Source organism: Pelmatolapia mariae, linkage group LG15, assembly GCF_036321145.2.
Source record: "Pelmatolapia mariae isolate MD_Pm_ZW linkage group LG15, Pm_UMD_F_2, whole genome shotgun sequence".
In the NCBI taxonomy this organism is placed as follows: Eukaryota; Metazoa; Chordata; class Actinopteri; order Cichliformes; family Cichlidae; genus Pelmatolapia; species Pelmatolapia mariae.
Genome location: NC_086240.1, coordinates 29,307,902 through 29,452,080, shown reverse-complemented (window position 1 = coordinate 29,452,080; position 144,179 = coordinate 29,307,902). Strand labels below are relative to the sequence as shown.

The 144,179-nt window shown below is 39.5% G+C and overlaps 2 protein-coding genes and 1 long non-coding RNA gene across 4 annotated transcripts in view; 1 reads left to right on the top strand and 2 right to left on the bottom strand.

Annotated features, from left to right (window-relative positions):
• Positions 1–48,840: 48,840 nt before the first annotated feature.
• Positions 48,841–98,748, bottom strand: opn5 (opsin 5). The gene is made up of 7 exons (XM_063495758.1): positions 98,613–98,748; positions 88,071–88,217; positions 74,486–74,605; positions 54,122–54,292; positions 51,693–52,027; positions 51,357–51,592; positions 48,841–49,882 (listed from the first exon to the last, which is right to left on the bottom strand). Exons 2-7 carry the CDS (start codon positions 88,201–88,203, stop codon positions 49,816–49,818), a joined length of 1,062 nt encoding a protein of 353 aa, XP_063351828.1. The 5' UTR covers positions 88,204–88,217; positions 98,613–98,748; the 3' UTR covers positions 48,841–49,815.
• An 848-nt stretch (positions 98,749–99,596) lies between these two features.
• Positions 99,597–102,249, top strand: LOC134642638 (uncharacterized). The gene is made up of 3 exons (XR_010096314.1): positions 99,597–99,777; positions 99,861–99,941; positions 101,793–102,249. It is a non-coding gene; the product is annotated as an uncharacterized LOC134642638 (long non-coding RNA).
• A 36,531-nt stretch (positions 102,250–138,780) lies between these two features.
• Positions 138,781–144,179, bottom strand: part of cd2ap (CD2-associated protein) — an 81,811-nt gene continuing 76,412 nt past the window's right edge. For both annotated transcript variants that reach the window (XM_063495110.1, XM_063495112.1), the window contains one exon: positions 138,781–142,499. In XM_063495110.1, the coding sequence (XP_063351180.1) occupies positions 142,458–142,499 (42 nt within the window). In that variant the 3' untranslated portion in view covers positions 138,781–142,457. The remainder of the gene's footprint in view (positions 142,500–144,179) is intronic.

Below are 144,179 nucleotides of genomic sequence, written 5' to 3'. Positions count from 1 at the left end.
TCAAAGAGAAGCAGGGAGAGCTGAGATTCCCTTTGTGGATATGAGTAGTAAAAAAAAAAGAAGGAAATATGTTCTAATTTAACAGGCTGCAGGAATGAGATAGGCATTGCCATCCTTTGGCAGCTCATCAAAACAAAATCACAATCTGCTGCATTGCCACTTCCTAAGGTCATACCAGTGTACTGTAGATAGCACACAGGCATCAAAATCTATGGAATGACATTTATGTCATAAGTATGCGCAAGCAAAAACATAATCTGAGTAACTTAGTTCATTTCACAGGCTTAATTAAATTCCTTGCACATAAATTTAACAACCCGTGCGCGTAGAACTCCAACCGCGCCCACAAAGAGGCCATTGCACACGCGAGTGTCAGCTTGCCACGCAATGCTGCAGTTTGACGCTCTCGCAGGTAGCTCTCTGCGAACATTAATGCACAGTTGTTACGAGTTTTTTGGGGGTTTTTTTAATCGTAGAAGCTACGTAATACCGTATAACAGATTAAAGGGACAGCAGCGCAGAGGGTTCAGAACTTGCCTTAGAATCCTCTTGTTTAAAGGATTTCTTGAGCAGTGAAGTAATCCTGTGACAGTAGTCAGTATTTCCACTGCCGTACAGCAAACCATAACTGTTGATAATTAATTCGGCAAACTTTTTTTTTCAAAATATAAACAAATGCAGTTTAAAAACAGCGTTTCTGTCGCTGCCACAATGTAATGCAGTTTAACTGTCCTTCAAAGTGACCAATCACACGCTCACGTGTGCGCTGGCTTCTTTGTGCACGTGGCTGCTGAGTTCTACAGGCGTGGTTTGTTATGCAAGTTATGCGCAAGGAATTTAATTGCGCCTGTGAAATGAAATTATTTGGTCAGATAATTTTGCTCGTGCATATGTTATGACATAAATATCATTCCATACAAGTCCTTTCCACGATTTGGGCGATTGTGGCTCAAGAGTTAAGAGTTCGCCTTGTAATCGGAAGGTTGCCGGTTCGAGCCCCGGCTTGGACAGTCTCGGTCGTTGTGTCCTTGGGCAAGAAAGACACTTCACCCGTTGCCTACTGGTGGTGGTCAGAGGGCCCGGTGGCGCCAGTGTCCGGCAGCCTCGCCTCTGTCAGTGCGCCCCAGGGTGGCTGTGGCTAAAATGTAGCTTGCCATCACCAGTGTGTGAATGGGTGGATGACTGGATGTAGTGTAAAGCGCTTTGGGGTCCTTAGGGACTAGTAAAGCGCTATACAAATACAGGCCATTTATCATTTTTCATATATATTTTTTTATTATTTCAATATTTGTACAATTCTGCAAAAAATATTATCATTTTAAATCATGACATTGTCAACTGTAATATGAAGATAATAATAATATCATATGCATTAGGAGGGATATTAGGCCCCTTATGTCAAACTGAGTGATTTATGGCCCCCAATAAAATATTCATGAGCTCAGGAAGTAAAGGAAGTAATAAAGGAAGTAATAAAAATATGATATTCATAAAAAATATGATATTCATAAAAAGTATGATTTTCATAAAATTATGATATTCATCCAAAATATGCTAGTTCATAGGTCATTGCTTTTTCCCCCAAAAAAATAATTAATTGATTATTTAGAAAGTCTATATATCTAATAGCATTCTTTTATTTTTAAGCCATTAAAAAGTTTTTTACTTTTTTATGCTTAAAAAACACCATCTGGTGGTGGCTCAGCGCGTGAGCGCGCACTGCGCGCTCGCCCGCGCCTGTGTGTCTGTGCGCGCTTGTGCACGCGCCTGTCTCGGACCGTGCTTGTGTCTCGGGCTCTGTGTTCATGTATGAAAATGTGTTAAACCATAGTAAAAGTGCTTAGTTAAACTTGTGCTTTTGTAACGTTCAGTATGGCCAGACATACAGGTTGCATGCTTTGGGGGAAAACTTTATTTCAATTTATATGCATTTGTTTAATCCGAACAAGGAGATTTAGAATCAAACTCGGAGTCGCAAAAAACTCTCGCGATCCCCCCGAGCATAAACATACCGCGGCTCCCAGCGGCTTCCAGCAAAAAAAAAAACAACTTCTTGTAAAAACTCTTTTCTCCAAAAAACGCACAACAAAAAACCCCCTAGAATAACTCGATAAAACTCTCTCTGCTCCCACCCAACCCTTAGGCAAATAAGCAGGAAACCTCCTGAAAAAACCCTCCGTCTTTCTCCAAAAACGCACAACAAAAAATCCTAGAATAACTTGTAGGGACCCCTCCTATACCCAAAACCTTATATTCGAAAACAGGGGAAATCCTGAAAAAATCCTTAGTCTTTTTTTTTCTCCAAAACCAGCCCTCTCACTAGCTCCCTCTAAAATTCAGCGCAGAGTCTAAGTTCTCCCTTCGCTCTGACTCGAACCGGGCCGCAGCCGCAGCCAGCGCACAATTTTTCCTTGTTGATCGCTCCACATCTGCTGCTTAATGATTCTGGCTCTTCGTTCGAAATTTGCACCGGAGACCAACTCTGCCTCCGAGGCGTGCCTAACTTCGCCCCGCTGCCAATCACATAACAAAGCGGCGGCTCCCCTCGCACCCCGGTTAGCCAATCGGCTGCAGGTCCGATGGAGGAGAGATTCAGGCTCAACACCGGTGGGCTTTGGGGCTATGCTTCAGCCTTAGAGAGAGCGAAATCTATTTCTACCAGCTAAAAGCGGGCGAAAGTTTTGGCCCGCTAACACCGCGGATCGTCTTTGCTTTTGTCTGATTGGGGTGTTTTGAGCCTCACCGCTACGCCCGAAGTGCAGAAGAGCCTGCGGGAAACGAGCTCGCTACAACCACGAACCAGGGATCAACAACAACTGCCGTCGCTTTCCCTATGTGCATATCATTCGGTAAGTGTTAATCTTCCTGTCTAACTACATTTTTGCATTTTCCTTTTTACCATTCTGTCAATCCTTTCATTTAAAAAAAATATCACAATGGTTTGTAACACGTACAATACACCATCCGTACATCCATTCGCTTCCGCTTATCCTTTTTCAGGCTCGTGCGGCGCGCTGGAGCCTGAAAAAAAGCTATGTTTTCAGTAAAGGTACACTTTAAAAATATATATAAGCTCGACTTTAACTCCCGTAAAAGTTTATACATTACATGTCTACATCACCTATCATTGCCTCATCAGGTATCTCATATCATCTTGTTATTGTTATGTTATGCTCCATTGATATTTTGCTAGTTTGCGTGTTTTAAAACTCATTTTGTTTTTCTTTATATTTTTAGACTCTGATTTAAGCCAGGTGTGTTAACCTGATGCCTGCGAAACACCAGCTGTGCGTGGATTTTGACCGCGAGAGACCGGATGTTGTTTCCGGCCTGAGGTTGCCTGAAATGCCGTGAGGCTCGTTTGAAAGATTGCGCCCGAGACCAAATCCGCCTTAAGGCATGCCTACCTTTAGCTGCCACCAGTGAGATATCAGAGCCGGGCTCCACATTTCCAATCAGGAGCACGAGCAAGACAGCTTTTGCAGACTCTCCAGAAATACACAAGTCCTTACCAACTGCTCTGCAACCCAGTGTTTCTGGTCCCCTCACCAACATCGCTTTTTGAGATATTTTTTATGAACCACCCAAAGAGCCATTTTACCCCCAGTACAGAAGACTGCATCTGGATCTGAGGGCAGCAGCGGGGACAAATGATTGTAATGAAGCGACGGACATTTCATGGCTGGTCTTAAATAATCGTGAGTTATTGTGTCTTATGGTGAAAAGTACATAGTTTTGCAAGAGGCATACAAGCACTGTGGAAAAAGTAATCGTGTGTAAGTCCTCTAAAACTGTTTTTGTGAACACTCTGCTCCCCACGTTATGCTTTAAAAAATTTGATACATGTAATGTGATCATCAAAGAACATGATTTTTTAAAAAGACTTTTATTCTTATGCTTTTAAAACTATCTCAGATTATCATAAAACACTTATTTGTATGTTATAATGTTTTTCTTACACCATGTGTAATTTTCATTCACACCTTGTTCATTGTATCAATGTAAAATTATGTATCTTTGATAAATAAATAAAATATTTAATCTTGTATTTGTGTACTTTCTGGAGATTTAATAAAAAATTAGTCACACATCGCTCTGATAAACACAGATGTCTGAAAGAAATGTTTGATGGAACAAAGGAAACAAGTGTCTTGCTGCTAAACTTCAGGAAGTCACCATGGTTTAAATGAGAAATTGCCACTAGGAAACTAGCAGCCCTAAGTCTTTATGTAAAACATGAAAAACTCCATATCAGTGATATCTACAAAAGTGTACTCATTTCTTTGTTATGGTACTTTACTGTTCCAATGAAACAAAAAGAAAATCTCATTTTAAAGTACATTTTTCGGCCATCCAGACCTATTTTCAGGGGCAAGAATGTTCATGTTACACTGTGTTTTAAATCAGGTTTTGATCTTAAACTAACTATCACAGCACTGATTTTACTGATTACAGTTGTAATCTCAATTAGAATCCCAAACTGGCTTTTCTCCAGTCAGTGTTATAGTGAAATTTAATTGTTCTTTTGTGTAATTGCACATGGCCCATCACAGGGCCCCTTAGTAAGCTGTACAGCAGAAGTTTTCAATTCACTTTTGTCAGAAAACTTCACAGTATGAGAAGTTACAGCACAGTTTCTCCAAATGTGTGCTTCTTTTTCAGTCAGCGTGCTTTTAGAGCATCTACATTAGCTCATGTAGTAAAAGTACAATCAGTAAGTGTACTTCAACATTTGAGATTCCGAGTGACTCTTGCTTAGATCATGTGAACTATTTCATGAACCTTTTTTTGTATAATGCATCAAACCTGTTCAATTCAGTTTATTTTCAATTTATTTCAACTAATCTAGAGACAAGGATCTCATATTTTCACCTTCTGTGATGCATTTACTTCTTACACCTTAATCTAGATGTTAGTGTTCTCAAAGTTAACATGTCTCATGTTACCATCATGTATTTCTAAAACCCAGCCTCAGTCTATGCCCTATAGACTTTCACATGGAAACACCATTGATCTAGATATTCACAAATTTCATCAGGACATCTCTAACATCTAAAGTTTTTGTTGTTTTTATGTTTTACATTAAAAAAAAACTTAGCGATGAGGCTCAAAACACCCCAATCAGACAAAAGCAAAGACGATCCGCGGTGTTAGCGGGCCAAAACTTTCGCCCGCTTTTAGCTGGTAGAAATAGATTTCGCTCTCTCTAAGGCTGAAGCATAGCCCCAAAGCCCACCGGTGTTGAGCCTGAATCTCTCCTCCATCGGACCTGCAGCCGATTGGCTAACCGGGGTGCGAGGGGAGCCGCCCCTTTGTTATGTGATTGGCAGCGGGGCAAAGTTAGGCACGCCTCGGAGGCAGAGTTGGTCTCTGGCGCAAATTTCGAACGAAGAGCCAGAATCATTAAGCAGCAGATGTGGAGCGATCAACAAGGAAAAATTGTGCGCCGGCTGCGGCTGCGGCCCGGTTCGAGTCAGAGCGAAGGGAGAACTTAGACTCTGCGCTGAATTTTAGAGGGAGCTAGTGAGAGGGCTGGTTGTGGAGAAAAAAAAAGACTAAGGATTTTTTCAGGATTTCCCCTGTTTTCGAATATAAGGTTTTGGGTATAGGAGGGGTCCCTACAAGTTATTCTAGGATTTTTTGTTGTGCGTTTTTGGAGAAAGACGGAGGGTTTTTTCAGGAGGTTTCCTGCTTATATGCCTATGGGTTGGGTGGGAGCAGAGAGAGTTTTATCGAGTTATTCTAGGGGTTTTTTTGTTGTGCGTTTTTTGGAGAAAAGAGTTTTTTCAGGAAGTTTTTTTTTTTTTTGCTGGAAGCCGCTGGGAGCCGCGGTATGTTTATGCTCGGGGGGATCGCGAGAGTTTTTTGCGACTCCGAGTTTGATTCTAAATCTCCTTGTTCGGATTAAACAAATGCATATAAATTGAAATAAAGTTTTCCCCCAAAGCATGCAACCTGTATGTCTGGCCATACTGAACGTTACAAAAGCATAAGTTTAACTAAGCACTTTTACTATGGTTTAACACATTTTCATACATGAACACGGAGCCCGAGCCCGCGCGCTCACACGCTGAGCCACCACCAGATGGTGTTTTTTAAGCATAAAAAAGTAAAAAACTTTTTAATGGCTTAAAAATAAAAGAATGCTATTAGATATATAGACTTTCTAAATAATCAATTAATTATTTTTGGGGGGAAAAAAGCAATGACCTATGAACTAGCATATTTTGGATGAATATCATATTTTTTATGAATATCATATTTTTATTACTTCCTTTATTACTTCCTTTACTTCCTGAGCTCATGAATATTTTATTGGGGGCCATAAATCACTCAGTCTGACATAAGGGGCCTAATATCCCTCCTTGCATTCATATGAAATAACAGTGCAATAGTTCCCACAGCCACTACTGTAGATGGAGAGTAAACACTTACAAGGTTAGCCTTTTAGGGTTAACTGCTAGCGTAGCAGCACTTTTGATAGCAGTTGGGAACAACTGCTATCAAAAGATTTGATTTATGTGTGCTATAGATCCCAAGCAAACCCAGTCTAAATGACTCATTAACATAGTAAAAATTAAAATACTTCAGTTTTTGTGCATAATGACATCAGTAATGAATATCACAGAGCCAAATTTGTTCTGAGCCTTTCATTATTCTTCCAAGCTTCTTTTAACAAACTCTCAGTGACGGTATTAAAACATCCCAATTCAAGAAAAGGCAAAGACAAGAATGATGGATCCCTCTTAGATATTTTCTCTCATGACTTATTTCATCACACAGTCTCTATCGTTCCTCATGCCGCAGCTCCCCTGCTGTGTCCCTGTCTCTGGCGCACAGCTGACTGTATACTTTATCGCTTGATGTTTTATGAAGAAAGAAGAGGATAATGCAGTGACAAAAAAAAGTCTGCCCGCCATCTATTTCTGTCCACCAAGTCCATCATCCATTCCAAAATTAGAATGTTTGAAATAGGAAGCAAAGGGCCTATTTAAAATTTAGCTAATTATAGGACAATCCATGAGTAAAAAACAAAACAAATTGTTTGCACAGTTTGCTTTTATTAATTGTTTTCTTAAGACTGAAGCTTGGATATTTAAATGCAAAATTGTTGAATAATGTTAATAGAGTACTGACTGCAGAATTTTAACTCAGTACTAGCATTGAGTTTGTTTACATGTTTACATTTCATTTTCGCATAAAGCTTATGCACATATAGGTTCTGAACAATTATAAAAGTATATTAGCATCTACAAAATTTAGTCAAGCCAAGTAGTTCGTTCTGATTACAGCTCTAGAGGAAGACTGCTATAAGGCAACTTCAAAGCAAACCTGTATTTATGGGGCAATGTGAGACATTTTTAAAAATCGTAATGCATCCCTATGTAAAAGAAAGCAATGAATCTCACTGGCCACTTCATTAGATACACCTTGTTACTACTGGGTTCAATTCTGCTGTCAGATTTGCTTTAATTCTGTGTGGCATAGATTCAAGAAGCTAATTATATGGAAGCATTTTGGTTTGTATTGACAAGAAAACTTAATTCAGTTGCTGCATATTTGTCAGAAGCACATCTGTGATGTGAAAAATGGGTTGGCGGATCATTCCAAACATGGACACCAACGTTAGTAATGGTGTTGGATTAATACTGGTGTGATAGACTTGATAACTCTTAAACTGATAATGCATAATGTCTCTGGGAATTCCTTAGTTCATTCCTGAGGTTTAGCTGTCCTGTGGTTTGTTAGATATCAGGATGTTTGCATCAGGAAGACCCTGTGGCTGTAAAAGGTGTAACACATGAATGAAGCAACCTAGCATCAAGAACAAAGAAAGGCAGAAATAAACTACATTATCTGAACGTTTAAAACAACCATAGCAGCAGTAAATATAACTTACTTATTGAGTGTGTATCCTTTTGCTTTGAAGTGCAACCCTGGCATTCTCCCTGACTTCACACTACACAAACTATATCATTATGTTATCTGCAAACTCAAATGCAATATGTTTGCATCTGGAAATAAATATTTTCCCTCTTTATGGGTGGTCTGTGTCATTTTTCTGTTATGACTGCAGCTGAGTCTTGAGGTACTTTCATTTTTATTAAATGCTTATAAAGGCTTTATAAGGCAAAGTCCCCACTTTAGATGGCTTGCTTAACTAACAACTACTAACTGCCTTATTAATCATGAATTTCACTATTAAAATGAGTATTAATAAAATCCCTATTAAGACACTCAAAATTTGCTCATATCTTAATCATTATATATGTAAATGTGCATCTAAATACTTATTTAGACTTTATAAATAATACAATGAAACAGTTATATAACAGTTTATTAAAAAAGAAGAGACATTTATATCTATATTTATAAATTACATACTAAGGAGGAGTAATGCTCCTTACTAGTACCTGACCTATCCTTATTAGTGTGACATTATTCTAAAGTGTTACCGATTTTAAAACTACCGCTTTGTTCTTAGAAAACTCATGATACATGGACATGCAGGGCAAATGTGTCTGTGTTTCATAAAGGTTACATCATATCTTCAACAATGAATAAGCAAAAACATGACAGGCCTCTTAACGATACATGTAAAAACACACTCACTGACTGAAGTGCAGCTCAGCAGCATGTCGGCTTCCACCAGCTGTTAAAAAATAGTACTGCTGCAGGAGGAGAGACTGATGTAAAACTGGATACATCTGTGAACAGAGAGCACCTGACTGTTTTTAAATGGGTTTTGTCACAACACACAACAGAACCCCAAAACATGTGACCTGTTTGCTGTCAGACTTAATGATGTAATGGCAACATTTTAATCAAGAAACACTTTAGCTTTATGTGTGAGTTTTTTGCTCAAAATTAGTTTTTAAAAATGTAAAAAAAATTGAATAAACTCTTATTTTTCCCAGTTTTAGATAAAAATAAAAACTATACAGGAACTTCTTCTTGTGGCGTTATCTTTATTACTTAGGTTTAGTTAATAGTAATTATCACAATAGATGTTTTGCCTCTTCATTTTTGTGTGATGGCAAACCTGAAAGTGAGAGAGACAAAGCAAAGAAGAGGACTGATGATGACAGCAGGCAGTAGAGTCATGATGCATGAAGGTATATTGGATAAAATGGCAGTTTACTTATTAACTGAAAAACAACACCTACTGAAAATGCTGACATAAAACTGGTATGGGGAATTGTAAGACTAGGGGCTTACAGCGGAATAACAAAGCCTTTCAGGGAGCTTTTTAGAACAGCATGCTAATAAAAAGTTACAATAGTTCAGGAGGTCACAAATGGATAAACTACTTTTCTCGCATCATTTTGAGATTCGTATTTCATTTTAGAGGTATTGCACAGATGAAAGAAGACATATGTTTAAAAAGGACTCCATGGTTCCTCACATCTCTTTAGAAACCATCTTAATGGTCTTGGTGCCTCAAAACTATAAACACTGACTTTGGTTGTTAGCTTTAGGGTCCATCTACATTAGGACAACAACAAAAAGTTGCAAACAAGAAAAGACTAGATAATAAAAACAAATAAACTGAATAAAAAAATTAAATCTAGCTAAGATATTAGTAAGCATTTAGCAGTCATTAGTTTTTGGTGCAAACAATTCTTTGCACAAAAATAATAGTGTTTGACACTAATAGTACCTAGTTGAATTATTAAGTTGATATTATAATTGTAAAACTTAACTGTAAAATGCTAACTGCTAACATTTCTCTGTGATTTAGTCCAGAGCTGGTGTGAAAATGTATCTGCTTCTTTTTAGTGAAAGACTTCTCAGCAGGCCGATGACTGGTTAACAATATTTCAAAAGTTGTCTGGTTTGGAGACAAAATGTGTTATTCCATATGACAAACTATCGTTGTTACCATTTCCAAGATATTTAATTTTTTGTATTTAGACTCGTTTTAATGTAAATTTTAAGCTTTTATCTTCTCATCTGTTTACGATGACTTCATGTGATTACAGTGGTGAAAGTTCTTTGTACTTTTACAGTACTTTCAATGTAATTGTAAGAGAAGAAAATGAAAAAATAATAATAATAATTGAGGGACATTTTAATCTGCTTAAAGAAATAACATCTAACTTTGTAGCATTTTAAGTTCCCCACTTCTAGGAAGGTCAAATTCTGGTTAAATAAATTTAAAATTTTTCTCATAATTGATACAAGTCCTGTTTATACAAATCCAGTTACATCAAAACTACACGAATAGTTTAGTGAGATTTGCTATCTGAAAATTAGCGCCTAACACCATTTGGGCCAAAATATATTTTTTACATTCTCCTCAGAAGCATTTCGGCTGTAGGCAAGAGACCTGAAACTATGAGCTACAAATAGGCCCAAAAGTTTCACACAGCTCCCTGGAACCACAGAATTAGGTGATAATTGTCTGTGATTTTTTGCTTTTATTTACAGTGGCTTGCAAAAGTATTCGGCCCCCTTGAACTTTTCCACATTTTGTCACATTACAGCCACAAACATGAATCAATTTTATTGGAATTTCACGTGAAAGACCAATACAAAGTGGTGTACACGTGAGAAGTGGAATGAAAATCATACATGATTCCAAACATTTTTTACAAATAAATAACTGAAAAGTGGGGTGTGTGTAATTATTCAGCCCCCTGAGTCAATACTTTGTAGAACCACCTTTTGCTGCAATTACAGCTGCCAGTCTTTTAGGGTATGTCTCTACCAGCTTTGCACATCTAGAGACTGAAATCCTTGCCCATTCTTCTTTGCAAAACAGCTCCAGCTCAGTCAGATTAGATGGACAGCGTTTGTGAACAGCAGTTTTCAGATCTTGCCACAGATTCTTGATTGGATTTAGATCTGGACTTTGACTGGGCCATTCTAACACACGGATATGTTTTGTTTTAAACCATTCCATTGTTGCCCTGGCTTTATGTTTAGGGTCGTGGTCCTGCTGGGAGGTGAACCTCCGCCCCAGTCTCAAGTCTTTTGCAGACTCCAAGAGGTTTTCTTCCAAGATTGCCCTGTATTTGGCTCCATCCATCTTCCCATCAACTCTGACCAGCTTCCCTGTCCCTGCTGAAGAGAAGCACCCCCAGAGCATGATGCTGCCACCACCATATTTGACAGTGGGGATGGTGTGTTCAGAGTGATGTGCAGTGTTAATTTTCCACCACACATAGCGTTTTGTATTTTGGTCAAAAAGTTCCATTTTGGTCTCATCTGACCAGAGCACCTTCTTCCACATGTTTGCTGTGTCCCCCACATGGCTTGTGGCAAACTGCAAACGGGACTTCTTATGGTTTTCTGTTAACAATGGCTTTCTTCTTGCCACTCTTCATAAAGGCCAACTTTGTGCAGTGCACCACTAATAGTTGTCCTATGGACAGATTCCCCCACCTGAGCTGTAGATCTCTGCAGCTCGTCCAGAGTCACCATGGGCCTCTTGGCTGCATTTCTGATCAGCGCTCTCCTTGTTCGGCCTGTGAGTTTAGGTGGACGGCCTTGTCTTGGTAGGTTTACAGTTGTGCCATACTCCTTCCATTTCTGAATGATCGCTTGAACAGTGCTCCGTGGGATGTTCAAGGCTTGAGAAATCTTTTTGTAGCCTAAGCCTGCTTTAAATTTCTCAATAACTTTATCCCTGACCTGTCTGGTGTGTTCTTTGGACTTCATGGTGTTGTTGCTCCCAATATTCTCTTATACAACCTCTGAGGCCGTCACAGAGCAGCTGTATTTGTACTGACATTAGATTACACACAGGTGCACTCTATTTAGTCATTAGCACTCATCAGGCAATGTCTGTGGGCAACTGACTGCACTCAGACCAAAGGGGCCTGAATTATTACGCACACCCCACTTTTCAGTTATTTATTTGTAAAAAATGTTTGGAATCATGTATGATATTCATTCCAGTACTAACGTGTACACCACTTTGTATTGGTCTTTCACGTGGAATTCCAATAAAATTGATTCATGTTTGTGGCTGTAATGTGACAAAATGTGGAAAAGTTCAAGGGGGCCGAATACTTTTGCAAGCCACTGTAAATAAAAGCAAAAAATCACAGACAATTATCACCTAATTCTGTGGTTCCAGGGAGCTGTGTGAAACTTTTGGGCCTATTTGTAGCTCATAGTTTCAGGTCTCTTGCCTACAGCCGAAATGCTTCTGAGGAGAATGTAAAAAGTAGGGAGAACTCATTTGTCTTTTTAACTCTGCAGAAAACACACTCTGGCGTCTGTACTTTTTACTACTTTGCTAGTTTTTTTTTTGTCCTACCCCAAGTGAACCTTAAAGCTAACAGACCATTTGCAAATCATTCTGCTACTTTTATATATTTAACTTGTACCATGCCTTGTTATGACTTTATAAGTGTAATGCAGTTAATTTTATGGGTCAGCCTCATAGATCTCTGCACAGAGAGCCTATAATCACTGCCATTACATTGACAGCTATTAAAGAGCCTAAAAGCAATCATAATTAAAGGGAACCCACCAGGTTGATGTGTGGTGAAAATGGCACAGCATGTTCAGGAAAGGTTTTTTTGCATAATAGTACACATTAGCATTTAGCAAAATTAGGCATTAGTAGCAGCAGCTGTTTCTGTGACATTTACTCACATACTTTCAAGACATGTGTGCAGTTTGTGCAAATCACCCAAAGAAAAACAACAGGAAAAAAAAGATATACAGATCAAACACAAGCTTTGTCGATTTTGAGGAATGCAAATCTGATAAATATTAAAAAAAGAAAAAATGTCTGTACACAAATTATACCTGTGATCATGTTATAGGACAGGGATAGGGAACTCCAGGCCTCGAGAGTTGGTGTCCTGCAGGTTTTAGATGTCTCCTTGATCCAACACAGCTGATTTCAATGGCTAAATTACCTCCTCAACATTTCTTGAAGTTCTCCAGAGGCCTGGTAATGAACTAATCATTTGATTCATGTGTGTTGACCCAGGGTGAGATCTAAAACCTGCAGGACACCAGCTCTCGAGGCCTGGAGTTCCCTACCCCTGTTATAGGACATATGTGTAAATGTTTCTTCAGGGTTGTCAAAGGCTTCACTGTTCCATGGCTACGTCCACACTAGATTTGAAAATTGCGTTTTCGTCTGAAAATGCTCCGCGTCCACACTATCGTTTTCAGTCGTCCACATTGAAACAGCCGAAAACGCTTATGTTCCAGTACTGCGCATGCGTGAAACGCAAGACGATTCGACTTGTCTCATTTCTGTCTGCCGTTTATTTACTTTCCGGCTCTTTGAAATGTGCAGCAAAATGTTGAGGAAAAGCACTGAGTTTTTTAAAAGGACTAACAATCAGATGGAGTTGTTGCTGCGAGTAACACAAAGGTACAAAGTTGCAAAAGCAAGTGAGAATTAAAGAATTTGAAGAAAAGCTATCTGAAGCATGTACAAACTGATATTAATCTTTAATAGGGCTGTCAAAGGAGTTTGCAAGGAAAAGCGTCTGGACTTCTTTAAGTTGCTTGAAGACGTTTCACCTCTCATCCGAGAAGCTTCTTCAGTTCTAAGGTCAAATGGCTGTGAGTGACCATCTTTGAACAGAGGCGGTGGTTTACGACACCAACTGTCTGCCATCTATAATCCAGTTTTGAGTTCCCTCCCCAGACGCCTTAATGCCCACTCACATCTTGGGCCATCTGACCTCAGGAATTCACATGACAAGGTGGGGCCAGGTTTCACAATGAGCACACCCGAAACCCTGGCTGATTAGGTCCCACACCCACTTTCACACCTTGGCTCATGTGATTAGAGGATCACCAGGGGGTCCTTTGTCCCTCTTTGGGGGGATACTCCCACTGGGTTTAAATCTGGGACTCTCAGCCATTTGACCTTAGAACTGAAGAAGCTTCTCGGATGAGAGGTGAAACGTCTTTAAGCAACTTAAAGAAGTCCAGACGCTTTTCCTTGCAAACTCCTTTGACTACGATGACCTGGATGACTGAGAACCTTCACAGACTTTAATAGGGCTGTCAAACTTGAGAGAAAACAAAACAACTGCTGTATAATGCCCTCCGCTATCTTAGTTTAATTGGTCATTTGACTGCATCACATGAATAAAATGTGTCATCGTTTTCAAAAAGTCTCAGTTTTCGCTGTCCACACTGTGATGCGAAAGCACCGTTTTCAAATGTATGCGCTTTTGAGAGTGTTTTCAAAACGCTGCAAAACGCCGTCTCAGTGTGGACAGGAGGCCAAAACGGAGAGAAAACGATGCGTTTTCAAACGAAAACGCATTAGTGTGGACGTAGTCCATGTTTTTGTGTCATGCAAAACAGAAACAGAGGTGTTCCCATGAAAGCCAAGTCATAATCATGATCTCTCAGTGGTCCCATTTCATTTAAGTTTTTATACCTTAAATACATTTACATACTATGCTAAAACTGTCTTCATTATTGACTTTGTATGTTATTACCCATGATATTTGGTTGTTTCTGTGCTATAGGCTGAATGATTTCAATTTATCTAATAATCATGCAATGCTTTTTCTAAAATGACATGCATAATAATAAACATCATCTCTGCTTTTTGAGGAAGATCCAGTCCTCTAAATTACACTAGGGCTATTCGTAGAGTATTAGCATCTTCAGGTCTATAGCATTTGATTCTGATGCCATAGCCTTCAGCCCAGCAAAATGTTGGAGCTATGGAATTTATGCCTCAAGTGGAAGACTTAAAGTATCCCAAGGGTCTTCATGAGTAAGGGAATAGTGGAGCAGACAGATTGGCAGATGGACTGGGACTGTGTCTGCAGTGATAGTGATATTCTGTTGCAATAAAGAGTAAAAGAGACGAAAGGTCTCATCTTAGAAAGATTCTGGGCTAGAATAGAAAAAAGTAGAAAGATATAGTATATATATATATATCTATAGATATATAGAGATATATATATATATATATATGAAAAACACCCAGCACGCCCCTATGGGCGGTTTATCCTTCAAGCTCGGGTCCTCTACCAGAGGCCTGGGAGCTTGAGGGTCCTGCGCAGTATCTTAGCTGTTCCCAGGACTGCGCTCTTCTGGACAGAGATCTCCGATGTTGTTCCCGGGATCTGCTGGAGCCACTCGCCTAGCTTGGGAGTCACCGCACCTAGTGCTCCAATTACCACGGGGACCACCGTTACCTTCACCCTCCACATCCTCTCGAGCTCTTCTCTGAGCCCTTGGTATTTCTCCAGCTTCTCGTGTTCCTTCTTTCTGATGTTGCTGTCATTCGGAAGCGCTACATCGATCACTACGGCCGTCTTCTCCTGTTTGTCTACCACCACTATGTCCGGTTGGTTAGCCACCACCATTTTGTCCGTCTGTATCTGGAAGTCCCACAGGATCTTAGCTCGGTCATTCTCCATCACCCTTGGGGGCATCTCCCATTTTGACCTCGGGACTTCCAGGTTATACTCGGCACAGATGTTCCTGTACACTATGCCGGCCACTTGGTTATGGCGTTCCATGTATGCCTTGCCTGCTAGCATCTTGCACCCCGCTGTTATGTGCTGGATTGTCTCAGGGGCATCTTTACACAGCCTGCACCTGGGGTCTTGCCTGGTGTGATAGACCCCAGCCTCTATGGATCTTGTACTCAGAGCTTGTTCTTGTGCTGCCATGATTAGTGCCTCTGTGCTGTCTTTCAGTCCAGCTTTGTCCAGCCACTGGTAGGATTTCTGGATATCAGCCACCTCTATCTGCCGGTGGTACATACCGTGCAGGGGCCTGTCCTTCCATGATGGTTCCTCGTCTCCCTCCTCTTTCTTGGGTTTCTGCTGCCTGAGGTATTCACTGAGCACTCGGTCAGTTGGGGCCATCTTCCCAATGTATTCTTGGATGTTTGTTGTCTCATCCTGGACTGTGGTGTCCAGTCCCCGGCCCCCTTCCTTCCGCTTAGCGTACAGCCTCAGGGTGCTGGACTTGGGGTGAAACCCTCCATGCATGGTAAGGAGCTTTCTTGTCTTTATGTCAGTGGCTTCTGTCTCCTCCTTTGGCCAGCCTATTACCCCAGCAGGGTACCTGATCACGGGCAGGGCGTAGGTGTTGATAGCCCGGATCTTGTTCTTACCGTTCAGCTGACTCCTCAGGACTTGCCTGACCCTCTGCAGGTACTTGGTGGTTGCAGCTTTTCTAGCGGCCTCTTCATGGTTCCCATTTGCCTGCGGGATCCCCAGGTACTTGTAACTGTCCTCTATGTCTGCAATGTTGCCTTCTGGTAGTTCGATCCCCTCAGTTCTGACTACCTTCCCTCTCTTTGTTACCATCCGACTACACTTCTCCAGCCCGAATGACATCCCGATGTCATTGCTGTATAGCCTGGTAGTGTGGAGCAGTGAATCGATGTCTCGTTCACTCTTGGCATACAGCTTGATGTCATCCATGTACAGGAGGTGGCTGACAACCGCTCCGTTCCGTAGTCGGTATCCGTAGCCAGTCTTGTTAATGATCTCACTGAGGGGGTTCAGGCCTATGCAGAACAGCAGTGGGGACAGAGAATCTCCTTGGTAGATCCCGCACTTGATGGTGATTTGTGCTATGGGCTTGGAGTTGGCCTCTAGTGTTGTATGCCACATCCCCATTGAGTTCCTGATGAAGGCTCTTAGGGTCCTGTTGATCTTGTACAATTCTAGGCATTCCAGTATCCAGCTGTGGGGCATTGAGTCATAGGCCTTCTTGTAATCAATCCAGGCAGTGCACAGGTTGGTCAGTCTCGTCTTGCAGTCTCGGCTGACTGTTCTGTCTACCAGTAGCTGGTGTTTTGCGCCTCTGGCATTCTTGCCAATCCCTTTCTGTGCCCCGCTCATGTATTGACCCATGTGCCTGTTCATCTTAGCCGATATGATGCCTGACAGGAGCTTCCATGTAGTACTGAGGCAGGTTATTGGTCGGTAATTGGATGGGACCGGTCCCTTCTTGGGGTCCTTGGGGATCAGGACCGTCCGACCTTCGGTTAGCCATTCTGGGTGTCTCTCGTTAACTAGCAGCTGGTTCATTTGTGCTGCCAGACGCTCGTGGAGTGCAGTCAGCTTCTTCAGCCAGTAGGCGTGAACCATGTCGGGCCCTGGTGCTGTCCAACTCTTCATACTGGAGATCCTTCCTTGGATATCTGCCACTGTGATGGTTACTGGACCCTGTTCAGGGAGGTCGCTATGATCTGCCCTCAGATCCACTAGCCACTGAGCATTGCCTTTATGGGTTGCGTCCTTCTCCCATATGCTCTTCCAGTATTGCTCCGTCTCCAGCCTTGGTGGTGCTGTTCTCTTATTGTTCCGTTGCCACTGAGAGTACACCTTTGCTGGTTCTGTGGAGAACAGCTGGTTTATTCTCCTGCCTTCTATCTCTCTGGTGTACCTCCTCAAGCGGCTGGCCAAGGCTGTGAGTCGTTGCTTGGCAGTTTCCAAGGCCTCAGGTATGGATAGCTTGCTGTATTTCTTATGTACCTTCTTTGTCGCACCTTTCTGCAACTTCGTGAGTTGGCTAACCTCCCTCCGTGCTACTTTGATCTTGCCCTCTAGCCTCCTTCTCCATGGAGGGTACTGCCCCTTGTGGCTGTTCAACTTGTAGTCAAGCATCTCACTGATCACTGCTGCCGTAGTGTAGATCAGCTTGTTAGTGTCGGTAATCGTGGTTGTAGGTATCGTCCGTAGTGCTGCATTAACATCATCTAGCAGACCTTCTGAGGGTACTTCACGTAATCTTGGTAACCGGCTACGGGGGATCCAGGTTTCAAGCTTGGCCATGATCCTATCTTTCAGGTCAGTTCCTCTCGCACTCAACGATCCTTCTCCTATCGCACTTGGGACTATGTACCCAATCTCGGGTGGGGGTGATGATATCTCCCCCCTGACCTGGCGTCCTGACTCCTCCTTGCCGTAGCATTTATGTTGTACCTCGTCAATCTCTAGCTGTGAGAGCAGTCCCTTCTTTCGAATGTTGGAACACTGAACTACTAGTTGTTTCGCCGTCATTGTGGATGTTGGGTATCGAAGAATCCATAGGTCCCTCATCCTATTCATGTAGCCCCTTCCGCCAGGGTTACTTGCGTAGTAGCATTCCAACAACGCCCTGTTTTCGTCTCTTGCCCACCGATGCCTTCTTGTTCCAGTAGCCCAATTGTCGTCAGGGTGCCCTGGTTCCTCAACACCTGACGCGGACCTTGTTGATCCGGGCGACGTCCGAGCCGGCATGCCTTTATATTTATGTGTCTCGCTCATGTCTGCGGTAGGCTCACTTAGCATAGGGGGTCTAGCCTTAGGACCCTTACTGGATACAGACGCCCCAGGCAGGAATCGAACTTGCGATCCTCTGCTCCAAAGGCGTGTAGTTATATATATATGTGATATATATGTGTATATATATACACATATATATTTATATATATATATATATATATATATATATATATATACATACACATACTATATATATATATATATATATATATATATACATACACATACTATATATATATATATATATATACACTATATATAGTATAGTAGAAAGTACTGAAAGATATATGCAGGTTTTAAAGCAGCACATGCTCCCATCCCAACACAGAATAGGTTTAGCATCAAGCATTCAATCTATTATGTCTATTCAACAGCTTGGCTTTGTAGTACAAGAGTCCGGCTGCTGAATTAGCCTGCCTGCAGTCCAAACCTTTCACCAACTTAAATATGTCTTCCAAAAGTCCAGAAACTGGTCTCCAGTGTTCCCAGACATTTAGCGGCTGTTCTTAAGAGAAGAGGGGATTTCCTGTTTGAAAAAACAAGAGAGTGTGATATGGTACTCTATGCTGTATGGGACTTAAATGAGAATCTTGGCAGTTGACCCCTAGCGTGCAGTCTTTGCTTGGAGTAATAAAAATGAGCTATCTCAGCTAACTAAGGTAAGAACCCACTTGTACTAATCTCACATGAACACGGGAGCGTTTGGAAAAACTGAATTCTCAATAATCATTTAATAACGAATCATTGATTACAAACATTTCACTGATCAGTTTTCTTTGCAAGTTAATCTCTAGACAGCATTAAAGGTCATGAAAATATATTTCGGGTCCTTCCACTAACTTCAGCACTCTGGAGGACAGTGAACTGCTGGTTGCTGCTTCACCCAGGATGTGCGTACTTCGTAGGTGCATGGCCAGATGATTTGGCATGGTTGCTGCATACAGGTTGGGAGGTGTCATTGGGAGGTGTTGGGGAGCTTTGGATGGCCTGGGTCTCCTGGACCTTTCTCTTTCTGGGGGCTGATTATCAAGTAGGTGGCAAAACACACGCACACATGGGCACACCTAATCACAGAACTAAAATGATGTACAGATGTAGCAGCTGTTGTACTGATTCGGATGCAGGAAATGAATCTTGGACCTTTGTTTTCTTTTCTATTTTTTTTGCTTTCTTCTCCTTTCTTCTTACTTGTAATTTCAATCCTTGTTATAAAAATGAATATGATTAAAAGAAATTGATTACCAAGATGACCCTATAGAGAGTTAATAGAGCTCTTTTTAGCAAAGCAAATACGTTTGGTACAACCGGGTGTAATCAGAGCATGATTCTGTTTGCTGGAGCTGCTGACATGGCCCTGTCCCAACTTTTTTGAGACATGTTGCTCCCATCAAATTTAAAATGACCTTCTTTTTTTTCAAAAAGGTAAATTTCTCACTGTAGAAATTTTGGCGTTTTCACAAGTATTCACTTGTGACTAAGATGTGGGTTTTTCAAAATTGGGGTTGTACTAAGAGTATTGAAGACTATTAAATTTGCAGACTGAGATACACTGATAATCTCTCTAGCAAATTTTAGGCTACTTATTGATAAATTAACTGTTGCCTTTTTTGTCAGTTTTTTACACATACAAGATTTATGTTGCCAGATGGCCATAAATCGGCTAATAAGCACACTGAAAAAAAGCAAATTATACTATTTATGTAAATCATTTGTTTCTACATGGTAAACAAATGCTGCTGTAGTAAATGAAAGAAATCTGTCAGCATGACTCTTGAGCTTAAAATGTCAGAATGTGTGTAAAATTACAGACATCTGTAAATGAATTGCTGTGGTGCATTGTGAATGGCCCTGAGGAAGGGTTTAATGCAGGGGTGTCAAACTCCAGGCCTCGAGGGCCGGTGTCCTGCAGGTTTTAGATCTCACCCTGGGTCAACACACCTGAATGAAATGATTAGTTCATTACCAGGCCTCTGGAGAACTTCAAGACGTGTTGAGGAGGTCATTTAGCCATTGAAATCAGCTGTGTTGGATCAAGGACACATCAAAAACCAGGCCCTCGAGGCCTGGAGTTCGACACCTGTGGTTTAATGGGTAGGAAAGCTATCAAACTTTTGAAAATACAGTTAAAGGCCAAAATTTCCAAAGACATCCACTGGGCCAGATTGGAGTCTTTTCTGGCCCCCAGGCCTTATGTTTGACATCTCTAATGTATGTCTTCGTGCTCCCCCTTGGAATATATTTTAGTTTTCACTAGAATGGAGGTAGTGGATTCTATATGGTTGTTGGAGTCAAATTGTTAAATGTTGTCATTGTGTTACTTAAATTTGTAAGTCTTGGTTCAAACTACAGGATCAAAGACATTCTTTTGTTTCTGTTGACCTCCCCAGCCTGCTGGTGGGGGAGGCTGTAGTGTTTTATTATAGGCACATCCTATGTGAGGGTTCTGTTTTCTTGTTTAGTAAGCTTCCTGCTTTTATGACCCTTTTGTGGGCAGGAGGTCACACAAACGCACCCCCAAACACAAACACACACACTCACGTGCACACACACACACACACACACACTCTCACACAGGCATACACACAATCATACACACACATGCTCACACGTGCACACACATAAAGCACATGGTACCTTATCTTTTATAACCATAGGGGGATTTTACAATGGGTGGTGCTTGTGTGTACTGTAACTGTTTTCAATAAAAGGCTGCAAGCGGAGACCAGGGTTGAGGTGGTCTGACCGAGGGCAGAAGGGCTGGTCTGAGATCCTTCCCTTTCGTAAGTAAAATTGCTGTTTGTCTTGCTTCCATGTCGTTAACGGGAATAAGTTTCTAAACCAGCGGGGCCTGTGGAAGCGCAGACCCAACAATGGTTAGCACTTCTTTTCGTTTTGCTTGAAGTGATCTTCCCTTAGGACTCAAATGCTTCATAATGAGGTCAGAAAAACGGAGAAGAGAGATCTCGTTAACACAATGATATAAGACCCCAATCAAAGTGCAACATGGAACAGAATGATCACTGGGAGCTGAAGTTAAGTCAGGGCTCACTCATGTGTGTGATAGAAGTTGTTGTTTTGTTTGTTTGTTTGTTTTTTGCTTGTTTTGTTTGAAGCATTATTGTTTGTGCTGTCACTTTATTCTCTTTGATGCCTGGGAACACATGAGACCAGCTAAATTATCAATACATTTGAAGCTTAAAATCTTGATTTATGTCAAAATAATATAAAGTCATTCCACTGCATCTTTTCATCTATCCATTCATGAATTCAGTAATTACATTACAGTTACAATTATGTTGTTACTTGCGTAACAAAGGGTCTCACATTAATGCCTCAAACCACCACAGACAATAATTTACATCATACATGCGACAGAGTTTTACACTCCATCTGTATTACTTTTAATTATTTTTAATATGTTATTAATATAAAATATCTTATTAATTATAATTACAATGACTTGGTTAGGTTTCAGCATTAAAAAATTACTTTGTTATTTTTAGAAAAACATCAGGTTTTAAACAGTTTTAAAACACAACTGGTTCAAGTTTACTTTCAGGATGACATGTCCCAAGTGAAGAGTCACTACACTACCAGTCAAAAGTTTGGACACACCTTCTCATTTAATGTTTTTTCTTTATTTTTATGACTGTTTACATTGTAGATTCTCACTGAAGGCATCAAAACTATAGATGAACACACTGAATTATGCAGTAAACAAAAAAGTGTGAAATAACTCAAAACATGTTTTTATTTTAGATTCTTCAAAATAGCCACCCTCATGAGGTAGTCTCCTGAAATGGTTTTCCAACTGTCTTGAAGGAGTTCCCAGAGATGCTGAGCACTTGTTGGCCGTTTTGTCTTCACTCTGCTCTCCATCTCATCCCAAACCATCTTGAAAGGGTTTAAGTCAGGTGACTGTGGAGGCCAATCCATCTGGCACAGCACTCCGTCACCCTCCTTCTTGGTCAGGATGCTGGGTAGCCATGCTGGTTCAGTGTGCCTTCAATTTTGAAAAAATCCCCAACGGTGTCACCAGCAAAGCACCCCCACACCATCAACACCTCCTCCATGCTTTACAGTGGGAATTATGCATGTAGAGACCATCTGTTCACCTTTTCTGCGTCGCACAAAGACACAGAACAGATTTGTGTGGGTGAAACGAAAGATCTCAAATTTGGACTCATCAGACCACAGCACAGATTTCCACTGGTCTAATTTCTATTCCTTGTGTTTTTTGGCCCAAACAAATCTCTTCTGTTTGTTGCAGTCCTGTTTTGTTAACTTGTGATTTCCGAGGCTGGTGACTCGGAAGAGGGCGGTCATCATGTGAGCAAGTTTCATCGTCGCGCTTGATGGTTTTTGTGACCGCACTTGGGGACACATTCAAAGTTTTAGCAACTTTAGGCTTTTTAAGGAACTTCTAGAACAACCTGAATTACAATAGTCAAGCCTAGAAGTAATAAATGCTTGAACTAGTTTTTCAGCGTCACTCTGAGACAGGATGTTTCCAATTTTAGAGATATTGCCTAAATGCAAGAATGCAGTCTGACATATTTGCTTAATGTGTGCACTAAAGGATATATCCTGGTCAAAAACGACCAGCGTCACAGTGTTACTGCAGGCTAAGATAATGCCATCAAAAGTAAGCTGCAGTCAGACTGCCAGTAAGCTTCTCTGTTTTACTGCTTTCTTCTCACAGATGCTACCTTCTACACCCAAGCCTGTGGAATCACATCTCAACTACTGGTGCTGTACTGTAGTCAACAAGAAGCAGAAAATGCAACCAATATCAATTACTTAATTTATTGCAAGACTAAAATTTGGCAAAATAAAATTTGACATCTTTTGAGAAGTGCAGTGAAACAAAAGCCAGCTGCTGCTGACTTCATCAGACTGTAACCATAAAGAGATCATTTAGCAAATTAACCAACTGCTTTAGCGTTGCCACCTTTTAACAAATGGATAAAAGCTGAAGTTTTACTGGGCACCTTCCTTGTGTGTGAAAGTGCGAAATGATTAAATTGGGAAGTTGAACGCTGCTGAAACACATGGTATGTGCATACTCAGCAAAGCTTCCCATCATAAATCAAAGTTAAAGGCATGCATATAATACATCTGGGTAAGGATAAAAATATGAAAACATGGAACATTGCTGAGCAATATGGAGAATTAGTTTGTTCAATCTGCTTGAAATAAACTATAAAAATATGACTAATTTATGCCTCTATAATCACAGTAAGAGAGACTCTTTAGTTTTTCCTTTCATTTACCTCCTGAGGCACATCTTCACATCTACAGACTGGATTTCAGTGAAACTGTGATCTGTTCATAGTCTATAAAGATGAGCAGTTATGGCAAAAAATAATATATGCAAGGGTAAATAAATAAAAACTCTTCTGTCAAAAACAGAAGAAAGACAAAGAATTCTATAAGATACTGGATCAGAATTACAATAGTAGCTGCACTGGAGATGTTTTTTTCCAACACATTGGTAACTCAACAGATAAATTCATGCTTGATCAGGCAGCCACCAATTTCCTGGCCAGAAGGAGGATACTGTCCTATTTCTTCTCCAGTATGACTCACCCATTAAGAAGAAGACATTAAGAAGTCTCAGAAATGGTTTCATACACACTTAAGTAGCAGCATTTTACACTGGGTTTAGATAGGTTCGAGTTAGGAAAAAATAAATAATCGAGATAAATAAAATAATTGAGATGCTTCCACATAGACCTTCAGGTAACTGAATGGTTGGTGACTGTACAAATCACACAGCTGTAGCCTTCACAGCCACCACAAGTCAGCTCAGCTGAGCACCACCATCCAAACATCAAATCAAGGAACACATTTGTTGAAGAATGTTGTTCAAGCAGAAGAAATGAACTGGAAGGGAGCTCTGAGCTTTTTCTGGAGGCTCTATTTACCATTGAGTTTACACCACCTGCTTGCTTGTGTCCATGTGCTACAGTAGGGTCTATGCTAGGGTCTATGCTTTTTAAAAAGCAGTTAGATAATGAAGCTAGTCCATCTGGTTGGGGGAAAGGAGACAAGCAGATGAGAAGAGAGAAAGAGAGACAGACAGCAGCTGAAGCCAGCTGAAGCACCTCAATTTGACACTTTTTTGCCCAAACTGCTTCTCATCCTCTCCCACCTCCTGCATCTCTTCCAAAATAAAATATTCATGGAAGCCCTGGATTTTATCTCCTTATCATCTCGCCAGCTTCCTGCTTCAGCTGGTACTGCTGCAATCGCCACTTCAAAACAACATTGGAGACAGGCGGTATAACTGCTACCTGTAGGTCCACACTGTTATTTAAAGAGCTCCGGCATTCATTCTAGGGCAGGCCTCCTTCCCCTTTTACTTCCTTTCACTCCCAACTTAAGAAAAGCCAAATAATGAAATAATAAACATGTTGGGGGGTGTGGAGGGTTTCTTGCTGAGAGCCAATATCACAGAAATTGGAAGGCGGGAGGGATGAGATAAGGGTGGAGAATAAGGATACTGCACATGGTGCTGTGGGAAGAGCACCGTTATGTGACTGTTATATCTCCTAAAATCACAGCAGCTCATGTTTTTTTTCCTCCCAGCAGAGAAAATATGGAAAAATATTCCATCACTAGAGGGAGAGAACACTCCTGCTCCATTTTCAGAGCTCTTTTAAAGAAATACAGAGATTTTTCTATCAGTCATGCTGGGGAAGCTGAAGTTGCTTCTTCTGAGCCTCACCAGCTTTTGAGCTCAGAAAGGAAGAGCAATCGCACCACCTAGTGGATCCTCTGCACACTACCTGGTCAGTATGTCAACTGTTTACTAAGGCTCAGAGGTGAAGGAACAAATCAGGGCTGCCGCAACGTCCAGTCCAGCCCACTGGATGGCTTCACCACATATGAAAATTGCATTTCATGTATAGTACTGCTGGTTTGCCAGCAGTACTATACATTAAGCATTTCTGGATCTTAGGTTGTCAAATTTGAAATTAGTTTTATTATTCCACATCCACATTACTCACACTCTCATAACACATACATATAGGGCCTTGAGGGTGGGCACGTTAACGGCGTCCAGTGGACGGTCTGTGTATTCAACCCCACCCCTGGCGCCGGTGCCCACCTCTCAATTTTAAATCCATGTAGACATTGAGGATTCTCGGGAGGGGCCGTGCTGACACCTGCTGCTCTCTGGCAGCAGCACTATGCTCTCCCATGTTTTAAATGCACCTTAGAACAACACGCAGCAACACTACACTGCTTGCTACACAACAACATTCAATATTTAGTATTTACTGCTGTTTACACTTAGCTAGATTAACGTGATGGTGTTGTGTTTAGTATGTTGCTCTGTTTTTGGTTTTTTTTGCTTGTTTTCTCTTCTTTTTCTCTCAACAGGTGATCCAGGAGATTTTTTTTCTCTCTTCTTTCTCTTTTTAAGTGCCCTTTCTCACTGTCCCTCTTCCCTTCTGTTTTTCTTTTCTTTCATCTTTCTTTTTCCCTTTCCTATCCCTCAGTCATGTCTGTCCCGTCTGTAACAACTGAAAATAAAATAAAATAAATAATAACAACAAAGGTTGATCAAATGGACCAATACGGCAAGGCTGTGATGATCCATTTGGCAAAGTAAATCCATTGGGTATCCTTGTTGGTCTTCAGACAACAATTCTGATGGCTAAAGAACCAAATGGGACAGGCAAAAAAAAAAAAGGAAAAACAAAAAAAAGAAATTAGTTTTATTTCCAAAAACAAGACAGGTGAAGACAGATCCACTCTAATCGATTCATTTTAATGACAGTAGATTGACCAGTTGTAAGTAAGTAAAGTTTCTTTATTAAGCGCTTTTCATTGGCAGGCAGTCACAAAGCACTGTACACAAAAGGAAGAGATTATCTTCAAATATCGAGCTCTTAGTCAGCAGTTTTGTAAATTAAAGGTGGCCCTTTAATTTGACTCGATTAAAGGGCCACCTCTAACCTTTTAAATGGCTGTATAATAACCATCATTAGTAAACAGTAATTAGACAGTTAATTAAAGTTAATTATTAAGGAATTATTGTCCTGTTGACAAAAATGAAATGATAATTTTTAGTAAGCAGTTAAGGTTATTTGAAAGTGCAGTTAATTTTATGACATTTTGTAAATGCTTAGTTTAACAAACCTGGGGTTCATGGACCAAATTAGGCCCTTTGCAGTTTTTGTCACTTTAGTTTTTTCATTGAGGTTTTGAGAAGGGAGTGAAACGTTTTGAGGAATGTGGATTAGCAGCTAACTTTTTAAACTACATTGGAAGAAAAGCTATGGAGTCTTCAGTAAAGACATCACAAATGCATCAAATCTGTTTATCATATCACCAGAATGGCCACACAACAATTCTCTCCTTACTGAAATGCATTCAGACAGCATTTTATTCTGTGCAATTTGATCCTTTTAGAATCACCAGTTAACCTAACATGCATGTCTTTGAAGTGTGGGAGGATCCAGAGAACATGGCACAATGAGAGTAAACTCCACACAGCGTTACCGTTCTTGGAAGCTCAGTGGACGATGATCAAAACAATGACTTTCTCTGACAAGCACTGATAGCAGAGATCATCAGTAGAGGGAACTGTGATTTGACTGATCTAACAGTATTTGTATTGCAACACAATCCTAAAACAGATGGAAGTTTGGGCCCTTTTATGTTAAGGCACTCATCACTAGGTTGAGACCACCTTGGTTAACTTTAAGAGATGATAACTGACCACTCTGACTGCAGTTGCTTCAGTTACCCTGGGTCGATATCCTGGGTGGATGCTTGTTCCGCAGTCCAGGTTCTAACCTTGGTTGTAATCTGTACGTTGCACATTCCGTGAAGCTTCACACACCCGAGCCTATTTAACTTCATCACAGCAACATCAGCAGGAACATTTACACTCATTACAGTTTTGCATTGCATCAGAGTTAAAGCAGATGTGATCTTCAGTGTTTTCACTGCTGATTTTTATTAGCTTTTTTCTAAAAAAGAAATTCCTCCTCCTCTGCTCTACCATTGCAACCCATTAATGTGTGCTGTATGTTTTACTGTTATTGATCATTTGTTCAAAAAGAGCTGTAAAAAAAATTCAACAACCTCACATGTTTTCTCACATTTTCTAAACAGGCTTCTTGTAGAAATGGAATGTAAATGTTTTCTGTATATGTATACCCACTTACGTACTTTAGATGTAGCTGTTTTTTGGGAATGGCCTTTCTTTGTCCAGCAAGTTGACTGTTGTAAGACCTTTGAATTTTAAACATTTGTGCTCATAATCATTACTCTGCGCCTCTTACAATGCAACTAGCACTCTGACAGGACTTGTTTTATATATTATTAGTATTTCTGCCTCAGAGTTGTGCTGAAAACTAGTTCATGCATTTATTACTTCTAGGCTGGATTACTGTAATTCATTATTACCAGGATGTCCTAAAAACTCCTAAAAACTGAAAAGCCTTCAGTTAATCCAAAATGCTGCAACAAGAGTACTGACAGGGACTAGAAAGAGAGAGCATATTTCTCCTATATTGGCTTTTCTTCATTGGCTCCCTGTTAAATCCAGAATTCAAAATCCTGCTCCTCACATACAAGGTCTTAAATAATCAGGCCCCATCTTATCTTAATGACTTTATAGTACCATATCATCCCATTAGAGCACTTTGCTCTCACACTGCAGTTTACTTGTTGTTTCTAGAGTATTTAAAAGTAGAATGGGCGGCACAGCCTTCAGTTTTCAGGCTCCTCTTCTATGGAACCAGCTTCCAGTTTGGATTTGGGAGGCAGACACTATCTCTACTATTAAGATTAGGCTTAAAACTTATAACTATAAACTTATAACTTAAAACTGGATCAGGTGATCCTGAATCGTCCCTTAGATATGCTGCTATAGGTGTAGGCTGCTATGGGATTCCCATAATGCGCTGAGTATTTCTTCTTTGCCACCTTTCTCACTCACTATGTGTTAATAGACCTCTCTGTATTGAATCATACTTGGTATTAATCTCCGCTTCGCTTCCACAGCATGTCTTTTATCCTGTCTACCTTGTCATACCCCGACCGGTTACGGCAGATGGCTGCCCCTCCCTGAGCCTGGTTCTGCCGGAGGTTTCTTCCTGTTGAAAGGGAGTTTTTCCTTCTCACTGTCACCAAAGTGCTTGCTCATAGGGGGTCATATGATTATTGTTTTTTTCTCTGTGTGTATTATTGTAGGATCTACCTTACAATATAAAAGGCCTTGAGGGGACTGTTGTTGTGATTTGGCGCTGTATAAATAAAATTGAAATTGAATTGAATATTTCCTATTTGTAATAGGCATTTTACACACTGAGCAGAATATTTCAATTAACTAAACAAAGACAATGATTGTTGTCTTAATAATTACTTGCCCAAGGGTCAAGCTTGTTTCATTTGTGAATAAATGTTATTTACTGGCTCATAATTTTGGTGGATGGAACACTCCAATAATCAAATAATAAATCATCTTTGGTCATAAATAACCTGCAGATCCATTCTTTCTTAGAGTCCCAGTACAACAATTTGTTCGACACCTTTTTTACCCCTCATCCATAATAGGCTGATAGGGTGTTGTCCTGGATGCTCAAGTTTGTGAAAGTGATAACTTGAGAACAACACGATGTAGTGGTAGGTGCATCTACTAAAAATCTCAGATGAGTTCAAAATCCAGCACAATTCTGAACATCTTGTGAATATGTTAACGCAAGAAAAAGGCAATGTGGGATTTTAACATTCTTATCACAGACAAATTTACTAAAAATCTCAGACAACTTTGACTCTGACCCTGATCTCAAGGTCAAGGTCAGAGGTCAGGTTTTCTGAAATTTTGTGAACACAATGAATCAGGAAAGACCGAGGATTTTCCAAATGATGCCATAGGTGCATCTACTCGGAGGCTGAGGGGTAGCACCCCATTATTTTCTTTAGTTTACACACTAAATAACTTTTGCTCAAACATAGACTTCTGCACACTATTGCCACACAACAACTGTATTGCAGGTAGTATTATGTTTTCAGAGGTTAAGGTAGAATTATAATGAGAGTGCACAGAAAACAGGTTACTTTTTCTCAAGATATAGATATTAAAGAATCAAGCCAGAGGCCGAGCTGGAAAAAATGTACATATTTGTTTGCTCAGAGAACAAGGGGTGCGGAGGGCTTTGATTTGGATATGGTTAAATTACTTTATAAGAATACAGAGTTAGTCAGAAATTCCAAAGGCAATGAGTTTACCTCTGAGGATTTTCCAGTTAACCACTGAGGTCTCAGAGAAATGCATAATGTGTCCTTTGCCATCTGAGGCATGAATGGTAAAATTGCCCCTCAATTCAACATATCACATATACTAAATCACTAATCACTAAATCAGAGAAAATGACTCTAGAGTATTCAAGTTTGTGAAAGTCACTTCCATCCGAAAAGACAACGGCAGCATGATTTAGGTTTGCAAAGTTGCATCTGAACAAACCACACCACTTGAAAAATTTCCTTTGGACCAAAGCGGAGATGTTTGGCCTTAATGCACAGTACCACACTTAGAGAAAACCAAACACAGAATATTAGCACAAATACCTCTTACTGTCAAGCACGGTGGTAGCGAAGTGATGGAATCTGTTTTGCAGCCAGAGGACCAGAGCATCTTGCAGTCACAGAGTTTATCATGAACTACACCAGGTCAAAGTCACTTCTGTGGCCATCTACTGACAGTTAAAACTTGGCACAAATCTATTATTATTATTATTATTATGACTTAGATTTGTAACGCACCTTTCAAGAAACCCAATAATTTTTTACAAAAGAGTATATAAAAACAAAAAGGTTACAGATTCAAATAGAAAAGAGGTCCAGAGGGTGGGGTCTGCCACAGTGAAGGCTCTGTCCTCAAAGGTATAGATATTGGTCCGAGGGACAAGCACCAAACCCATAGCTGAGGACCATAGTGTCAGAGACTGTGTGGATACAGCAGGTCAGACAGGTATTGAGGAGCCAGAGCATTGAGGGATTTATAAGTAACAAGTAGGATCTTGTAAGTAATGTGTGGCTTGACCAGGAGCCAGTGGAGATTTGAATGAATGCTTTGCTTTATTGGCCATATGCAGGTTGCCCCGCAGAGGAATAGAACCCCCCCGACTTACACACACAACATAGACAACACATGGGAATACAAGTCGGAGATCGGCAGCGTTACAGAAAAAACACTGAAAATATACACAACAATGGGGAAAGTACAAGAGGAAAAAAAGAGACCTCTACTCATGCTGGGCACCTATGGGAGGACAGCATGAGAACAGGAAACAAAAAAACTCCTCTGCACAGAGAGCACATAAATGTCCACAGTACAACATTAGAGCACGTGACAAGCCACAGGGTTGGGTAGGGGGTGAGGAGTAGTCCGAAGGAAAACACAGCAGTCGTCCTGCACAGCGCTACCATTCCAGCGCGGCGCGCAGACCCGCCGTCTTCCCCCACAGGAAAAAAGCATCGAAGGCGTTTGGAAAGGGAGGGGGATGAGTGCGTGCTCATCAGTGTAAGTGTATGTGTGTGCGTGTCCATAGTTCAGCTGAGACAGTGTCCTTCGCCCTGCCAGGCTAAGTAAACAGTCTACCAGCCAACCCAGGTGGCCTTCCATGGAATGGGGAGGAACAGTGTCAACATAGTCGTTATCAGGGATTGTTTTGTTTGGCTCCAGCCTTGAGCCCGCAGCTGGCGCCGGAGGGGTTAGCCGCATTAAGATGGCGATTTATTTCCAACAACTCATGAGAATTTCGTGCTGTTATTGCTTTAGCACCTCGACACTGGTCTCTCCATCTCCCGTTGGATAGCCGCCAGTTTCTCCATGATGTTGTTTACCTGCAATTCCGTGTTCTTGTCAATCCTTTGCTCACAGAGCAGATTCTGAGACCTCACGACCGCAGCCAACTGATCCGTAATGTTTTCCAGCTTCCGCCCATAGTTGTTGATTTGAGCTGATTCTTCCCTGATGTGACCCAGTATCCGCTCAGAGATGTTATTCTGAGTATTCACTGCAGCCGCAATAGCCTCCAAGCTCTTGACCATGTCCCCGTCTGTGAGCCCGTTCTGAGAAGCCGCGCTTCGTCCCGTTTCAGCAGACGGTCCCGCTGTCTTAATTCGCCGATAAGCCAGGGCCAAGCCAGCTCCGATCAGCAAGAACCCTGTTATCATGGTTCCGAATAGGTAGATATCTTCAGCGTCCTCGATCGACAGTCCCGCCAGGCACACGATCCTCCATTTCTGCCACGCGTCCATCGTGTATCCAGCAGGGAAAGTCCCTCCAGGGCACTCAGGCTCTCCCGAGCCCAAACTTCTCGTTGAGAAGAGGGTGTCAATAGCATTCAGAGACCAGTTGATCAAATCCATAGTTCTCTTTAGGTTTTAGACACAGACTATGAGAGAGTGTTCCAGGGAAGTACAGAAAACACGAGACTAGACAAGGACATAAGAGCTAAGCAGGGAAGATAAGGGAGAGGAGAGGAGAAAGTGCGACCGCCTTCGCTGAGAGCCAAAACAGTTGGCTTATGATGAGTTTTTCACAGGACTGTGTGTTTCTTAAAGTCACATTGTGCTCAGTATGCTCAAGTGGTAGGAAACTATCCCTCCTTAAGCTCAGAGCAGTATATTTTGCATCATCAAGACACATACTGCAGATGTCATTTAGATTTGGTTTATGTCAAATTCAGTCATGCAGTAACACGAGCATTAGCAGGAGACTTATGCTGACCATAAGACTCTCAGTCCCAAGTGGTACAGTATGAACTTCTTTGCCCTGATTTGTTTCCTTGGTTTTTGGACAAGCACACATCCCTTAGTTTAAGCTAGCTCTAATTCCTTTAACCTAATTTTGATTTTGTACACAGAATTTCTCACTGGTGTCATCAGGTCAATGGCAGAAGCTTTTAGAGTTAAGTCTGCCAAGTAGTCCATTTCAGGAAGATTTATGTTCACAAATCACCAGTGAGTTATAGAGGGTTATTGATCAGACATGGTCCAGTCAATAACAATAACAGAGAGCTCTCACTCAACTTTAGAACACCCAGAAGAATAAGAACTTTGCATAATTACTTTTGCAAGTCAAGTTGTGTAGTTGCGTACACAGTTTGTCAGAAGTGTAGTGTATTACAACACGTATTACACAGTAGCATTCTATTCAGAGTATATGGGCAAAATGATCTGGTGCTACTCAAAAGTATTAGTGAGGCTGTGATTAATGGTTCTTGCACCAAAAGTATGTATATGAAGGCTACATTGTGCAAATACATATGTATATATGTGAAAGTTTGTTACCTGAATATGTTTGGGAACATGCACTTACAACTGGTTTGGTAAGTCTCTGCACAATGGCACAGTTTTTAGTAATTTGGCCTCTGTTTAATCCTAGAAAGGATTTTAACTTACACAATCAAGATGTGACTGAAGTGCAGACTTTTAGCTTTAATTCAAGAGGTTTAATAATAGCACTGCATTAACTGTTTACAGCCATTTGTATACAGTGGCTTGCAAAAGTATTCGGCCCCCTTTGACTTTTCCACATTTTGTCACATTACAGCCACAAACATGAATCAGTTTTATTGGAATTCCACGTGAAAGACCGATACAAAGTGGTGTACACGTGAGAAGTGGAACGAAAATCATACATGATTCCAAACATTTTTTACAAATAAATAACTGAAACGTGGGGTGTGCGTAATTATTCAGCCTCCTGAGTCAATACTTTGTAGAACCACCTTTTGCTGCAATTACAGCTGCCAGTCTTTTAGGGTATGTCTCTACCAGCTTTGCACATCTAGAGACTGAAATCCTTGCCCATTCTTCTTTGTAAAACAGCTCCAGCTCAGTCAGATTAGATGGACAGCATTTGTGAACAGCAGTTTTCAGATCTTGCCACAGATTCTCGATTGGATTTAGATCTGGACTTTGACTGGGCCATTCTAACACATGGATATGTTTTGTTTTAAACCATTCCATTGTTGCCCTGGCATTATGTTTAGGGTCGTTGTCCTGCTGGAAGGTGAACCTCCGCCCCAGTTTCAAGTCTTTTGCAGACTCCAAGAGGTTTTCTTCCAAGATTGCCCTGTATTTGGTTCCATCCATCTTCCCATCAACTCTGACCAGCTTCCCTGTCCCTGCTGAAGAGAAGCACCCCCAGAGCATGATGCTGCCACCACCATATTTGACAGTGGGGATGGTGTGTTCAGAGTGATGTGCAGTGTTAGTTTTCCGCCACACATAGCGTTTTGCATTTTGGCCAAAAAGCTCCATTTTGGTCTCATCTGACCAGAGCATCTTCTTCCACATGTTTGCTGTGTCCCCCACATGGCTTTTGGCAAACTGCAAACGGGACTTCTTATGGTTTTCTGTTAACAATGGCTTTCTTCTTGCCACTCTTCCATAAAGGCCAACTTTGTGCAGTGCACCACTAATAGTTGTCCTATGGACAGATTCCCCCACCTGAGCTGCAGATCTCTGCAGCTCGTCCAGAGTCACCATGGGCCTCTTGGCTGCATTTCTGATCAGCGCTCTCCTTGTTCGGCCTGTGAGTTTAGGTGGACGGCCTTGTCTTGGTAGGTTTACAGTTGTGCCATACTCCTTCCATTTCTGAATGATCGCTTGAACAGTGCTCCGTGGGATGTTCAAGGCTTGGGAAATCTTTTTGTAGCCTAAGCCTGCTTTAAATTTCTCAATAGCTTTATCCCTGACCTGTCTGGTGTGTTCTTTGGACTTCATGGTGTTGTTGCTCCCAATATTCTCTTAGACAACCTCTGAGGCCGTCACAGAGCAGCTGTATTTGTACTGACATTAGATTACACACAGGTGCACTCTATTTAGTCATTAGCACTCATCAGGCAATTTCTATGGGCAACTGACTGCACTCAGACCAAAGGGGGCTGAATAATTACGCACACCCCACTTTTCAGTTATTTATTTGTTGTTGTTTTTTTTGTTTGTTTGTTTTTGCCTGTCCCGTTTGGTTCTTTTGCCATCAGAATTGTTGTCTAAAGGCAAAGAAAGATGCCCAACAGATTTACTTTACCAAATGGACCATCCCAGCCTTGCCGTATTGGTCTATTTGATTCACCTTTGCTTTTATTGTTTATTTTATTTTCATTTGCTGAACACGGGACAGACTTGACTGGGGAAAAGAAAAGGGAGAAAGAAAGAGGGAAAGAAAAAGAGCGGGGAAGAGGGACGGTGATAAAAACAGACAAAAAATACATATATCAGTCACCTGGATCACCTGTTGAGAAAGAAAAAAGAGAAAACAAGCAAAGAAAAAGAGAGCAATATAATAAACAACATCATTGCGATGATCTATGTGAATATAACAGTAAATACTAAATATTAAATATTATTGTGCAGCACGTAAGATCGACAGCGCACAGTGCGCTTTGAGGTAGCAGTCAAAAAGGGTGTAGTTTGTTTGTGTGAGCACCCCTGTGTATACCTATGAGCGTGAGCGCACTTGTATTTAAAAGGTTCCTTCATGTAATGATCTGCTAGAGAGTGTGGGGAGCCATAGCCCCGTCCTCCTGGACATGAAGCAGGTATGGAGGAGATCAAGGCTCCAGACATCCAGAGGACCCAAGAGCAAAGGAGACCAAGGAAGACCAATGGAGGGGCAACCGTGCCACTATCCCGGAAAGAGCTGAGGAGAGTCCCAGATGAGGGGTCACTCAGCAGCCGCGGAGTGGGGGGGGGTGTTGCAGTGACTTGCCTGTGAGCTCCGCCGGCAGCCAGCTGTGCCAGAGTGACTGAGCCCCAGGCCGAGAGGCCGAGGGCACCCCACCCCCGAAGGAGCCCGAGCAAGCCACAGGCTCCAGGCCCCGACAAGCAGCCACCAGGAGTGAGCCGGTGGGTACCTGGACGCCCATCCTCGGACACAAAGAACCACCAATGCACCGATGTCTGTGGGCGTCTGCCACTGGCAGGGGGAGTGGTGGGGGGAGATAGGCCTCCATACCATGGAGGGCCTGAGATGTCCCTAGAGAGGTGGCGTCTGATACCCAACCTGACATATAGATACAGACAAACAGGCACACACAGATACAAACATCCATTCCCACCCTCATGCTCTCATAAGCAATTACTTAACACTCACCCAACGTGGAGACAGACATAAATAGACACTGTACACACAATCACACTCCCCAAGCGTACTCTATACCCCAGGTCTATGTACTCTTGCTCCTGGAGGGGGAAACTGCACCCAGACCCAGGTAGTGTTACCCTTTTCCCTGGGATGGAGAGACCGCCCCGACTCCGCAGCAGCAGGGAGGCCCCACATTCCAGACCCCGATCGGACGGCCAACTCCTCCTCCCAGCCCCCCCGCCCCAACAGGCAACAGAGAATGGGGGGGTGTGAAGACTCCAAACCTCCCTCCGCCCGCTCATATGTAGTGTTGATGATTGTGTGTTCTAAGGTGCATTTAAAACCCAGGGGGGCATGGAGCTACCTGCCAGAGAGCAGCAGGTAAGCGCATAGCCCCTCCTGCTAGCCCTCAATGTATACGTGTATTTAAAATTGAGAGGTGGGCAACGACGCCAGGGGTGAGGTTGTACACCCTGATGGTCTTCTGGATGACGTGTAGCGTGCCCACCCCCAAGGTTCTATATGTATGTGTTATGAGAGTGTGAGTAATGTGAATGTCTAAGTTGTGAGATAAAATTGAGGCACAGGCAGCCAGAAGGGGACAGAGGGGGGGGGGATTCCTCCCCTGCACCCTGGTGACACACCTTTACCCCAAGGCCCTGCATGTGTGGGTGATTGTGGCGGAGCGGGAAGAGGGAGGCAGCTGGAGATGGGGAGGGAAGGAAGGGAGGGGCAAGTGGCCCCTCCCTGGGGCCAGCTCCCCCGCTGACCCCAGTAGGCACCCCCACACTCTGCAACCCACCAGGGAAAGGGGGCCCAGGCCCATCCGGACCGGGGCTCAGTTCAGCAGCGCCGCCCGGCCCCACAGAGCCCGGGGCAGCCCACCCGACACCACCACAGAGAAAACTGCACCCACCCCGTCATCCACTTATCTTCCAGACTACACAAGACAATAGACACCCAGGCTGAGTTCTTCCTCCGCCTCTACTATATCTCTCCCCACCTGCAGAGTCAGTTCCTGGAGAGAGGAGACCTCCTGCAAGATGTAACAGCCTCCCCCACCAGTTGAAGAGCCCCCCAGGTGGCTCAATGCACCGGCGGCACCCTGCGCCAGGGCTGAGCACCCATACAGCCACCCGCCCACAACCCCGGCGACACACCAACCAGGACCCAAGCCCCCAAGGCCCAGCCAGGGCCCCAGCCCGGAGACGGAGCACCCCCAGAACCTCACGCCTGCCCCGGACCCACCCAGAGACAGCCAGGCTCCCAGGTCAGTAACCCACGTCCGTCAGCACAGATCTTCCCCCTAGCCCCGCTGCATGCAGCCACGAGGAAACCATCACCTAAGAGCCAACAGAGCCCTTAACAGGCCATGACCGCAACCCCGGGTTGAGCCCTCCAAGGAAGACGCTTCTGGGGAATCCCCCGAAGCCCAAGGCCTGTCCCTACCCCCACACCAATCACAACAGCGAAGGTGGGACCAAACTATGACCCCCCCACCCCCACTAGGTGATGGAGCTGATCAAAGGAGCCCAGAGCAATTGATCTGATGTGGTGGCAGAGGCTGTATCAAGACTAATGTAATCTATTAGATAATTTCTATATTGGTTAGAATTAAGATTATTTTTATTTTTCCAGTTCATGAGGACTGTTTTCTTGGCTATGCATAGGGCAGTGAAAACCATATGGGCTATATTCTTTTCTGTAGTGACATAATCTAAGCTGCCCAACAAACACACTAAAGGGGAAGTTGGAATGTTACATTTCAGACACTTTGATAAGTCTTCACATATCTCGCGCCAAAACTTCTGAACTGGTGGACAGAACCAAAGAGCGTGGATATAATTGTCCGGTGTATTGGTTTGACAGTGTGAGCAGTTGTTGGTAGACGTAAAGCCCATCTTGAACATCCGATGACCTGTATAGTGCACTCTATGTAGTATTTTGTATTGAATTAATTGAAGACTGGGATTTCTAATTAAATGAAAGGTTTTTAAGCAAATCTGAGACCAGAAGTTTTGGTCTAAGTTAACTGATAAATCTGCTTCCCATTTTGCAATAGGAAGTGATATTGATTCATCTGTTTTAGAAAACATTCTGTATATTTTGGAAAGTAATTTGGGGGTTTTAAGAGTAAGAAATTGTACCACACTTGATGGTGTTTGTAGTTCAGCTTGACCGGGTTTAAATTTCTTTTTTACTATGGATTTAATTTGTTGATATTCTAAAAATCTTTTCTTGTTGATCCCATATTGTGTAACTAGTCTGTCAAATGGAATAAATTCTGTTCCTTCTAATATATGTTCTAAGTAGTTGATTCCTTTACCACTCCAATCTGGAAAGTTTATCATATTATTGTTTTGTAATATGTCAGGGTTATTCCAGATAAGTGTACGTTTGCATGGGATTAATGAAGAGTCCATCAATTTTAGAAACTCCCACCATGCTGTCAGAGAAGAGCTGATGCTGACGCTTTTGAAGCATTCATGTCGTTGGATGTTTGAGCTGATAAATGGTAGGTCTGAAATCTCTAGACTATTGCAAAGTGCTTGTTCTACATCTAGCCAAGGTTCGTCTAAGAAGGTATGTTTTAGCCATCCTGAGATAAATTGAAGCCTGTTGGCTAAGAAGTAGTGCTGAAAGTTAGGTAGTACTAATCCTCCTTTATCCTTGGTCTTTTGTAGTGTTTTTAAGCTTATACGTGGGGGTTTATCTTTCCAAAGGAATTTGGACATATATGAATCTAGAGATCTGAACCAACCTTGTGGTGGTTTAGTTGGGATCATTGAGAATAAATAATTTATTTTTGGTAAGACCATCATTTTTATACTGGCAACCCTTCCCATGAGTGATATGGGTAGACATTTCCATCTAGCCAGATCGCCTTCTACTTTCTTTAAAAGTGGGATATGGTTTAATTTAGTTAGATCTGCAAGCTTGGGAGAAACATTAATACCTAAATATTTTATATTTCCCAATTGCAGTGGAGTAGAAGAGGAATTATGGAAGGAGCAATTAATCGGAAGGACTGTAGATTTTGACCAGTTAATTGAGTAATCTGATATTCTTGCAAAAGAGTTTATCAATGCAATTACCCCAGAGAGATTGGTTTGTGAGTTTTGGAGAAAAAGTAACACATCATCCGCATAAAGGCTGATTTTATGTTCCACGTTCTTGCATTTTATGCCCTTAATTACTGAATTCTGTCTAATTGCTGCTGCTAGTGGTTCAATAAAAATTGCAAACAGTGAAGGGGAGAGTGGGCATCCCTGCCTGGTGCCCCTCAGGAGACAGAAGCTGGGGGATATTTGGTCATTTGTTTTGACACAAGCTGTTGGGGAATAGGGCTTTGGAGTTGACGTCACGCTGCAGTGCATTGTGGGATCGCGGCGCCATGTCAGTAGGCCAGAAAGCAAAACAAGCGCACAGTGCTGGAGTGTTGGAATCGGGACTGCCAGAACCATGCTCAAAATCAGCGCAAAAGACAAAGGGCTGTATCGCGACCGATTGCGCCCAGACGCCAAGAGACGGTACTTTGAAAAATTGCGTGCATCGGTAATGTGGACCCGTATGAAATAAGGACATGGAGTGGAAACCCAGACGACCACTGTGACCTCGTTGTGTGGACACAGAGAGACCTTGCTGTGATACGCATCTTCCTTGATGTGGATTTCTGGGAACCGCGTTTAAAGCAAGCACAAGACTTCTTTCTTAAAGTGTGCCTTCCTGAACTTGTTGGGAAATACTCCAAACAACGTGCTACTGTAAATAGCCTGTAATGTTTCATTTTGTGGTTCAAGATTGATGCCAGCTGTGTGTTGCCATGTAAATAGTTTGCATTTCATTTTTATGTACTTGCTAAGTACATGTGAACAGATCAAGAATAAAAAACAAATATACTATTCTTTTCTGTTTTATTGAAACTACTTCACACAAAGTACAATTATTTACAGTGAACTACACATGCCACACAACAGCTCTTTGAATACTCAACAGGAGCAAGTTTCATTTGGCCCTGGTTTGACAACCACACTGGGGCACATATTAATCAAAACACAGCAAACCTTAACAATCTTATCAAGCAGTGTTGTGTCTTCACCCTCACATGATATGAGTAATCGGATTGGCATTGTAGTGTGTAGCATTTTGAACTTTGAACCTGTCAGTTTCTTTGATATTGGCAGGAAATCTTTGACAGTGTTGAAGAGGGACATTAAGACAGCATAACAATGTAGTCCAGTGTAATATCTTACTTTTTCGGTATCAGCCTTTAAGAAATTTTCATTCAGCTCTGTCTTTTGCAACTGTGATCGAAGCAGTCTGTTCTCCTCCAACAGCCAGTTTATTTCTGCTCTGCCCTGTTTATTGCACACACAATCCTTCATCTGCCCTTTAGCTTCCGTGACGCTGTCTGTACGATCACCACTGTCCACATTTGCAGCTGGTACCTCAACCTCCACTTGTCCAACACAACTGCTGTTCACTGCCTCCATGACATGGTGATTTTGCTGTTGGTCTTCTGTCAGATCTTCATCGATCACTTCTGCACGGGGCACACCTTCAGACTCTGCAGGTGCATAACGAAAGCCTGTAAGATAAAATTAGTGCATACACATAAGGTAAATGTACACCAATATTCCAATGAAAGGTGTGTGATTCATCTTGAAGTTATGTGCGGATTAGTGTTCAATGAGAGCAATTTAGTATGTTTTTAGAGGGGGGGGGGGGGGGTTGTTTACCTCCGATGGGAGCTCTTTTTCGCTTCCATTGCATACGCCTTGAGTGCCGGTCCGAGTCTGATACAGGTATGTCGTCGTGCCCCATGTGCAGTGTTGGTGTCCAGTCTGGATTTGTTACATCCATTTCATATGCTGGTTTGCCTGCAATAATGCCAAATCATAAGCTACTCAGTCGACATGACGTGGTTCTGCAGCATCACACCTTAGCATGTTTTATTTCATTATATATGACCTCAGCGCATTGACAATAACACTAAAAGCCTTTTAAGACTGATATGAATTAATTTAGAACTCACCGGAAAGAAAATGCCGTGAGCAAACCAACAAAAAGCTGGGGATTGCAGAGAACTCGATATCCGCTCATCTCAGCGCTGCAATGCAAGCCTGACGTCTTTGTTTAGTAATATCGGATACATGGGATCCCTCACGTTGCCTCCAGGATGGAAAACGATGAAAAGAGAGCCCATTATCCAGCTTCTTGCCTTCACGATCGTGTGATCTAACGTTACAACCGACAACACAACACGTACGAACCATAGCTGAAGCGGTATCCTTTGTCTGGCCTACTGTCATGGCGGAAGGGGGCGTGGCCCACCTCCCGTGACATCACGCTCCAAAGCCCTATTATATAATATTTTTAACCAGTTAATGAAAGAGGTTCCAAATCCAAATTTGTGTAAAGTTGCAAATAGAAATTTCCAGTTAACTCTGTCAAACGCTTTTTCTGCATCTAAAGAAAATATTGTAGTTTCGATGTTTTTACTGTATGAGTAGTCTATCAAATTAAGTAATCTACGTGTATTTGTTGATGAGTGCCTACCTTTTATGAAACCAGTTTGGTCAGGATGAATTAAGAGGGGGGTTATTTTCTCTAGTCTCTTTGAGAGAGCTTTGCAGATTATTTTAAGGTCTACATTTATAAGGGATATTGGACGATAGCTTGAGGGATATAGAGGGTCTTTGCCTGGTTTTAGCAGGAGATTAATGTTTGCAGAATTCATATTTGATGGAAGTCTGCCATTTTCTTTGATTTCCAACAACGTTCTGTAAAAAATTGGGGCTAGAATCGTCCAGAATTTTTTGTAGAATTCTGCAGGAAAGCTGTCTGGACCTGGAGCCTTATTATTGGGCATACTTATCAGGGCTTCCTGGAGTTCACCTGGCATCAGTGGCGAATCCAGTGCCATTGCTTGAGTGTCTAATAATTTTGGAAGAGTTATGTTGTCCAAAAACTGATCAATTTCATTTTTAGATGGGTTTATTTGTGGTGAATACAACGTTTTATAGAAATCCCTGAAAATGTTGTTTATTTTTTTCGGGTCATATATTGTGTTCCCAGATAAATCTTGAACAGCACATATAGTTGTTTTTTATTTATTTATTTTTAGCTGGTTTGCTAGAAATTGTCCGGATTTATTACCATGTTCATAATTTTGTAAGCGTAGTCTTTGTACTAAGAATTTTGTTTTTTTATCAATTATCTTTGTTTTGCGTATTTTGTTCAATATTTCTTGATCTTGGTGTGACACGTAGGCGTCTTCTAGGGATTTGATGTTTTTTTCTAATTCCTGGATATTTTTGTTTTCTTCTTTCTTTTTATGTGATGAGAAAGAAATTATTTTACCTCTCATCACAGCTTTCCCTGCTTCCCACAGAACAGATGCTGATGTTCCGGGAGTGTCATTATAGCCTAAATATAGAGTCCATTCTTTTTTAAAGTATTTGATAAACTCTTCATCTTTGAGTAGTGATTTATTAAATCTCCAGTTTTTACTTGGCGTAGTATTATTCTTGTGTATTAGTGTTAAAGATACTGGAGCATGATCGCTGACAGCTATAGGGTGAATCTCAGTGTCTGAAATGTCACTCACACCCCACTTTTCAGTTATTTATTTGTAAAAAAATGTTTGGAATCGTGTATGATTTTCATTCCACTACTAACGTGTACACCACTTTGTATTGGTCTTTCACGTGGAATTCCAATAAAATTGATTCATGTTTGTGGCTGTAATGTGACAAAATGTGGAAAAGTTCAAGGGGGCCGAATACTTTTGCAAGCCACTGTACATAGTCCTCTATGTTCAGATGTAATTGGACAATTGACTAAAAAGGAGTTTCATAGCCAAGTGTTCCCTCAATATTTCATGAGATCTGGATATCATTTAAAGAGCTGAACTTGGATTTGATAGCTGCTCATTGATATTGGAATACTGAAATCATCTACTCTGCTCATCTGAAACTCTCACATCTTCAGAATGCAAAGCAGGTCATTTGTTAAATGTAACAATTCAACACACATTAGTCAACGCTCAAAGCAGAGAGAATGTATTTGACTGAGGGAGCAGTGCTGAAAGATATTCACAGTGAGGGGAAAAAACATTTTCATCACAATACACTGTTCCACCTTTATTTGCACCATCTTTCAAGAAATCACATAACACAAGAGAGTTGCAAGTTACTGCATGATTGCAATATATAACAGGTGATCAAAACAAGGTACTCAGTGTGCAATACACTTGAAACACACAACTGTTACTCACTGGAATGGCACAGAACTATCGACACACATTTGTTATACAGTTTCATCACTACATGTGAGTCTTGATGCATGCTCAATCATCCAGGTAAGTAAATTTCCAAAAGTTGATTCTGTTCATCTGGACATCGTTTACCGTGGGAGAAACGTTTCGTCACTCATCCAAGTAACTTCTTCAGTCTCAGGTGACTGCAGGTTTCCCCAACCTTATAAACAGTACATTTGCACAATGACTGAAACATTTCTCCCACTGAAAATGCTATGTTCAGATCAATGGAATCAACTTTTTGGGCACTATATGTGAGCCTTTCGACAAGACATAGAAATGTATATAAAAGCAACATTTTATATCACGTTTGATTTTCTTTGGAGGACACAGTGTCATGTGCATACAGTGTTTGTATTAGACTTACACAGACGTAGAGACCGGTTGGAAACTGCACAAGAGAAAAATTTGTATTTGCCAACCAGTTGCAAGCGGTTGCTTACTGTCACTGTGAAATTTACTTCTGAACCCCAGGTTGCCATATGGTTGCCAAATGATCTATACTGTAGGTCTGTGTGACTGACACCTTAAAGAGCTTTCGAAATGAATCATTATAATCACAATTTGAGACAGAAAAAGAAATAAAAATAATTTAAGTTGGGCTTTTAAATTTAAGTTAGATTAAAAATGAATATAGTAAACCTACAAATTCTACTGACATTGGCATAAGATAAAGGTAATCTTTCCCACTGTAGAGTTTTGAAGGCAGTCAAACCAAGCAAACAAAATAACCACACGTGCCTTATGTATGGTGTCTCATTACTGCCAAAAATATCTCAATTTCTAAATATTTTGCTCTGGTATTATCATTATTATTAGTAGTAGTAATACTGATAGCCGTTTTTCATCTTTATCAATTGATTTAATGTTGTTTTGACTTTTTAATGTAGTTTTAGTTCTGTTACTTGCTCAAAACCACATTACATCTATATTTTACTGTGTGCCAATAAACTGCATTACAAACATTCAAACGTTTCAAATTCCCTGTTCTTTCTGCAATACAATTTACACATTTTGACCCCATTCTGAAAAGTCTAGCAAAACACTAAAACAACTAACAGCCAATACCTGAGATTCATCTCTAAGCCAAACAAGACACCAATACAGTCACCATTATCCGACAGGCCAGGCTCCATTCCCAGCATTCAGGATTTCAAATAATTCATTTGTAAACTTCGTAATGGATGCGAAAGATTTTACACATGAACTGAGGGGCAACCAGATGACAACCTGTGTTCGAATTTTTCTCTGTGCATAATCAGCTGGATCATTCCTGACTCTTAAAGAAAACTCACCCATGCAGACACAACTGAAATCACAACATCTTTTCAAAAACAAAAAGAGGAATGAAGAAATAAAACAGTTCTCTCAAAAGTATTTAAATAAATTTAAGCCAATGTAATATGTACACTATAAGTCAAATAATTCATAAATACTTCAGCAAGCATTTATAGATGCAAGCAGGGAGCTAAAAACATACCAAGGAAACTGAGAACAAAGGAGAACCAAAGGTAATCTAATACAACAGCCTGCAATAAACACCACGTTTTGAATACCTCTGTGAAGAGTTTATCAAGAATATATATTGTAAAGTGCAGCTGGTTATGCACAATATAAAAATACATTAAAATACAAAAATACAATGCAGTCCCCTACATCTAATTGTATAAAAGAACGCCTTGATTGGATTTGACCGGATTGGGTTGATCAAACTGTAAAATTGTTGCCGACTGGCTTAGTTATACTAGTTTTCTCTGTGTTTTGAACTTAAAAATGGTCTAGTTATAAAGACTTGATAAAAAGAAAATAAGTAATAAAATAGGTACATTCTCTGAGTGGTAAACCTCACTTATTGGTTTTCAGCTTTCTAGCTCTACATGTGCCATGTTTAGATGACTTGTAGAGAAGCTAACTGTGATTGACACTGGCGTGTTTTTGTTGAGCACAACACTGGACTGAATATTGTGAAACAAAAGGGTAAAATATGTCACTTGAACAACAGTAAACACGTACACACACAAAAAAAAAAACAGTGCTTTCAGAAGTTTCTTATACAGTCAAAGTCATCTCTGCCTGGTAAAACACAAACCGGCTTAGTTTTGCATATTTTATAAAACTGCTGTAGTACTACATGTTAAAATGGATTTCCTTTCCTGAAGTGACACAATTTGACCAAAGGTTAAGTGAACTTGTGATCTTTTTTTTAACCAGCTTCTAAACGTGACCAGCATATTGGTTATGGGTGAAGCTATGCAGCAGAACAAAAACTAACCACCTTTAAAGGTCATTTTTGTAACCATCATCTGCAAATTCTGACAAAAATATTTACCACCAACGGACGTGTGCTGCTGTTCTTTTAACTTTACATGTTTCTTTTTAATTCTTCTCCCAGTTCATCAAGGGGCTTTGACTTTTCCTAGCCCATTCTAAATAATATGTCTTAACAACTTGCTTTGACTCACCTCACAAACTGCAAAATCTTGTGGTAAAATTGGCTTTTACACTGAAATATGGCCCAGCTCTAGTTCAACTTCAGATGATTGACTATTGCGTTGATAGAATATACAGATGTTTTGAACATTAAGTCAGAGCAGCTTATTTCTTCAAATTCTATTGAGTAAAAATAAATTTCTTTAAAATCTCTTTAGTAAATTTTAAAACCTTATTAAAATACATACATTTAGAATCAGTACCTTTAAAGATAAAGCTGTTCTATAAAGGAAAACTCCACATTACATCTTGTAATGTGAGGTAAATAACATTTATGTGGCTAAAGAGGAAACACAGAAAATGAATCCAAGAATGTAAGTTTCTCAAAGCAAGAAACCAGCGCTAAAAACACTATGTGCATTTAATTCTAGACTGGAAGAGAAAGTGGCTGCTGAGTCTCTGCATGGTGTCCCATACCACCCGCATCCCTTTATTTTTGATGTAATAAACAATTTTTTTTTACCACAATCCAACTTTTGGTGATCTCTTAAATTAAAGCCCTAAAAACTAAAAGGTACCTATAAGTCAAAACGAGGTTCCAGAATCCAGCAACTGATCTATAACCTTTTTTTTTTGCTATTTTGCTCAGGAATCTGCTACATTAACCACGATAGGAGACATACATAATTAGCTCTTAAAGCCATACATTGAAGGTAAAAACAACAAAATAGTAAATGCCATTTTGTAACATGTCAATGTAAATAAGCCAAGACAAGTCCTTTTCAAAACTGCTATTAGAGCAGGGCGATATGGCCAAAAATATTTATCACGATATAGATTTGAAAATTTGCGATAACGATATAACTGACGATATAATTGATGTGAGACAAAATACAACTCCACAACTTTACTAGCGCAAAAAACAAACAAACATCCATTTATTTTCGCTTAAACAAGCAGCTGTCTTTTATGTGCATTAAACCTATATAAAAATTTAACAGTGCAAATGCAAATTCCTTGCTGAAAGTTTAACCAAAAAACATTTCCAGTAGAAATGGGCTGACATATCCTGAGCATAACCATGTATAACATCCACTGAAGTTAAAAAGAGGTGTTTTGCAACATTAAACTGCAGTGTGCCAAATAAAAAAGTCAAATACGTATTTTTCGGACCATAAAGTGCACGGGATTATAAGACACATTAAGCGAAACAAAGCAGTCAGATAAATCAAACTTAATTCAACTCATTCTTCTTGCTTCCTCCACTTCTGTACCATTGATTCATTAATGCTGTATTCTATCACAGCTGCTCTATTCCCATGTTGTTGCAGTATATTAATGACTAACCTTCTATTGTGGATGGATTACCTCAGTTATTCTCCTGACTGAAGTTTGGTCCGTTTACAGCATCCTGCCATGCGATTGCATTTGTCTCTAACCATCAGGAATCTTCACGTTAACTTTTATCGAGTGGAAAAGTGTTAGCGTTCATCCTCCAGCTTCACTGTTTATGTTATGCTAACATAGCTGTGTCGCTAGCGATCACGTAGCACATCATTATATACCAGCTAGCCCAACTTCAGTAACCTTACAAACGTCACTGCTGTTTAGTTTCCTGTCTTCATTTATGTTGGAAATGATAGCAGAGCTGTACGTTTGAATTTTTTCAGAAATCTCTCAGTCAGAACATGCTATGTCATTCTTAGGTAACTAGCGAAACTAGCGAGCTAACTTCCGCTAACTTCCTGCTAACGTCTAACTCCGTTAAATGTAATAAATTCTGTTTTCATGGATGCCTGGATGTTAAACTTCATAGTTACGCCTGGTAAAGCAGCAATGCTGATCGTTTTATTAAAGATGAATTAATTTAGACAGTTTTTAACTCTCAGTGATGCTGCAGTGTTCGTTTGACTTTGGGAAGAAGACGGAGTTTAGGACCTAGATTACTCCCAGATTTACGAGCACCTTAGTCCAACAAATACGGCAATAACGACTGCCTGCTTGCATGTTCCACAAAACAAAAAAAAGTGCTTTGGTGTGTATCTGACGGACAAACACCAAACCAGTTCCACACCACTGAAGTTGCACCATTTTTACAAACCAATTCTGGTTCATCCGTTTCACTCAACGATCCGCTTTCTCCCTTCTCATTCTCCGTTGCCGCCATGCTTTTTCGGCCATGTGCGTATGAAAACAAAGGCACTGCGCATGCGCCTTTTACCCATATTCTATCGCGATATTTTATTTTCTTATCGTTGCCTAACATTGTACCGGTATTACCGTGAACGGTATAATATGGCCCAGCCCTAACTGCTATAGTACTTTTTTAACGCAAAAAATGTAAAGGTCATTAGCCATGACCATAATCTTCATTCTAAAAAATTAACAAATGTTAAAATATGTTAAAATATGAAGATACAGACTTCAAGTATGCCTGACTCTCGTGCAAGACTTTACTAATTCGCAGATTGTTGCTAATCTATTTATCATAATCATTAGATTTATTTAATCAGAAATGATACCTCAGCCCATCTCAAAAGATAATTAACATTTCATTATGAGGACCTTCATCAGGTGTAAGACTCACATTATCAATTTATCAACCACTTTGTCTCCATCTTTGTTTGCCAGCACAGTGAAATTTGATTTACTCTAATGATGCAAGCAGATCTGATTCCACCCACTCCATCTATTTCATTTCCAGGTGACTCTGCCGTTGAATGTTCAGAGCATCAAAGAGATCCTCTGTTTGCCAGTGGAGGATCAACCATTTCAGTCTCATTCCTTCACCCATAACCAAGTAGCTATTGTGGAGTTAAGCTGTGTAAGCTATTAATGCTAAAACAAGTAAAGCACATTTCTAACCATTGCTTATATTCCATCCTGAAACATACATGTGACCTTTAAACATAAATTCCATAAACATTTTCATAAATGAGAGACCTCAAGTATGTGCAGAAACATAAAATAATAAATCAAATACACCCAAGTTGAGAAGATTGCTGATAGCAACTTGCTTCTAGTCATAATTTTTGAAAAACACATAGATACAGTTTTTCACCCTCTGGGGCCTAATGGGAGATTCATGGTTTATACGTTTATATCTCTTTGGGTAGGTATTTGGCTATGCTAAGGGAAGGAATACACAAACATGACTAAGGTCACTGATAATGACTTAGAACTCACAGAGTTAGATATAAATGACTTCCCAATGCTTGGATGCAGTTCCATTAGCATATAAGTAGCAATGGCTAGCAAGCATTGCTAGCTAGCCAATTAACTGCCAGCAATAGCACTGTCTCACATGATCCTTAAATTAGATGTCTTCTCAGTCAACTGAGAGATGTCACTCTCGTGTATCTATAAGTATGAAGCTACAATGAGAAACAAAATTAGCTTAACACAAATGTACAAAAAAATGCAGTCAAGGAGAAAAGGCTAGATGAAAAGTCTAAAAGTTGAAAATCTAGTCTACAGAGAAATCAAAAGCTCACTAACTGAAATCTCAAACTACATCTTTAACAAATGTTACAATTGGTTTTAGTACACAACTGCCCAAGAAACAATAATTTATCACCTTTAGCTTAACTTAACTCAACTGGTACCTGGATTAAACAAGTAGTAGTAGTGTTACTTGTTGTTCTGCTAAGATAAGCTCATTGCCTCTGAGCTATAGTTTCATACTTATTACACATATACAAGAATTTTTTAAAAATCTGACTCTCAGCAATACTCTTTAATGAATCCTGTTATTTCTTGCATTAGCAAAAAAAGACACCCAACAATGAACACATTAAAAATGGTCCCTGATTTAACTATTATTATTTCTGTGCCCATTACCACAACAGTTAATATTGAAAAATAGAACTAAAAAACACTTTAGGTGTTGTCACTTTAAATGATTGGTTTCTGCAAAAATTCACTACAATTAGTTAAATTGGCTTTGTTTTAAAAGTAACAATGTTAGTTTAACTACTTTTATGAATCAAAGTGACATAACCGGTTCTGTGTAGTAAAAAGCTGAAGAAAACATAGAAACTAAGGTGATCCAGTGCCTTTTGCCTTTGATATATATTTACAGTATAGAAGCCACACGTGTAAGAGTACGAAGGACAACAGTAAAGATACTTTGAGCTTGAGGCCACACTGGCACATGGCTTACATGTGCTAAGGTTGTTGCAGTGTTAAATTGCAGTTGAGCATTTGAAATATGCTAAAATTAAACCTTTGAAATATTTGTAATAGTTTTACTTTTTTTTCCTCCACCAAAAAAGGTATATCTTAGGTTTTGGGTTGACAGTGGCGAAGAGCTGGTAGCAAAAATGCTGGTAAGTCAGTAAGATGTGCATTGTTTGCTAATAGCATTGACAAACAATGTGTCTGTAATAATGAGGGGGAAAAAAGCTGAAAGAGTAGGTTTATCACATGCACACTGCCAATGTAAAACAACACCATTCAAGTGACCGCATGGGAAGAACACCACATAGGAAAGATGTTTTCCAAGTAAGAAGTTGGGAGCTGAGGGTTACATGGATATCCAGTGTGGGTGCAAAACCAAGCTGTGATACTTGGGAACAAATGTATGCAGTCCATAATGTCACAGAAAATGTCGAGAGTGATTGGTAGAGCACATAGGACAGGGAACAAGTCCAACTGTCCAAAATAGAAGCGATAAAAAGAGGTCATGTAGCCTCACATTTGTCTCACACCTCAATGTGGACTTCTTTGGCTGGTGGTGTGTCTTTTAATGAGCCAGAGATGGCATAGAACCTGCAGAGATGTGAACATATGATAGAATAGTCAGACCAAAAAAGCTCACCAATATACAAGCAAAACATAAAAAACAAATTGTGAAGCAAACCTTTAAGTATAAAACTTTTAAACTATCTAAGGTCATTGTTTACCAGTTGGCTTGGGTTTGGTTAATGTCCACTTTTCTGTCAATTTGAAACACCCAAATGCAAAAGGTTTTAACAATAAAAACTATAATCAAAAGATTTGGGATATTATCTGAAAGTTTAACTAGCTTCTTTTAGCTGCCCCCAAGTTCATAAGGGGTAGTCAAAACAGGTAGTTCTGCATATATGATCTGATTTTTTACACCAGATGCCCTTCCTGACGCAACCCTTAAAGGCTTGTGTCTCTACTTTATGAAATGTACCTATTTAGCATGTGGCTAAAATAAAACTCATTCCTAACCTTATACAGGTTGCTCCAAAACCTAAGGCCCCAGTCACACAAACCTAGAGGTCAGTGGGCAACCAGACCACCTAGAAACCACAGGTCACAAGAGAAAAATGAGTATTCCCTGACCAACTGTAAGTCGTTGCTAAAGGTTGCTTTTCTGTGCCGTGCTGTGAAATAGACTGCTATGACCTAGTCACTCAGGCCTAGAAACCAGTCACTGGCCCTCTAATAAGCACTGATTACTAGGGAAAAATCTAATGTTCCAGATGTGGCCAGCTGGCAGGTGGCTGGGGGCGGTTCCATACTGTCACTACGTGAAACTGGTCACAAAAAGAATACATTGCAAAAATCTCCCTGTGATTGTTTTGGTCACTAGTAGTAGGTTGCTGAGGTTGCCCATAGTTGCTTGTACCCTTACCACTGTAACCAACACATTTCATAAGGTCCAACATTGACTTTCATGGTAAATGGTCTTCATGGTCTTTGTTTCCAGTTTTCATCACATATTTCCAAGTTTCTTGCTGCTGCTTGCTGGTTAGTTACTAAGTTTTACAGACAGGCTGGCATGGCATGGCAGACAGGCTGGCATGTGCCATGCAAACTATCATTGACAGCAATCCACTAGTCACCAAAGCAATTGCAAGGAGATTTCTGGTGCACCATACTCTTTGATTTGGGATCTGGGATTTCTCCCAGTAACAGCTAGCAAACTCTAACCACTAACCACTTGCCAATTAGTCAATGAATACACATTTTCTCCCAGTGACCGGAGGTGGCCAGAGGGTTGCTGACTAATCTCAAGGCCTCAGCATTAATCCTATATTTTGTGCTAAACACTTTTCTGGAAATAGTTTTGAGCACAGATTATTTTCTTTGAATCCTGATTGCCAAGGCTTTGTTCGACTCCATAAGAGGTTTTTGAAAGGGTGAAATCCTATAACCATGATCTGTTCTGGGCTAAAGTTTGTTTTCTAGCAGAAAGCATCAAGGCAAAATTTTTCCCACTGCTAAAACATTTCAGACAATGTCTTTATGTATGTATAAAGGTTAGTTTTACCTTGACTTTCTAAAATGCCTTCGTTTCTTCATAACCTTAAAACAGGAGGCTGAGATTTTCAGGTCCACAAGCTGGTAGATAATGGGATTGTACATTGCGGAGGATTTGGCCAGCAACGTAGGAACAACAGACACAGGGATGGGCACTGAGTCTGGCTCACCAAATGCTGACACCACTGACACCACTGCATAAGGGATCCAGGCTATCAAGAAGCCTGTGCAGATCACCATTGCCACCTGGACACAAAATAATATTCTGATCATAAATTTGGACTGAGTAGCACTCAAAAATCTTTGCTCTTTGTTCCGCTTCCATGATTACTAATGTTGGACCTACCTTTGTGAGTTTCATCTCAAGGGTGTGGCTGTTTTTGATGCGTGCATCATAATGTGAAATTTCCTTAGCAGATGACTTGACCTTGAAGATGATCATAACATAAGAGAAGACAATGATCCCTGCAGGGAGTATAAGACAGAAGAACAAAATGGCCATGACGAAGCTCTGGCCAGACACTGAGGCTTGAGCCAACCACCAGTCCAGGGTACAAGAGGTCCCAAAGGGCTCCGGGGCGTAGTTTCCCCAGCCCACCAGGGGCATTGTGGCCCAGAAGGCTGCATACACCCATACAAAGGCCAGGCACAGGAACGCGTGGTGGCGTTTTAGCCATGCGCCTAGGATTGGAGAAAGAAACCCCAAGACTAATGTTGGTTAAATGGTACATTTTGACTGCCAGACTAAATTTCTATGCCACAAATGAAAAGGATTCAGAGCATTAGATTTAGTAGGAGACTCACAAAAATTCCTAGAAAAATACTGAGTATTAAAAAGATAATCATCTGTAGTCAATGACTCTTCACATCAAAAGGTATGCTGTTGACATCAGTAAACAAAAAAAAAGTATTAAACTACTGTAGTGGAATATTTTAATTCTGGGATCTTACACATTTGTATTATTGTGTTTGACTATGAATGACTGAAAAGGAATTTAATTTAAAAGAATTACAATACAGTGTTATAACGGCTTAGCTGTGGTTATAGGCTAATAACAAATACTATACTCCGGAGGCTAAAAGCCCCATCCCTTCACAAAACAGTGCAGTGCAGTGCTGCACTGTTTTGTTTCACAAAACACTGTTTTGTTTCACAAAACACTGCAGGGATCAGATGATGGGGAGCCCCCCTTAATCTGATGTTTATGATGGGGGGTTCCCACACTATTATAGTGATGTACACTATAATGGTGTGGGAACTGAATGGAAAATAAAAAGTAACAGGAGCACTTACAGTAGATCATGCACCTAGATATTTGTGCAATACAGGCTTACAGATGTTTTGTTAGAGCATCATTTATGGCCTATAACTCATGTGAAGGTAAATCTAAACCTTGTCAAGAAATGGCCAGTGATTCAGGAATAACTCCTTTTATTAAACTGTGATAATTTAAATATGTAGTTATAGTCACAGGTTTGGATCTAGACTGCAGACCTATTCATATCTTTTTTATATAAAAGTCAACAAATTCAGTGGTCCCTTGTTTATCGCGGGAGTTACGTTCTAAAAAATAACCCATGACAAGTGAAATCCGCGAATTAGAGCCTTTTTTTTTTTTACAATTATTATAGATGTTTTAAGGCTGTAAAATCCCTCACTACACACTTTATACACTTTTCTCAGACAGGCATGGAAATGTTCACACTTTTCACCCGCAGGTGCCTTTGACGGTGAAAAACGTTTCGTTGACATTGTGTTTGTTGGGCATAAAACTTACAAACATACAGTACAGCACTTCAGAAACACACTGCTAGCGATCGAAGATTTATGTAAATTTGACAAGCTGAACACATTCTGTACTGTACAGGAGACACAGCATGAGATTGATTGACAATGGTCTACAGCCAATCAGTACCCAGAACACCATGCGCTGTAAAACAAACAAACAAAAACAACATGCAAAATTGCACAAAAAAAATCCGCGAAACAACGAGGCCGCGAAAGGTGAACCGTGTTAGAGCGAGGGACCACTGTACATATTCCAGGTTTGCAACATCTGTACATGTTAAATGGAATTAGCATTGTAACTGTGACTGAAAGCGTTTATTACAGTTATTTGCAGGGGGCCCATCATGAAAACATTCAACAATAAACCTAATCAGAAACTTACATTACCTCAGCCAGCTAAAAATTTACATTTTTAAGAGGCTAAAGGAAAAGTTGGTAAAGCTAAAGCTTCCCAAAGCTCAGAGCTAGTCACAAGCCAGCAGCCTCAGTATGAGCAAAAGATCAAAGCAATTATAAAAAAAAATTACAGAGATAAAACGGAGAAAAAAGGATTGATGTCTTGTTATGTGGTGAATTTATAAGCATACTGGTGAATTTATAAGCATACTGGAAAATTAAGTAAGTACCTGGTGGTTGCGTCTGCTTTTGTTTGGTTAGGTAAAATCTGTTGAATAAGATTCAAGCAACAGCCACTCATTTTCTGTTCATTTTTTTTGTATGTCTTTTTGTATGTTTACAGGGGTGGCTGTAGCTCAGGCGGTAGAGCAGGTCATCCACTGATCAGAAGGTTGGTGGTTCGATTCCTGGCTTCCCCCTAGTCTGCATGCCAAATATCCTTGGGCAAGATACTAACCCCATGTTGCTCTCCCAGTTAGGGTATTTTTAATTCTGAGCTACTGGCAAAATACTTTGGTGCCCTTTAAAGTATGTAAGTGTACGTGAACATCTGATGTTTATGAAAATTTGCTGAGTTGTTAGTTACGCACCATATCGGAGATGGCAAATCTTGAGATACCGGTCCAGGCTGACCACAGTCATTGTGATGAGGCTCCCACATCCAAAGAAGAAGCCTGCCCAGCCATAGAATCGGCATCCCTCCCAGCCAAACAGCCAGCGGTGGGATAAACTAGACACAATGAAAAAGGGCTTTCCTGTCACTGTGAGGAAAAAAAATAGGAGACAGAGTAGAAGGAGAAGTGAAAGGGAAATGGAACAGAAAAAGAGAGTGTGTGGGCAGAGAAAAAGGATGAAGACAAAGATCATAAAAGAAGGTAGTGTTGGAGTGGGGTGGGACAAAGAGAAATATTTGGTTGAAAATGGTAAACAGACAACATGTAGCATATTGAAACATACATTCTATTTTTTCAGGGAGAAAACCTTGTGGAACATATCACAACAGAGCTAAATAGCTGCAGATCAGAAACATGACTGGATGTAGGAGAGCAAAAGATAGAAGAAACTGCTTGAAGCAATGTTAAATGCAAGTAATGCATTTAACATTGCTGTGTTTGTTGGTGCTGAACTGTAGCTAAAGGTTGGCAAACCCTTTATGTTCGATACTCTATTCCTTTTGCAATGCTTAAATGCTCAAAAGTTAAATGACTCAATTCCTAAACCTAAAATTCAAAATGTTATTCTTTATTTACATAATTTAATAATTTTAACTGTCTTTGTAATCTTTTTTTAACAGAGCCTTACCATTAAGATACAGTCACGGTCAGTGTTAGGGAGTAACGGAATAAATGTACCGGCGTTACGTATTTAAAATACAAAATATGAGTAACTGTATTCCGTTACCGTTTAAAAAGGTGGTATTCAGAATACAGTTACTTTGTTGAAATAAATGGATTACACGGCAGTCTTTTCCTGTTTCATATGTTAGGCGTGGAATTTTTGGTAATTCCACGCCAGTGGAAACCCAAACAAAGCATGCATTAAGAGGCTCTAATGCCTGTGTCTCAATCTTGCGGTCCATGTCACCTCTACTTTCAGCCCGCATAATGACGTGACAAAATATTTTTAAAAATTATTGTTCAAAAAATTATTTAATTTTTTAATTTAATAGGCAGAGTGTGACAGGCATAGCCCTGTGCATAGCCCAGTTGTAAGTAAGCTATTAAGACTCGACTGTACACTGTGTTCGAGTTCTCCCCGAAACAATAAGTTCTGTTGGAGCAGCCTTTCAACGCCTCTCTCTGTCTCTCACTAGCAAAGTTAACCCAGACAACAAAGTAAAGCTAGTTTATGAGCTCGGCTATGAGCACAACACGGAACCCGACATATTAGCCAGACTTCCCTTTACTACGGTTCGGAGCCGTTTATAAATGCGCAGAATAGTTTTCTATATGAGATCGCTACAAAAAGTGCAGCCTTACTCAATGTCCACCCTACTGTTACTCATTTTATATTAAGATTTGAGAGTGTGAGAGTGAATGAATAGTGGAATTGTAAAGCACTTTGAGTGTCTATAAAAGCACTATATAAATGCAATCCATTATTATTATTATGTATTTTGTAAAAAGCTTGATAATATATTAAGTATTCAGAATACGTTACTCTCATTGACTAACGTAACGGAATACACTACAAAATACATTTTGGGGCATGTATTCTGTAATCTGTAGTGGAATACATTTTGAAAGTAACCTTCCTAACACTGGTCATGGTAAAAAAAAAGAAAGTACACCGTCTGTTAGTTCTAAGCTTTTATGTATCAGGGCATAATAAAAAATATCTAGTCCTTACCGGGTCTTACAATTAAGTCAATACAACCAGAAATGAGCAACAACACATGACATATTACACCATGGAATTATTTATTTGACAAAACTAAGCCAGAAGCAGTGTGTGAAAAACTAAGTACACCCCATGGTTAACTGGGTAGTAGAACCATCTTTAGCAGCAATGACTTGAAGTAATAGATTCCTGTATGACTTTTAGCCCACTCTTCTTTACAACGTTGCTACATTGAGGTTTCTACTTAAGGTCCAAGTTGGATTGAGGTCTGGACTTTGACTGGGCCACTGCACCACCCTGATTCATTTGTTTTTCAGTAACTCTGTTGTAGATTGCTGCTCTGGTTGGGATCACTGTCCTGTTATGGGCTCAAATTGTGGTCATAAATATTTTGTACTTGTAAATCAGTTTTGTACTTGTAAATCAGGATTTGTATGTGTAAAAAGAATTTGTGTGTGTGTGTAAAAAAGATTTGTATGCGTAAAAAGAATTTGTGTGTGCGTAAAAAAGATTTGTGTGTGGACTTAGCCAAAAAATAAATGTCAAACTCTGCACTCAAGTTTCAAGTTACAAGTACGAATTTTGACCCTATTTTTCTTCCTTTCATCTGATTGGTCAATGTCATGTCAATCACAAATTTAACTATCCAATCAGAGAACAGATGGGTTTGGCTGTCGGAGGGGTGCTTTATGGAGCTTCAGGTCCTTGAAGGGAATAAACGCCCACATGCCAGCCCAGCATTTTCCTTCATCACCATGAAGGAAAACAGTCTGTGGTGGTCCGAGTTAGGTGATTTTTGTGTCACAGGTTTACGTGCTTAATACAGGGACCTCCAGAGCCTTTTCAACAGCGCTGCAGACCTGGAGGGGGGGGGTTGTGGAAATAACAGTCTTCACTAGTGGGGATAGTTACAAAGCTTTCTTCGTTATGAATTAGCATACATGTTTTTATTGAACATTTAAAGAACCAGCAACAAAAACAGAAATTCTTGTAGAGGACATAAAGTCAGAGATAGAAACGACAAGGAGCAGGTGCATCTAGTACAGGTTAAACTGCTGCAAAAACCCACAGAGCTCAGCAGCCAGCGCAACAAATTCTGGATCTTTGGCTTTTCGTTAGCAGTTAGCATTAGCAGCACATGCTGTGTCTGATGTGAAAGGACCTTTATGCTGCTCACTGTGACTCACAGCAATGGTCCCAGGTCAGCCCTGACTTTGTGTTAAGCTAATCCTAAAGAAATGGTATTTCTAACCACTGATACAGCACAACTTTATCCATTCAACAGCTATTGTAACTTAGGTGACCTAGCTTCTATCGGATATTTATATAGAGATCCTCCAGCTTCAAACTGTATTACCCTTCAAGGACCTGAAACTCCATAAAGCACCCCTCCGACAGCCAAACCCATCTGTTCTCTGATTGGATAGTTAAATTTGTGATTGACATGACATTGACCAATCAGATGAAAGGAAGAAAAATAGGGTCAAAATTCGTACTTGTAACTTGAAACTTGAGTGTAGAGTTTGACACTTATTTTTTGGCTAAGTCCACACACAAATCTTTTTTATGCACACACAAATCTTTTTTACGCACACACAAATTCTTTTTACACATACAAATCCTGATTTACAAGTACAAAACTGATTTACAAGTACAAAATATTTATGACCACAATTTGAGCCCATATCCTGTTGCATGGTCCAATTTGGCCAAAGCACTAGCTGTTGTATAGTCTCACATTTGACTTAAGAATATTTTGGTAAAAAGAGGTCAGATGCAACTTTACAAATCTAACTTTACAAATCTAAGTCATGCAGCCATGCTGTTCTTGTTAGAGAGAACAGCATGGCTGCATGAAAACAAGCCGTATTTGTTCAGTATTATTCTAATAGCATGTTAAATGTTAAGCACTAACTGAGGCTGACAGACATGGATCTTGTTTTTGTTTTGTGTGTGTGTTTGTGTGTGTGTTTTAATTGTGTCAACAGTCTGCCCTTGTGGTGAATTTCCTGGGATTTCCACTTCTGGAAACACTGGCAATCATCTGTGAATAATCTTTTCAGCTCTATAAAGATGGACTTCAAATAGTTTGGAGCTGGCCTTATAATCCTTCAGAGATTGATGGCTTTTTCTATTGGCTTCTTTAAGAACACTGCTTGTGTCGTTCTTCGTGTCTTCCACATCTAAAAACCCCAGACCAACAAACTGCCAAACTGTCTGCTTTGCTTTTACAGAGGTGCTCACACTCACTGATGATCATCTAATCAAGTGCATTTGATTAGCAGCATCTGGCTTCTACTTACTCTCTTAATTCTTATGGAAGCAGTAAGGGGGGACTTTCACTCACTGTTTCTGAATTTTGGTTCAATTTCTTTCAAATAAATAACGACGTGCTGTTGTTGCGTCAGCACATTGACACAACAGGATGTGTTGCTATGGCCCAGTACATATCATGTGTTGTTGTTCATCTGAGGTTGTATTTACCTCATTTTGAGACCTGCTAAAAGTTGATGATTTTCTCATTATGTCCTAAAACATAAAGCCTCATAATAAAAAAGGCATACTTTCTTTATGCTGTGACTGTGAGTTTTTCTCTTTACGGCTAAGTGCACAAGCCTAAGCAATATTTGCATAAATATCACAGCTAAAATAAATACAGTCATTATAAAGTTCCCAGAAGGATAATTGAATTTTTCCGCATATGCTAACCTCACATTCTAATATGGGTTTTAATTATAATCTAACATACTACTAAAAAAGGAAGCTATTATATTTTTTTCATCATATACCCAGCAAGGGAAAATAATTTTGATTGCAGCCTTAACAACAGTTATGAGTGCTGCATGTTTAAGCAACAGGAGATAAAAGTTAAATGTGACTTTTCCCTCCATGTCCTGTATCACTGGCTGCAAAAGCCTCTTTGTTCTGAAGTTTGAGGAAAATGAAGGAATACATGAGACAGCTCTTGTAACAACTCACTTTAGTTTCTCATTACTGAACAGCAATAAGGAAAAGATGCTAATACTGACTTTAGCATTAGGAGTAATTCTTGTAATGAATCTTCCGTAAAATGCAGACAGTTTATGTGAAGGTTATGGTGGACAGATAATTGTCTTGGGATTTGAGATCAAAATATCCTTCACACACCACAAGGGCTACAGAGCTCAACACAAAGATCCACTGTATCGCTCACACCACACTGACTTCATGAGTGTTGTGTCAGATGTGGGCCCTCTTCCTAGATAGCTGGATGGGCAAAAAGCCATCGCGTTCCAAGAATCTCTAGTCGGGATTCCAGACATGATAACCCAAATGTTCTCTTGGAATCACTGAAACCCAGCAGGGGTTATACACACACTTCCACACCCCTGCTCACATGCTTGTAGCCTTAACAAGACTTACATATATTTCTCAGTCATGACATGATTTCTACCCCCATAAACAAATAACACTTGTTTGCTCTTTGGTTTGTGTAATGTTGACCATTGCTGTCCTAGGTCACAAGGAAAGGATTAATATGTAAATTGTTATTCTATTCAGAGATATAGCAGCAAGGCTGTGGCATGGTAAGACAGCATAAGGACAATAACAAAAGTTATCTCTCAAAGCTTTACATTCTGAAATTCTGCTGAAATGAAACAATCAGTTGATTAAGGGACAGATTTATTAAGACCTCAGTCACATAAGCCTAGAAGCTGGTTAACAACCTCCAGTCAACCTCCAGTATCTAAGGGGGGATTTTTATTCTCTGAGTGGTGGTGAGTGGTATTTGGAGGCTGCTGGCTGTTATCAGGTGAAAATCTGTGATTGGTTATGTCTTTAGCAGACTGCCACATTCAGTTTGCATGGAAGACACTGACTCCCCCGTAGCAAGTCAGTGTCTTCACTCACCATTTACTCTCCAAGCTGTATGAAACTTGGAAAAAATGCGATGCAAACTGGAAACCGCAAACTTTACAGAGCTCTCCCATACTCAACCATCTGCGATAACCAATTCAAGATGCATGTTTTGTATGCAATCCGTACTAGGATTCTTGTCCTCCCTCCAGCACTCCACATTAAGGTCAGTTCATTTAAAAGTTGCTCTCTTACATCAGAGCAGAGTGAAGACCAAAATTATTTCAGGCCAGGCTCTCAACAGTCAGGGTGAGGACTCAGTGAAGACAGGGATAAAACTCTGACATTGCACTTGGACTTCAGAGCAGACATCCCAAAACCCCTGTGCACTGGTTCTGATCACACTCCTCGTGGCAACTACCAGATAACATGATTTTTCCTTTATTAAATTAATGGGACGTCTAAGTGTTGCTCATGAATATATTGAATATCTTTTAATTGTAATTCATTATGGCAACCAGTTTTTGATGCTACTATCCATCCTAGATTACAAGCACGTCTGAATGACCTCATAATCTTTATTTCCTGCACTGCAAAAAAATAATTTCAATAATGGAGATTATTCATAATGTTAATGTATGTGTCCTCTAATCTAGAGAAACTGGTCCTGGACTCCTCTTCCATTATGAATATGACTAAATGTAAAGCTTTCTGTTTTATATATATACTGACCATTGTGTTATCTTTCAAATGCCAAAAGCACAACTGTACTAGCTTTTGTTTATGGTGTATTGTTTTTACAATGATCAGGGAGACCACAGCATGTCCTTGTAAGGCCCAGTGAAAAAGGCTTAGTGAGAAAGCCAGTCAACCAAAGAGGAATAGTCAAGATTACAACACAGAGGATGGAGCATTATGGAAGGTATAAATATGTAACGATGTTTAAATGAATGTATATGATGGTGATGGAGGTGATGTAATAAAATTACATCACCTCCATCACCACAAATGGTGTCTGATAATGAATTATTTTCACTCATTTTCCAAATTTTAATAATTATGTATGTATTGATCCATAGTTGTGTAAGCTGACAGGAAAGTAATTAAAAGCCAACAGTCAAATCAAAAACAAAAAACACTCTGAGGGCACTGAGGTCTTCTGCTGATAGTATATTTAAAGATTATTTCTGACAGAAAGTTCCTTTTAAGATGAGTTAAAAAATGCACAAAGGAGTGGGGCATATATTGGGAGGTAATGGTTAATTAGTTTAGAACAAAAGGGCTTCTGCATTTTGGTTGTACATATACTGTATATGCTAAAGTATATACTTAGCCACAGTGACTTTGTACAATGGTTGTGAGTAGGGCTGTGCAATATGACCAAAATCTCATATCCCGATATAAGACATTTATCGTCCCGACAATGATATATATCACAAAACTTTTACATTTTCTGTATCTTCTGTGAATCTCGGGCAACTCGATTTGCGTGAAGTCTTTTCAGCTGGGCATCATGTACCTGGAGTCAAGTGTTTTGACCGATTCACGAAGCTATACATTTTTAGACAGTTGAAACGCCCGCCATGCTGCAGGAAAAAGCCTGTTCTAACGTTTGGCTCTAAGGTTTATTTTTTTTTAGCACCTGACGGCTCTTTTTTGCTTCTGATCCGTAAACACTCTGCACACTCTTTCACGTGATTCAGTTTATTTTGAAAAATCTCAACAGGATCTTCAGCTTTATTGTGAAAGGTTTATGTGGAAAATAAACAAGCGGACGACGGAGCCATGCGATGGTTTTACCGTCGTTGTTGCTAATGACAACGCATAAAAGCAGTCACTTGTCCGTCCGTAGTGTAGTTATATTAAATATAAGAGAAAGAGAGAACTTTTAGAAATTAATACTACAGTGACCATAAAAATGATGAAAAAATATTGCCGTTTATTTTGCAACACCGCGAAACAAATGAGAGCGTAATATGAAACAATAGACATTTGCAGATCGTCATTCGATATACAGTCAGGTCCATAAATATTGGGACATCGACACAATTCTAACATTTTTGGCTCTATACACAACCACAATGGATTCCAAATGAAACGAACAAGACATGCTTTAACTGCAGACTGTCAGCTTTTATTTGAGGGTATTTACATCCAAATCAGGTGAACAGTATAGGAATTATGACAGTTTGTATATGTGCCTCCCACTTCTTAAGGGACCAAAAGTAATGGGACAATTGGCTTCTCAGCTGTTCCATGGCCAGGTGTGTGTTATTCCCTCATTACCCCAATTACAATGAACAAATAAAAGGTCCAGAGTTCATTTCAAGTGTGCTGTTTGCTTTTTGAACCTGTTGCTGTCAACTGCCAGGATGAGATCCAAAGAGCTGTCACTACCAGTGAAGCAAGCCATCATTAGGCTGAAAAAAACAAAACAAACCCATCAGAGAGATTGCAAAAACATCAGGTGTGGCCAAAACAACTGTTTAGAACATTCCCAAAAAGAAGGAACGCACTGGTGAGCTCAGCAACACCAAAAAACTAGGAAGACCACGGGACACAACTGTGGTGGATGACCAAAGAATCCTTTCCCTGGTGAAGAAAACACCCTTCACAACAGTTGGCCAGATCAAGAACACTCTCTAGGAGGTAGGTGTATGTGCGTCAGAGTCAACAATCAAGAGAAGACTCCACCAGTGTGAATACAGAGGGTTCACCACAAGATGTAAACCTTTGGTGAGCCCCAAAAACAGGCAGGCCAGATTAGAGTTTGCCAAACGACATCTGAAAAAGCCGTCGCAGTTCTGGAACAACATCCTATGGACAGATGAGACCAACATCAACTTGTACCAGAGTGATGGGAAGAGAAGAGTATGGAGAAGGAAAGGAACTGCTCATGATCCTAAGTATACCACCTCATCAGTGAAGCATTGTGGTGGAAGTGTCATGGCGTGGGCATGTATGGCTGCCAGTGGAACTTGTTCTCTTGTATTTATTGATGATGTGACTGCTGACAAAAGCAGCACAATGAATTCTGAAGTGTTTCGTGCAATATTATCTGCTCATATTCAGACAATTGCTTCAAAACTCATTGGACGGCGCTTCACAGTGCAGGTGGACAACAACCCAAAGCATACTGCAAAAGCAACCAAAGAGTTTTTGAAGGGAAAGAAGTGGACTGTTTTGCAATGGCCAAGTCAATCACCTGACCTGAATCCGATTGAGCATGTATTTCACTTGCTGAAGACAAAACTGAAGGGAAAATGCCCCAAGAACAAGCAGGAACTGAAGACTGTTGCAGTAGAGGCCTGGCAGAGCATCACCAGGGATGAAACCCGGCGTCTGGTGATGTCTATGTGTTCCAGACTTCAGGCTGTGATTGACTGTAAAGGATTTGCAACCAAGTATTAAAAAATGAATGTTTGATTTATGGTTCTTATTCTGTCCCATTACTTTTGGTCCCTCAAGAAGTGGGAGGCACATTTGCAAACTGTTGTAATTCCTACACCGTTCACCTGATTTGGATGTAAATACCCTCAAATAAAAGCTGACAGTCTGCAGTTAAAGCATGTCTTGTTCGTTTCATTTGGAATCCATTGTGGTGGTGTATGGAGCCAAAAATGTTAGAATTGTGTCGATGTCCCAATATTTATGGACCTGACTGTATATGGTTATATCGAACAGCCCTAGTTGTGAGGTTTTAAGCTGAGTAGTTGCACTGTCATGATGTTTGGAAACTGGATGTGATGAGTGAGGGACCTTCCTGCTTATACAGTACTGTAGAGCAGGGCGATATGACCAAAAATATTTATCACGATATACATTTGAAAATTTGCGATAACGATATAACTGACGATATAATTGACACTAGACAAAATACTTTACAACTCCACAACTTTATTAGTGCAAAAAAAAAAATCAATGTATTTTCACTTAAACAAGCAGCTGTTTTTTATGTGCATTAAAGTTATATGAAAATTTAACAGTGCAAATGCAAATTCCTTGCTGACAGTTTAACCAAAAGGCATTTCCAGTGGAAATTGGCCGACATATCCTCAGCATAACCATGTATAATATCCACAAAACTTAAAAAGAGGTTATACACACACAATACGGTAATATTATGTTGAAGCACAGTACGTATCACTCCGCGAGGCTCCTGCCTACGATAGCCGTAATGCTCCGACAGTCCATCAAGCGGTGCGGGTTCGTAGCTTAGCAAAGTTGTACTAAAACATTTGACAGATTTTCGAGCACCATGTACCACATAAAATCGTTTCAAGGTCAGTAAACACAACCAAAATTCATACATAAGGCACATGGGATTATAAGGGGCACTGTCGATTTTCAGAAAAATCAAAGGATTGATTTTAAGTGTGCTGTATTTTCCAAAAAACATGGTAATAACGACGGCCCGCTAGCATGCTCTACCAAAAATAGTGTTTTGTTGTGTATCTGACGGACGAAAGCTAAACCAGTTCCACACCACTGAAGTTGCAGCATTCTTACAAACCAATTCTGGTTCATCTGTTTCATTCAACGATCCACTTTCGCCCTTCTCATTCTCCGTCGCTGCCATGCTTTTTCCGCCATGTGCGTATGAAAACAAAGGCACTGCGCATGCGCGTTTTACCCATATTCTATCGCGATATTTCATTTTCTTATCATTGCCCAACATTATACCGGTATTACCATGAACGGTATGATATGGCCCAGCCCTACAGTACTGATTTGTTAATGAAATAGTAGGCCCACCCTAAGGCACACCTTTCACATCATTTTTTTTTACCATAATGTAGAAAATCAATATTATATTGAATTTAAAGGCCATTTTTCATAGACTTTTATAGAATTGTGTGTGTTCTTGCAACCAGAAGAGTCTCCCCCTAATGGCCATTAGACAGAATAGGTTTAAGACACTTAAACATTGTTTTCACTAGCAGACCCAGAAGCTTTGTCAGTTTCTTATTTACATTCTTAGGTAGGGTGACCAACTGTCCTCTTTTCCCTGGACATGTCCACTTTTCACGTTCTGTCCGGGGCGTCCGGGGGTATTTTCGAGATTAATGAAAATGTCCGGATTTTCCTACAGAGGACCCATATGTGTGACGTCATCCCCGAGCAGCTGCTTTGTGAGTGGTTGTTCTGCGCTCACAGACGGGACAGACAGCGTGCAGCAGCGCCTAGTGATGTTTAAAAGATGTCAAAGCACAACTGCAGCTTTTCAGATGAACTGCAAAAAACATTTCCCTTGTACCGTCCCGGTACTGGTAATTTTTCTTATAGAGATGAGGCCTTGTTTCTGTACCATTATTTAATTCCAGAAGTTTTTAAGTTATTTTTTTTGCCCTTGTTGACTTGTAAAAGCCTATATCACATTTTTTTATTTCACCATTCATTAACTGCACAGAGAAGGCATTGTTTAAATATGTTAAAATTTTCTTTAAGCAAACAGTATTATTAAAGTTCTTCATGACTGGGCCAAGCGTCCTCTTTTTTGGAAATCAAAATATGGTCACCCTATCTTAGGTAACAGTACAAAAATCACTTGATAACTATCAGGAAAAAATAAATACTGATGAACAAATTAGATTAAATTTATGCATAACACTGAAATTTGCACAGTGTGAAATTTAAACATAAAAATGGCTCACGAGCTTACAGCTGAGATAGAGGTGGGTTGCAAAGTGGCTTGCAGCTGTGCAGGAATTGTAGGCAAGCTAAAGTAGCTGATTTAAGACACACTATATGTAGCAGTCAACAAAATGTGTAGCAGGCGATTAGTTAAGCTATCAGCTGATGATGATGACCTGCTGTGACTACATCTAAGCCTGACTTTCTGGCCTGACTAAACTAACACTATCGATCTTGAGTCTAAAACTCCATCTCTACACTTACACATATTAATGACCATTTTTTTCAGTGATTCAAGTAAAATTGCCTTGATAGGGGAGTGTTTTACAAATAAAAATGTAGATCTTGTCTAGTGAAAATGTATTCTGTGCCTTTTCTGAGACAATTTTCATCAATTACATTAAAAAGACACCCTCAGACCAACAAACATAGTGAACTCACTACTGAATAAAAGGGGCTTTTTATAAAAGGCACCTCACTGCAATCAACTGAATGATTCCACAAGCAAAACGAAATAAAGTGAAGATGTGAAAGCATCTGAAGCAGCTTCTGAAATAAGAAAAGATATAGTTGCAGTTGCAGACCAAAAAACCCCAACAATTAACACAGCCATCCATATTATCTTAGCGATGATCTCAACTGTTCCATCTAAATACTAAATGTTGTTAATTTTCACTGATGCATCGTGGTACCAACATTTAGCATTCTTTCCCAGATCCAGTACATATGTAGTAACATTACAGTGAGTTTATCAGAGCTGATTCAATGATAACAGCTGCTGGTGGCAGAAATAAAGCTGATCAAGTTATTTTTTTGTCCCCAGGTTTCCTTCTAATCACTTTTAAACTATGCAATTCTCACCCACCCAACCACCCTGCTATTAAAGTTTCCATTTTGCCATATTTCTTTGTTACAAAAATACTTAAGAATGTGGCTTGAGACTAAAATCATAATTTAAAATATTGACATGTACGTGACAAATAAAAGGATCTTGAATCTTGACATCTGACTCAAAATTGAAAGAATCACGAGAAGCACAGAAAAAGAGTTGGGGACTGACATGAAACAAAAGGTCCAGGAGTCACACTGTTGAAAAGCCGCTCAGGGCGTATGCACCCATGTCGTATGAGGCAACCCTCACTGTTTGGGTCACGTCAAGGATGCCTGTCTTTTCTAAACTGTAAAACCATTGTTCAGTTAACTAAGTTGAATTAATGTCCACACTCAGTTACACATATTTTATCCTGTCATGCTGCCCTAACACTTCCCTTGCATCTAAAGGATTGCTTATTGTTTATTTTCAGGTCTTTCTGGAATCAATCTGAAGTCACCCTCAAAATTAACTCTATAAATAATGTCTCATTTAGCATTTCACTGGTGTGAGAGACTCCCAAAGCAAACCCAAGCCCCTTTCTATTTATTGCATCAATGAATAGATGGTTTTGAACAGACATATTGGAATTAGAATCAAAATCAGTTGAGAAGTTCCCAAAGACCCCCATTTTGTTCCCATTCATGTGTAACGGTTTAGGTACTTATTGGTTATCAACCACTGTGACTGAAATTTTTAAAAAAGCTCAATTGACAGTGGCAAAAACAAGACTTCATATTATAGATTGACTTTTTAATGGATATTCTTAACGGCAGAAGCATAAACAGTTTAAACCAGTTTAAAATAAAACTCAAAAAAGAAATAAGGGGGTAAATAAAGTAGATACTTCTGCCTACTCCTTTTCAAACAACTGAATGGAATGATATTATGGAATGTTGGTGAATGTATATGTTTGAAATAAAAATGAACTGAACTGAACATCCACCTGTACTGTTTTGGACACCACCTATCAACTCACTGTTAGATTGCCGACAGCCAATATAGCTGCAATTAAGTATGTTCAAAAGTAGGGTTAGCGTGCACCTACAGCAATGAACAAATTAGACTAAGTAGTGACCATACGGTGACAGGTCTTAACAGCTAAATTTTATAATGTCATAAAATCTGCCTGGTTCTTTTTTTTAGACCTATAGTTCAACTAATAAGCTAATTAAGGCTGTTTTCATAAGTCTCTTCTCCACTCTTGAGCATGCCCTCCACTATACACACTTTCACACACAAACACACGATTAAACAACAACTTGAGATTAACTTCGGTCGCTGCAAAAAGATAAAAACTGATCACCATAAACACACACTTACATCTTAGCTATCTACAAAGATGCAGTGAAACTATATACTATATAACATATGCATAATATTATCTCAATTAGCAAGATATCATAATAATCGATGCCTGAGGTGAGGGACACAACCCTGATCTGCAAAGCACATACTGTAAATTATCCTTGTAGTAGTTGCAGCAGTAAAATAGTGGCCTTTAAATTGACCATAGTTAAATGTGGTGTATGATATTCCTTTCAAAAATTAATACCTACAAAAAATATACATATTTTTAAATTGATGTTTTAACCACCGTGGCATCAGCCATTGATTTTTGAACTTTTCAGAGTTAGTACTTTGAAAACTGTGTTAGCTTTTTGGAGGTACAGTGGCTTGCAAAAGTATTCGGCCCCCTTGAACTTTTCCACATTTTGTCACATTACAGCCACAAACATGAATCAGTTTCATTGGAATTCCACGTGAAAGACCAATACAAAGTGGTGTGCACGTGAGAAGTGGAACGAAAATCATACATGATTCCAAACATTTTTTACACTCAAATAACTGAAAAGTGGGGTGTGCGTAATTATTCAGCCCCCTGAGTCAATACTTTGTAGAACCACCTTTTGCTGCAATTACAGCTGCCAGTCTTTTAGGGTATGTCTCTATCAGCTTTGCACATCTAGAGACTGAAATTCTTGCCCATTCTTCTTTGCAAAACAGCTCCAGCTCAGTCAGATTAGATGGACAGCGTTTGTGAACAGCAGTTTTCAGATCTTGCCACAGATTCTTGATTGGATTTAGACACCAGACAGGTCAGGGATAAAGTTATTGAGAAATTTAAAGCAGGCTGAGGCTACAAAACGATTTCCCAAGCCTTGAACATCCCACGGAGCACTGTTCAAGTGATCATTCAGAAATGGAAGGAGTATGGCACAACAGTAAACCTACCAAGACAAGGCCATCCACCTAAACTCACAGGCCGAACAAGGAGAGCGCTGATCAGAAATGCAGCCAAGAGGCCCATGGTGACTCCGGACGAGCTGCAGAGATCTACAGCTCAGGTGGGGGAATCTGTCCATAGGACAACTATTAGTCGTGCACTGCACAAAGTTGGCCTTTATGGAAGAGTGGCAAGAAGAAAGCCATTGTTAACAGAAAACCATAAGAAGTCCTGTTTGCAGTTTGCCACAAGCCATGTGGGGGACACAGCAAACATGTGGAAGAAGGTGCTCTGGTCAGATGAGACCAAAATGGAACTTTTTGGCCAAAATGCAAAACGCTATGTGTGGCGGAAACTAACACTGCACATCACTCTGAACACACCATCCCCACTGTCAAATATGGTGGTGGCAGCATCATGCTCTGGGGGTGCTTCTCTTCAGCAGGGACAGGGAAGCTGGTCAGAGTTGATGGGAAGATGGATGGAGCCAAATACAGGGCAATCTTGGAAGGAAACCTCTTGGAGTCTGCAAAAGACTTGAGACTGGGGCGGAGGTTCACCTTCCAGCAGGACAACGACCCTAAACATAAAGCCAGGGCAACAATGGAATGGTTTAAAACAAAACATATCCATGTGTTAGAATGGCCCAGTCAAAGTCCAGATCTAAATCCAATCAAGAATCTGTGGCAAGATCTGAAAACTGCTGCTCACAAACGCTGTCCATCTAATCTGACTGAGCTGGAGCTGTTTTGCAAAGAAGAATGGGCAAGGATTTCAGTCTGTAGATGTGCAAAGCTGGTAGAGACATACCCTAAAAGACTGGCAGCTGTAATTGCAGCAAAAGGTGGTTCTACAAAGTATTGACTCAGGGGGCTGAATAATTACACACACCCCACTTTTCAGTTATTTGAGTGTAAAAAATGTTTGGAATCATGTATGATTTTCGTTCCACTTCTCACGTGTACACCACTTTGTATTGGTCTTTCATGTGGAATTCCAATAAAATTGATTCATGTTTGTGGCTGTAATGTGACAAAATGTGGAAAAGTTCAAGGGGGCCGAATACTTTTGCAAGCCACTGTAGATATTTGAACTAGACTGTGATGCTATTGGCTAATGCCAGCTAGCTTACTTCATAAAAGCTGCAGTACATAGACACACTGCTAAGTACTAAACTTATAGGCTGTACTGAAAAGGCTCCATAGCTCAGTGGTTAGAACACCGGCTTTCTAAACCAGGGGTTGTGAGATCAATCCTCACTGGTGCTAAGTTGGGTGATAGAGGATGTCACCTACTAACTAGAAGGCCGGTGGTTTTTATTTGATCCCTGTCTGCTATAGTCTGCATGCCAAATATCCAAGATACTAGCAATGCATCCATTGGCGTGTGAATGTTAGAACAGAGTGCTTTGGCGAATGTGGCAAGTTGTGTAAAGCGCCTTGAGTGCTCAGATAAAGTAGGGAAGCGCTATATAAGAACTACTCCATTTACCATTTACAAAGCAGCTTATTTGTCAGGTATCTCCACTGAAATGCTTCTAAAGGCAACGACAGCACAAACACAGTTGAGAGGTCCAGTTAGTGGAGTTGAGGCCTTGCAGACAGCTATCAATTACATTTCTATAATGGAATAAAGCTTCATATTGCCCTCTTAGTCAAAGAGAAGCTAGCCTCAACTGGTCAGTAAAATAACAGGTGAATTTGACTTCATTTTTTTAGTCCCCAGTGTTGTGGCTTTCGGTAAACACACTTTCAGGAAGAATCAAATTTAATTAAATGTACACCTAATAAAGATGTATAATTAAGTCTTCCAAAACACTGTGAATCACTGCAGCATGATTCAGAATTCTTGGCTGATATGGTTCATAAGTGTAGCAAGACATTCTGACCTTTAAGCGAGTACTCAACTGACCCAATTTTGAATAAAAGTCTTAAGTTTTTCTCAATAGAGCGATGTCATCATTCATATCACAAGGCAGCAGAGGACAACAGGATGGTTTGAAAAACACTTACTGTGAGGCAGGACAACTGCGCAAGTAGCTAGAGGGGAAACACATGGGTTGATAAGCTGGCTCTGTTCAATTTCAGTGTGCACATGGTCTTTTTTGGTTTAACTACAGACTGTGTCTGCACAGCGTGGGGCAGACACAGGTCAGCATCCCACGCTAATATGTGCAAACATCAGAATCCATGCACAGCAGGCAGATGATGATCAAAACTCATCATATAAAAAGCACACTGAAGGTGTATGCCATTTCATCAGTGTCAGTACTTTACAGGCATTCTACAATCACAACTGGATGGTAATGGGCTGGTACTTATATAGTGCTCTTCTACTCTAAATGAGCACTCAATAAGCTTTTGACTACAAGAATCATTCACCCAGTTTCACGCACATTCATACAAGAGCTTCTTTCTAAGCACCTTTGATGCACTTGTGCAATATTCACACACACACACACACACACACACACACACACACACACACACGCGCGCGCGCGCGGAGCATGTCAGGGTTCAGTATGTTGTCCAAGGATAATTTGACATGCAGGCTGGAGTAGCTGGGCGAATCAGTCCACCAACCTCGATGCAAATTTTGTAGCACTCACGCCAATCCTGCTATCACCCAAAAAGCAAGACCCAAGCTGCAGATGGAGGGTTTGTGCTAGAAAGAGGGTATAGAAAGAAACATCTTACTACTGTAAAGGTTCTAGTGTCCCCTTGCATTTTGGGGAATGCTACACAACACACCACTCAAAGATATAACTTTTTTGTTTTGTTCTTTTATTTATTCGTTGCAGCTTATACAGTCTACGTCTAGTAGTTGAAGAAATCATGTGTGAAGATAAAAATCAAAAATGCACTTATCTCAATTTTTCATTCAAAATGACAAAGTGTTTGAATTAAAGAGAATAGCTTGAAATCTCAATGTATGGATCCCTCTAACTCCAAACAAGCAAAACAATATATAAACATACAGCTATAAGTAAAGTTTGCAAGAAGGCCATTGCTTTAGTGTTCTAAAGGCTGGGGTTTCCCATAACATTTTACATTTTTACTGTACAAAACTACTACTAGTATTATTATCATCATTATTATTATTATTATTATTTGTTTGGGGTTTTTTTGCTAGACGACTGAATTTACTCTATGGAAACTAGACAAAAAAACAAACAAACAAACATGTAAATATGTTTTAGTTTTAGTTTTATGTTCAAATTAATTACGTTTTCAAAAGAAAGAAAAGAAATGAAAGAATGAATATAGAATAAAATGTTTTTGAAAGTAGAAGTTATTCTCTGTCTTCTGACAGAGAATAACTGTCTTCATATTCCAAAATAGGCAGTATCGAAACTTTAGAGAATATCATTAAAAATGCTGGCAGTGACTGGCATCTGGCAGGGAAAGCGATAAGATGAGTTTAACGATGCCCCCCACTCCGCTCCCAATTGTTTTCAAATTCTGACAAGTATTCCTCAAGACAAATGACCTTTCCATCACCTCCTACCAGCCGAACAAGTGTTAATCTGCAACATAATGTGACAGTCCCCAATGTTTAGAAGATCCCTAATAAAATTCTAAATGTCAGACATATTCGTCTGGCATTTCACATCAGTTTTCATTGGAAAACAAGTCACTCATCTGGAAAGAAAAAACACTAGTTCCTAAATGTTCTGAAGGGATTTAAACTAAACCTGATCTGAAACAGTTTCAGTCTGGACAACAACATATGGGATGTAGTGCAACAAAAAGGCCTAAAATCTTAAAATGAAATGTAAAGCCAGGAAACAGACAGACAGCCCAATCTCACCAGGAGAGGAAAGAGCTATTGGAATGGAAATGATTTAATTTATCCTGTGTCTGTGAATAAATGAATCAATGAAAATGCTAAGGGTGAGCTAATACAGCTTTAGTGAAGGTGGCCTGAGTGAGGTGGGGAAAGGAGCTGACTGATGCTGGGCAATTTATATTCAGATCGGGTTAGGGAAGCAGTAAGAAACACGATAAAAATTCCACCTTACTTCTTGCTTAAGGTGTTGTTGGACATTAGATACACGTCCACACCTAATATTTAATATCATTACTCTGGCCAGCCCAAATTACAAGAAATGTTGTAGAGAGGAGGAACATGAGAAATACATGGACATGAAGGACCAGTTACATTTTGTAACACACTAGGATCACCTTCCTTTCCACTGAAGATAGGTGATTGACTTTCTAGTGGTTTTCAAGGTTGCTTGCTGTTTGTTAGTTCTCATCACTTAGTTATACCAGTTCTCAACATTTCCTAACATTTTCACAGTAATATGCTGTCATTTATTCCCTCGAATAGTTAAGTCTGAAATCTATTGTGCGTATCTGATACTTTAATATTGCTTTATATTTTTATAACCATGGAACAAGACTTTCCATCACCCTTTTATCAGGCAACTCAGGGGTGGAAAACACTGTCCTGCTCACACTTTATAGTGGTTTTGTGGTGCTGCTGGCTTCAACTGAGGATATAGTCGGGTTGTGGAAGGAAGGATCAAGAATTTCAATCCCAGTGACTGGAAAGTTCTTCATCACAGTACTGGAGAAGAAATTCCAGAACAGAGTCTGTTAGTCAAATGTCGGATTTAGGAGGAATAATGTGGTTTTCATTCCGATTGTTGGTCCGCCTCCTTTTTCTCTCCAGGATATCTGAGTATTTTGTTATCAGTTGTCTTCATAATGTTTATGGACAGAATATTTTGGTGGCAAGTGGCTGAAGGCTTAAGTGGTCTCAGGATCTCATCTCTGCTTTTTGCAGATGATGTGGTTCCATTGACTTCATCAGGGAGATGGAGTTTTTATATCTTCTCTTTTTAATTAATTAAACCTTTAACTGTAGGGTAAAAATAACTCTAATAAAGAAATTAACACCACAAATACAGTTTGGCAGCATGAAAACAAACCCAACCACAGGGAAAAGCTATATGTTTACAAACTCATCCACTGATTCGGACCAGAATACACCAACTATAGCCCTAGCAGACAGTGAAATGGATGTGCAACATCAGGTCAGGAGTCATGAAGTGTTGTTTTTTTCCTGCCCTCTTGTCAGGAAATTGAAGCAGCATAAAGGGATGTCCTGTTCTTCGCTGAGCTGGCTGAGCAGGGGCAGTGCTTGAGAGAGGAAATCAAAGCTTTCATGTAGGAGGACACATGTTTCTCAACTCACTGAATCAAAGTGGGTCAAAATCTTTTTTTAGTTGACACTATACAGAGGTGTGACATGTTCAATTAGAACCTGCGGGGTTCAAACAAACAAGTCAATGTGGCATTTAAGAGTGTAAAATACATGTCAAAATGTAATAAGTCACAAGACACACTACTGCTTATCTCCAGACTGATCTGGCTCACTCAGTGTAACTACAATATAACTTGCAGTAGACACTAAAAACATGTAGGACAAAACGTAATTGGAATACTGCATATTGTTAAAAAATATAGTTTTCTTTTCATTTTAAGTGCATTAACACAGGTTAAAGCAACTTTCTAGAGCAATTGCAATTTAAAGTGTAAAATATCTGCCACCTTAAAGACACAGGAACACAGCAGCTCCTAATCAATCAACCACTGTACGATCTGTGTAGATGAGAGAGCAGTGACTTATATGTTTCACCAAGTTTAGATGCTGCTTTTAATGCTTGTATTAAATACAAGTTACCTTTTTGCTTTGGACTCAAATTATAAGTAGCAAATGATATTGCATAATTAATACTGAAGATTTTAAATTCCTAAACAGTGTCAAGCACCATCAGGCTTGTTGTAGTACTGTTACTTGAAAGCAATATAATAATTGTATTTATTACTCAATGAAATTAGATGCATTGTATATGACAATAAGTACAAATTAAGGAGTAAAGACACATGAGTTGACTTGATGCAAAACAGTTTATAATCAAGTAATGAACAGTAGTTCTCATAGTTGAAAAATAATATGTGATACTAATAGCTACCACACAGTCTATATCACCTGTAGACAAATATAGCTGCGTTGTAGGCCTGAGAGATGTAGTACCTGATATGCCAAAATCAAAGATGGCTAGGTTAACAGTCATGAGCTCAGGAGGCTTTAACTTGGTCTTCCGTTTCATGGTCATATAAATGACATATCCATTCCCTGTTGCAGACATGATTCCTGAAAAAGAAAGAAAGACTGCGATCATACCAATTATCCATTAGTTCAGATTCTTTCCCATCATTCTTCATGGTAGATCAAAATCAAGACAGTATTTTTAGTACTTTCCATCAGTTTTGACCAGATGCTCAATACCACTATTTAAACTGCAGGCCCAAATCTTGACAGAGCCTCTGTGTTTCACAAGCGGCTAACTAATCTAGCTTGTTAGTTACCCCACAAGTTAGTTTGTGAGTATGATTTTCAACAGGAACACTGAGACTCAAACAATGATTTTGTTGTTCCTAGTTTTAGAGCCCAAAATTAGACCTAAAACAGAGTGTTCATGTTCATTATTTCAACATGTTCAGAGCAGCAGGACAGGCTAAGTTCTCTCCTGAGAAATGTTATTCCCTCTTGCTTAAATTTTGGATTTTCTTTAATATGAAACTGAAAAAGTCCAAAAAGGTGGCTCACTGTTTGGATTTAAATATTGAAGAATTATGGACTCATTTATTTAGACTTAAATGAATCTACTAAACACATCTACACTGACATGTGCTTTAAAATTGGATCCGGCACCACCAACACTCTTTATGGTTAATATCAAATATTTTAGTTCAATTCAAGGTAAGAAGAAGAAACACTCAATGCATCGTGGGAAGCCCCCAGTTCTGCCGGTGTTTTGGTGATGAGATGAAATTTCTGTCTGCTACTTCTGCTAAAAGCAGCTGGGAAGGTAATGAATTTGGGCATGCTGCATACAGCCACTGGTACAGGGACGCTCTTATGTTACATAATTTCAGTTCCATTTTATTCATGGGTTTGGATGCCAAGCGTAAAGACATATTTTTGTCTATTAATAGAAGGCATAATAACCCATTTTTATTCCTCACAAACTATGTCACAATGTAACATTCAATTCCCCCTGAAATAACAGCATTAAAACTGATCTCAGACGATGGTGAAATACTACAGCAGTAAACTCAGCCATAAGCACACTGTCCTTGAGCTAATCTGAAGGCCACATGAAGCTTAGAGTTATAGAACTAACAGCTGACTTTTCAATTTTTAGTAGCAAAGAAATTTTTAGGTGCCATCCTATCACGGTAATGCGCTGGAATTCACTGAGCTCCTGAGAGCCACCGATTCTTTCACAAATGTTTGTAGAAGCAGTTTGCATGCATAGGTATTTTTTTTTTAGATTTAAAAATAAAACAGCGTCTCAAAGGCATTGGGGTATTTCCCAGTGGTCTGAGGGTCATTTCGATCTGCTGTGTGTCAAATTGACCAGTGGATGATACAGCTACGGGAAATGAGTTGGGAACTCAGAACACATTACTCTCTCACACTCTCTGTCTTTGACAGAGACACTCAGTACTTTCTTCACTATCTATGTCTTGTACAACATTTTCCCAATGATATGGATGCTATCACAAGATGAAACAGGAACATGTAGATAAGGTTAAATAAGATAAGCCAAATGCAGCTTTATTCACTCTCTGGAATGCCTATGTATTGATGGAGACATAGCGAGATCTCTCCTGAGAGGGAATGCAGTTCAGTATGTTACATAGAATCTGATAGCAAGAAGATTTATGGGTTTGTTTGTGTGAAGGTGTGTGTGTGTGTGTGTGTGTGTGTGTGTGTGTGTGAGGGAGATTTTTATAATTAGCGTATAGTCAGCATGTCAGTTCTGATGATTTGTGTAAATAACTCCAGAAGAATTACTTCAGTGGTTGCAGCACATAACAGATTCCCAAAAGGCAGTTTTCTTCCTTCCTTTCAAACCTTGAAAATAAAGAAATTGACTTGTTTTTGACCTCTTATGCTTTGGATTTTCCAAAATCCTCTCAAATTCTGCCCTAATTCAGTTTGTCAAGTGACGAGTGATAAAAGGAAAACATTTTTCTTCTTCCACACATCTTTTACCAACACATGCATATCTATAAAACGGTAGCTATATTCCAGTAATCATAATCTGCTATGAATGAACGAGCTTCTGGCCAGTGCCTAATGCATAACCAAACATTGCACAAAAATTGCACTACATATCACTATGCTACAAACCGAACATATCCCAACTTTATAAAGTGTGTGAAGCTAAAACATAACAGTTAAAGACGTCAGACAAGCAAACCAAACAATGACCCATGAAGATGAAGAAAAAATAAAATGAAACCTTAAAGCTAAAAATTTAACAAGCAAGTCCTGTAAAGCTAACACATTAGCCATGACAACTTTATAAGAGAATGATAAAAAAGTTTCAAAATTAACACCAGTTTCAGGACAATGTTGTGAGTTCCTTCTCTCCCTATTTAAAAATTAACATTAAATGTGCCTTCAAATTTGTAGTAAATTGCAAAGGGATACAGTGGCTCAATCTACAGTGGATGTATTTAAATTACTGTTAACTGTTTGTTTTGTTTTGTTTTTTAAAGTAAGAACACAAATACAAATACGAACATGCTGTTTTTGATTTGAAAATCAGTGTCACAACCCCCTCAAAACTGCTAAAGTTTAATGCCCCATGTGACACTATCACAAAAATCCTCTTTGTTTGCTTTGTAAATAGTGGCTGATACTAATATTTTTTCTTTCATACATATCCAAAATAGTTTTTCTCTGTATTTCAAAACTGCATAGGGTGTCTTTGATTCATTCAAATACAGGCATGTGGAAACTGCACCTAATATCTCAATCAACTCTAACCATGTATCCAACTGAGCTTCTATTATAGTCTGCTAGAAAAATGTCACTTTAACTTATCAATAAACGCTAATATGATTGCCTGGGTTGTCATAGAAATCCGACAGAACAATCAAATCCAAAAGTCTTTTGAATATTTTTTAACTATTAAAGAAGGCTGATGGTGTCATTAGCCTAGAGGCAGTCATTAACTCTATGTACCCTATTCATCACTACAAAATCTTGTTTGTGCAGGCTGTTCAACTATTCTGGAAATTGTAACAATAAATATGAAACACATAAAAACTCATGTCAAAGAAAACTTTAACAAGAGAAAATATGTTTTACGAGGATTATTTTGACCCAGAGGTTTTTGTTCCTTCTTAGAAAAGCTACTGTAAATAGGAATGTACATAACACCTGGATTCAATTCCAGGGCTTTTATCTTCTTAATTTGTCATGGAATGAAAAGGGAACGTGTATCATCTGGCTATGGAACAGTTTGTCAGTCAACATTTACTTTTCAGACCCTAAAAATGGGGGTTTATGTATAAAAATGGCTGTAAATCCAAAACAGCTAATCCACTGCTCTCTGGATAATGTGCATCCTGTGTCATATTTCATTTTAATAAAATCATCAGGATTTTTTAGCTATAGAATAATTGGTAGAAAGCTGGATCCCAGTTAATTATACCAATCATTTAAAAGTTCACTACAAGACATACTTATTCTACCAATAACTCTGCACTGACCTCAGCACAAACAGGCTTGGTTTTGAAAGAATAAACCATGGCATAGACCCTTATTTTATCGTAATACATAATTATCTTCATTATGTGATAACCTGAGCCTACTCTGTATTACAAAAACAAAAGCAAGCATTTTGTATCAAAATCCATGTCTGTAATTTAAGATATATAATTCAAACTTATTTATATAGCTATAGCCGTTACTATATAGCTGTTGTTAAACAGAAATTTAAATCAACTCCAACTCAGCTGGCTAAAATTTGGATAAATGCTGGAAGATCATAGTCACAAATTCTGGATTTGCATCTCTAGTGAACTTTGAAAAAAAATTTATACTCAGAAGTTAAAACTGATAACTCAACGCATCTTTGCCTTCTCCAGCTAACACACAACAACAGACACCACCGCTGTACTTTAAAGCAATGAAATAATCTAAATGATTTGTAAAATGAATACAACCTCTCAATTTAATCTTAAACACTTAATTTGTTAAGTATAATTGGGGTGAAGTGGTTGAAAATTAACAAGTTAACTTTCGAGATATGAATTTGTGAATTTGGATAATTGGATACTTTCCAGATGAATTTGTCCCACGGACAAATACCTTTTAAAGATCCTGCTGGCATTCAGCAAAAAATTCATCACTAAGGTCTGGTTCCAAAAAGACTAACCTATAAGCACCTAGTTTATTAAAATTGTTAAAAATGGGAGAAAAAAGGTGGGGAAAATGGTGTTGAAACTTTTTTTCTTTTATGAAAAAAATTTTGGGAACCTCCTCCATGACCTCATTCAGTTTTTTTCTTTTTGCCAGTTCTTGGTGTGTGTGTGTGTGTGTGTGTGTGTGTGTGTGTGTGTGTGTGTGTGTGTGTGTGTGTGTGTGTTTTATTTATGAAAATCTAATTTAAAAAAAAGAAGAAGAAAACTGTCATTTTCTTAATATTAACCAGGCCTGAACACATTGTCATAATGCAAATCTTTTGCACACACATTCTGTTCACTGCTCACTTTATGAGGGTTTATTTATAAGGGCACTTGAAGGAAAAATAATTTAACTAATAGCACAATGAGGAGAGTGTACATGTCCACATTTCCATGTACTCATATGATGCACAGCACCAGGAAAAAATGGCAAAATGGAAAAAATAATAGCAAAGACAGAGTGCCAAGAAGGGGCTGTAAGAGCATTCCCACAAGAATGAAAGGAACAATGGAAAACCACAACAAACAGAACATGAATCCCCCACGCTGCCTTTTGCTCTGTCCATCTGTTTCTGTCATCATACATTAAGCCGCTCTATTCTCCGGTATCTCAGTTACATTGTAAGATAGATGAAAATCAAATTAGGCCACCTGTCTTACTGAATTTACAAGCATATACAGTAACTCATCAGTGCCAGGTAAAAAAGATTATCTACTTCTCGTGTTTAAAAAATGTATCTCCAAGATGAAGTAGTGGCCGTGTCTGTTACACAAACTAGATTAAAGTCTACAAAAACAAATGAGTATCTACTATTATAAGCTGCAGAATACAAAGATAAGCATCTGTGAGAAGAAATATGTGTATGAAAAGAGGACCTTCGTCTTCAAAGTTTCAATAATAATCATGTGGTTAAGGTTATCTAACTATCATTGGTTAAACGGGGACCCTACTTGTTAAGTCAAATATTTTGTTGACCCCAGATTGTCTTTGTAGTTCTCACTTCCTCCTTTCTTCCATTCATAATTACTATTGATACATTAGGCACTACAGTAAAGCCGATAGGTTTCCTATCAATATGTAGCATTATGCTCTAAAATAGTTTCCAGAAAATTAGTTAAAATGGAAAGTAAGTGCATGTCCTATAACATGAATATTAGTTGGCTGGTTTATTAGTTTAGTCAAACAGTCCACTGTGAAGTTGATGAGGACACAATGACATAACTGAGCAAAGACCACTGAAATAATAACATTGCCATATGATTTATGTACAGTCTCCAAAAACGTTGCTGTGTCTTGAACTCAGGGTTCTGAGTTTATCGGTAAATTATTAATCTTTTGATTTTGAGAATCATTTGGTATTTTTCTTATAATGTTTTTTTAAAAATATTTATATTGACTGGTTTCAGAGCAGAACTCACCTAGTTCTGTTAATGGTAATAGTTTGGTTTATATTTAACTCCTTGACTTCTGTGTCTTCAGTCTCTGTCTCTAACAGTCTTTTTGTCTCTTGTGTTTTACTTCCCTTTGAGTCATTATATTAAGTATCCTCAGCTGTGCTCCCACCCGCTCCCTTTCCTCTTGCTATCTTGTGAGTGTAAGAATATTGTCTAGGTCTCTCCTTGTCTTTTGTCATGTCATCCCTCGTGGTTGTGTTTCCTTGTTCTGTGTTCCCACAGTTTACTGATATTCTGAGTCCCTGCCCTGTGTATAATCTGGTTTTCCTGTATTTTTGTGAATGATGGCACTTAAACTGATATTTTGAGTCATACCGGTTTCCCAAGTGGTGCATTTGGGTCCACGACCTGCCTGTCACACAGCCAACACTTGACATGTCACATTAAAGGCAAATTTAAAAGCAAATGGAAAATTATATTTTCTGAATATGGTACATGGACGACATATCAAACTCACAGCTTCTATAACCCTATAAATCCCTATAAGGAGGGATTTTCTCCTTATTTTGTGTTTTAGCACTGAACTATGGAATATCAAAGGTTTTAAAACCAGTTTTTGGGTAATTTGTAGTACTACTGTAGTACTACCTCCACTGTAAGAGGAACTTCTGAGTGACTTAAATGTACAGTGACTGATCTAGATCAGTGTGGATGTTGGTGTCTAAGCACCAGTTAACTCCAAACCACTAAAGTAACTAAATCATGGCATAATGGAGCAACAGTGACATTCAGACTTGATTATGTTATTGAAGAAATACAGCAACATTTTCACTGCGCTATTTCAAACTGCTATCTGAGGCATTGACACAGAGCAAAGAATTAATAGAAAAAGAATAAACAGAAATAGGGTTGCAAGAAAGTACAAGTTCACTCTGACTGTGAGTGCAAAGAGCTGCTCCAACACAGCTCCAGTGTCCATCAAGTGTTCTACACGCAACCCGGTCTTCCTCCTCCCATTCTGATTACCGTTTTTACATTATTCTCCAGGGTCTTCACAGTAATGTGAAAAACCTATTTACATTAAAAAGAAATCTACTTAACAAGGGGTTCAGAGCTAAGGGTTGGGGTCATCACTGATGATGACTTAGACCTCAGAGGGTAAACAACATTTCTTGCTACTCTGTCATTATAAAAACAGTAACACACAACAATCACACAGCTCCAATAACAATTTCCTCCTTCTTGTTGCAGCCAGTTTGCTAATTGTATTTCTACTGGCAATGGCAGTGCACATGCACATGCAGTTCGAGAAAGCCTTTAAAGGTGCTGAAGTTACATACCTGGGAGAATCTGTCAGAGAGTCTCCAGACCTCTTTGGTCCTCAAGTCACTTGGAGTACATAAATGCCAACATAAACTTTGATTACACATTCTGTTATTAGTTACTATCCTTGTGCTTAGTGCTCCTTCTATTCACGAGGAGTTATGTTTGTGTGAGTTGTTATCATTTAATGACAGAGGCTGTCAAGAGAACTTAGTTAGCAACTAAAATTTACTCATTTGGTTTCACCTTGCAGCTGTTTTTTTACTTTTTCCTTAACGAAATCATGTCATGACAAGCTGACAGCAGTACCCGAACCCTGACAGTTCAACAGAGTCCAACTTAAGAAAATGCCTCTAAATAGACAAAGATGGGGGAAAACCATCAAGCTGGCAACACATAAGCTGAAAAGTGTACAAACAACAAAATACAGAAAAAAACTGCACATTCCTGAAATCAAAGAGCACAGCAACCTGAAATTAGTTCCAGAAACATCAGAGTCTGGCTGTGTTTCAGCCACAGGCTCAACAGGAACATTTTTAGAAACTACAAGTGGTTACTTTTCAGTTAAGGTTTCACACATATATTTTGGTCTTACAGTTCTGAATTTACTGTTGGATTCAGGCAGACAGATTTACCTCTAGTAAATGGTTTGGGGAAATCAAATCTCCTACTTCATGGAAATGAGCCAAAGTGAGAGCAAACAGACATTAACTTATTACACTCCGTTTTTATCTTCACTTTGTCCGATAACGGGCTATATTTGCCATGTGTTTCAGATTTGGGTTGTGGTTTGTGTTAGCAACTGTGTTCTGTGCTGGCACTGATGTCATTATTTGTTTCCACTATGTATTAGGGCATTCTGTGCTTGGTTGTTTTCCATCTTTCCATGTCCTTTAAAATCCTACACGTGTGTTGTCAATTTGGTGAGGATGTTTTTATCATGTGCATGTGTTTTGCAGATTAAGAGTACAGTGAAATCTAGAGACACTGGTGTGATTGAAAATATGTGAGCCTGAAGGTCTCATGTGACTTCCAGCTGATGTTATCAGAACACATTTTCCTCTTTGTGGGGAGTTCCAGGCACTGGCTGTGCAAACTGCTTCTATGCACATTACCCTTTTGCTATTTTCAGCTTGTAAACAATGAAAATCTCACAAAAACAAGAGTAAGCAGTTAATTTTCCCAAGGGGCCGCATGAGAAACTGGGACTGCTGTGGAGGGCCACGGCATAAGATGAAGTGAATTGCGAGCTTCCTCGTGCAGTCCTCCATAACATCCCCAGTCCTAGTTTCTAATATGGCCTCTTTGGAAAATTAGTTTCCCATCCTTGTTATAGGGCAGCATGTGTGTAAGTCTGTCATTGTTTGAAGAAATCATCAGTTTGAGCTGCTGTCACTGCTGCAAAGCAAGGACAACTCTTTTCTGTGTATTAAAACTTCTTTGACTATAAGTTGGTCTTTGAAGCATTGTTAACATATTATCTGAATTCTGAGATTTGTCTCTGTTAATGACAAATACAAGGTTTCTTCCTCATTAACCCTTGTAGCTTAGAACAGGACAGGGAAGATGTGGGTGGCTGAAAGATTTAAATTCACACTCAAGTAATTACATTGCTAATAGGAAACCACAGATGGACTAACTGTGCATCTCTAAAAACACAGTGGGGGATGAGAAAGAAAACAGACAGTGAGAAGTTTATTTCACTTATAGCCTATACCAGAGATAAGCATTCACAGTCAAGGGTGTTCTAGCCTTCTGTAATCCCATGTTTTCTCCTTAACATCTCAAGTTAGAGCTGGACTTTAAGCCACATGCTAAATAGGCATTTTCCCCCAAAACTAGAAGATGTTAAATTTCTAATTAAGTCTCATACACTTTAGTCTGACAATTTTGTGTTTAACCCTCTGGGGTCTAATTACAACCTTACTGTTACTCTCACTTGCTGCTTGGCTAGACTGTTTAGGCAAAAACTTCTAGGACATACTTTTGTTCTTCACTTCCTATTTGTTCCATTTTATTCCAGTTCTTTCATTTAATACCTGCAATTAAAACATTTTTTTTCATATAATAAAAATGCAACGTTAAAGAAAGAAGTAATTAGGTGTAGTACAAGAATTTAATTACAGCTATTAGTGCTGTTGACATGCCCATTAATACTTAATAGACTGTGCATCTTCATTATGCGGCTCAAATGTTACACATGTTACATGCTGACGTGAGATGAGTCAATCTCAAAGCAAAAATAAGAGTTGTTATTACTAGTATTTGGAATATGTAGCAAGAAAATAAAAATAATAATGCAAAGCAAGACTGTTTCAAAACTTCCAGATACCAGATAACAATATCACATATAACAGCTGCTTGCTTCATCGACAGGGTGCCACAGAAAAGACTTTCTTGTGTTATTTCACATGTTGCATCATTGTTTCAAGTTTCATTGTCATGTACAAATAAACTGTGTAGCAAGTGTACAAAGTGTACAAACTGTGTACAAATAAACTGTGTAGCAAGTGTACAAAGTGTACAAACTATGTACAAATAAACTGTGTAGCAAGTGTACAAATAAACTGTGTAGCCACATTTACCCATAATGAAATTCTTTGGCTCGTGCTCCTCAGCTTTACATGAGCATATAGAAAGTGTGCCGTTATATTAAGAAGAAAATAACAGAAAATAGCAGTAATAATAATAATAATAATAATAATAATAATAATAATGATAAAAGAGAAAAAGAGAGAAAAAAGTATTAAATATTTAGAGAATTTAAGACAAGTTGGTATTTACAGTTTGTGCAAGAGTATTTACAGGTTGTGCATAACTTGTGCAATGAGTCCTGTAATTGTAGTGAGTGTGTAATCGTGTGTATAGAATGTCAGCAGTTCAAAAGCCTGATGGCTTGTGGGTAAAAACTGTCTCTGTGTCTGCTAGTGCGGGTCTGAATACTCCTGAACCGCCTGCCGGACAGCAGGAGTGTGAAAAGTCTGTGGCTGGGATCAGAGAGGATCCGCTGCGTCTTCCTCATGCAGTGCCGTCTATAGAGATCCTGCATGGCTGGCAGATCTTACCACCCTCTCTAGAGCTTTGCGGTCCAGAGCATTACAGCTGCCATACCAGGTGGTGATGCAGCCAGTCAGAATACTCTCAATGGTGCATCGATAGAAGTTTGTTAGTATCCTGTCCAGCCACTGGTAGGATTTCTGGATGTCAGCCACTTCCTCTATCTCCCGGTGGTACATACCGTGCAGGGGCCTATCCTTCCATGATAGTTCCTCCTCTTGCTCTTTTTTCTTGGGTTTCTGCTGCCTGAGGTATTCACTGAGCACGAGGTCGGATGGAGCTATTTTCCTGATGTACTCATCAATGTTCGTTTCTCATCCTGTGTCTCATCCTGGACCATGGTTCTGACACTCACTAGTCCATGCCCCCTTCCTTCCGCTTAGCATACAGCATCTGGGTGCTTGACTTGGGGTGAAACCCTCCATGTGGTATCAGGAGCTTCCCGGTCTTAATGTCAGTGGCTTCTATCTCCTCCTTTGGCCAGCTTAATATCCCAGCAGCGTAATTGATCAGGGCAGGGCATAGGTGTTGATAGCCTGGATCTGGTTCTTACCGTTCAAGCTGACTCCTTGGGACTGTCTCTGCAGGTAGAATAGAATAGAATAGAATAAACCTTCATTATCCCACGGATGAGAAATTTCGGTGTACTTAGTGGTTGCAGCTTTTCAAGCAGCCTCTTCATTGTTCCCATTTGCCTGCGGGATCCCCAGGTACTTGTAGCCGCCCTTTGATTCCCTCAGTTGTGACTAACTTCCCTCTCTTTGTTACCAACCCACTACACTTCTCCAGTCCAAACGTCCAAATGACATTCCAAGTGTAGTGTGTATATAGTGGTGCTGTGGATCAGTGAATCGATGTGTCATTCACTCTTGACATACAGCTTAATGTCATCTATGTATTGCAGGTGGCTGACAACTGCTCCATTCCGTAGTCGGTATCTGTAGTCAGTCTTGTCAATAATAATGCAAAACACCAGTGGGGACCGCGCATCTCCTTGGTAGATCCCACACTTGATGGTGACTTGTGCTATGGGCTATTTCTTTCTGTGCCCCACTCATGTATTGAGCCATGTGCCTGTTCATCTTAGCCGCTCTGAGCTTCCATGCGGTACTGAGGCAGGTTATTGGCCAGTAGTTGGTGAGCCCAGTCCCTTCTGGGGGTCCTTGGGGAGGACTTTAGTTAGCCATTCTGGGTGTCTCTCATTGACTAGCACCTGGTTCATTTGTGCTGCCAGACGCTCATGGGGTGCAGTTAGCGTCTTCAACCAGTAGCCGTGTCGGGGCCTGGTGCTGCCCAACCCTTCATGCTGGAGACCCTTTCATGGATGCCTGCCATATATATATTTCACAGAGAGCAGACCCTGTCTGCCAGTGATATTCAGGTTTACAGACAACCCATTTTAACGCACACTAATAAGCTGACTACATTTTTTTTTGTCAGACCTGTGACTTAATGACATGTCATTAAATGAGTCAGTGTGTGTGATATGTAAGATTTCCGCAGTAAAATGTATATCAGCAACTAAACTAGTCTTCTGCTGACATTTTAATTTGGTGGCCTGTTAATTAGATCATATCCAATTTACCCCCATTGCAAAATTTGCCATTACAACAACATTCATTTCACTCAAAATATGAATTTTAGTGAAATGGTTTTCACTACAAACAATAGTGTTGTAGTGTTCTTGTTATTTGTTATTTTCAACTAAAGTCATTTTGTGTGACCAGCAAGACCCCCTGCAAAGCAAAGTTCTCCAAAACAGTGCTTCGAACAGCTAGGATACTGCACAGAACTCTCAAACTCTCAGGCCTCTGGTAGAAGCTGAACAAGTTTAAAAAAAAAAAAAAAAAAAAGAAAAGCAGTAAAAGGGTAATAACATAATAGCTACACATGGGTCATTTACGGGTCAAAATACGTAACATTTGAAAAAAAATGTTACGTTTTTTTTTTTTTTTTTTTTTCCATACTGTCTACACCAGTCCATAAGGATGGAAATAGGAAAGAAAATACAGTTCATATTATTATGTACTCATGAAATTGTCCAGCTAAATAAAGTCAAAACTACAGAAGATAACTCAAAAGTTAGGATTCCATGGTAATGGATCACATGTTGAAGGTAATCAAAGGGCAGCAGCTTTCTCAGAAAATTCATTTGCTTGCGTCATTTACCTCAAAGTCTGAAATGTATTCTTTTAGTTTGCTGCTTACAATGAACCCCATTTAGCACAAATGGCCTCCTTTACAAACCTGAATTTGTACTTCTGCGAAAACATGGTTACATAATTAAAAAAAACGAAGGGACAAACAGTATGTCAGTTCACAACTTTTACTGTGACCAAGTGTGATCTCAACAATGACTTTTTGTACTTCTGCCTGCTTGAAGCGTCTCCAGAAGGACTTTGATTTTCTCAGAAAAAAGTCAGGAATCTGATATTCTGTTGGGCTTAAGAAATTGCAGTCACTCATCTTCGCATTAGGAAACATTCTTTGGGAAAAAAAGACCAGGAGACCAGCCTTTAACATTACACGCAAATGATACAATTCACAGTCTGCATACTTTCCAGTTGCTGGGCTACTCATTTCTCATATGTGTAACTGGAGAAAATACACAGTGCAGATTTACTAGCTGGGACGACTCATCGTTCTACTGCAATGAGCACATATAAGAGTGGATAGCTGTGCCAATGGTCCACTCACATGACACAAATTTATAGACACAGAGGCAACCATTTCATTACAATAATGACTCATGCAATCTAACAAACTCAAAAAGGAGCATCTGTAGGTTTAAGTAGAGACACTCAGAGGCTTTTGTACTCCCTGTATGTGTATAAATGTGACTGAAATGAGGAAACCTGAAGTGAAAAGCCAAACTGTAAGAGCAGTGTTTACAACTTAGAGACATCCTAATGCACCAATCGCGTGCTCCTTCTGAAAATGCCCTACCCCCAGTAAATGTAATTCAGTTTTAATTATAAATAGATATCTGCCCCGAGTTTATTCCTGTTGAATAATGGTTTCCATCAGTAATTGAAATCTCCATGAAGTATGATGCATCACCCTAACCCTACCCTCATGCTACAGTTTTTTATGTGTCTCAGGTAGAACAATAATTTTGACCAGTTTCATAAAACCAAAAACTACTGATTTTTAGGTAGAGGGTTTGAGTTAGGGTTAGGATTTGTCACGATCATGCCTCAGACCTCAGAGTTTTTATTTATTGTTTTCATTGTGTAGTCTTAGTTACAACACTATGTTCAGCAGAGCATAATATTTTTCATCATATACGTCACACTGACACCATGTCCAAGTGTTATGGAATTTCCCATTTTCCCTACAGGACCATTGTACACCTCCATCTGAGTCAGCCAAAGTAAACCCTAACCTTTTGGACCACATTTTGTTGTACAGGACAACAAAATCAAACTGTATGTTGCATCTTTTTACGTTTGTTAAAGTTAGTTAAAGCAAACTTGAGTCTGTTTTCTCGTCCAATAGAAGTAGGACATAGAGCAGAATGGTAGAAAATCAGACATTTATGCAAACATGATGATTCTTCTTAACAAAAGACTCACCTATGATACAGACGTAAAGGGCTGCAACAACGTCCGCCTCCCTGGAGAGTCTTGAGGCGAAAGGGTCACCACGGAGGAGATAATGTGGGAGGTATGAGGGATGTGGCCATGTTGCGTTCTCCATCACTGCCATCAGCAGAGAATGTCCTGTGAAATAGAGGAAAAGGCTAAAACAATGGAGCTGTTTCCTCAAGTTGAAAATTGTTCACAAACAAACATGTAGACATCAGGTAAGGACACATAATCTACATTTTCGTGCTGCATTACACAAACCTGAATGCTCCATATGCGCCTAAGTCAGCTGCACATGTCACAAGTGTCAACATTTCTGTTCGACATTAATGCAGCAGTCAAGGAAAACTCACTGCACATTTTTCCTGACTGCCAGAGAAAGAACAAAATTAAAACTCTCCCACAAGGAAGAGGAAAACATCAACTTCCATTAAATCAGTTCTAGTGCCTACCAAAAGAAATCAAATTAAAAAAAATAGGGGGAAAAAATCGATAACAGTTGTAGTGTGCTCGCATGGGTTACAAACAGGGCAAGAACCTTGATAAAGCATTGTGACAGCATGCTGAAAATTCAGAGTTTTTGGTTTTTGAGTGCTGTGGTGTTTGCTGTGGTTGCCAACATGAAAATTGTCCACAGTCCACTCCCTGATTAATTTGGATAATTAGAAGTACTAAAAATAAAAAGTCATTGTCTTATCGTCTTTGCGATCATAATAAATGGATTTGTATATATACACAATTTCTTTTTAGGGGTACATCCATAGATCAAAAATCTGTCAGATTTAGGGTTAATTAGCAAGCTAGCAGCCATCATTAGCACTGACACTGAGTTAAGTTCACAACACTGCTAGCCGCTCTCGTTATCTCTCTCGAATCTAATTAGGCTTTCCCGTCATATGCTTATGGCTGGCACAACCTTCATGGAAGCCCATTCCATTTATCCCGAAGTAAGACATGATATCAGCAAACCAAAAATGAAATATAGCAGTTACAGAGAAGAACTCCCTTAATGTCGTTAACCAATGGCAATGGGAAGCAGCCAAGTAAGCCAAAACTACTATAGCAGGTGGGAAACCAGTAAACCAAATGACAAAAAGACATGCAAAATAGCTCACTTAATTCCAAAAGTTACATTAGATTATATACTTGCACTTTTGGAGGTAGAATAGGTTGTGTAGGCACTACTTGAAAACTTGAATTTGTAAAATTTAATACCTTACTGTCAAAAATTCATTACAGCTATAATATAAAAATGAAAAATGTTATGCTGTCTTAGCAAATAACAACATCGACCTTGGTACAACAGATGGTTCAAAAAAAACTCTTTCTTAAATCAGCCAATAATGTTCAGTATGTGTGGGTAGCCAATAAGCTTCTGAGATTAAGTGGGAATGCTGAGGCTTTCATGTCTCATGAACGTCTACTAAGATATTAGCATGTTTGTCATTCAAAAGTCTAACGGCCATTCAAGTACAATGACAATACCGTGAGAGATGTAATAAAAGGAAGCATTTTAGACAATGCCACTGATGGAAAAATCTTGACTGGAGGTCATAGTTTTGGTTGCCTTAAAAAAAAATATATACCAACCTGAAAGTCATGTTGTTATAAGCACAAAGCTTCATAGATATGCATATTAGGGCTATAATACAGTTCAAGTTTTTTATATAGCACCAAATTAATTTGAACTGATCTGAATCAAGACCCAGTTTTATTTCATTCAAACGTGTCTTTTTAAACAACACTATTATAAAATGCATTTACCTTAAAACACAGTGTTTAAAAAAAAACACTGTGAACAAATACTACTATGCTAAAATTGCAAACTTCTTTTAATCTCTTGGTTATGTTTTTACTCAGTCCAGTTTCATTATCTATACAGCCTAACTTTGGCTGTTTCTGACCGTCTCCAGGTGACCAAGCTCTGACTCAAACTGTTATGTGCAGTATTAATTCAAAAGCTGAAGCTAAAAGTGTTATGCTTTCTAGTGTAACCTGTCGCTGTATGAAGCATGACTGAAATTATATTTATGTGCGTTTTGGGGGCCTCTTTGAGCTTTAGATACTGTTCAATCATCTATAGGAGGACAGTCATCAGAAAAATGCATAAGTGTATCGATTTTTCAGCTAAATGAAATGAGAAATGTTAAGTTTTATGCGTTACATTCAAGCACTGTACAGTGCTTAACAGTTTTTTTACAGCACCTACCATAAAAACATAGAGGAAAAAATATAATAATAGAAATATAAAACTTGTTTAAAACAAAAAATGTATTGTTATTTATTAGGCAAATAACATAATGAATTAATGTTGTTATACCCAAATTTCAGCAGACACATGGGTCTTCTCTGTGAATCAGAAACGACTCAAGCATAACATTCAACCTCTAAATGTTTCTGTTCTGGAATGCAAGTAAATAACGGTTCATCTTCATCAAAAAATAATAATGTGCTCTGCTATTTTTTTTCTATTTTTATGACAACAATTACATTTAAGCAGTTAAATATTATTTTGCTTAAAGAGCTTAAATATACTAATGAATTAACCCATTACAGACATATAAAAATGATTTTGGTAGTTACCAATGCTGTTAATTCAGGGCACCTGTGGCATAAACCACAGTGGGTAACCCTAACCCTAATACATTTATTAAGCACTGTATATCACACTTTGCTTCACATCTAAAGTTGACTGATTTACATGAAGACTTGGTGTACTTTGTGTGGTCTAAAGATTTATGGTAATGATTTGTTTCTACATGGCTTCATTTTCAATGAATAGTGTAGCTTTAATAATGACTAATTATACTGATTCATGTTTATTTTATTAATTTGATCAGATTTAGTTTAATTAACAAACTCATACGGTAGGCAAATATTAATGGAGAAAGCTGTTCATCTATTTAGCACTGTCCTTCTTGCTTGAATTGAAAGCTTTTTGCTCAACCGTTAAGCATGAACCGTGAAATCTTGTGCATCCTGAACTAAATGAAGACATCACAAGACCAGCACACATCCTTCCTTCACTGCATGCGGCCAGATCCCATTTCGGTTCATGTCTTTAGTAGTAAGAGTGATCACAGTAAAACCGCATACCATCAAATGTTTGGCCAAGCTCCAAAACCCAGTGACCTTTATAATGAAGTCAATCCATCCTCTTTGTCTATCATGCAGAAAGTCATTGATATTTGCCATTGGAATAAAGATTTTTCTTTCAGTGATTTTCTTTAACAATCTCAGGTGGCCTCCCTAATCAGGTGACACTCAAGCTCCAAACTACTTTCAATGACTTAATCTGCTCTGTCTCTTTCTAATAAAGCACTGTCTGCAGTGACTTTTGCCCCTTTAAAAGATGGACATACCTTGGCTTTCAGTACATTCTCACTGTAAAATCACTAATCAACCACTAATCAACATCTCAACATACAGCCAGTATGAATGAAACAGTGAGCCATATATATAGTTGTATAACTATATATATGGTTATATAAGAGTACCGAAGAGTCCTGGTTCTCCTATGTCTGTCTCTGACTCTTAGGGGGCGTTATTGCGGCTTCCCACCCTCATTTTCAAGTACATTTTATGACAAAGACACACTAATACTCGACACTCTCTCCTCTCTCCCACACTCACACCCCTCAAGAACATTGTTGCGTACCTGTGTATTTTATACATATATAATGCATTTCTATTTGTAACGTCCTTTTATCACGTCCTCCCCTACGGCCACCCCTTTTTTTTTTTTTTTTTCCCTGCCTGTCCTGCCTTAGACATTGTCATACTGTATACCACATATAACTTTAAATAATACGAACAGAAAGGAAGAAATAAACAGATAAACCCTTAACAAGATGAGCCTATAGAGAATTTATAGAGCTGACCTTGGAAAAGCAAAATGTGTTTCATTCAGATCATAATTCTGATTGCAAAAGGTAAGGTTTCAAAAGAAGAAGAAGAATGAGAAGACATATCTTTGCACTGTTTGTGCAAACATTTCTCATTCATGTGGCTTGAGATGAGGTGTCAAAGGAAAACGAATAAAACACAGCATACACAGTCAAGGTCAAGGCTCTAAAGGGTCTTTTAATGTGAGAGTATTTGTCTTCTGTGGTGCATCTGCTTTGTTTTTTTTCCAGTCTCAAAAGTTGGGATATGGCTTCTATGTTAAGAATGTTTTACATAATAATGCTGAGAAAAGCCTAGGGTTACTTTTTTCTGACAAAATAAAGCTGGCAAAACACAAGCAGAGCAGTCAGACCTGTTTTTTGTTTCACTGTTTCACATTATAACCAAGAAAAGTAAGCAAAAGTATACACATTAGTCACTTAAGCCAAAGTATAGATACTAATGTTAAAAATTTTCTGGTAAATGCTGAAGTAAAAGATAAATGATGAATATACAAATAAAAAGTAGGTCTTTGGAGGACATTTATACCAGGTCATTTTTTTTGTCAAGCTAACTGAACCTCATATTATGCCATAATAATGCTTCAATATCTGTTACAAAAACCAGAAAAACCAAAGGGAATCTAAAAAGTAGATCTATTTTCTATACAGCTTCATTACCTTACATTTATACCCTAATATTGACCATGAACATCACAGCTGCTCTGCACCAGTCAAACACAGGGCTTCGTTGCAAATTTCACCAAATTTCTTTCAGTAAACATGTGAACAACAAAATATTCTTATACTTGTACAACTTGTACTGCAAGACGTTAAAAAGAACAAGGACCTTACATTTAAGCATTAAATTTACAGTTGGTCAGTCCTTTTGTTACTTTACATTATGTCTTTTTTTCCATCTCTTAGTGAAGAAGTTTTCTCTCCAAGGGAAACTACACAATAACAGTTTGTGTTCATTGAGCTGTTAGAACGTTAGTATTTTTCTGTCACTTAGAAAATAATACTTTCTTAAAACCCACGTCCTTTGTTTGGTGTAAGCTAGCTGCTGAAATACTGCAATACCTTTCCAGATAATTAAGCCCAAATTTAATAAGGTTTAACTCCTTTTTAATTTTGCACTGCCAGTTACTGGTATTTGATCTTCTACCTGAACTGGGAACAAAGATTAATCGATTCTCCATATATCTATAGGAGTATAATGACAAAACATGATGTGGTAGATTAGATTTGTTAGATGCATTAGATTAGAAGAAATTAGCAAATCTAAAACAACAAAAGCCTAGAAATAGACTGAATTGCAGCAAAGAGAGCAGACATTTGGAAAGGAGCATATCAACTACTATTCACAGTGGGGCATATAAGTAAAAAAAAACAAAAAAAAAAACGCTTCACACAGTGCAGGTACCTGATGGCATGATTAAGACTACTGTTTTTCCTTAAGGCTTCTGCACAATCTATTTAGTCAGTGTCTCCTTACTAAAATCTCAAGTATTTCCTAATACAGCTCAGAGTATAAATCCCTCTCTCTGCAGCAGAGTTGAATTATTATTATTAAATTATTCCTGACCTAAAATGACCCCCGCTGGGTCAAAACATCTGCACATGATGTATTTTTAGGATGTTTTTTAGACACAAGTCGCAACTGTTAAACAACTTAATGTTAACGTCATTAGCTATCTACAAACCCAATTTGGAAAACGTTGAGACGCTGTGTAACATGTAAAAACAAAACCGTATGCCATGATTTGCAAATCTCATAAAGCCATTTTTCATTCAAAATAGAACATAAAAAACATATCAAATGTTTAAACTGAGAAAAAGTTTGACTTTTGGGAGAGGAACATTGTGTCATTCTTGTGTGATATAGGGTTCTAGCTGCTACACCCATGTTTTACAGATGGGCGTAGATACTCAATGTTGTACCTCTCTCCTGACATCTTCCATACATAGTGACGACTTGAACGAAAAATTCCAAATTTGGATTCATAACCCCATAAAAGCTGTTACCATTGATTTCAAGTCCAGTTGGTGAGTAATTTGGCCTCAGATTACCTCAGATTGGCTTCTTGGCAGCAAACCTCCCATTGAGACCATTTCTAAAACTACAGCCTCAACTGATCAACTGAAGGGCAAGATACATCTCCCAGGTCCCATGTCATGATTTTGTTGGGATTTTTCAATTTTTCCATTTTACACTGCACACCATGCTGACATATGCCATGTTTTTGGCTAACAGCTCTTTGGGAATCACCTTGCTGGTACAAAAATAATATTTTATGCCTGTCAAACGGTGTTACTGTGAGGGCATTTTTTGTAGATTTAACTAAAGAAATGCTCTCAGGACAGGCTGCTAGTAACAACGTGTCTAAAAATACAATTTAAAATAAAAATCTCTACTACGTTTTCTGTTTTGTGTAGACACAAAACTAGTTGATCCCTTGAGTTTAATAGCTTTTTTACACCTGAATAATTCATAGGTCAGTGTTAAGTGGCTTAACAAACAAGCCAAAAAAAAATAGTCCTCTAAAAATGTTTAAAACAAAATCCTAAGCCTCCAACAAGTCATCATTTTCTCACCAAACAGTTTTTCCCAAGGGCTAAGATGGTTTGCAAATAATTTCTGCTACAAGAAATAGTCTCAGCTTTAAGGTCAAATTCTTAGAAAATCTTATAACTCCAAGAATTTCAGCTCTAGGAGCAATTCTTCATACAAGGAATCTTTGTGAATGCACTCACTGATCATAATGGCGTCATAATTTTCATCGGTGACAGTAACTTAAGTAGCACTTCATGTGTGACATCAATTCTTCTCTGAAATTCTTTGAAAGACTCCTTTTCTCAGAAAACTGATATTTAGGGTCATTTCCAGTGAAAAAAGTACCTCAGAATTTGCCAAAGAACTCATGCCTCATGAGTTCAGGAGGCTAGCAACAACAATTCAAGTTTCCATACATACGTTTGAAAAGGTAAACAACTACTTGTAACTAACTACAATATATTTACACAAGTACATATGTATTTAAACACAGCTGCGAACTACATTTACTGTAACTGAGTACTAGGGGTTTGTGCAACTTGCACTACCCAGTTATTACATTTAACTGATATTTGTTTGCAAAATCTTTGCCTAAAATAAAATCAACTGCAGAGCACACAAACAGGCTTCTTATGAGATAAAAAAATAGTTCATCATGTGTCCATTGCATGCTCCCTCTTTTCAAGTACTTTCTAAAACAAAGTTCCATTCTTCTTCCTTCTGGTGCAGCACCGTCTACAGATGAGTCTTTCTAAAGCAAAAAATTGAAAAATTTTAAAATAATTACATTTTCCTTGCTCTTAGTTCTTCTATTTCAAAAAGCATTTCAGTGTAACTTGTAATATAGACATTTAGATAGATAGATAATCTATTTTCTGACAAATTAGATAAATTAATTTCCCAAATATTCTCAGTCTCGTGTTTCCTCTCGTGATCACTGGGAATGAACTGGACTTAAGACCAATTAGAACATGACTGATGTATGAGATTTAAAACCAATCCCAACACTGATACTTGGTGATATCAAAAATCCAATATGTCAGGCAATTTTTTTCTTTTAGACACACGAACCATAAACAGATTTCCCCAACATTTGTTACATGTAGTTATTTATGAGTCTTTACTAACACAATTCAATTTAAAAATAATCTTGTTTGATTGTCACAACAGTTCGTAGATTACTTGTTTACACTCTGCCCGACTCTAATCGGATTAACTGGCTGTTCTGTTTGTGGGGTTCCGAATACAAGTGTTGTCAACTGGAAAGTTGCACACTGCTCTCTAGTGGAAAAGCTCAAAACTCAGAACACTACTTTTTAAATTTTCATATTTCGGCTGTTATACAGTCCAATACTGACCTATTAGCAAATAGCTGATATCAACTCTAATTACAATATTAGCTTATAACAGAATTGTTATTATAAATGAACAATATTATTATGAATTTCGTGAGCAAGTCGCAATGAATTTGGTGATCATTTCGTCGCAAAAAAGCACTAATTTTGAAATCACTGAAAGAAATACAGGTTGAAATTTACGTACATGCAGTCACTGTATTTTCCATAATCCAGGAGTAAACTTGAAATAAGGCGGTATTTACATTTATATGATTTTCCACTACAAAGTATTACATAAAGTATTTCAGCTGCGAGTTAGAGTAACACCTTCAATAAATGAGTAATTCAAATTCAAAATCTGACAGGCAAGTTAATATGTAATACTGTTATCTTTACATGTGGTCCAGCTGATGTGATCCATGGAGATACTTCCTCAGTAATAAGAAAATGACATCCTACAGCCTGTTTATACCCTCAAGACTCCTTTTCCAGTCTCATTCCTGTGATGCTTAAATGATGCAGTCAAAGTTGCGTTTGCGGTGCTTCAGCATCAGCTAGCACTACAAAAGACGAGTGATCATGAATAGAATAATATTTGGCAGATAATTTAAAATACAACTTTTCAAACAGTTCAACAAATATCAGCAAAATCAAGCTATTCTCTGTAGAGATGCACTGATCTCCATCTCCAGGGTTATCGGTCCTGCCTGATGAACGGCAGGTAAGCAAGCCTCAAGTAAGACCAATTTTAAGCAAGTCCATTTCATGCATGTGCAACACGTGTATAGCAGCACAGGGAAATAGTCATGCATACACACAGCCACACACTAGCATGTCCATAGTGTGGAAACTCCTTACTGTGAGAAAATACAAAGTTTTCCTAATTAAACCATATGGGGAATGCCCCAAAAGTATTCATAACAACAAATCTAACCAGACTCTTAAATTAACCTCACCCACATGAACATTGACATTTTAAAGAAGCTAAAAAAAGGAAAGTAGCTAAAGGTAAAGCCATCCAAAACTCAGCAAGCAAGCTACAAGCCAGCAGCCCTGGTATAAGCAAATGTTCAAAGCAGTTATGAGAACAATTATGGAGACATAGAGACAAATCCTCTTATCTGATGAAGTTATAAACGTACTGAAAAATGATGTAACTGATACTTGTTTTGTTATAGAAATCTCATGCACCTGCTTAAGTTTGGCGAGGTAAAATATGACATATGGGGGTAAAGCAACTAATTTTCAGTAAATTTTCTATATCTCTTTCAAGTAACATACTGGTCTTTGTTTTGTATTGTAGTTTAATCATTTATGTTATTATGAAAATAAGTTTATTTGTGCTTCTATAGGCTGTCAGTTATAATTGTTAGATAAAAAATTAGCAAAAATACGTATCAGTGGGTCACACTTTCAGAGAAATTAAATCAGTGTATCTCTAGTTCTGTGCAATATGCCACACATGATGTCTTAAAAGCGAAATTTTGCTGTGTAAAAATGCTGTACATATCATGGAAAGAAAAAAGTGTGACACCCAAAAATGAAAAAAAAAAATGTAAGAATGAGAGGACGGAAGAGGAAGATAAGAGATTATTATCAAAGGAAATAATGGCTCTTTGTGACACAGATCAGCTGATCACAGCCTGCGCACAAAGAAAAATCTACTGGAACTAAAAACATACATTTTTACATCTGTAAGAGATTCCCTTTCCCATGCTCCACTGCTACATCTCCTACACCTGCCAAATCCCACCTTAAACCCTAGGCTATACCACACTTCTGCTCATTTTAATACAATCACTTAATATTTTATTATTCTAAAAAAAATAAAGTTATGGGGGAAAGAACTTAATTTTGCAATGTAGTGACCCCAGCTGTAACACACAGCTATAGTGAACGGATTTTCATCTGCTCAGTGACTGTGATGCACCACTCTCACCAAATCCCACATGAGAATATTACTAGAGTTGCATGACCATCTGTTTATGTTTAACAAGGAGCCAGACCTCTCTGGGGTCTACAGTAGCTGACCAACATCACTAAGGAATTATTATATTAATTTTGCCTGTGGATGACTTTATTTTGAACATTTTACTATGTCTGCAGTGGTCATGCCAAGTGACAAGAAAAACCTGTGTCTTTATTAAGGGGGGTGGAACCTGTGGTCCCAGACTCAATGATGAGCAAGTAAAGAGAAAGAAACAAAAGCAATTAACAAAAAAGCTGCTGTTCATTTAAAAAATAAATGTAACAAAATTATTCAGAAAGGTTCTAGTGGTGTGTTCCTCTTGTTTTAAAAGGTAAAAACTAAGGCAAGAAAAAAAATAGTAAAATAGACCCAGCTGATTGCAGATATGTACTTACCTACTTATTTGTGGAGGCCTAAAATAAATTTTTTTTAAAAAGATAAATAAATAAAACATTTTTTTAAATGAATGAGAAAAAGAATTGCTGTAATTACAGGAATATTCATTTAAAATGATTTGTAAAATGCTTTTTTTTTTTAAGTTAATTCTAAAACATTTTTAACTCAGACTTTAAAGCTTTATGTATTTGTTATTAATATTAGATTTATTTTATTTTTATTTATTTATTTCATGCTGGGAATTCCCTGTGACTAAAACGATATGAAAATGATAGAAAAATAAAAATTACTAGAGTAAAAAAAATCCTTCTTTTCAGAAAACATGCTTTACATGAAGCACGTGCGTTTAACAGAAAAACGGTGTTAAAGGGTTGGCTTTTTACTCACCCTTTGAGCATCAGTCATCAGTCATTCCGAAGTCAGTGTATTTCCCACGGTCCCACGTTTCAGCGTTAGAAAAGAAACCGCTCGGCTGCTGGGGCTGTAAACACAAAAATTGAAGCTGCTTCTACTTTCCTGAGCTGCGAAGGAGCTCTGAAGCTCCACTGCCGAGCAGCAGCCTTAAGTCAGGGAAGCAGCCCGGCTTTAACAAGCGCGTTCAACCAACTCAAGTTCCGTTCACGACTTTCAAAATAAAACACAAGAGGTTCCCCCCCCCCCCCCTTTTTTTTTCTTTTTTTTTTTTAAATATGGACTAGCCCATCTCCTGCCTGACTCCAGTGTATGTGAAAAAAAACGTCAGCCCTGACTCTATATAATATCATAGACCAGGGTTATGCCGAATATCCCCAGGCACAAAGGAATGACTGTGCAGGTAGAAAGTACTGAAAACTCCTCAGGGATAGGAGCTAAAAACACATGAGTTAGACAGTAAATGAAGTGAAGTACTAAAGCCTACTATTGAAAAAGGAATATTTTGAACTGGGAATCGGGAAGCGCTATTGTCTTGAATTCAGTTTTATTTATGTACCACTGAACTCTTAAATGTCAGGTTTTTGCAAATCATACTGATTTTATTTTCTTGGGGGGTAAATGGATCACCTATTTCTGGGACCACAAAGGAGAGCAAACATCAGTGGTAGGACGATGTGGCAGCTGTCAGACATGCAATGACTCTTCTAGGACACTTAGGGGAAGAGAGTTGCTTGAACCAATGTAGCCCAGATGAGAAAACAACACATTTACACTAATGATAAAGAAAGAGAGTATTTATTCTCTTTATTTTAACTGTCAAAATCAACAGAGCGTCATATTTCCTATGACCATTGAATGCACCTCTCAGTTCACCCCACGTGAGGGCACCTAGCTCAGCGACCAATCAGAGCCTACCCAGGCCACATTGACCCTGTCAGCCAGGAAGTGAGGTGAAGGTGCATGGTGCTCCCGGGTTTTTCTCATCTCAGCAAGAGGAGTGGAGGCATCTGCTACTCAACCCGAGAAATCCACGGACAAAAGAGAGGGAAAACTCAGAATTGAGAGGAAGGGATGCCAGCATACTTACCTGCTGGAAGTCCGGAGTCGAGTGGCTGGATGAAGGAGAGAAGCAACGTCGGTAAGACGAGTGTTATTCCGAAGGAAAAAACTTGTAGAGACTTACCGTCGCGATCACGCTAATGCTAGCTTGCTGTCTCACAGGCTAACCACTCACCTTTCATGCGGAGAGCTGCTGCAATTCCGACACCAGTGTGTGTTGGGCTTTTGTGAAACAGAGCAACGGTGAGCAACATGTTCCTTAGCCGCTCTAAAGCTAATTTTTTTGTCAGTTCACTGTGAGTTAAAGTAACATAGAGGGTAATTTTTAGTGCATTTCTCTCTCACGAATAGGCCTATAGTGTGGAGAAATTAAGCACACTGCTTTAATACCTCTGAACTGAACTCACATGTATATTTGTTGCTTATTTGCACATAGTTCTGAAATTGTTATGGTGTATTGTAGTGCTGGGCGATATGACGATATATATCGTGTGGACGATAGAAAAGTGTCTATCGTGCCATTTGTCTTCTATCGTTTATATCGTACTAACCCAAATTTTATAAATTATTACATAAAATATATAATTAACCCTTTACAACCGGTCGGAGCAGGCACACTCCGTTTTACCTAACTATTTTTAAATCCCTGTAGAACTGGAACCACGTAAGGTAGTGCAATATTTTTTTTTTTTGCATGTGAAACCGGAGGAGTTGTACTTACATCTAATTCCATTAGCTTGTCCAAGGTCACGGTTTCCTTCCACATATAACTTTGCAAAAATTGCATAAGAAACACTTGCAGCAACAAAAACATAATATTCCAAAGTTGCAGCAACAAAAAGATAATATTCCAGAAACAGGCTTTGCCTACGTTCATAAGACTTCCTACGTTGGCATATACATCAGCGCGAACTATCGCATGTCCGCCATTACCTGGCCGAAACCGGAAGTGACGTCATTTTCGCGAAAGGGCCTTATAAGCCTATGTTGGTGTTTTTAAAAGACATGTTTGACTTTATGCTTTTCTGTATCGTTTCTGGGATGCTTAGAACTCAAATTACACTGTTGGAAATAGTTTATTTTGATGCATTATAATATTTATTTTCATTTTTCCTGTAGTATATAAAAATTAGTGTATCTCAAAAATAAAACTATGAAGACACTCAAAATAAATTTCTCGTGGTTGGAAACTTTTGTATTTACAGTTTTGAGGGATACACCTCTTAAATTTTTTTTAACTAGAAATATATGTAAAAAACAAAAAAACGATTTTCAATTTTTTTGTAGTTTATTGCACTACAAGTTTTTGCAATTTATGTAGTTACTATGGACTTAATGCATACATATTATTAAAATTTGGGCTATAACGGTTGTATTGATATATGGAAACTTGAAATACTCCCACAAGTGGCACTACAGCATGTAAAAACATAAAGATAAGCTCTGGCGGACTTGGTTCTATGGTAGGTCTTAAAGGGTTAAATACCCTGTGGCAAATATATTAGTGTTGTCTTCTCACTATACATGCTCTTAACTTTATGCAAGAAAAAATAAAGTATAAAAAAAAAAGACATTTTTCGCAAAGAAACTCCGTCTCGTGGTTTGCGAGCTGGTGCTGCTGTACGTGCACCCGGATTTGCGACATACTTTACGGTAACTCAAAAGAAAGACTGCACCCTTGGCACTCGCTGTTTACAGACTGCGTACTTTCTAGATGACCACAGGTCAGGTGGTATATCGTGATATATATCGTTATCGTGATATATAATAATTCATATCGTGATAAATATTTTTTCCATATCGCCCAGCACTAGTGTATTGTATTTTGAATGTCAATGGTTACTTACCATAAGTATTGTTTAATTAATGTTTACATGAATAGAGAAATATTTGAGCAACTTAGATGTTTAGTTCTCATATTTGATATACTTGAAAATTGAATGTTGTACAACAGAACTGTGAGATTTGATAAGATTTAAGATGTTGATGCAATGAATATGAGGTTGATGCAATATTTTGATTTTACATTTTAACCTTAAACAATGCATCTGAAACAGACTGATTAGAATGTACATTTTATGACCTGGATTATAGATCAGGTTTTTTGGAGAGGACAGAAAAGTCCGAGGACCAGGACAAAATTCCGGTCGTGATAGATGGCGAGCCAACCACTTTGAGGACTATCCACCCCAAAGAAGATACACACCCACACACTCATACATTCCAATTACACTCACAAGGACCTTTGAAGTTGGCTGTTGCCAACTTAACTCTAAATTCTTAAAGGGCCCCAACGAGTACTTTTATTTTGTTTAAGTGTGCACACTATTTATTTTATTTTATACTTCTTTCTGTACAAATTGGACAATACCTGTTATATCTTGTAACAATACAAGAGTGGCTACTCAAAAGTTAACATTGTGTCCAGGTCATTATTGCTGCTCAATACTTTGGCTCCATACGAATTTGGTGTCTTCTGATACTGGCCAGGGCCTCATTACGAGCCCAAGTAATTATTGTGCTGTAATTCACCTTTATACCTTAAAGTTGGTTACACCAAGAAACAGAATGACTAGACTAATAGAACTTCTTACTATCAACCAAATGTAAAATGTTATTTTGAAGAGGAGTAGTGTTTCCTGTGTATTGTGAGTCTCTGTGTCTGTCTTGACAGTTTATCGAACTACAAGTGTGCAGGAGCTGCAGCCCTTGAGAGAATGAGAAAGGAAGCCCTTTGCCCTCCCTGCACACAAATGAGGATAATTACAGACAAGTTGAACTCCAACTTTTAACCAAATGCCAACCCCTACTGTTTTTAACCACTTCTTTGTTCGCCTTGATGTATGCTCAATCATCCAGTTAAGTAAATCTCCAAAAGTTGATTCTGTTCATCTGGACGTAGCCTTTTCAGTGGGAGAAACATTTCGTCACTCATCCAAGTGACTTCTTCAGTCTCAGCTGACTGCAGGTTTCCCCAATCTTATAAACAGTACATTGCATAATGACTGAAACCAGCCCAGTGAAGGAACAATGGGCTGGAAGGTCAGTTCCTTCATCATAATTATGTAAATTCTCATGATGATTGATCAGCAACCACTGATCAATGGCCATGAGTACCATTCACAGAGAGTTGGGGAATGGCTGCAATCACAGCATTGTAAGATGGCGAAAGATGTACCCTTAGGTGCCCTCCTCTATTCAGAGATGGCCTTTCCCTTTTCACGTAAATGGCCTCCTTGACTCCGCGCTCAAACCAGCGTTCCTCCCTGTCCAAGATGTGTACATCCTCATCATTGAAAGAGTGTCCACTGGCCTGTAGGTGTGAATAGACTGCAGAGTCCTGGCCTGACGAGGTAGCTCTTCTGTGTTGTGCCATCCCCTTCACCAGAGGTTGTTTGGTTTCCCCGATGTATAAGTCCTGGCAATCCTCCTGGCTCTTAACAGCGTACACTATGTTACTCAGTTTGTGTCGGGGGACCCGATCCTTGGGGTGGACCAGTTTTTGGCGCAGCGTGTTTTGGGGTTTAAAAGCTGCAGAGACACAGTGTTTTGAAAAAATGCGTCTCAACTGTTCTGATACTCCTGACACGTACTGGATCACTATGGGTTTTTGCTTAGGCAGCAGCTGTCCTGTATTGACTCCACTAACACTATGTTACTCAACAGAGTAAGTAGTAAGCTGAGACTGAAGAAGTCACTTGGATGAGTGACGAAACATTTCTCCCACTGAAAACGCTACATCCAGATGAACAGAATCAACTTTTGGACACTTCTTTGTTCTTATGGACACTGCCTTTTGAGCAGTAGTGCCTTACATAATTTTTCCTGTAAATTTGCCATATTTAAAACAAGAGGAGATATTAGTTTTTACAAGTCGACTCTCTCTGTTATAAGATTTCCCAACTATTGCCCTTAAATTACAAAAGTGGATAGCAACCTTACCCCAATTGACTTGGTGGGTGTTAGGAGGTTAAAAGACGCTGAAATATGAAATATAGTTATATTATATCATCTTCTTAGTGTGTAAACAATGCTCCACACAATATTTTATATTCGTCCATTTAAGCATTAACTTAAATGACACTGAGAAGAGGCTTTTGGCCACCGGCATGGAATTACCAAAAATAAACAGGGCATAACCTAACATATGAAACAGGAAAAGACCGCAGTGTAATCCATTTATTTCAACAAAGTAACTGTATTCTGAATACCACCTTTTTAAACAGTAACTGTAATGGAATACACTTTGTATTTTAAGTACGTAACGCTGGTACATGTATTCCGTTACTCCCCAACACTGTCTGCAATATCTCTATGATTTTTATTATTATTCTGAGCTGGATTCCTGGAATTCATTATTTTCAGGTTCCTCTCCATTAACCATATCGCGATGGAGTAAGTGTGTGTGCCTGTGTGATCACTGGAGCCATGCTGTCATGAGCAGTTTGCCCCTAGTAGAGTAGCCTAGGCTAAATTGGTTCTGGGTGAGGGGCCAGATTAAAAGAGTTTTAAAGAAAAAAAAAAAAACATTAACGAAATTGAATCTAAGGGTTTCCTGCTCAAGACACAGTTACTAGAGTCCCCAAATTCATTACAACTTGCTCACTAATAACTCATAACAATTATGTTATAAGTTATTATTGTAATTAGAGTTCATATTAGCTATTTGCTGATAGTTCAGTATTGGAATTTATAACAGCTGATACTCTCTAGTTGATGTTTGTATTCGGAGTTAGTGCTTCAGTTTGAGAAGCAGTGAGAACTTTGTTTATGCTTATGTGCTGAGTGATAGTTCAGGGTACCAAGCCTTCTTGGAGTCACTCGGCACGGTGTTTGAGAGAGACGACCAGGAGCACAGTTGTTCTTTTGGGGGACATCGACACTCACATGGGCAATGACTGTGACCTCAAGGGGTGTAACTGGGAGGAGCAGCCTGCCCAGTCTGCAAAAGAGTAATGTTGTTGGACTTCTGTGATAACCATAGTTTGTCCATAACAAACACCATGTTTAAGCATAAGGGTGACGCTAGGTTATAGGTCGATGATCAATTTTGTAATTGTTTCATCGTTGCATTACAGCATGCAGCCTTGGATCCTTTGGTAAAGAGGAGCTGAGCTGCCAACTGATCACTGAGCACAGACCTAGTATAGCCAAATGTGCACTGATTATGCTTTGGGAGTGACTTGCAGAGACCTCAGAGCATTAACCTGCATTAGTCTGACATGGCTGTTGTGCGTTATACAAGCTGCTTTGTGATTCTCCTCCACCCCAACTTCTCTTTTAATTCTGGGTAGATTTAATGTCACATCTCTTGTCACTGATGCCTGGTTTGTTCTGTGTTGGATTCTGCTCCTGCTCTTCGGAGGTCCCAGAACAGTGATGCTGCCAAATATAAAATTACATCAATTTGACTATAGTGTTCCTGACTATTTGTAATGTTGTGCGAAGAGCCATCAGGCATCCATTCCATTTGAATAGCATTGTTTCATATCCTCAAGTCCATCATAGTGATCATGGACAAGAGAACGACCGCAAAAGAAATGTCCATCAAGGAAGGGAAGACAACAAGTGTCAAACATCATCATTTCCAAGTTGGCCACAATAAGAAAACTGGCCCCAGATGTAACTGTGGTTAGGGGGGTTTAAAAAGGAAACTTCAGAAGAGTTTGAGCCTACCCACCACTCACGTAGTCACGTAAAACCTTGATTTTTTTATTTAAAGTGAGCTGCATTAAAGAAGACACAGGATCATGGAGTTTACTAAAACGTACATTGGCAAAGCAAATAATTTTAGTGTAATATCCTTTAGACAGACTAAATAAAATGAAAGATGAGTTGCATCAGCTCTGGGTTGTGTGTGTCATACTCTTCCTCTGTCGCAGGTCATCTCTCTTCCAACAAGACATTGACTTTAAATATGTGCCTAAAAGCACCCAGTGAGGGTCTCTGAAGGTGCTGCAAAGATCTTAACCCAACTGATCATCATGTTTAAGAAATACCTTTTGCAAACTTATCCAGAATGTATTTGTTTTATCCTTGGAAACTAATAACATAAAATAAACTTCAGCAATCGACAAAAATCAAATGGGATGGTTGTAGGGCTGGGTATCGTCATTAATTTCTACAACTGATTCAATTCAACTTTGACTCAGACAGTCAGAAATATTATAATTATGATCATTTGTCAGTGCAGATCCATATTTTTATATCTATCTATAAAAACAAAGCTGACTCTTCTGAAACTTCATCACATGGGAAAGCATCACAGCAGATGCCTTTGTGTCAAAGTAACTGATGATAAAACAGAAAAATATGAAGGAGATTTTTTCGGCCCTGGTCCTTTATTGCATATAACCCCCTTATTCTGCAGTAGATCAAACACAGAAGAAAACATGACTCAGCATATGAACATTACCTGATGTTTCTGAAGTGAAGCAGGTTTTATTGGAGACACAGCCAAGTGTTTTGTAATTTGGCAGAATTTGCAAAAGCTGAAATTTCTTCAGTATTAGGATTTGCTGTCGAAGGTCATTTTTAGAGAACAAAAACCTGGCGGCCAACAACACTGTACACAACAGTGGACTGGTGCAAGCGAATAATGCAGAAAATAGAGATGATAAAGTGGTCTTGAAGTACATTGAGAGAAAGCTGTGCAGGAAGTGTGATTTTATCATAGTGGAAGCAAAACAGCAAAGGTAAGAGGGAATTGATGACAATGTTTTTCAAACATGAAGCGTAGTTTTGATATTCTTTTGCTGCTGGTTCAGTGAATTTTGGTCGGAGAGTGACGAAACCAAATCTTGTGGAAACCGTTTACCTGCTCTTCAATCATTTGCTGTTTTAGCTGTTTGGCTGTTCTTGAAATAGTTTTGTAAGCTTTAAGCTAAGATTCTGGCAAAATACATTTATATTTCAAAATCGATTACGGTATTTAATGAATGAATATCGCATTGTTCATATTAAAATTGATTTGAATTCTCTTAAACTCACCCCTGGGTGGCTGTAGCTCAGGAGGTAGAACGGGTCATCTACTAATCGGAAGGTTGGTGGTTTGATCCCTGGCTGCTTCAGTCTGTATGCCAAAGTATCCTTGGGCAAGATATTGAACTGTTGCTCAGAATATAAATGTTGGATAGGAAGTACTTAGCTATAGGGGGGGGAAGTGTTTAGGTGAATGAGGCACGTTGTATAGAGTGGTTTGAGTACTCGAGTAGAAATGTGCTATATAAGAACCAATGCATTTACCAAAAGCATTTTTCAAGACAGGTTTTCTTTTTTTATAGTTTCATGTTTGGTTAACTTTCCCAGTACCATTAAAGAGACATGCATAACACCCTGCGTGTTATGCACCGCACCTATTTGTAGGTGAGATCTTCTCAAACAGGGCAGACTAGCTGCAAGCTATCCAATCATCCATCCATCTTCTTCTGCTTATTTGGGCCTGGGTCGCAGTGAAAGCAGCCAAGAGATATAATCTCTCCAGCGTGTCCAGGGTCAGCCTCCTCCCGGTGGGACAAGCCTCACCTAGAAGGTACCCAGGAGGCATCCTTATCGGATGCCCAAACCACCTCAACTGGCTCCTTTTGATGTGGGGGAGCACCGGCTCTACTCTGAGCCCCTCCCAGATGTCCGAACTCCTCATCCTATCTCTAAGCTTCCACCCTTCAGAGGAAGCTCATTTCTGCCACTTGTATCTGTGATCTTGTTCTTTCGGTCACTGTCCAAAGCTAAACTTCTCCACTTGGGGCAGAAACTTGTCCCTCACCCGGAGTGGGCATTCCACCTTTTTCCTGTTTGAGGACCATGGCCTCAGATTTGGAGGTGCTGAGTCTCATTTCCACCACTCTACACTTGGCTGCAAACTGTTCCAGTGCGAGCTGGAGGCCGTCACCTGATGAAGTCAACAGAACCACATCATCTCCAAAAAGCAGAGATGAGATTCTGACACCACCCAGGTGGATGCCTTCTGCCACTTGGTTATGCCTAAAAATTCTGTTCATAAAAATCATGAACAGAATTGGTGACAAAGCCCTGGCGGAGTCCAACACCTACAGGAAATGAGATTAAAAACCAAAAACAAACATTAAAATGAGACACGTGGGCTGCTCATCAGCTATTCTCTTAACTGAGTGTAGGTAAAACCATGTACAAGCATCAGGGATTTGGGTTAAATTTCCTTGTCATAGGTTTGTGAAATCTTGTGGAACTGTTGTGATTAAAAGAAACAGATCAGTTTGAAGCAGGGAAGCACTAAACTACCAATGTTACATTTCAGTGACTGATGGACTACTACATCATTTTATTGCCCTCTTTGCTTCTGTCATGATTAATTCAGATACTTTCATGGTAAATTTAGGTCCTAATAAACTGCTTTCACCAATAACCCACTGGGTCTGAATTGTTGGATTTCAAGCTGTATTATTTAAGGACAAAAAAAATCACATAACTGTAAGTGTTACTTGACAATAAATTGAATCACTGCTTTTCTAGCTGTGTCATGTTTGTTTAATAGCATTTATTTTTAATGCTGTGTTGTGGAAGTTTCCATTTGATAAAGCCTGCAGACAAACGGTGAGCGGAGCAAACATCCTTTAATCAAAAAGAACAAAAACACCAAGCTTGGTGAGAGCAGCCATCGCGGGGCAAATGACCAGCAGAGTCTCTCCTGAACCCGGCACAGCCCTGGGTTTAAATACCTTATACTGAAACATAAGGCAGTACACAGCTGTTTTCACACCTTTGGTCTTTCCCCCCAAAGAAAGGGCTCACACTCCCTTGTTACCTCTTACAGTGGAGAAGAACAAAAGTCTCCACTACCTGTGGAGCCTTCACTGGTGCCAGGCTTCCTGTGTGAATGTCTCCATTTCCTTACCAGACCCCCACCATCTGTCTAACTGCTTGAATCGGCTATGAGGCAGACATGCTAAAAAGCAGCATTATACTATAAAATAATGTGAATAATACATAAATAAAAGAAATTCTAATACCTTGATTCTTTAATCAATGAATCCCACTAATAACAGAATTTCTTTCCTGACATTCTGTATATCACATCAACGCCATTGTACACTTAAAGAAGTTTCACACTGTACATCCTCACTTCAGTATTCTCTCACCACCCTTTGTTCATCTCCTTACAATCTAAGTTCCCACATGCAAATGATAACAATGATACAAAGGAAAGACCCTTTCCAGAATATCAAATTATGCATGGCAAAATGAAACAGCATTAGGTGGTCACTCATGGGAAATTGTTGTCAGTCATTTCCAGTCAGGGTCATGGCTCCTTGTGTTTTGTGCTGTTTACAGAGTCATGGTTCCATTGCTGATTTCTCTCTGTGCTGTCACTAAATTGGAGCTTGGCACGCTCTCTTCATCCCTCAGTTTCTGTTCCAACGCAGCTGTATGTTGAAATGGCAGAGCACGTCGTACACCCTTGTTGTCTTCATGAAAACTACCCCGGAAAACCCTCTTTTGCCACATGGTCCTTGCCATGCGTCAATTCAATGCGATTAGAGATGCATAAGAAAGATGTACATTGTCTACTAAAAAATTCCAGGGCTTCTTCACTGGACTAGCTCTGCTTCAGGCCTGTAACCCTGTGTTTAAAAAAAAAAAAAAAAAAAAACATTAACCAGTGGTGTGTCCTGCTGTAAATCACGTGATTAATTCATATGATTAACTCTCTGCTGTGAAAAAAGTGATGTAGATGTTAGCACAGTGCATCTGTTCGCACACTTTCTCACAGTGACCTTCGCATTGTAAACAATACAAGATCATGAATAACACACCGCTTGTAAATACAAACAGAAGGTGGCAACTAAAAGGTTAAATCTACATGGCCCACAAGCTCATGCGAACCTAGGATGTTGCTGTCATGTTCCTGCTCCTGTAAAAAAAAACATACATACATCCACTCTTTTGTCATGTCTGGGTGGAGTGGGTGCAGTCTTGTGTATTGGTGTCAAGTCAGTCAAGCTTTCGTCCCCATTGTCAGTCAGTCCCCTCATGTTTATTGTTGATAGTGGAACATCTCGTGTCGCATTAAGTTTCTGCTGCCAGCAATATGACGTCATTTCAAAAAAGAAAAAGAAGAATTTAGAGTGGATTACCTCGCTGAATCCTTTTAGAGAAGGGACTTACTATCTGATTGTGTCCCACATAAGTGGGTTTCTCCAGAGTCCATTGTAATGTGGAGAAGCTCACTTTGCGATCGTTTCTGGCAAAAATGTTGTGTAGCGCTTTCAGTTCCAATCGTGCCGGCCTGCTTAAAGGAGACAGATTACCACACAAAACTCTCAGTGCACTGTGAAAGTAAAAAATAAGAAGGTCTAGTTTAGGACATGTCCAAGCATACTTTTCTTTTTAGACAGATAAATCAGACCAAAACTAATTGACAGGTTCAACTTGGTAACAAAAAAAAAATGCATCAGCCAAATGAATCCCAAAAACTCTCATCCACCAGCCACACACACCACACAACACTGTTGTTCTATTAGATAATGAGTTTCTTCCCATGTAACCAGGTGTGTGGTCCAAAGGTCCATTCATGTACAGTGAAGTTGCAGCTTGTTGGAATCGCATCTCAATCCATCCAGTCCTGACGATGGTGTTTTCTCCATGCTGATGCACATACTGCTGCTGTTGGACTTCTCACTGCCCAGGATACTGCTGTTGTCTCTTGATGTGCTGTCAACTCTTGATGTCCAAAAACTGCATTACTTGTCTTCAGGGAGAGATTAGTGTCCTTGGAGCTTGCTTTTCAGGGTGAGGAGCACATGTAAGTGAAGCTGTAAACAATTCAGCCAAAACTTGGCCTGGGTGTTTCTAATGATGTTAACCTATTATTTTTCTCTGACCGCTGCACTTGTGGAGATTGATCCATGTCTGCTTCCCCAACCTGCAACTGACACACTGAGACATTTGATCATTCACTTCTTAATCACCACTGCTTAAACAACACATTTCCCCTCTCTTGGTTTTGAATTCTCCTTTCTTAAAAAACAGAGAGTGAGATTTTATATTATTATTGCTTATTTTCATCAACAACACTCCTATTTTGTTTCTTTTGTGTCCACCAAGGGCAGCTGGTGACCTGCACCGTCTCCCACTAGTTGGAGACAGTTTCCTTCTCATACACCTCCACACTGTCTCCTCGTTTTATTCTTTTCCTTTTCCTTTGTTTTCATTGTTTTTACAGTTTTTTACACCCACACATCAAACTGTTAACTCACTTCTCCAACATCTCTTTTCCTTTCTCCTCAACTGCTCTTCTAACTTTCAACTGGTTCATGCTGAGTGAACCCTTTCCCACACAACCATCCCACATAGCAAGCAGGTCTGGCCCGGATCTGGTATCAAGCCGACACTGCTGGCTGACTTCTGGCATGATAAGACATATGTCATCCAGATATGGGCCAGGCCTGGCATTGATGGCACTGTCTGTGTGATAGCATGCCATATCTGGCTCGATTGTGGTTTGGTTTATGTGGCCCAGGCCCATAGAAAACAGGTCTGGCCCGGATCTGGCATCAAGCTGGCACTTCTGACTGACCGCTGTCAGATGTGCGCCAGGTCTGGCAATGATGCACTATTGATGTTCCTATTTTCCTATTTTAGTTAGAAAACCCAAATGCCATGTTGTAATACTATACTGCTATGGTAGCCAATGTTTCAAATGCAGGTTTGACAGGTTTGTGAGTGTACACTTTATCCAAAACCTAGTGACGGTTTACTCATCTTTGCCACTGGGTGGCTGTAGCTCAGGAGGTAGAGCAGGTCACCTACTTATCGGAAGGTTAGTGGTTTGACCCCTGGCTCCTCCAGTCTGCATGTCAAGAGTGTGAATGTGTATGAATGTAGTTAGGAAGCACTCAGTTTAGATAAAGTGTGTGATTGGGTGAATGTGGCATGTTGTATAGAGCACTTTGAGTAATCCGGGAGAGTTGAAAAGTGCTGTATAAGAATCAGTCCATTCACTGTCTAAGCAGAGTTTCATCATGTTACTTTTGCACTGTTTTGCATGTTCTGGCACATGTTGTTATTACATGGTTTGTTTAAGGTACACATTAGGCTGACATCTGGGGCCAGAGCTGAAACTGTTCTGGGCCAGCACAGGGCCAGCCAGTGTGTCTACAACTGGCCCGTGGCTGCACACAACTTACACATGGCCAACATACCGCAAAGAATGAATGCCCTTTGGTGACCCAGATCAGGTTTGCCAGACGTAGTCCACACATGGGCCAGCACAGGACCACCAGTGTGTCTGCAACTGGCCTTGTGCTAGCCCATGTGTCGGCCGCATCTGGCAAACCAGATCTGGGCCACCAAAGGGCTGTCATTCTTTGCAGTATGTGGGCCATGTGTAAGCACAATGCGTAGGCCAGATCCGGGCCATACCAATTTTGCTATGTGGGATTCTACCTTCTCTGCCATCTCACAACATACTTTTACCCACAGTTCTTACCATACAGTCATACAGGAGTTTCTCATTTGGCCGAAGTGTAGTGCCTGCCCGCAGCCACCTCTTTAGCCTGCTAATTCGGTTCAGCTACGTACTGGATCCAGCTTCCCTTTACATTCATAGCATCCTCTGCAATGTGCTAAAATACCATCATTACACGCACTATATGCAGAAATGATTATCCTGACAGTGGATTCGAACCACTGTCCCTGTGATGGACCTGAACCAAACACAGGCCTGGGATTTTCACCTAGGATTTTCCCTCCGGAGACTCAAACTGTTTTTGTCTGGCCGCAGTCAAGTGCCTGCAGTGATCCAGCTAAATTATTCTCTCACTCATGAAAAAGACCCCTGAATATTTGAACTGTTCCAACTGGGAACCTTAACCATTTCTAACCTCAGACCTGAAGATGCTAATTCTCATCCTAGCAACTTCACTGTCTTTGAGGATTTGAATGCTAGTCAGAGCATGCTCTCACTGATTATCACCTGGAATAATTCACAGAAAAGTTAAAGAGGTTAAGGCTTTCCATGTGGTTTTGATAAAAAGATAATATAAAGTTATTTTTGTTCAAACTAACCCTTGCCAAAAAGTCCAAGAAGTATATATTGGCAATAGTTAAGAAAGACATCCAAACTGTAACTCTGGTACAGCTTTCATTTTGTCACTATTTTTGAACCAATACTTGATCTTAACAACAAAAACTTTTAATTAAGTGAAATCCACAATTTCAACTGTTTCACATATTGGGTCTGTGGAGTCCTGAATGGCACCTTCAGACCACAAATGTTCTACCAAGCTTGGCACTTTGGTTTAGACAAATAAAACGGCAAATATAGTGTATGTTCTACATGCATATGTAAACAGTGTAAGACATTTTTAATGCAGTCACAGTCATAAATTTTCAAAGATCCAAGCTTTATATCATGTTTAAGGAAGCAAATAAATTATGCATTGACTATTGCTGCAGCTTTTTAAAACCAGTTATTACCTTTGACACTTTCCTCTGATTCTTCCTGTGTTCACATCTTGGTCCTTTCTCCTCCACCTTCTCCATGTGTCTATCTTCGCTCATCAGAAAATCCCAGTTAATCCCACATAGCAAAATTGGTATGGCCCGGATCTGGCCCACACAATGTGCTTACACATGGCCCACATACCGCAAAGAATGACGGCCCTTTGGAGGCCCAGATCTGGTTTGCCAGAGGTGGACCACACATGGGCCAGCACAAGGCCAGTTGCAGACACACTGGTGGTCCTGTGCTGGCCCATGTGTGGACTACCTCTGGCAAACCTGATCTGGGCCACCAAAGGGCCATCATTCTTTGCGGTATGTGGGCCATGTGTAAGTTGTGTGCAGCCACGGGCCAGTTGCAGACACACTGCTGGACCTGTGCTGGCACAGAACAGTTTCAGTTCTGGCCCCAGATGTCAGCCTAATGTGTACCTTAATTAAGCCATGTAATAACAACATGTGCATAATAGTGCAAAAGTAACATGATGAAACTCTGTTCAGACAGTGGATGGACTGATTCTTATGTAACATTTTTCAGCTCTCCCAGATTACTTAAAGTGCTCTATACAACATGCCACATTCACCCAACCACACACTTTCTCTTAACTGAGTGCTTCTTAACTACATTCATACACATGACATGCAGACTGGAGGAGCCAGGGATCGAACCACTAACCTTCCGATCAATAGGTGACCTGCTTTACCACCTGAGCTACAGCCACCCGCTGGCAAAGATGAGTAAACCCTCACTAGGTTTTGGATATAGTGTAAACTCACAAACCTGTCAAACCTGCATTTGAAGCGTTAGCTACCATAGCAGTATAGTATTGCAACATGGCATTTGGGACTTCTAACTAAAACAGGAAAATAGGAACATCAATAGTACATCATTGCCAGACCTGGCCCACATCTGGTTGACATGCGCCCTGCCATAACACCGGTCAGTCAGAAGTGCCAGCTTGATGCCGGATCCCGGCCAGACCTGTTTTCTATGGGCCTGGGCCACATAAACCAAACCATAATCGGGCCAGATATGGCATGCCATCGCATAAACAGTGGCGTCATTGCCAGACCTGGTGCACATCTGGTTGACATACACTCTGCCATGACACCAGTCAGTCAGAAGTGCCAGCTTGATGCCGGATCCCGGCCAGACCTGTTTTCTATGGGCCTGGGCCACATAAACCAAACCATAATCGGGCCAGATATGGCGTGCCATCGCATAGACAGTGGCGTCATTGCCAGACCTGGTGCACATCTGGTTGACATACACTCTGCCATGACACCAGTCAGTCAGAAGTGCCAGCTTGATGCCGGATCCCGGCCAGGCCTGTTTTCTATGAGACTGGACCACATAAACCAAACCACAATCGAGCCAGATGTGGCATGCCATCACATAGACAATGCCATCTATGCCAGTCCTGGCCCATATCTGGATGACATACGTCTTATCATGCCAGAAGTCAGCCAGCAGTGCCGGCTTGATACCAGATCTGGGCCAGACCAGCTTGCTATGTGGGATGTTTCTCTAATAACTGGCTTCCCTAAATGGCTTCATCTGCTTTCTACACTCCTTTGTTCACTTTCTACTCTTGTAGGCCAACACAAGCAATTTATTACTTGGCTCAATATCCAGTGTGTGCAAGGGATCTGGTGTAATTCCTGTTGGTTTGTGCCTTTATTCTTGTTCTAGCAAGACAAACTAAAATCTTATAGAATATAGTCTGAATCTCCAACTAACTTGAAATTATCCAATGGCTTTTGAAATTATGTTAAATAAACTAAAAACACCCTTTCCACCATTCATGCTATCTGAGTTATGTAATGGTACACTCAAAAAATGTACTACCTCAAATAGCTTAATAAAACTCAAATAATTTAATTTTACTAACTTATTAAAATTATATGGCATAAATCCTTTCAATGTTTTGATTCCTGGGGTCAATTTGACCCCAAACATAAAAGATATTATCATATTTCCTGTCAAATATGAAGGCTCGCATTGTTTGATTTTGAAATGTGAGTGGGCGGGATGGAAGACTCATTGAAAAGACAGAAACACCCATAAGGTTGCTCTACATTCACCGTTGTTGACCATTACTGTTTGTATCACAGTACTGTTTGTGTCACAGTTAGTATTTTGAATTTTCTTTAGATTTCTCTTTTTTTTTCACATTTTAGTGAAGTGTGAGCAAACCAATTCTCATTCAGTGGTCCCATTCGCTAACAGTTAATAATCTAACAGCTAATAAGCTAAGTCTGCCTCTTCACAAAGTTAGCTGATCGCATGAGTTCACGCAGTAGGTGAGACAGATTGCTAAGTTTTAAAATATAAACAGTATTTTATTCTGAGGTATTTGATTTTTTTTTCTTTTTTGATACAATCCTCTCTATTGTTTACAGACATTATGATGAAGTCTTTTAAACTGTTTATGCTGTCGTTTTGCTACATGGTATAAAGTTATATCAACTTTAGATGGAAACTTTAGAAAGTGGAATTCACTCAATGAATCTAAGCATCATCCGCTAAAAATCATCTCTGCTACACTTGATGTAAACCAACTCTGACCATGAAACCATAGCCACTGTGTACCAGTGAAAGAACTGTGTACACTGTTCTTTACATTACACTCACCAAAGTATCTAACCTGTTTATCCTGCACTAACCTGCAGAGAATCTTCATGTAGCTTTTAAATAACACAGTCTACCACAGTCTGTTTTCTCTGAGTGAGGTTAGCTCTCTTTCTTTTCTCTCCCTGTGAAATACAGCAGCTGGACCTTTAGCTAGCAACACACTGTGTGACAAACTGCACACAAACAGTTTGGCCGTTTCTCAATACCTGTACTTGTGTGTACTTGCCTTCTCGTGGACTGATACATCATCAGTCGCAGACCAAGTACCCTTCCAATTCAAAGAACGCATCAAGGCAACTACACTCAAAATTCCCAGATGTGTTCTCTCTCCTCCCATTCTATCAAGCATGCATTGGTGGTGACTTGTGTGGACTTGGTGCAGTCAAATATCCCAGAATGCATTTCATCCAAAACTCAAATGCAGCGGCAGAGGAGAGTTGCTAAAAAGTTTGAAATATTACTGTTCCTGTGACACAAAAAAAACTTTTGACTTAACTTCTGAACTCGAGGCAGGTTTACATGCAAAATATGAACACAGAAATTAAGTGAATATGTATAAAGTTGGCGAAAAGAATCTATCATCAGATGCAGTTCCATCCATTACTGTTACGGAATACGGAAAGTAACGGAATACATGTACCGCCGTTACGTATTTAAAATACAAAATATGAGTAACTGTATTCCGTTACAGTTACCGTTTAAAAAGGTGGTATTCAGAATACAGTTACTTTGTTGAAATAAAGGGATTACACGGTGGTCTTTTCCTGTTTCATATGTTAGGCTCTGCCCTAACACGCATTAAGAGGCTCAAATCCCTGCAATCTCGCGTCTCATGACGTGAAGAAATATTTTTTTAAATTATTTAATATGAAGGCAGAGTGTTATAGGCATCGCCCCAAAGAATGTAGCCTCATGGGCAGTGTAGTCTGTGCTGCAGGGAGAATGGACTGCCATACCCGTTATGTGTCTGTGAGCGCCAGGGAGGGAGAAAAAGGAGAGTCAAAAAGTACGAGCTGTCACCGAGCAGAAACGGGAGCTGGAAGAATGTAAATATAATAATAACCACTGCAGCCAAAAAGAGTGCCTGACAAGCCCAGTTGTAAGTAAGCTATTAAGACTCGACTGTACATTGTGTTCGTGTTTTCCTCTGAAACAATAAGTTCCGTTGGAGCAGCCTTTCAACGCCTCTCTCTGTCTCTCGCTAGCAAAGTTGGCCCAGACAGTAAAGCTAGTTCCCGGCTACAAGCCCAACACGGAACCCGACGTATTAGCCAGAGGTCCCTTTACTACGGTTCGGAGACGCGGACCTGTTTTATATACGCGTGAAACAGTTTTCTATATGAGATCGCTGCAAAAAGTGCAGCCTTACCTAATGTCCACCCTACTGTTACTCATTTTATATTAAGATTTAAACATCTAGTTGGTATTGGTATGGCGAGTAACCTTCAGTAATAGTAATAAATCACACAGCAATAGTACATTCACGGAGTTGTAAAAAAGCATGATAATATATTAAGTAATCCAAAGTATTCAGAATACATTACTCTCATTGAGTAACGTAATGGAATACGTTACAAAATACATTTTCGGGCATGTATTCTGTATCCTGTAGTGGAATACATTTTAAAAGTAACCTTCCCAACACTGAGGTCAAATTTATTTATATAGCACATTTCCAGACAGACCATTCTGCATGAAGTGCTTAAGATATGAAGAGTATAAAATAAGACCAAAATGCTTGGATCAAAATGTGTTAAAAGCCAGGGCATAAAAATGTGTCTTTAGAAGCAAATTAAATTGATCAAGTGTTTGTGCAGATCTAATATTTAGGGGAAGACTATTCCAAAGTCTGGGACCTACCACAGAGAAGGCTCTATCACCACGAGATTTGAGTGTAGTCTGAGGAATGGATAGCATTAATTTTGAGCTGGACCTCATGGTTTTTTCTGGAGCATAAACAGATAGGAGCACAGACAGGTATGAAGGGGCTCGGGCATTGAGTGACTTAAAAACAAAAAGTAAAAGTTTGAATTGGATCCTGCAGGAAATAGAAAGCCAGTGTAGAGAAGCTAAAACTGGGGTTATATGCTCTCTCCGTTTGGTGCTGGTTAGCAGACGCGCAGGTGCATTTTGGACCATCTGAAGACAATAAATAGAGGCCTGGTCGAGACCAAAATACAATGAATTGCAGTAGTCCAATCTGCAAGTAAGGAAAAGGTGAATGACACGTTTGAAGACGTTAGTCGGGAGGTATGGCTTTGCCTTAGCTAGCTGTCTTAACTAAAAAAAGCAGGATTGGACTACTGCCATCACCTGCCTACTTAATTTAAAGGAACCATCAAGGTAGATACCGAGGTTTCTTACATGTCTTGCAGTAGGAGGATAGGGGGCCCAGAGCGCTGTCAACATTGCCGAAAATGACAACTTCAGTTTTATTTTCATTTAACTTTAGAACATTTAAAGACATCCACTGTTTAATGTCATCAAGGCAGCGTTGTAAAAGCTGGGGTCGATCTAACCCTGCTTTTAAAGGCAGATAGATTTTACATTAAGATATACAGCTGGTGCTAATTTTCCAACCAATAAACCACTTCAGACATGTTCATTAAGGTTTTAATAGTTAACTAAACCTAATGGCACAGTCACATAGTAAAAAATAAGATGCCAACCTCCTTGCAACTAATAGAAAATTGTTGGTTATCCAGTGATTCCACTGTTTTTTAATTTGTTGCCTTCAGCGACCAAATACATCACTTTTGATCACAACGCAGTTGCACATGTTGCCTGGTGGGAGGCAATCTGCAATCTGGACTTGGCTCAACTGGTTGCCAACTGGTTGTATTCCTATATAAAAGGAAGGTTTCCAAGCTTGCTTTTACCATTTACTGTTTTGGTTCACTCCTGCAGCTTCTAATCAGGCTTGCATCCTACAGCAGGTAGCTATCAACATAATTATATGGATTTTTCCTGATACATGTATTCTAGTAAATACAAACTGCCAGTTTCTCAATTAAAATATTATTTTAATGATATAATCGAATGCCATTGTCTCTGATATGCAATTAATAATGTTTATAAGCACTAATTTTTTGTAGACCATACTTTTAAATACAACAGAGGCACTATAAAGTGCTACATGGATTGACTGCTTTTCTTCAGCCAGGGCCCGTAGTGCTGATGATCCAGAATGACAGTTCACCAATACTGACCAATGGATCTCTTTCTGTCCATGTTATCAACAGGTGTTTACACTTCACGGTTCATTTCTAAAGGGTGAATAGAAACATGTGGCAGAGCGCAACTAAAATGTCTAGACACAACTGAAATGCTGTGTGTTTTGTGGCTTCATGGTAAAAAAAATTATCTTGGTGGGAAACCCTCATGGATCATTCTGGTTGGAGATTGGATCATCTTTTCAGGAAGTTGCATTTTAATCCTGATGGCATACAATTGATTCTGTAGCTGTAAGCCAGGTTTACAAAGCAAACGTGCACTATGTTGTTATTAATGTTGCATAACAGTCCTCATGTGCAACTTAATGTAAATGAGGTCATTTAAACCTGAATCTATATTATCTTGAATGTTTAATCAATAAAAAAAAGAATCAGGAAAACACACACACACACACACACGCACTTAAATAAAATTAAAAAACAAAAAACCCAAAACAAAATAAAACAAGACAAAACAAAAAAAAGATTAAAAAAAACGGGGGGTGATAATATTAATCAGCTGGTAAAACGTTTAATGACTTGCAATGGTTTATGAAGGGGCCCCAGACTCGATAAAATTCTCCATATTTGGCCTTTGTCGCTAGGCCTATCTTTTGCAGTTTAAGAAATGACATCACAAACCAAAAAGAAACTGAAGGTGGCTTTGAAGATTTCCAAAGGAGCAAGATACAACGTCTGGCCAAAAGTGATGTAAAGGCTAATATTTTGAAGTGTGTAGGGTTAGTTAGACCAGTATTAACTGGAAGCCCCAAAATAGCCAAAAAAAGGGTCCATGCAGACCTGAGTCCCAAGAGCCTTGGAAAGAATAACTGAATACTGACTCCAGAAGCCACGGAGTCTAGGTCACAGAAAAAACATGTGACTCAGGTCACATGGGGTGGCATGACATCTCTCACACTGATCCACCACTTGTGGGTAAATCTCAGACAGACGAGACTTCGAATATTAAACCCTGTACAATGCCTTGAACTGGATAAGTTGTAACCTAGCACAGGACGTACTATTACGGACATTGGATACTGCTTTCTCCCATTGTTGATCCGAAAAGATTACTCCTACTCCCGCTCCCAAGCCCTGTCATGGTCCTGAGTCCGTGGGCTCAGTGATTTTGTGTTTGGTGTATTTATTGTTATTATTATTATTATCATTATTATTTGTGGACTGTTTTGGGATGGTTTGTGTTTTGGGGTTTTTGGATGCTGGGTTTCTGGGTTGGGGCTCCCTCTGTTGGTCCCTGGTGTTAGTGTTCCCCTGTCTCATCAGGTTAATCAGGTCCAGCTGTGTCTCCCACCTGTGTGTGATTTCCCAGTGTCCCTCTGTGTATTTATAGTGTGTGTCTGCCTGTGTTCCTCGTCGCGTCGTCTGTGTTCCTCCACATTGCTCTGTGTTCTCCTGTCCCTGTGGGACTCTGTGATCTCCGTGAATCCACTGTGTGCTCTCCCTGCTGTCCTCCCTTCGTGTTCAGGTTTGCCGTTCTATAATTTAGTTTTTCCCAGTTTAGTTTATCCTAAGTTCTGTTTTTGCCATCCCCACTTTGTGTTCGGTCATTTATAATAAGCCACCCTCGCATCTCAGTAAGTGCTGCATTTGAGTCCTCTTTCCCTCACATCACACGGCTGCTGCCCTAGCCGTGACAGTACGACGCGACCACAAGATGGACCCAGCAGCATTTAACCCATCTGAGGAGCTACGGGAGGATCTTATCGATGCCACAGAGAAGCTCATTGACCTGTGGCTGGAAAGCCCAGGGGAGGAGTCCCGTCGCGCTATAGAGAGGCGGCTACAGCGTCTGGTGACCAGCCTCCCATGGCTTTTGGGCTCGCTATATCTGTGGGAGCAGGACTTTCTTCTCTGGGAGCTAGGCCTTCACCCCCCATCTGCATTCTCTTTCAAGCAGCCGGTTGCAGTGAGTGAGCGGGACTCTTTGGTTTCCCCAGATTCTGGGAATTTGTTTTCTCATGACCATTGATCAACAACCACTGACCAAAACCCACTGATCAAAGACCACTGATCAATGGCCATGAGTACCATTCACAGAGAGTTGGGGAATGGCTGCAATCACAGCATTGTAAGATGGTCATGAGAATTTGCATAATTATGATTAAGGAACTGACCTCCCAGCCCACTGTTCCTTCAGTGGGCTGGTTTCAGTCATTATGCAAATGTACTGTTTATAAGATTTGGGGAAACCTGCAGCCAGCTGAGACTGAAGAAGTCACTTGGATGAGTGACGAAACGTTTATCCCACAAAACGCTACGTCCAGATGAACAGAATCAACTTTTGGAGACGTTCTATAATTTAGTTTTTCCCAGTTTAGTTTATCCTAAGTTCTGTTTTTGCCATCCCCACTTTGTGTTCTGTCATTTATAATAAACCACCCTCGCATCTCAGTAAGTGCTGCATTTGAGTCCTCTTTCCCTCACATCACACGGCTGCTGCTCCAGCCGTGACAAGCCCTCCTAATTTTAACCACTGAATGCAATGGACATCTAATTCCATAAGTTGTTTATATATCAAAAATATAATTGATTTCTTTTTGGGTTTAAGGGACAACAATTCCTCCCACGGTTGGACATTTGGAAGAAGAGGGTAGGAGGGGAAGAGAGCAGAAGTGCAATGCCGCGCCTAAAAAAAAAAAAAAAAAAAAAAAAAAAAAAAATAACGAAACAGATGAGTAGCCAGAAGAAGATTTGTTTCTGAACAGAGATCTGAAAAAGTCCAGACGCTTTTCTTTCAAAGCTCCTTAGACTAAGATGACCTGGATGACAAAGAACCTTCACAGACATAAGAACTAGTCCATTTACCATCAGCTGACCTGTACTGATACCAGCTCTGAAGTTTACTATTCTTTTTGAAATAAGCCAACTGCCTTCTACAATACATAAGCAGATCTTACATGAGTTATTATGGCTTTCCAATATCCGTGCTTTTCAGAGATGGATTTGGCAATTCATATTAAAGAGCATCATCAGCCTAAATTTAGACAGCCGGCTGCTTCCCTTGACCAAGCCTGGCAGAGACAATGTATTCCACAGACTCCTGCACCAGTTCAGCAGAATCCATCACTGTACTGCAAAAATACAAAATACAAACCACCACCACCAAGTATGGCCACTGTACCTACAGCTACCACACAGATTGTGCAACTGCACAGGAACTGTTTTCTGATATTTTTCATGAACATGCCAATTCAAATAATTACCTCAGTTTAAACTTGCTCTTCATCTATCGCTAGCTAGAAAGCTGGATGCCACCAACATGCAATACAAAAATCAGTTTGATCTGCTCTTAACAGCCTATTTTGTTCCTGTTGCTTCTCTTCTCTTGCCTGTTATTATTACATTTCAAATTAGTAAGGGATCAATACGTTAATAGAAACTATTTGATTGCAGCTGTTGTGATGGGGTAAAAGATCGAACCATCATCAACCACCTTTCTTCCTCTGAAGAATTAAAGCTAGTCCAAAGAACATTTATTCTAAGAAGCTCTTTGTTGATGCCGAGCTGCCTCAAGTGATTGTTTGCTCATTTATTACACTGAATGCACAAACAAGTAGAACACTGTCCTTTGTTCTAAAATAGGATCAACTGATGCATCAAGTAAGGCATAATGGATTTGTATCCTGTGATCTCAGCTTGGGTCATGGTTTCACATAAATACAGGCACATCCTTTTTAGCCATCTGGTGTAACCAGGGATCACAAATTTACCAATTTACATGCTGTACGTAGGTATTTAAATCTTTCCAGAGAGAGATCCTGGAATATTTATAAATCATCAGTTCCCAGCTGATTTTCTGAAGTGACCCAGATTTTACGTACTTTTACTGTCATACAATCAGCGACTCAATTTAGTTAAGTGTATAGAAGACTTCACTGACTTTATATGATTTAGGGTTTATAAGCAAAATGTTTAAAACTGTCCTTAAATTATTGGATTGCATAACACGGACTAAATTCTTGATTAAATGGAGAGGAAACAGTGACAATCACAGCGCCACCACCCCAACCCCAATGAACTCAAAATAAAGTTCCTCTTATAGCCACATGAGGCTTGCTCCAACAGCAAGTCAAACCCCGCAGGCTCCCATGTTAAACATTAATCCCACCCCTCCACCCAAAGTGGCACATGGCATGGCGACACAGGCTGTTGAAGCAGTGTGCTAACTGAATACGCCCCCTCCTGACTCTTAAAAAAACGTTAAAGTGGCTAAAATGTTCAAGTTTAGCCCAAAATGATGACATCAAAATACAGCCATCATTTACATGTAGTTGGCATTGTTCATGGTAGCTTTACATTTGACAGCAGTTAATCTTTTTAAAAAGATGATTTCTGTCATTGATGAGTCCCACTTCCACATCTCCTGAAGGAGCGTTTAGCTCAGAGCAGCTAACTAAAATATTTTTTTCTGTTTTAAATTCATGGGAAACCTGTATCACTGTATCATGCTTATGTCTGCTTAGGTCTGTTATGTAGTGTTTAGTCACGCTGGCCTGTTTCAACACCTTTCAGTCTCTCAGAGGTTCACTCTCAGGTCAGCTCAGAGACTGAGGCTGAGAAAACCCTCCTAATTTTTAAAGTCAGCAAGTGAAGGTGGAGAGGCACTGGGACATAATCATAAAACATATTCAGGATTAATTAGTGCACATATAATAGGAGCTGTCAAATTTTATATATATTTTTTAATTAACACCGTTCCACATGAGATAAAGTGAACCAACTGGAAAGTATATATTTAGCTATAAATTTACTTGTAAAATATGGCCAGAGGTCCTTATCGAAGCTATGGTGGTGAACAAACATAACGTAGTATATGGGAGGTAAATGAGGGATGAATATACATTTGACTATAAAGAACAAAAAAGTAAAGGGATCAGATGCATTAAACTATGTACTGGCCAAACAAAAAAGAAAGACATTTTTAAAAAGTGAAATAACAAAAAGAAGAAAGTAAACTATTCATTAGAGCTGATACTATTGCCATTATCCATCCATCCATCCATTCATCCATCCTCTAACACCTATCCATGTCAGGATCAAAGGGGGGCTGGAGCTTATCTTAATAATGTTATTTTGACGAGAACAAAAAGTGGATGCCACACCTTAATGATAATTTTCTGCATGCAGTCTTTATGTACCCATGAGAACTAAAATCAAAATTAAAGCTCCCCATTCATTTAGACAGGGTCTTCAAAATAACCTCTCAGATTTGTTCCTCATTCTTCTCGTGTTTACATGCATCTTCCCCAATTTGACAGTCTATTTAACTCCAAAGGTGTGTCAGAACAGGGTGTGTCAGAAACCAGCAAAGGAGAAAAGGAGGCAAAAGAGACGGCAAGAGAGGGAGAGAAAACCCTGACGACCCTAGCTCATGACAGAATATGTCATTAAAATATAGCATTTTTTAAAACATTGCTATTTATGATTGCTGCAAGTGAATCTGTAGCCTGTCGCTTCATCCTCCAACCATGATAATCACATGATAAATGACTTACCTGGATGATTCAAAATTAATTTTAATTAATTGTATTTTTTTTTTAAGTAGCTGGGAGAGTTTCCAACCTATTCCACAGTGATTGAAGTTTTTAAAGCTTCAACTACAGCAGGTTATCTACAAATCAGAAGGTAGGTGGTTTCATCGCTGGCTATTCCAGTCTGCCTAGCAAATCATTCTTGGGGAAGATACTATGAAGGTATAAAATGTTTGAGTGTGTAGGAAAGATCTATTCTACTATTTTGACACTTCTCCACCCTTTCATTCTCTCAGTGCCTTCACTCCTTTGACTAGACATCTTCATACCTCCCCAGGTATGTCATCTGGACCACGTGGCTTTCTACTCTTCATGCTCTTTATACCTGCTGTCACTTTCTCCTTAGTAATACTCTACAGTTCCAGAGTCACTATCGTCTATCCATCCTTCTTTCTCTACCATTTTCTTTATTCACCAGCTCCTTAAAGTATTCCTTCCACCTCCTCAACACAGTCTCTTAACTCATTAGTACACTTACATCTCTATCCTTATGGACCCTAACCTGCTCCATATCATTTCCAGCTCAATCTCTCTGCCTAGCCAGTCAGTACAAGCAATTTTCTCCTTCTTTATTGTCCAGGCTTACATGCAGCTCACTATAAGCCTCTTTTATCTTTGCTACCTCTTTCTTTGCTATACTCCTGACTGTACTCCTATTTACTTTTTTCTAACCTCTTTCTTTGAATACTTTCCTTTACTTCAACCACTAAATCTCCTTTACCTCCGTCCTCTGTCTCTGGGGATACATCGAAGACCTTCATGGCATCCTCCCTGACCACCTCAGCTGTATGTTCCCAGTCACCATCCACCCAGACCCTCAAAACTCCTCAACTCCATGTTTACCTATAATTCTTCAACTTGCACCATTTAGTCTTTGAGTAAAAAAAAACATGGACATGACTTTTATTTTTATTGAACAAAAGGATGAGAGCGTAATGGTAAAGTGGAGACTGCTTCGGGACAAAAACAGCATGCTAACGCTAAGCTAGCCAATAGCCCAGAGTGATATTAAAGCTGAGTAAATGCTGACCCCCAAGACAGCACCGTGATAAAGTGAGCTGCTAATAATGTTTTCACTTTTTTCTGCATGCAGTGTGTATGTACCAATGAGCACTAAACACAATCTCTTTCAGATAGCACTGACTGCGTAAGATGTAGTAAATCTCACTCTCTTCACCTTCACAACACTAGTCACAAACTCTTCCTTCTAGATTACACCTGCTCCATTTCTCTACCTATCTGCACCACGGTAGAATAGCTTGATGGCCCTGGTCTTCTGCATACACACTACATCTACCTTCCTTCTTCTCCATCATATCAGCCAGCTCTCTCCCTTTACCAGTCATAGTCCCTACATTTAATTCTAATGTCCACTCTGCTTCCACACACATTTACACTAGCACCAACACACAGGTTTAAACTGTTCCCATTATTATTTTGTGGAGAGTCTGACAATTTATGTAGGGATTCACAATAACTTCTCAGTTGAACTATACTGCTATACTATAAAGCTCCTACACATTGGACCTGTGGCTGGGAAAATACAGCCTACATCAATACTATTAAAAAAAGCTTTCTTTAAATGCAGTGCTAGGGGTTGTAATGGGCATATTTTTGAAGCCTTATTCAAAGTTTTTGACTATGAAAAATACTGTATAAGTCACAATGATAAAAGCATTTAACACACCAATAAAACTGTGTGAGCTATTGGAGGTGGAAATGTACTTCATGTGTTTGTTGGATAAAAAGTACCAAAAATAAAATATTGTGCATCAGTAACTATAAAAGTGATATTTTCTCACTTGTAAAAGGCAATAAACTGCCTGCATGCTTTGACTCCATGCACTTGTTCTCTTCTGTCTTTCCAATTCTATTGACCACAAATGGACCAGAAAAACACAACAAACACAAAAAGCAGTAATTGCTGTGATTGTGGCCAATAATCTCTCTAATAAATTAAGGAAACTCTGTATGTGTGGGTGTGGTTTGTGTTTTTTAAAAACAATTCTGACAATTCTCCCCACCACTGGTGAGTGAAGTGAGTGCAGTATCAAGTTTCACCTTCAAGAGTCTTCTCCCTGTTACTTAGCAACTAGTCTACTTTTTTCTGAACTCATCTGCAAGGTCACCAGCCAAATTCTTTACAACTAGTATGTGGTTCAAGATGCCAGTTTTTTTTTTTTAAAGTCAGGGACGTCATCATCATCCAACTGCTCAGCTTCTTACTGGTTTTAGCAGACATCAAACTAATCATGGCTGTTTTTCACTGACTTCCAGTATGATTAGACTTGACTGAGCACTTTTAAATCACATTTAGAGTTACCAGTCAGTGACACAACAGACTGTTTCTACATCTGCAGTCCGTTTTCTTTCCTCTTGAAATATTCCACCGGCTTTCCTGCAAGTGTGGGATCTTTGGTTTCAAGATGCCATTTTAATATCAAAGGCTTCAGTGCTTAGTTGGACAGCATTATAGCATTGGTCCACACTAAACACAATGGACTCTTGGGTCCGCCTCGTTTCCTCCGTTCACAAACCCATACTTTTTTGCCTTTTGGGGGTGGTCACTTTCATCTTCATTTTTGCCTTTTAAGAACTTCTCTATATCTTTTGCTAACTGCAAATGGTGGGCAGAGTATCTTCTTCTGCTTGCTTATTGAGGCTGATTGACAACTCCCACCAAGTAGTGGGAAGCTGTATTGTAGATTTTCATGGATAACAGTAGTCCCTGGTGTCTTCAATTAATAACTTATGATGTCCTACAGCCCTCGCGACCCACAGTTGTAAAACTAAATTTTTTTTGCAGCCCTCAAGGTGTGGCCCGTGGCCCACTTGGCCCCATGGTTAAGAATCACTGGTATAATTTGTGTTCATGCTGCTACATCTATTCTCCAGCAGTCTCCTCTGTATTTGCATCTCATTTCCATCTGTTTCTATTGTATTCTATTCTATTATTGAGCAGTGTTGGTCAAGTTACTTGAAAAAAGTAATTAGTGACTAAATCCACACTTTTAAGCTTAAATTTCAAAACTTACATTTTAACTACTGACTCTATCTACTGTTCTGATTTTATCTACTGTTCTGATTTTATCTACTGTTTTGATTTTTGATTTTAAATACTGTTTTGTTTGTTTGTTTGTTTGTTTGTTTGCTTGTCTTAATCAATTTTAAATCGTGCTTTTTATTTGTTTTTGTTTTTAATGTCTCTGTAAAGCACTTTGAATCACCTTGTTGTTGAATTGTGCTATATAAATAAACTTGCCTTGCCTTGCCTTGCCTATTTACTGATTACTTCTCCAAAAAGTAATCCCGTTACTTTACTGATTACACATTTAAAAAGTAATTAGTTACTTACTTACTTAGTTACTTTTTAAAAACATGATACACAACCTGAATACATAATAAAGCAACAGACCTTTCACCCCAATGCTATTTTTTATCCATAATTCATCATATAAAACTGAATCAAATGGATAGCCTCTTTTTATAAATTCTTTTATGAGTTTTAATATTTTAATTTTATGCACATTGCATTAATCAAAAATTTAATTTTATGCAACTACCTTTGACCTGAAAAAATTTGTTTAATATTTAAACCTATTTTCTGCATATTCATAATAAAATAATGTTTTGTGTTTACACTCTCTCTTTCAAATAGATTCAAGTAAAACACAGCAAAAAATAAATAAAATCAAAGATTCATAGGCACTAAGTAGTGTTGCTCTTAAATCTATTGTCACCTGTTTAGCAGGAGTAGGGCAGGTGAAGGTTTGCCCGGTGCCACAGCGGTCATCTCAGTGGAGAGATCAAGCCACCTAGCAAGCTGCCACAGGAATGTGATATTCCCGTGGCGGCTTTACAGTACAGTTTCATTTTTCACTGTACTGTACAGCGGACGCTAATGTTTTTGTCACTTTTTACAGACTAAAACTTAAAGTAAAGTAAGTACGTCCACGCTTTAAACGCTGCATGGTTGTACTTAGGGCTGGGCGATATGACCCAAAATTCATATCTCGATATTTTTTAGCTGGATGGCGATATATATCTCGATATTTTTTTTTAAAGCCATAAGGTAAGAACAAAAAGAGAGTTCTTAGTCAAAGCTGTGTCCCACATGTCACACAGGCACTTTTATTAACATACAGCGTAGATGTACATGAAGAAATTACTCAAAAATAAATTATCAGCATTTATTAAATAATAATGCTCCATAAATAAAAGAAAACAATGTTGGTTTTGTGCATAACAAAAAGCTCACAATTGTGCAGTCAAAATGTAAACTAAAAGACGCTGAGCATAATAACAAAGACAGACAGATTTCATAGCTGCTCTGTTCCCAAGTTCTACTACGTGACTGACAGCCTTGAGTTTGAAATCCTCTTTGTAATACGGTAATATTACGTTGAAGCAAGGCTCCAGACTACGGTAGCCGTAATGCTCCGACAATCCATCAAGCGGTGCGGCTCCGTAGCTTACCAAAGTCGTACTAAAACATTTTTTGACAGATTGCTGAGCGCCCTGTACCACATAAAATCGGTTCGCGGTCAGTAAGCACAACCAGAATTCATACATAAGGCGCACTGTCGATTTTTGAGAAAATGAAAGGATTTTAGGTCATGCAGCCCCTGTGGGCTGCATGTCGTTAGCGCGGTTAGCTAACTAACACGTTGACGCCGTCCAGCCCCACGCACGGGGCGATCCGCGGTAACTCGTTAAGGGAGATTTGCCGTGTTCATCTTGTCGTTGCCTGCAGGTGAAGCTATGGGGGAGGGGGAGTTGTGTTCAGTGAAGGAGAGGGGAGGTCGAGTAACGCAGCGTAGAGACAAAAGTGGACGAAAGAGAGGCAAACTTGCGGCTCCACAAGTATAATTATAACGTAACATATACTATATCGATATAAACGATATTGTCACATCTTATATCTCGTATGAAAATATATAGATATTTTTAAAAAACTCGATATATCGCCCAGCCCTAGTTGTACTCTCCCGCACTCCATATTATCCATTGTTGATCTACACACGTCTGTTACTGCCACGGGCGTCGCAAGTGGTTACGTCATTGTCATTAGAAACTCTCACAAACAAAATCTCAATAGTTTAGTAATGCAGTAACACGGGAAAGTAATAGTAACCTAATTACTTTTTTGCAATAGTAATCCCTTACATTACTCATTCCTTGAAAAAAGTAATTGGATTACAGTAACGCATTGCTTGTAAGGCATTACAGCCCATCTCTGTTCAGGAGTGTCAGACAGAATCGAACTTCACCTCACAGAATTAAAACACCTGACCCTGATGTCAGAAGCTTTCCAGGGAACAACACATTGGTTTCAACCAATGGTCAGATTCCCACTGAGTGCCCTCTCATCACCTGCTGATACTCCCAGGAAACCCAGCAGGTTCAGATGCCGTGTTTTTCTGGCAGGCATCTTTCAGCAGTTCTTCTGCTTGCCAGCAAGCATTTTTCAGGGAGATGGTTTAAAGTTCAGGGAGATGGTTTAAATATCAAACAGTTGGGAATGAAGTTGACAACCCCCTTTTTATAGAAAAGCATTTTTGGGGACTTCAGTGGCTAAACGATTGAAAATGCTGAGAGAAGACGGGTACTTTTAAATGTTATTTTGAAGTTACAAAAAAGCATGTTTAAAAGAAAACAAAAAAGAAACATGGTTTCTTTCTAGCAATAGTTGCCATTTTAGAATGGATGGTTACATCACTTAAAAGCCTTGTGTCCAGATTTGTGGCAAAGAGTAAAAAGTCTTTGACTATAGTGGAGGAGTTGATTTTGCCTGCTGTTGTACATATGTGCTGTGAGATGATCGGAGAGGCTGCTGCAAAGAAGATACTGACCATCCCACTTTCAAACGACACAGCGAGCCAAAGTATCACGGACATGGCCTTAGACATACAGCATCAGCTTCTTGAAAGAATAAAAAGTAGTCCAGTTTTCTCTTTGCAGCTAGAGTCTAAACAATAGAGTCCACTGATGTCACGAATGGTGCATTGCTGCTGGTTTTTGTTTGCTGGGACAAAAAACAAAAACACACTGGACCTGGGCTCCTTCTGGATTGGTGTCTTAAAGGAGTACCCATGTCTGGCACTAAGAACTGTGAAACTCCTCCCATTCACAACTACATATCTGTGTGAATCAGGATTTTCCATTGTGGCCACAACCCCACAACCAAAGCCTGAAACAGACTCAGAGCAACATTGGAAGCTACTCTGAGAGTGAGCCTTTCCCCCATTCCACCCAGACTGGATCAAATCGTGTCTCAGAGGCAGGCTCAAGTTTCTCATTAAGAGGTGAACATAAAATGGGAGTTACCTGTTGTGGCTGTTTGTTGTTGTTCATTTGTCTCAATTATAAAGAGTAACTTCTGGTTCTGCCAATAAAAAAAAAAAAGGTTTACTGCTGAAGCAGCTTTCAGCTATATTTTCATTTGCACTTTATGTAATTTTTATAACAGTTTATTTATTTATTCATTCATTTAATTAGAAAGTTATTTTTGAATTTATTTATTTTATTAGCACATTATTTATCCAATTTTTCCCTTTTTTTCTTGTCCTTTTGCTGTAGTAATATTGAATTATTAATTATTTTTGTGTTATTAAGCCTTTTAGTTTCTACTTGCCATTTGATTTGTTCCATGAATTGTTAACCTGTTTGGCATTTGTTTTATGTGCAGTTTCACATACACATAATAAATTAATATCTTTGTAATTATTGCATTGGATCATGTCATCACCATGTTTATTTGACAAGGTTTTAGCCATTTAGTCGGGTCACTTTATAGTGGAAGTGTTGGACCTTGAGGTAAAAAGCTTAAGAACCCATGAGCTATACTAATGAAGGTAGAGCAGATTATTACAATTATTAAGGAAAACTAAAAAAAGGAAAGGAAGTAAAAGGGACATCAGGGAACCTAAACATCACCAAAAAAACCACAAGAAGATTAATTATTTAAAATTTAATAATAATGATAATAATCACTGGTCACTAAGACATAATAACCCTCCTAAAAATAAATTTACATGCCCCACATTAAAGTTTTAAAACTCTTTTATTCCCCTCTTGGATGTTGAACTTCAACCATCATCTTTGCTGTTTAGTTTTAGAATAATACAATAGATTTCATTACAATAGATTTATCTAGCAAAATAAACCAATCCCTCAGTTTCTATCCACAGACACTGGGACATCTTAATTTCACAGTGAAGAGTTAACAGTTCTGTGGTTCATGACAACAGAGCTGAAAACCTCTCAAAACCTATGATTTGCAGAAGGCATAGCCACTAGAGGAATGAATTCAGATTAATGTACTTAGCCCTGCAGGATTACTTAGACTATATTGATGAAGACAGATCATGTGCAGTACTTTTTAAAACAGCAATGACTATAACTTTCTGAGTTAAAAGACCTCTTACAGCTAAAACCTGTTGCAGCACTTTCTGTACTCAGTGGCTAGATCCTCAGCCCCATCACTGGACTGTCATTTTTTTTTTTTTTTTTTTTTTGTGCTTGTTTTTTTGTAAAGCCTCCCTGTGCTTATTGAAATGCTCTATACAAAATTAGAATTATTACTTTGTTAGTAGGAGGCTGTTGCAAAAAGAAATCATTCATCCTGGGTTTTTTTGTTTGTTTGTTTGTTTGTATTTTGGTTAAGTCTCTGAAAATGACAAAGATAACACACTTTCACAGGCACAAAATAGTACTTTTGCACCAGCAAGGTGGTTACAAAGGAGACATTAGTTGAAAACTAGTATGGTGTGCAGTGTGACCTTAAAAAATTGGAGGTAACTGGAGAAGTGGTAGAAAAAAGAATTGGCATGCAGAAAATCATCGGCAACTTGCTTTAAGGAGTGATGAACCTAGATTTGAAAATTGTGGTTGAAATCTTTGTCACTATTTACAGAGAAGGTGAGAAGAGATTTACAGTTGTGTCTACTCTACAGCCATCAGTAAAATCAGTCAAGGTTCTGAGGCTGCATTTGAGCCAGTGGTATTATCAAAAGATAACCATCATATTTGATCCACCATGCAATGCCATCTGTCAATCAGCTGTCAATAATCTCAACACACTACCATTGTGGTAAAAGCCCACCTGAATAAAACTACACACAGTGGAACACTTTGAGTCATGGTGTGGGATTGTCTTTACAAAGAGAAGAACAAAAGGCAGCCAACATCCAAAGAAGAGCTTTGGAAGGTAATTCAAGAAGCTTGGAGAATGATTCCTGAAAACTACAAATATAGCATAAAAAGGAATGACGGTTGGCTCAAGACTAACCCTGACAAAGCCACCTTATGTCAACAAAGTGTCCAGATTTTTATGAACAAACACAGTGTACTATTCCTGGTATTCCACTGTTCTTGATAAGCTAAACTTGTTTATAGGTTTAAACTGGAAAAACCCAAAATGCATTACTTATTCTGAAATGACATAAAATAACAAATAAGACATGAATACAAGTGAGCAAAGGTCATAGGGGGTCAAAGCAGACAGAGGTTGAATGGATGCCAACAGTGACAGAAGCAGACAAATGCAATGATCGTGCCACTCTATATCTGATGTATGTGTAGCTGTTCATCTTTGGAAAATGTTTGTCTGCTTCCCCAAATGTATTACAGCTTTAAATTCTTTGGAGTTATTCTCTCTTTTTGTTGAATCACTTGTATAATAACACATGCAAAAGTGTACATTGTAGCTTTTTATATCCCACCAAGTGCTAAAGTTACCTTGCAGGTGAATGATCTCTCCTAGTGTGAGGAACACTTACCAGCATTTTGCACTGTGACCCAAGGTTGGAAATGTTCTCAACAACATGTACTCAAACAGACACAAAACCTACAGGACTATACCCCTTCCTACCTTGGACAGCCACACAGATGCTCAGTTATGATGAAATCACTTGGAATCAGACCCTAGTGGATTTGTGGATGTAGAAAGCAAATTATCAGCTTAAGTGTGTGGATGATATTCCCAGAACAACCAATGTCCAAACCCAACGTAAACCTTGGGCTACGTCTACACTAGCCTGGATAAATTTGAAAACAGCGATTTTGTCTGAAAACACTCCATGTCCACACTGTTGTTTTCACAGAGTTGTGCATCCACATTGAAACGGCTGAAAATGCTTATGTTCTAGTACTGTGCATGCATGAAACGCAAGACGATTCGACCTACCTCATTTCTGTCTGCCTTTCATTTACTTTCCGGCTCTTTGAAACATCGCGGCAAAATGTTGAGGAAAAGCACCGAGATTTTTAAATGGACAAATAATGAGGTGGAGTTGTTGCTGCGAGTACACAAAAGTACAAAGTTGCAAAAGCAAGTGAGAATTAAAGAATTTGAAGAAAAGCTATCGGAAGCATGTACTGATATTAATCTTTAATAGGGCTGTCAAAATTGAAAGCAAACAAAACGACTGCTGTATAATGCCCTCCGCTATCTTAGTTTAATTGGTCACATGACTGCATCACATGACTAAAATGTGTCATAGTTTTCGAAAAGGCTCCAGGTTCGCTGTCCACGCTGCGGAAGGTTGTTGGTTCGATCCCAGTCTGCTCTAGTCTGCATGCCAAATATCCTTGGGCAAGATACTAAACCCAGGTTGCTCTCCGATGCATCCATCGGAGTATGAATGTGCATGAATGTTAGTTAGGTAACACTGAAAGCCTAGAAAAGTGATTGGGTGAATGAACAAGTTGTATAAAGCACTTTTGAGTGCTCGGATAGAGTAGAAAGAGTAGAAAAGCGCTATATAAGAACCAGTCCATTTAGCCCTCCCAGGGTGTTTGTCGTTATCTTGAAGGTCGTGCACGCACTCACATGCGTGGGTTACATAGGGAGCAAGCCAAGACATTTACAACATCAAAGCTAAGGTACCATCATGCTTTAAATCTGCCACTATCATCCCCTCTAAAGACTTAAGCAGTAACCTGCCTCACTGTCCACAGTGAAGTTAGGTTTACATCACTATGGACTGAGAAGGTGCCAACTAAGAAGGTTTTCTAAGCCCCCACTCCAAAATGAACATATTCAGCCTTGAATGAAATTTCCAGCTCCCTCACATTGGCATACATGGACATACTGTCTTCTGGAGAGAGGTTTTATGATCAGATGAGACAAATATTGAGCTACTGATTGAGCTATTATACAAAAGGTATGTTAATGTGAGGACTTCAAAACTAAGAACACTGTACCAGCTGGAACGGAATACATGTACTGGTGTTAGGTATTTAAAATACAAAATATGAGTAACTGTATTCCGTTACAGTTACCATTTAAAAAGGTGGTATTCAGAATACAGTTACTTTGTTGAAATAAATGGATTACACGGCAGTCTTTTCCTGTTTCATATGTTAGGCTATGCCCTGTCTATTTTTGGTCTTTAAGAGGCTGTAATGCCTGTTTCTTAATCTCACAGCCCATGTCACCTCTACTTGCAGCCGCATAATGACGTAAAGAAATATTTCTTAAAAATCATTATTCAAAAAATGACCGACCTGAAACGGGAGATGGAAGCATGTAAATATAATAATAACCACTGCAGCCGAAAAGAGTGCCTGACGAGCCCAGTTGTAAGTAAGCTATTAAGACTCGAGTGTACATTGTGTTCGCGTTTTCCTCCGAAACAATAAGTTCCATTGGAGCAGCCTTTCAACACCTTTCTCTGTCTCTCGCTAGCAAAGTTGACCCAGACAACAGCTTTGTTGTCTGGGTCAACTTTGCTAGTAAGTCCCTTTACTATGGTTCGGAGCCGCGGACCTGTTTTATATACGCGCGGAATAGTTTTCTAAACGAGATCACTGCAAAAAGTGCAGCCTTACTCAATGTCCACCCTACTGTTACTCATTTTATATTAAGATTTCAAAATCTAGTTGGTATTGGTATGGCGAATAGCCTTCAGTAATAGTAATAAATCACACAGCAATAGTACATTCAGGTAGTTGTAAAAAGCATGATAATATATTAAGTAATCCAAAGTATTCAAAATACGTTACTCTCATTGAGTAACATAACGGAATGTGTTACAAAATATATTTTGGGGCATGTATTTTTTAATCTGTAGTGGAATACATTTTAAAAGTAACCTTCCCAACACTGTCCAGCTGTCACGCACGGATGCAGTAGCATCATGCTCTAGGCTGTTTTGCTACCAGGGGTGCTGGTACTTTGCACAAAATGTGGTGAATAATAAAACAGGACGACAATCTTCAGATTCTTCCATTTAATCTCAAAGCAACAGCTAGATTATTATACACAACTTATACACAATTGTTGTGTACAGTTGTACACAAGACCCAACAGGACCGTGATTCCTAATCAAAACTTGTTCTGGAATAGATAAAGCAGGCTAACATTAAGTTTCTAGAATAGTCTTCCCAAACCCCTGTCTTCAACCCAATTGAAAATTTTAGGACTAAACTGACTCTACGCCAGGAAACCAGTTTAAATAAACTCTAACAATTCTGCCAATTTAACAGGTCAACTATGCAGCGAGAATTATAATAGAATCTTAATGATAGTTACCAAAAGCGACTCGCTGATGTGCAATTTGCTTAGGGACATTTAACTAAATGTTAGTGGGGGAGTATGTATATATGTATATGTTTGAGACTATATGTATATGTATGTTCAGAGAAATCATTAAAAGTGTCAAAAATTACCACAATATATATATTTTCAATATATACATTAAGTGTATAAAAACTTCTGACAACAACAGTTGGCAAAAAAAAGTAGCACATCATGAGACAATATAAAGAAATTTAAGAATAGATGAGAAACAAAGTCACTGACATCTATCAGTCAAAGTCATTTCTAAGGCTTTTGGACTCCAACGAACCACACTGAGAGTCATGGCAGAAACAGGGTGGCTGGTGCTAAAATTAGGGGTAAAACTTTAGCACCAGCATGGCAAAAGTTACTGGGAAATAACCTACATGAGAGGTCCATAAAAAAATTATGATCAGGATGTTAACAGTCAGATATACAGGGAAACCATAACGGCCCTAATGAGTTGAAGGCTTTTCTTCCACATAGTGACGCTGCATGGATGATAAGTCTAACCAGGAATACATTATGAATGTTTGACTGGCATATTCACCAGTGGCACTGACTGCCCTGTGAATCTGAACAATGAAATCAACAAATAGATTCCACCTGGCAACCATGTATCAAGTTCTTGCTGCAGGAAGAAGATGCCCAAACACCGGAGGATGCAATCACACAGGCAGAGGGAGAGGTAGCTCAGAATATGACAATATAATTCAAACATTTGTAGTCCATGCAATCAAAGGGGGCACTGGGCTAGAGAGCACCCCAACGAGGACAACATAACTGGGTGATGGGTAATGCCTTGCAGGAGAGGTCCTTCTGACTGCTGAGGTTGAAGGTATCACACCTACAGTACACATAATAGTGCACAGCCTACGCTCACATAGTGATTTTCTATTTTGAAGATAAATTAATACACAGCGGGCACGTATCATGCTGATGCCATTTGGAAAATGGTTGAATGTGACCTGACAGTGCGTGGCCAGAAAATCACCTTTCTTGTTGACAAAGGGTGGGTTATTTCCAACTCCTTGCTTTCAAAAAATAGATATAAAAAAGTTATTTTGAGAAAAAATAAAACTGAGTGATTCTGAGTTTGAGTTTTATAAAATTTCTTATCACAACTTGGCTGAGGCTTTGATGCAAATGCTTATTGAGTCTGACTGTTTTGGGCACTTTCAAAAGGTTCAAGTGAAGGATGCATACGCTGCTCCAGCTGACCACGCACTGCACGACTTCAAACCAGGAGACTGCCTGGTGGTTAGCGACCTGCCGACGAAGCATTGGGAGATCCAAACAGTGGAGAGGCCCATTCCAGGTGCCTCTAATGGCACACACAGTGGTGACAGTGCAAAAAGGGAAACGTGGGTGCATGCAAGCTGTTGTCGATGTATTCCATTAGCAAGGGTGGATGAAGTAAAATCGCTTTGCTCCACTAAACACCAGGTTGGGGAGGAAAATCTCACATCAGAATTGTTGCTTCAGCGGTGAATGGACTGGTTTTTATATAGCGCTTTACATAACTTGCCTCATTTTCCCATTTGCATAACCACTTTCATCTATGCTCTAAGTGCTTTCTATTTAATATTCACACACATTAATACTCCAATAGATGTATTGGAGAGCAACTTCGGGTTATTATCTTGCCCAAAGATATTTTGTATGCAGACTGGGATTGAACCACCAACCTTCTGATTAGTAGGTGACCTGCTCTACCACCCAGCAAGGAATGCTGACTGAGCGCTCATACTCCAAGTTCCAGCCACTAGCCACCTCTAGGACAACACTGCAGCAAGGTGCGATGGACTAAAGGTGCCAGTATACCAGCCATAATGGTTGCTTTGCTCACCACTGCAACCTTGTCACTTGTATGTATATCCGTCATTAAGGTGCAGGAAGCCACTGCAGTGTTCTCCTGTATGATAGATATCACCACTCAGATAATACGGCCAAATAAGCCCTGATATAGGAGAAGTGTGAAGAATACAAACCAAATCAGGCCTGAATTAAACCTTTTTGTTTTTTGGTCTGATGATTGTGTGATAAATGTGATATACTGGTGTCAATTGGATGGATGAACAAAAATAAGAAATGTAATGGAAATGTTTGAGCTTCCGGTACTTTTCTGAATCAAGCTGGCCTTAATGAATTAAAGACAGTCAGGTCGTGTGCACCTGGATTTCTAGATTTTCACAACAGCAAAAGGACAGCAGCCGTAAACTAACATCGACTCTGAACTCTGGCACAAGTTCGTGTCTATGTCTTGAGGCAACATTAGAAATTTAAATTTTTATCCTGTATCTCCAAACTCCACACTTGTGTCTACAATATCCTATTATTTAAACCCACCAGGTGCACACTTGCATATTTAAACGCACATACTCAAGAGCAGACGTACTATTATAGACAGAATCTGTCAGCTGAGGATAAGTTCACTGGGAGCTGCATTTCCTCAGAAAACTCACCGACTCTCTCTCAGTGAGCAGTCAATATTTTCCACTCAATATTTCCCCGAATGTTTTAAAGAACTCAAGCATGAAAAGGTCTCAGGATTGTTGTGGGTCCATGCAAACTTTTAAGTGAAATACAATTTCAAAAGCAGAGACAAAAAAAGAAAAGGGAAGCATCTGTGACAGTAAATAAAGATGATGTTTATTCATTTTTGCAAAGAATCTCAGCTCATGCAAGGATACAGCTCTTGTAAACAAAATCACTTGAAAATATGTTATAAATGTGCACAGATTTCTTATTTTCTTGGTGTCAAAATCTGGAATGTAAAATATGCAAAAGTCATATTACAGATACTCCGTAAAGAGCCATCACCTAAAACGTCCCCTCTCTTGTTTCCCACATTAGCCTATTGCCTGGCCACACTGCATTAAGAGCCACGCTTGTTCAAAGCCAGGCATCCATGTATTGTGTGAGTGCATGACCACTGAGGTCAGATCACAAAGCATCAAAGTGGCCACTGTGGGGCTTAGATTTTTCTCCAACACAATCATGGACAGTTACAGTCGAGCATTTGCACACAGAATCAGGCCCGGCAAAGACTTCAAAGTACAAAGAGATGCTTTTTTTTTTAAGACATTTGTGAGATATGTACAACAACATTAAGACAAAGATACAAACAACAGTAACAGGTTTTTGTCCTTGTGGTAGCACAATGTAGAACATCTAACCTGGAAACAAAACTTATGAGTGTCAGAATTTAAACATCCCTGTAACTTGCAGTGAAGCCAGAGGTGGATGCACTTGGTACTGTGCTGCTCTCTGTTTCTCAGATAAGCTGTTGAACATTGTGAGAGTCAGGGCTACAGAATGGAGCTAGAGCGTAAGCAGTATGAAGACAGACATCAGCCAGACTGCCTCCTTTCTACTTGGAGCAGTGCGCCCTCTCAAATGATTGAGCTCCTCATCCTAACTCTAACTTATTAATCTCCATTCATGAATACGTTACAGAGGCACACTCATTCCCAAACTGGAGCTGGACATCCCCCACCTTTTCCAGCTGAGAACCATTGCATCCATCTTTGAAGGTGCCAATATTTATCCCAGCCAATTTGCAATCAGCTGCAAACTGTTCAAACAATATGAAATGCTTAAACTGAGAAATCTGTTTTTTTTTTTGTTTTTTTAAATTACAAGCTCCTTTTAAATTTGATACCAGCAATGAATTTTAAATAAGCTGAGAAAGGGCCATGTTTGTTACTAGGTTGCATTACCTCTTCTTCTTTGATCAGTGCACAGTGTATGGGAGCTGGTGTGGCTAGTAGCTGTATATGTAAATTTTACTTCATAGAAATTCCAATTAATCCAAAACTCTTGTTAAAAAAAACTTTATTGTTTGATTTAAAATCCACTGTGATAGTGTACAGAGGCAAAACTACAAGAAGTACTCATGGACATAAAGTACTTTTAAAAAAGGTTCTCAGTTTCAACATTTGATGCTGTTTTTGCGCTCTTCTGCATTTTGTTTTTAATTTCCATTTCACACAGTGTGCAAAGGTTTCAGATGATTTGTGTACTCAAACATACAGTGAATGATGGAAACTATGGATGGTGCACCTCCCAACTCCACAAAAATGTTTTGTTATAATGATCCCTGCAGGGACAAGTGGACCCAAATTATGGCAGAAATATACTCCTATGAACAAATATATTCAGCTTCCAGTTAGAACTCAGTTTGGCCTTCTGCGTTAGTGACACCATGCTCTACATCTCTGTACCCCTAAACATCATGACAAGTGAGAAAAATCCAGTTACCTTTCTTAACTGTAGCAGTACTTCCAGCTATAGAAACTGCCTGAGATTTAACGACAGTTGTTTGCTCAATGTCCAGTAAAAAGCAGTAACTTCTAATCTTTATTTAACTCCATCTTAAAGCCCCTAATGTGTAATTTTTCAGATTGTAGACTCTTAGTGGTCAGCCCTGCTCACTTTATAAAGCTTAATTTAATCATCAGTCAGTTAATTGACTGATTCATTTGATGCCTCATACAGCAATCAGCCACTGCATTGAAACCACTACTGGGTGAAGTGAACGACACTGACCATCATGTTATGAAGAAATGTTGGATTTCTGGCATCATTACTGTAATAGACCAAACACATGAGAGGTGCTCAAAGTACTTCTCCAATCTGAAACCCGTTGAACACCGCCAACTCCAAGATGCCACAGGTCTTCCCCGGAGCTCCTCCTGAGCTCTTCTGTGTCACTTTGGTGGCACAGGCAGAAGTGACACAATATTGGGAAAATGGTTTTAATGTTATGGCTGATTGGTGCATGATAAACATGGCTGTGGCAAGTTGTGCAGGCATTTGAAGTGGAAATGTGGAAACACAAAATTTAGCCTAGGATGTGGCAGCGCATTGTGCTGTAACTATACACTGACAAACATGACAAACCAACTACTAGTTCAAATCATGGTAGTGCAAATCTGGTGGAATCAATGCATGTAACTTTAAGTCTGCTGAAACATTAAGCTGCATGACATTTATACCCATCATCCATGCTAACATGGCTAAAAAGACACTAGCTGACACATATCGCACCAGTTTCCACCAGGATAATCTCATTCTTCAGCGGTGTTTTATCATCAGACGATTAAAAAGGGGGGGGGGAAGAGGATGTGAGTGAATTTCGCCGCTTCATCATGTTCTTCCAGTTAGTTTAACCCATGTGTCTGGAATGTGGAGTTGTAGATTAAACATAAGAGGGAGGGGGTAGTCGGCTGAGCAAAAAGACACCAGACGATTTAGCAGGAAACAAAGATGGATGAGAGTAAGGAAGGCGGAGGTAGAAATGACAGGGATGGGAGAGAGCTATGAACAGACAAGCGAGTAGCAGAGATGACGTAATGAGGCTGCCTTTTCAGAAGACTGTAGTCCCTCCTTCCTCGCTCCTCTCTTGCATTTTATGACTCTGGCTAAGTTTCTGAGAACATTCCCAACAGCTGAAAACAGTCTCACAAAAATAGAAGAGCCAGCATAGAAGAGGCCCTCTATATAATATTTGACTAGGCGTGTCAGTAGATTTAAAAATATAGATATACAATATCATGCTGCAAATATTCCAGATCCCATTACAAACATTTAATAGATTGTTTTTTTGTTTGTTTTTTTCTGAAACAGGCACAGTAGTGTTATTCTGGGTAGGAATGCTAGAAAACATCAAAAGACAACAAAAAAAGAAAAGCGAGAGCTTGCTCTGGCGCGCTGCAGCCATGTGGTGGTGCTGTGCTGACAGGCGCCGTGCAAGAAAGAAAAATGCATTTTAAGCTGAAGATGAAAACTCAAATAATCAAATCTGTTTAAAATCAATTTTTGTGCATTATAAAAAAACAAAAAGAAATTAGGCGAGGAAAACGAGCACCCTCTGCTTTACACAAAGTCAGTAGTACTGAGAGCATCCCTGAGGAGTTCAAGGAACGCCGGAGTGATTGGGAAAGAGCCAGAGCAGCAGAGTTGTGAGTCCAGCGCAGTAGTTTGAAGTAAGGCCTCAGTTTTTTTTTTCTTTTTGTATTGGCAAAATTTAAAAAAAAAAAGAAAGAAAAGAGAGAGAGGAACATATACATCTGTAACTTACACCTAGCTTGAAAAAAATCTTATGTGCAAAATGTAAATCTTACAAATATGAAGAGTGAGTTTGTTTGTTTTTGTAGATCACTGAACAAGGATTGTGCTTGAGGTGGGTGCATTTCTCCACCCTCTCTCCCTCCATTTGACCATCCATACGTCGCTGCCCTCCTGCTCTCCTGTTGATCGACGGGCAGGCCAGCAGCTGACCCCGAGGACTGCCGTTGATTAGATCAAGGAGTTTCACGTCGAGTGGATGGTTCGCTTTAGCTTCTCGATCTCCATCTGTGAAGAAAAAATAAACTTCTTACAGTTGGTGTGTAGGGTGGGGATGCATGGAGCTACACTGTGTCCACTGAAGTAGCTGTTTGGCTATGCAGAGAGAGGAACTATGGAACAACACTGTGCACAGCTCTCCAACGAGGCCAAAAACATGTTACCAAGGCTACAAATGTAGCACCATGTTTGTACTGTTGGAGAAAGAGGCAGTAAAAAAATCCTCAAAAGAAAGTGTAAATTATAAAACACAGAGATTTATATGAAGGGTCATCTGATTTCAAATTGGTTCAATTCCACAGCCGTTCACCGGGAACACTCCTTACTGTTAGAACAGATTTGTAACTTTCACAATGATTTCTCCCATTTTATGGCTCATGCTCTGCAGGACTTTACATGACATGCCGCGAATGAGCCGATGCCAGAGACCTCCTGAGGTCACGCAGAGTGCAGGTATTCAAAATAACTTCAAATTAAGTGATTGGTCATAATGTTCCGCCCCGTATCACACTGAAAAGGCGCTGCAGCCATATTCGATTTGCCAGAGTAGATTGAGCTCGTGAATCAGTCATTGTCATTATCCCTGCTATGAGGTACAGTGGCATCCTGCTGTGGGGCTTTTCCACTGGTGGGGATTAGGAGAATTGAATGACAATGAAAGCACAAGCCGGAGGACAACCTGAGCCGCACGGCCAACGTCTTTGACAAGGATGAGGAAGCTGAGGTGGAAGCTGAAGTTAACTGCAGGGGAGCGTAAACTAATCTGCAGTTATGTTTCTCTGTATGCAAGTCTGAGCCTGCGTGGGGCTCTCTGCGGGGGCCCCCTCCTCCTGTGATGCAATTTATATTGGTGCCCTGTTGAAGACAGAAAGGTCGGCCGGGCAGAGTGGACCAACCTTCAATCTCTCAGTTTAACATGAGCAGCACACGGACGCTGAATGTGTTCACAACAGTCAGGGAGTGTAGTTAGCCTAGAGGCTTATCCTCGGTCATCAGTTTTTCTTTCTTTGATTTTAAGTGAATGATTTAAACATTCATTCTTGACCTTCTGCACAGAACTTGTTTTTTAAGAAAAAAAAAAAAAGGATCCATCAGGTAGCTGCTCACCTGGTGAAACATCAGCCTGAAATTTATAATGAAACCAGCTAACAGAAAAACCCTCTCTAATGTCTCTCTCACAGACATCGTGCTCAGAGAGCACGATGTCTGTTTAAGACAGAATTCCTGACAGGATCGGGGAAAAACCCAGAATTCCTTAAACTTATAGCAATGAGCTCTGACCATTGTTGCTCCCCATCATCTATTTGCACCATCCTCCTGTACTGACATGAAAGCACAATGTGTGGGATTAAACACCACAGATGTTATACTACAGTTCTCTTTTCACCTCCAAAACCCTGGATCCCACAGTTCCTACGATGCAACTTAAACATGTTCGCTGAATAACCGACCTGTTTTAACGATAAACATTGTCCATTGTAGGTGCTTTTTGTCATTAGCACTGAAAAAAAGGACCAAATAATGCTGATCCATCCCAAACTCTTTTACTTACATTATCTGAAGCTCAAACTGGAGCCGAGAAGAATCATAAACACAACTCTGAATAATCTGAGCTTAGAGTTAGCAAACACATTACACAACACTCTGATGGGACAACTCAGGACAGACAGTAATTGTTATGTGTATAGT

What these genes read in the sequence shown, in the direction of transcription:
- opn5 (XM_063495758.1), bottom strand. Translation starts at nt 88,203, where the DNA reads ATGGCAGTGATGGAGAACGCAACATGGCCACATCCCTCATACCTCCCA. An exon ending in CTTTGATTTTGGCATATCAG is followed by an intron (nt 54,293 to 74,485) that starts GTACTACATCTC and finishes TTTTCCTCACAG; the next exon opens with TGACAGGAAAGCCCTTTTTC. An exon ending in TTGAGATGAAACTCACAAAG is followed by an intron (nt 51,593 to 51,692) that starts GTAGGTCCAACA and finishes TTTTGTGTCCAG; the next exon opens with GTGGCAATGGTGATCTGCAC.